This window comes from Dermochelys coriacea, chromosome 4 (genome assembly GCF_009764565.3).
Source record: "Dermochelys coriacea isolate rDerCor1 chromosome 4, rDerCor1.pri.v4, whole genome shotgun sequence".
Taxonomy (NCBI): domain Eukaryota; kingdom Metazoa; phylum Chordata; order Testudines; family Dermochelyidae; genus Dermochelys; species Dermochelys coriacea.
Window position 1 is genome coordinate 49687190 of NC_050071.1, and position 144179 is coordinate 49831368.

Below are 144179 nucleotides of genomic sequence, written 5' to 3' on the forward strand. Positions count from 1 at the left end.
GCTGAAAGGAAAAAGGCATTGACATGCCTTTAAATTACAGGAGGAAAATTGTGTATTAGAATAATTATGCCTCTAAGTAAATGTGCAAGTGTGATGGTACTGAAATTTGGTTTCATTTCAAAATGCACCAATCTATGGCAGTTTGGAATAGAAAATCTATCTATCTAATCTAATCTAGTGTAGAAGAAATGTCAAGATGGGACAAAGGACAAATTTGATTCTTTTCCAGTAGGAAAGAAAAGAAGACCTTACATTCTTAGTTTTAAAAAAAACAACCACATCCTACTGATTGTCTTTCTAGGAATATGTTTATGTTAGTAAAACATCCTTTAAGCATCAATTATAAGTATAAATTTAATGACTTTTTTTAAAAAATAGCAGAAATATGTTAAAACAGCCTCCTACTCTATTTATTTTGAGTGCACAAGAATAGCTTACAGTACTATATTACTGAAATATTATTTCATTTCTTGAAAGAAAATAATCTTCTCTTATGGACAAATTCCAGCCTTTGACAAATATATGTAGTTCTCATTGAAGACACTGAAAGCTCTTCACATGAATCCAAGGTCAAAATTTGGCCTTTAATGTGATAAGTAATTAAATGCTAGCCTGGGTAAAAATGGAATTTGTGCTAAGTATGCGTGAGTCCTGAATAAATGTATTCACTCCCCAGAAAGATCTAAATCTCACATGCCAGTAAGTCAATTACACGTAATAGCTGCATTTTCCTAACTTTTAGTGAGATCCATTTTACAAATGCACTATCCCACTTTGTTTGTCACATCCATTTATTTCCTTTGATGTCTATCTCCTTCCTACCAAGCATGTGTTCAAACTATTCTGTCTTTTGCATAAAGTTTAGCCTCGTACAAGTTGAACGAGAAGCAGGAGCAAAAAGGACAATCGTAGAGCATGAAGCTTCCTTGTGTTACCTCATCTGAGAAATAGCCTGTAGAGGGAGTAAAATTTGAAAGGGAATACATTTTTGAAATATCAGTGTTGTAAATCATTGGTCAGTATAGGTTATGTGTCCCCCTCTGTGCTTGATACATATAAGATAAGGATCTTGTAACCTCTTATTTTATTTAAAGTGAATTTAGTAATGTGGTATTATACGTGGGTTTGGTTCTGGTGGATACAATTTCAAGGTCAACAGAAATCACTTCTGTTACTTACTTCAGATTTAGAGTCTCTAGGAACACATAAAGTCCAAGGATAGTCACCACACATACATTTACAAGTACAAGGTCTAGTCTGTTTTACAAGTTTTATTAAAGTTACAGGTAAAGTTATGATTACCAAGCATATAGAAATTCTATAAAGACCTAGGCATAAGTAATAGATATGGTTATACTCACAGCCTCCTAGATAGTGTTAGGGTTTGATGGGTCCCTCATGGATTGGTCATCAGTAAAGGGAGGATTCCTGCTAGAGTTTCCTATAGGGAGTTCAATTTTCCTAATCTGGGCATCCTCTTTTTATAATCTAATTCTGACTATACCTCATTAGTATTTATGCACATAGTGCACTCTCCAATTAGGGAATATTTTGGAAACATTTGACTACCGGATATTTTGTAAGCAAAAAGTTATTTTTACTGTTAATTTTTCCCATATCACCCATTGGTACATCTTTTTCCCGTAATCTTGTGGCATAGGTCATTCTTCGGTCACTTATGTCAAGCATTTCTTAAACCTATGGCCTAATATGGCTAAGCTAAAATCTAACAGACTTCTGCCTGTAGGCCTTGCATTTCAGCCTTACTTACCTAGGTTCCTAATACATAATTATCCCTTCTAACTATTAATCAATCTTATAGTTCTATAATCCTACAATTTAACTCTATTTAACCTACAATGATAACATAACATGCTAGTTAACAATAACTCCACACAATAAATGAATAACAAACTAAAATCATTGGTACCGTCTGTTACAGCTTTCAGTTGAGAACCTGGTTCTTTATATTCTGCTGTAGAGATTTACAGATAGTGCTGAAGGTCCTGGGTTTTCTGCACAGTATCAGCTAAGACGGTGGGTGCACCAAGTGTACTATGTTTTTATTTGGTTTTGGGACCCATGATGTTGGGAGAAGCATGGTTATTCTGTGAGTTTCTATTTAGAGTAAATTTTACTATATATTTTCCATTAAATCTTAGTTTTGGTTTATATATGAAATTCAAATTATCTATGGGTTATCTTGGAATGCTGCAAATTTCATTTTGAAATAGCCATAATTTAAATCTGGGTCTGTAGTCCCTTTCTCTGTTATTAGTGTTTTGTTTATTATTTAGTTTTAATCCACTCAGGAATAAGTTATTCCTACTCTTCTGCAGATTTACTTGGTTTTATAGGTGTTATCCCACAGTGACCACATTTAATTCTTGCTGCTACCTGGCGATCAAGTGACTCCTTTACTAAGATTCTGATATCTGTCCATTGCTGGAGCAGGTTCAGCAGATAATATTTGCATTGCTTATTATTATTCATAACATACTAGGGAGGGATGGCTCATACAACAATAATCTGACCAAAACAGAAATACTGATCTACTCCAGATGAAACTCAGATCTGGCAAGGTTCAGTGTTTTCTACTCTGTTCCATATGTATAAGAAATTTTGAAAAGAATGTTTTCCACAGTCTTTCTGCAGCAATTTGAGAGAAAAAATAACATTAAGTGAATTCCCAAGTGAGGGTTGCCTAAAAATAAAGCTCCAATTGATTTGAATTTAGATACCTGCAGCAAATCCAAAAAACAGCTGCTATTCACATATTAAAGCATTTTCCCCCTCAGCTTTCCAGCACTGCTTCTGTATGGTATGCAGCTTCAGACATATTGATGCCCTGAGCAGAAAAGCAAGCTCATTTTTATATTTTTGAGCTAAATGCAAATATTCATGAATGTTGATTTGAAGTCCCAGATCCACATTGCTAACCAGTTTTTCAGCCTTATGTTGCGAAAGACATCCTCCACTTGATTGAACATGTGGGAAATCTGATGTTTACTGAGGTTAAAACTATTACTATTATATTTATAAAACTCCATTTTATGTTTAAAATGTGTACTTCTGTAGCATGAAACCTTACTAAGGTTAAGGCGTAGTTTTAACTTAGTTGTAGATCCTTGGCTAAGTAGATGGGAGAGACTTGTGAATCAATTTCTAGGTAGTTTTCAGCTAGTAGTATGCATGTCTTGAAAAGATAAGAAATATCAGCAGAATAAAAAATAAGGATAACTGAACTAGATGTAAAAATAGGCAGTATTCACTAATAAACACAGGTACCACCAAAGATCTACAGCTTATGCAACCATCCTCTTATCTAAAAAGGCCAAACAGGTATTTTGGTTTTCATGTGTTAATACACATTTTTTTCTTTGGTTTCTATTCATGTGGGTTCACACATACTCCCTCAGTTTTAAATTTGGATTTGAAAACACCCCTTTTATGGGGCTTTAGGTGAATTAGGGCGTAACTGGCCCATAATGATTCTGTGGGATACCCCTGGGAGCAACCAGGTGCTCCGGATGATGCCCCTTTAACTACTTAGTAATGAACCAGCTAAGCTTATTGATAGGATGATATAAAGGGAAAGTTGCTTAGCAGGAAGGGGAGAGAAAAGGAATCCTCTTTTAAAAAGTGCTGCAGTGGCTGCAGAGCCCAAAGGAGGTAGAGTAGAGCTCTGTGAGGGCATATCCCAAATGGGGGCTTGGAGTTGACAGTAAGAACCCCATGCAAAATGTCAGGATCCCTGGGGAAGGGAGACAGTGATGGAGAGCCTCTCATTCAGCTGTGGGAAAAGAGCTCACATAGGTCTCCAGACTAGAGTCTTCCTGGGAAGGGAGTGAGAAGAAGAAAAGAAAACTGGTAGAAGAAACCCATGGGGAGGAGTACACTCCAGTGGGGGAAACCTGTAGCCCTAACTGGAACATTGAACCCTAAATGGAACACTAAACCCAAAATCCATTTCCTTCTGTGTCCCTGTCTTTGAAGGGCCCAGGATCATCAGTGGAAGAACTGTACCTATTTTGGTTATCAGGCAACAGGGTAGCAGAGGTGAAGATGATCAGCCAAAAACAAGAAAAGCTTCTGTTCTTCTGCCCACCCCCATCAATGGTGACCAATGCAAAGTAATGCACATTGGAAAATATAATCCCAACTATACATATAAAATGATGGGGTCTAAATTAGTGTTACCGCCCAATAAATCAATCTTGGAGTCATTGTATATAGTTCTCTGAAAACATCCACTCAATGTGCAGTGGCAATCAAAAAAGTGAATAGAATGTTGGGAATCATTAAGAAAGTGATAGATAATAAGACAGAAAATATAATATTGCCTTTATATGAATCCATAGTATGCCCACATCTTGAATACTGTATGCAGATGTGGTCACCCCATCTCAAAAATATATATTGGAATTGGAAAAGGTTCAGAAAAGGGCAGCAAAAATTATTAGGGGTATGGAATGGCTGCCATAGGAGGAAAGATTAATAAAACTGGGACTTTTCAGCTTGGAAAAGAGATGACTAAAGGGGGATATGATAGAGGTCTAAAAATAATGACTGATGTGGAGAAAGTAAATAAGGAAGTGTTGTTTACTCCTTCTCATAGCAAAAGAACTAGGGGTCTTGAAATGAAAATTAATTTGAAATTAAGTCATCACGTGAAATTAATAGTCATCAGGTTAAAATAAACAAAGGGAAGTATTTTTTCACACACCTCACAGTCAACCTGTGGAACTCCTTGCCAGAGGATGTTGTGAAAGCCAACACTATAACAGGGATCAAAAAGAACTATATACATTCCTGAAGGATAGGGCCATCAATGGTTATTAGCCAGGATGGGCAGGGATGGTGTCCCTATCATCTGTTTTCCAGAAACTGGGAATGGGTGACAGGGGATGGATCACTTGATGTTTACCTGTTCTGTTCATTCCCTCTGGGGCACCTGGCATTTGTCACTGTCGGAAGACAGGGTACTGGCCTAGATGGACCTTTGGCCTGATCCAGTGTGGCCATTCTTATGCCCCCGAAGAGAAGCTCCCACTGTTGAAGCTGATGCAAATGGAGAACAGGGCCAGAAAACAACCCCCTTTACACTGCTGGTCCTCCCATCTACCTGCAGCCTATTTTTCATATTTTTTCAGTGGCTCCAGTTATTATTCTCCAATTGTAGTAGCAGCTCTTCTAGATGCCACACAAACTCCCTCACTACCTCCTCTTTTCTACTTTTGAGTTCCAAAGTTACCTCCCTTTCTGCTGTTTAGAGTAAAATGGATCCTTAGGAAAGAAAGGAAGCAGCAGTGATCCAAAAGATCAAAATGAGATTCAAATTTCGACTGGGGGGTTGGGAGGTGATAGATTAGGAAAACTGGCATAGGCAACAGTTGCCTCCTTTGCCTTGCTTTCCTGGGGATGGAATAATATTTATTCTGGGAGTATGGAGGACTGATGTATTTCAGAAACCATGAGATACAAGGGAGATTATAGAACCTGAGATTATGCTGACATGAAGCCTGACATTTGGTTTCCATTGACTTTAATGGGCTCAAGATGTGAGATATAACAGAGAAAAGAATCCAAACCCCAATGTTACAGGTTTTTGCTGCTGTCCATCATGTATACAGAATATGTTTGATAGACAATCTAGAAGAAAAGACTTGACACTACTAATCCCTAAGGAAATTACTCACCAGAAGGAAAGATGAGTTTTTGAAGGGTGGTTGTTATAATGGTGATAGAAAAAAAAATTACTCAGAAATAAATGCCTAAAAAGTAGAGGGGTTAAAGTGTTGTTTAGTAAACTTTATAGTAAACTTCTTTGGTAACTATTTGTCTTCTTTACTTAGAAAGAATGAACAATCCTGTGCAGCTAGAATGGGTTTTGAAACTGAAGGCATGTCTACACTTACCTTGATTTAGGTAAGTTGATTTAGCCGGGGGTTGATTTAGCAGGTATAATGAAGACCCTATAAATTGACTGCAGATTGCTCTCCTGTCGACTCCAGTACTCCACCAGAAAGAGAAGTATAAGGTAAGTCAATGGGAGAGTTTCTCCTGTCAACCCAGCCTGGTGTAGGCACCGCAGTAAGTCAACTAAGCTACGTTGACTCCAGCTACATTATCCACATAGCTGGAGTTGTGTAATTTAGGTCAACTTAACCCAGTAGTATAGACCTGCCCTGAGACAGAGCTAACAGAGCCTATGAGCTTATTGCCCTTCTTAAGTCCCTCCTCAGAGCCTCCATGATCCTCTGTCCTTAGGAATAAGACTAGATCACAATAACTAAAAAAATCTTAGAAATCTCCAAGACAAATAAAATAAATTCAAAACAATAGCCCAATTTCCCAAAAGGTTAAAAACAAAATCTCTACAACTTGGACTGATTCAAAAGTCCACATGTAGCCTAGATACTCACGTTGTGGAATAGAAAGGGGCTATATTTTATTATATTACAGATTACCGGACTTAAAGCTTGTCAACCTTGTGCAGAATGTCTCCAGTTCCATATTTCCTGTTGTATTGTATTTGTTTATATAAATTTGTATGAGGAAGAAATGTCCTTATTTGTTCAGTATAAAGATTAACTTCATAGATAAATATCAAGAAACTGAGGCAGGATTTTACTTGTTATAACAAGAATAGTACTGTAAATCCATCCTTCTACTTTTTTTTGTGTGCACTACAGCCTATCATGCATGCTCTTTGGCATAACTGCATGGTTGCTAACAGGCGTTATATGCACATAGTGACAACAGGATAGAGAAAATGTTCTGTAAAAATAAATGGATCATGGAAATATACAAGAGCTGAAACTTTTGGAAATTGTATTGCATAATAGAAGAGCTCATAGATCCTCTACTCTTCAGCAATTGCCATAAAATGAGGTAATGAGTCCAATAGCTCATGGTGCTAAAGGCTAGGAATCAGAAAGTTCTGAGTTCTAATTTGAGTACTGCCGCCGTCTTACTGTAAAGAGCCATCATTTGACTTCCCCATGTATAAAATGATTAGGTATATTACAATATGGCGTTGTGAGCTGATTAATGTCTAGTGCACAGTTTTGACAATTCTAAGGACTACGTCTCATTAAATGAAATTAGTAAGTGCAGTACAAAGTCTGTAAGAAAATAGGGCAGCTATCATGTATTCAGTAGCAGCTCACACAGTTTAGAAAATTAGAACTGAAAGAAGAAATGCTTGCATTGGTATTTACTGCTATTTTAATCACAATGTTTCATAGCATAGTCCAGATTATGGATAGAAAGGACATAGTTTCAAAAAACTTTCCAATGTACAACATTTTTCTTTCTACTCCCCACTAGTGTGTGAGAAATGTGAAACAACATAAGTGCTGGTAGTAATAATCAGTCATATGGGTAGGGTCTTGTTGTTCATAGTTTTTATTCCTAGACTCATAGATTTAAAGGTCAGAATGGACCGTCAGGATCATCTAGGCTGACTTCCTACACATTGCAGGCAGACAATCCACCATTTATACTAGTTTAAACCTGCAAGAGACCCTGCCCCATCCTGCAAAGGAAGGCCAAAAACCCGCAAGGCCCCCATGTGAAAATGTAATGAAGCTAAACCAGATCGAATCATTAATCCACTTCTGTGAAATTTTTCAGTAGATGTTTCTATATATCCATATAGATCAGTGGTTCTCAAACTTTTATACTGGTGACCCCTTTCACATAGCAAGCCACTGAGTGAGACCTGCCCCCCATTATAAATTAAAAACACTTTTAAATATATTTTAACACCATTATAAATGCTGGAGGTGAAGTGGGGTTTGGGGTGGATGCTGGCAGCTCGCAACCCCCCATGTAATAACCTTGTAACCCTATTGGGTTCCCGAACCCCAGTTTGAGAACCCCTAATATAGATGAAAACACTAATTCTACGATGATGTCTATACAGAACTCTGAATATATAGTGACAAACTCTGTTCTCTCTTGTCATGTTATGAAAACAGAGTGATCCCACTGATTTGAATGAAGTCACTCAGGATTCAGTCCATCTTTCCAAATGACCAGAAAACCCTGATATTCCTAAAGGTAAAGCTTTGTTGCTGGATAACAGATTATTAGCAGCACATCATGAGTAAAGAATTCATGCCTTTAATTATTTGACACTACTTTTTAGATTCCAGTAATGTTCACATTTATGATTTGCATAAGCTGGATGCTAACTAAAAATGTGATTCCTAACATACTAGCTAAAGTAGAAACTGTCTTGCTTCCTTGAGTTTTTCCTGTACTGGAAAGCTTTACATATCATAACCTAAACTGTGTTACAGATTCTTTTTACAAGCCATTTAACAATAACATAAGCTCCATTTGAGCCCTTTTATGGCAGATATAAGGTATTCTACATAATCTTCTTAGCAGCTTTGCATGCACTGCCTTATACAGACAGAATAATAATCGTTATATTGACTTGCTTGCCAAGAAAAAAAAATGTTATCAAATTAAATTTTCTTCTAAACAAGTATTTAATTAACAAAACAAGATACAGTAGCTGTTGGTCAATTAAATGTAATAATTACTCACAATTATCTGACTAGAATGTGATAAATAGGCAATTAACATAAACCAAACTATGAGTAAAATCACTTAAAACAGCAACCAAAATATACCATAAAGTTTTGCTTTTTAATCTTCTTTTCTGTATACATGATTTCTTCTTCTTCAATCTTTAAACGGAAATAAACAGTCCCCTTCTTATTTCAAGTAGACCTTTGTAAGACAGTAGAATTTGGACTTCCTGAGTGTGCTGGGCAAGCCGGGGGAGGAGGTCGTGGAAGGAGCTGGGGGAAAGTGTTCTCTGAATGGGAAAGGACCAATATAATCACCCTAAACCACATCTTCTGGGGTAACAATGTGAGAAAGCGTGTCGTGGTGAAAGACTTTGTATTCAAATCTTGTAAATTAGCTAACCAGGGTCACAGATCAGCCCATAAATTGCCCGAATGTAGAGAAATCTATGGGACTACTGTAACTTCTGCCAGGGGCTGAGTAGACCCTTGACTCAGCCCCAAATCTCAGATATGCAAAAGTGACATGAAGGGACCTTTCACACCAACTTTAGGGCAGTTTCATGTGAGACATCAAAGAACCTATACAGATTTTTTGAGAATCTCCTGCAATGTCCTTATGTAAAATCCTTCTTATAAAAGTTATTTATTTCAACATCAACAAATGTATTGATTTTAAGTTTAGCACTTTTGCTACAAATGTATATGCATATATAATGTTATAAATATCAAGTGTTTTTAATAATGGATAAATACATATATACTTTTTAGACCAAGTAGTGCAAAGAGGGGTGATGTAATACTATTATCATCACCATGGTGAACTGATAGTAGACAGGTTTCAGAGTAGCAGCCATGTTAGTCTATATCCACAAAAAGAAAAGGAGTTCTTGTCGCACCTTAGGGACTAACATAAATTCACGAAAGCTTATGCTCAAATAAATTTGCTTGTCTCTAAGGCACCTCAAGTAATACTTTTCTTTTTGATAGTAGACATTTACAAATGTTTCTTAAGATTAATACAGTTATTGCATTATTCTCGAAAGATGAAGGTCCACTAATTTTCTTTCATTATTCTTGGTTTAATGAAATTAAGTGTACAGCATTGTTGTTTGTAAGGTTTAAAAAATGAGCACTATGTCTATTTAATAATATGCTGAGTTAAAATTTTTGAATTTTGCTTCCTAAAGAGTATATTAGTACTTTCAGATGGTTGCTTCTTTCTTTACTGTGCTAGTTATTAATTATTATTGATGCCTAAGACCCTAGTCCCATTGTGCTAATTGTCCATCATTATAATCTTATTTAAACTATTATACTTAAAGAGTGAGCTAAAGTGGGGAAGGGATATATTATTTGCCTAAATTGATTAGGAGTCCTTCCTGCTCTTGAATTAGGTTCATCAATCACAAGAAACAATACCCCACACTAGAAACTTAGAGATGTTAGGGACCCCATCCAAGAGAGCAGGTGTTATGGGAATAGACTATCACCTGGAGAGTTCATGCCAAGCAAGTTTTTCCAGACTACAGACAGTAGTTGCAAGGTTACTGGCACCAAACTGAGGATCTGCATTTCATATCCTATGCAGCAGCTGGCATGGATTATCAGTTATTTGCAGATAAGGAGATAGACTCCGCTTGGTAGACATGGAAGTGGGTGAAGAAAAGAGAACTTTGGGGAACAACAAAGAGGGGAGGGAATGAGAGAAAGAAAATGGCAAATAAATGGAAAAGAGAAAAACCAGGGAAAAAAACATAAATGCTAAGATTAATAAGCAAATATTTAATTCATTCATGGTGTTTCACTTTATTTCCCCAGCAGAAAATAGATTATTGAAGGTAGAAACCAGATCCCATTATTATGCGGGGTGTGAGGGAAGAAACTATTTTCACCTACACATCAGTTAGTGCTTTAAGAGAGTATTCCCAAATTCACTTTTACTATGTTCTTGTTTAACTTTCCATGGCCTGTCAATCTGATAGGGTCTGGCTTTCTCTTGAGATTTCTTGCGTTATCAAGAGTACTTCAAGAACACTGATCTCACAATATTTCTGTAGATTTGCTTCTTTTTCCAATTGAAACAAAGAATTTTTTTAGAAAAAACAAGTTAATTGAACAATTCTGAATTATGGTCAAGTTCAGGTTCTGTTGAGTGTTATGATGAGACTTGACTTTGGAGTGCAATCAGAAATCCATTCCATGAATGCTCAGCCCAGACCCACTGTGTAGTAACAGGCATAGGCAGTAATAGGCTGTTAGTCAATACAGAGGGAGTTAGAAAAGCATCTGTGTCCGTTAATCTGACCTAATCAGCTGAACATGAGTGCCCACTGTGATGCTGTGGCCAAAGGATTAATCCGATCTATGCATGAATAAGCAGGGAGATATTGAGAAATCCCAACTATCCCAACTTGTTTTCCTATCCATAATTGCAAGTGTCAAAAATAGAAGGTTCCTGATTTTTTTTTCAAAGATCTTCTAGTTGTCTTCTCATGTTGCACCTGAAAATTGAGGGTGTAACTTTGCCAGTTCAGAACATCGTGGGTTCAGATTACAGCAGTTAGATATCTACCAAATTTTAAACCACATAGTCATGTCTAAATATAATAATGTGCACCTACAAATATTTGCACTACATTATTTATGAAAGCATAATTGGATGCCATTTCTGAAAATCAGGCAGTAAATGTCTAGCGTAAAGGTCTTGATCCTGGGCTGCACTCTGAATGCCTTATACTATTCCACTAGCGTAAAAAGTGCAGTGATCCTCTCTTAAAGGGTAGAGGAATCTGGCTTAATATACATGGATCTGAGAAAAACAATCCTTTATTCAGCAAGAAAAGCAAATTACAACCGTTTTGAATCATAAGGAATACTTGCTGAACACTGTTATTTGGGGTTTTTTTAAAGTATTTTGGGTTTTTGAGGCAATGTTAGGAATAGTACAGTAATAAAGTTAATCCTTTATCCCATCCTCCCATTCTAATAAATGCAAATATGCAGCTATTTGGCCTTACCTCTCAAAATCTAACATTTCGAGCTATATGGTATTTAATTTTCAACTAGCAATAATTAAACACACAAAATAGCAAACTGCAATAATATCAAGTCTAAAATTACATACAGTAATATCAAGTCCTGGGGGTTACATTTATGGGCAAACGATATCTCAAAAAATTCCAGAATTCTGACTATTCAGGGCAAAAGATGTAATTTGTTAATATGACTTTGGAGAAACCTGGTATCAGAAGAAATTAAAGCAACTTTGAAATTTTAGATGTGTAGTTCATACTTATGAATCTTTAGCCTAATGGAAATTGGAGCTTCTAGGAAGACAGGTGGAGAAAACGGCAGGGAAACAATGAAGAGGAGCCCAGCCATTTAAAAAAATATTGGAACACAAATAAAGCTGTCCACAGTTCCTAAATCAGCTCCAACAAAACCCAATGTAGCAGTCCACTGAAAGCCAGCTTTAAGTTGTTCACTTCACATCCCTTAAAAAAATCATGGCATTTATATATTACCATAATTGAAGCAAGGTTACTATGTCAGAAGGGATATAATGAGTCTAATGATGTACTGAGTGTTATAAAGCACAGTCAATTTGCATTTTCTGATTAAGTCAATAAGTGTATTACCATGTAAGCAATTTTCTTGACAAACTCAATAATTCTTTGTTTAACCTGGATTTCACACAACAAAGGTGTCCAAACCATAAAGCATGTCTAGCACAATGTCATAGCACAACTGAGTCCACAGTCACCATTCTTATTATTAGAAATGGGTCATATAGGGCTTATGCCCAATTGTATAGCCACTGGTATCTGTGAAATAACTTACTTACTGGTGAGAGTCAAGTGATATTTATATTCCTCAGTGTCAAATTTTTATTTTCAGAAGTGACATGTACAGTATCACTTTCTGGGGAGCAAATTGGAGCCCTGCTGATTTGCACTTAAGGAGGATCAGGCCCCAGAGTCAGACTAGATCATACAACATATAACTTCCGTTTGGAGCATCTCAATGCTTTCTCCTATGGATACATACAAAGACACACTCTGGAGAACAAAGCAGCTTGACCCTTCATCTAATATTTGAAACAGTATTCACTACAAATTTAAACTTACAACACTGAAGTAAATTCCAATCACACATACGCTACCCTGTGGAGAGACAAACATATTGGCTAATGCTGACTGCCTATTATATTGCGATTCCCAAGAATTTTCATTTTAAAATGAGTTTCTGGAGTGATGGTGCAATATGACAGATGCAGAATGTTCCAGGATTTTTTTTAAAGGAGTACCTGCCAGCAGCCTGACAGGTTGGAATATTTCACAAGCTGTCCTGCTTTAGGACAGAGAACTCAGAAATTTGTAGTGATAGATGTGGATGATTAGGAAAGAGCAACCTGCTATGTAGTATCCTGGCACTGATCATGGAAGAGAAACATTTTCTCCCTAGTTGTCCTGATATTTTCAAGAGCTCAGAAACCAATAAATCAGATAGCCCATAAAGGAGGTGTTACTTCTTTTCATTGTGAACATGCTTTTGGGGTGTGTGATTAGGGTGTAACTGCTTTATGGACTTTCAAAGTTGAGTTCCACTGCACCTCTTGTAGTTACTGCACTAAAATGCAAATGAGATAATATTAATAAGATAAAATATATTCATAGTCCTTTACAAAACATCTTACAAAGGTCTATACATATTATACCAATCTTACAGATGGGGGAACAGTGGTAAAATGAAAAGTCAAGATCAAAAAGTATATTAGTGGCCAAAATGAGTAAACAAGGTTTCATGATTGGTGTCCTATTCATGATACCAGAGGGCATGCTAAAATGTAAATCCAGATCTGAACCTGCAGTCCTGAATCAGATAGAACTCCCCAGTGAGAATTCTGATGAAACCACTGGAGTTTTTCCTGAGTAAGGGTATAAAAATTGGGGCTGTCATTTCTAATAACAGTCAGGAATTCAAAGAGGAATTATTTTGGGGACATTCTGTAGACTGTGTTATACAGAAGGTAAGTCTAGATGATCACAGCAGTCCATTCTGGCCCTAGACTATGAATCAATCATCTGTACTTGCTAATTTTTAGGGTTTGTTTCTTTAAAAATATAATATGTATGAATGTCATAGTGGAATCAATTAATGGACAGAACCTAAAGTTCTGTGTCACAGACAACTGCTTTTTCATTTAATTTTTTGCACAGTATGCTAAAGCACAGTCGATACCCTTCTGACAAAATTCAAATGATTCAGTTGCTATTGGTGAGATACAATATTTTCATAAGTGACTAGCGACTTTAGATTCCTCCACTTTTGGATGGCTAACTTAGAAAACGTAGGTTTAGAATAGCAGCCGTGTTAGTCTGTATCTGCAAAAAGAATAGGAGTACTAGTGGCACCTTAGAGACTAACAAATAGATTAGAGCATAAGTTTTTGTGGGCTACAGCCCACTTCATTGGATGCATAGAATGGAACATATAGTAAGAAAAGATTATATATATATATATATATATATATATATATATATACACCTTCTCTGTATGTATTGTGTTTGTGTGTGCGCGCGCGCATGTGTGTGTGTGTGTATGTATGTATGTGTGTGTGTATGTATATATATATATATACAGAGAAGGTGGAAGTTGCCAGACAAACTGTGAGAGGCTAGCTAATTAAGATCAGCTATTATCAGCAGGAGAAAAAAAACTTTTGTAGTGATAATCAAGATGGCCCATTTAGACAGTTGACAAGAAGGTGTGAGGATACTTAACAATGGGCTGGGTGGGCTGATTTAGAAATGTTCTTCCCCAGTACATATTGTCCATCATCCTCATTACTTGCTAATGGCCTGGAAAGTATTTCCTGTGATCAAAGCATGTCATCATGTTTCTTTTCAAATATAGAAGAGAAATATTTAGTGAACACTTCTAATGAATCAATAACCATTCTCTTCATCTCCATCTAGTAAAGAGCTCACACCATTTCTAGGATTTCTTTTTATCCTAATACACTTAAACTATTTCTGAGCATCCTTTGCTGTACACGCCTGGGATTTTTCCCTGAGGTCTTAAGTTTCCTATTCAATTTTCTACATGTCACAACATCTAATATCTATTTCCCCTTTTCTACATTTGTTATTTGTTTCTCACTGCTGCCTTCAGTTTGCCACTGAACCAGAATGCTTTTTATCCAAAGCTTTCTTCACTGCGGAATCATGTTTTTGACCATCTAATAAACTCTTCCTCCAGAGCTCCCAGTCTGCCCTGTTTGTCCATATTGAATGTAACCAAGTCATGATCACTAGTCTGTAGCCAACCATCAATTTGCATTCCAGTGATTAAATTCAGCATTGGACATATCTGAAGAGCTCTACACAAGCCACATAGAAAGTTTGCCACAATTTTGATCACTGAATAATCTCTTGGAACACAATGTGCCACATGAGAGTCCTACAGGTCAATAGGGATACATTTAAAGAACTGAGTTTAAATGTTACAGTCTTAAAACTAACAAAGTCCATACATTCATTCATATGAAACTTGTAACACTGATCCAGACAGGAATTGCTGTTGATGTGGTCATAAAGGTGGCTTTATGCTACTCAGCTGCTGTAACCTAGGGTCCCAAGGTACTCTTATAGCCATTAGAGATTGTCAGAGTGCAGAGTTGCTATACACTACCCAGGCATTCCAGTGTGCCATTGCAATCCCCCACTGGCCACTTAGGCTAGCTTTGAGGCTACTTTGTAGTACTTCTTCTTGTTAGTTTATCCACAATGTGCCTCAGGTGGCATGTGACCAAGATTCATCACTGAATTTGGTCTGCTGGCTGGAATATTACCTGGAGCTGTGCAGAGAAGCCTTTTTGAGGCTGGATCTGGATGAGACTGTTTTTTTTTTCTCCAAGTGTCTATTATTAAATATGCAGTCCTCTCTACATGCAAAGCACTTTATCAGACCCTGTTTAGTATCTTTATGCAATGCAGCCTTGGTCTTTATTCATTGCCACAAGCTTGCACCAGAACCAAATCCCTATGTGCATACTTCCAGCTAACTACACCCATAAGTAAAATGTAGGTGGAGTCATACCAGAAAGTGATCTGTTTGTTTCATTTTTTGCTCCAGACTTTTCTGCCTTTATCACCCACTTTAAGCAATCAGCTTTCTGTTCTCCAAAGGGAGGGATGCACAATAGTTTTACTAGAGGAGAAAGAAGCAATGGAAGCATTGCTTCCCACAATGCTTCACATTTCACTATACAAGCTTTATTTCTCAATGGTAGTGCCTAGAGGACACCAAGGGATAAGAATATCATCAGTTCAGTAATTCAGATCACATAAGACTGACCTGGCTCTCCTAGTTTTATGTTTTATTTAAATCCAAAGATTCCATTCACACACACACACACACTGTATGAAATGCTTTGCATTTTATTTTACATTGAAACACATCATGCACTAAGAGAAATGTGTTGATCCATATCTAAATCTCTTGGTGGATCAAGGCTGTCACCTCAAATGGAAGGTATTAGAATTGTTTAGCAATTTTTTCTTATTATAAACCTCATACTCGTAACATTTCCCCCCAACATTTTGTGTTCATGAAACAATTTTTAAAGTACCTCCATGTACTTACAGGGGAAAGATTCTGATTTGATTGTGCCTATAAAATGAATGAGAACACAGAGAGCTGGATAAAATATTCACATCACAAGGGGCTAGACTGTGTACCCCCTACTCACATTAGTGAGGAATAACTCTCAGAAATAGTCCTCTTCACTTCATTAGGACTACACATGTGAGGGTGTCACAGTCTGTAACAGTGGGGTTTTATTTGTTTTTCTTCCTTACTATTTTCAGATTCTGCATTTTCAACAAATATCTTTATTAAATAACATTTTACAGTTCCAAAACTTTATCTTGATTGGTTAGATGTGATTACCCACAAATTACATGCTATTGATCCTGGTTTCCTGATTGTCTAAACCTACTTAGTGCAATCAGAAGAGTTAACAAAGCCACTTTTATTCATTTTTCTCAAAGGGAATGACCTCTCCCTTTGCCCCTCCACCCCCACGAATATGATACAGTTCTGTGGTGACCTAGAATCCTATTTTCAACGTCTCCAACTCAAGGAATATTTCCTACACACCTCTGACCAACATATTAACCCACAGGGACCTTCCTATGAACACTACAAAAAGAAGGATTCTGGGTGGACTCCTCCTGAAGGTCGAAACAGCAGACTGGACTTCTACATAGAGTGCTTCCGCCGACGTGCACGGGTTGAAATTGTGGAAAAGCAGCCCCATAACCTCAGCCGTGCAGAACACAATGCCATCCACAGCCTCAGAAACAACTCTGACATCATAATCAAAAAGGCTGACAAAGGAGGTGCTCTCGTCATCATGAATAGGTCGGAGTATGAACAAGAGGCTACTAGGCAGCTCTCCAACACCATTTTCTACAAGCCATTACCCTCTGATCCCACTGAGAGTTACCAAAAGAAACTACAGCATTTGCTCAAGAAACTCCCTGAAAAAGCACAAAAACAAATCTGCACAGACACAACCCTAGAACCCCGACCTGGGGATTCTATCTGCTACCCAAGATCCATAAACCTGGAAATCCTGGATGCCCCATCATCTCAGGCATTGGCACCCTGACAGCAGGATTGTCTGGCTATGTAGACTCCCTCCTCAGGCCCTACGCTACCAGCAGTCCTAGCTATCTTCGAGACACCACTGACTTCCTGAGAAAACTACAATCCATTGGTGATCTTCCTAAAAACACCAACCTAACCACTATGGATGTAGAAGCCCTCTACACCAACTTTCCACAAAAAGATGGACTACAAGCCATCAGGAACAGTATCCCTGCTAATGTCACGGCTAACCTGGTGGCTGAACTTTGTGACTTTGTCCTCACGCATAACTATTTCATATTTGGGGACAATGTATACCTTCAAATCAGCAGCACTGCGATGGGTACCCGCATGGCCCCACAGTATGCCAACATTTTTATGGCTGACTTAGAACAACGCTTCCTCAGCTCTCGTCCCCTAATGCCCCTACTCCACTTGCGCTACATTGATGACATCTTCATCATCTGGACCAATGGAAAAGAAGCCCTTGAGGAATTCCACCATGATTTCAACAATTTCCATCCCACCATCAACCTCAGCCTGGACCAGTCCACACACGAGATCCACTTCCTGGACATTACAGTGCTAATACACGATGGTCACATAAACACCACCCTATATCGGAAACCTACTGACTGCTATTCCTATTACATGCCTCTAGCTTTCATCCAGATCATACGACACGATCCATTGTCTATAGCCAAGCTCTACTATATAACCACATTTGCTCCAACCCCTCAGACAGAGACAAACACCTACAAGATCTCTATCATGCATTCTTACAACTACAATACCCACCTGCTGAAGTGAAGAAACAGATTGACAGAGCCAGAAGAGTACCCAGATGTCACCTACTACAGGACAGGCCCAACAAAGAAAATAACAGAACACCACTAGCCATCACCTTCAGCCCCCAACTAAAACCTCTCCAACGCATCATCAAGGATCTACAACCTATCCTGAAGGACGACCCATCACTCTCACAGATCTTGGAAGACAGGCCAGTCCTTGATTAAAGACAGCCCCCCCAACCTGAAGCAAATACTCACCAGCAACCACACACCACACAACAGAACCACCAACCCAGGAACCTATCCTTGCAACAAAGCCCGTTGCCAAATCTGTCCACATATCTATTCAGGGGATACCATCATAGGGCCTAATCACATCAGCCACACTATCAGAGGCTCGTTCACCTGCACATCTACCAATGTGATATATGTCATCATGTGCCAGCAATGCCCCTCTGCCATGTACATTGGTCAAACTGGACAATCTCTACGTAAAAGAATAAATGGACACAAATCAGACTCAAGAATTATAACATTCAAAAACCAGTTGGAGAACACTTCAATCTCTCCGGTCACTCGGTTACAGACCTGAGGGTGGCTATCCTTCAACAAAAAAACTTGAAAAACAGAATCCAACGAGAGACTGCTGAATTGGAATTAATTTGCAAACTGGATACAATTAACTTAGGCTTGAATAGAGACTGGGAATGGACGAGTCATTACACAAAGTAAAACTATTTCCCCGTGTTATATCTCCCCCCCAACCCACCCCCACTGTTCCTAAGATGTTCTTGTTAACTGCTGGAAATAGCCTACCTTGCTTGTCACCATGAAAGGTTTTCCTCCTTTCTCCGTCTGCTGCTGGTGATGGCTCATCGTAAGTGATCACTCTCCTTACAGTGTGTATGATAAAACCCATTGTTTCATGTTCTCTGTGTGTGTGTATATAAATCTCCCCACTGTATTTTCCACCAAATGCATCCGATGAAGTGAGCTGTAGCTCACGAAAGCTTATGCTCTAATAAATTTGTTAGTCTCTAAAGTGCCACAAGTACTCCTTTTCTTTTTGCGAATACAAACTAACATGGCTGCTACTCTGAAACCTATATTTTGTGTGTTGTCTTACAGACTAGGAGATGGCCGTGGGCCAAGAACAGAAAAACAGCAGCTTTAGAAACTGGCTTTGTTCTGCTCCATCACTGTAGTTCCTAGGAAGGGGTAGAAAACATAATGATCATAGAATATTGGAGGGGGGCACTGACCATTGGCCATGCCTGGAACTTCACTCAAGTAACCAGAGATACAAGCTGTATCTGGCATTTTGCTACAATATGGCAGTACCAGGTACAAATGAAGTGTTGTTGTGGAGCTTCTGCCATATGACCTCTTTGCTGGGGAGGGATTTTGTGTAAATAGAATACCGAATAAATTGATGAGGCTATTTATAGTTTTAGATTGGTTCCTAGCTAGCTTAGATAAAGCTGAGCCTTTTGAAGTTTTCTTTTCAAAGCCAATGGAGCCATGACAATATACATCAGTTGAGGATCTGCCCCCTTTTTTTTGAGTAGGTTTGCTTTGATGAAATTAGTTTACAGTGAGCTTCCACATGCAGTATTGTTAAACTAAAGCTAGTTTACAGCATGCTTTTAAAAGTAGTGCAAAGGTTTACTTTCTTAGTTTTATTTTTCTTAGTCTCAAAGCACAGCTCAAGAGTCACTAATGGTTTAGATACATTTGTGGATCCAGGTCAGAAACTTAATCTTACATCTGCTACTATCCATAACAATGATAAATTTCAGTTATGTCATTAGTCTCAGATCCCTCTTCCTGCAGCCCAGCAATATGTATCCTAAACTGGTCCCCTTGCAATCCACAGAAATGCAGCAAACCATCAAGAGGAAAAGGAGTTTTTGCGTGGTAGGATTATCCCATTATAGATAACAGACCCCACTTATGTTGTGGCACTTTAGACACAATCACTGTCAGGTGCGGGAAATTGCCCATTGGATATATAGTGGACTCATATCTCCCATTAATCATCTAGAGCTTGCCGTCCTCAAGTACAAGATGCTGAATGACAACAATCCAAACATGATGGGAGATATAAGCTGGATCACTGCCTTCTGCCACTCCCCAGAAAGATCTGACAGCTCCTGTCCTGCTTGCAGCTGCCCACAGTTTGGTGGATCATCACTTCTTTCTATTTTTAAGTGTACATTGAAAAAACATAAGCAGTGTTACTAGGAGGCTAAAATCTGCATATTCATGAGTAGGGGATTGAAGGTTAAGCTAAAAGCATCCCTTTCCTGAACATAGGCTTCTTTCGGATTAAAATGATAAAACTAAACAATGCCACACCATTAAAGGTCAACATTTGTGGAGGATAAGTAGATGTGTTACAGAAACGAACAGTAGTTTGCCTGTCAATCTAAATAATGGACTACTGTCAACAAGTATATTCTGATAGCAAAATAGGTCATGGGATTAGAGGGAAGGTCCTCTGATAGATCAGTAACTGGGTAGAAGACAGAGAACAAAAGATAGTAAGAAAGGGTCAGTTTTCACAGTGGAGACAGGTAAATAGCAGGATCCTCTAAAGATCAGTATGGGGCCCAGTAATGTTCATAGTCATAAATGATCTAGTAAAAGGTGCCAACAGTGAGGTGGCCATATTTGCAGATGATACAAAATGACTCAAGATACTTAAGTCCAAAGCTGACTGCAAAGAGTTACAAAAGGAACTCACAAAACTGGGTGATGGGGCAACAAAATGGCAGATGAAATTCAATGTTGATAAATGCCAAGCAAAGCAAAGAATGGTGTGGAGAAAGTGAAGAAGGAAATGTTATGTGAAGGGGTAAATAATACAACTATCGGTCACCCAATGAAATGTATAGGCAGAAGGTTTAAAACAAACATAAGGAAGTACTTCCACAACTCACAGTCAGTCTGTGGAACTCATTGCCAGGGGATGTTGTGGAGGCCAAAACTATAATGAGGTTCAAAAAAGAATTAGATAAGTTCACGGAGGATAGGACCTCAATGGTATTAGCCAAGATAGTTAGGAATGCAACCACATGCTCTCAATGTCCTCTAACCCAGTGCTTCTCAAGCTATCTGATGTGGAAGACCGGCATTTTTTTTTCCAATGTGCGCGCAGACCGGCAGCCGATGGCTCGCGGACTGGCACCGGTCTGTGGACCACCACTTTGAGTAGCACTGATCTAATCTTCTGGAGGAGCTCTGACTGGAGGAGAAGGGATGGATCACTCAATAATTGCCTTGTTCTGTTTATTCAACCTGAAGCATCTGGCACCAGCCACTGTTGGAAGACAAGATCAGGCTATGTGGACTATTGGTCTAACCCTGTAGAGCTGTTCTTAAGGAAATACAATTTTAGCACACAATTGTCCTGAAGCCCACAATCACTTAGGATGGGCTATCAGCGCTACACATAGTTTCACTCTGAATGACATTCAAACATTTAGCCCGTCTGTCTTTTCACACATTATCTCTGACTAGGAAAGTAGTGATAATGAAGTCCTAACAACAGTATCATCATGACAGGTTTCAGAGTAGCAGCCGTGTTAGTCTGTATTTGCAAAAAGAAAAGGAGTACTTGTGGCACCTTAGAGACTAACAAATTTATTTGAGCATAAGCTTTCGTGAGCTACAGCTCACTTCATCGGATGTATTCAGTGGAAAATACAGTGGGGAGATGTATATACATAGAGAAAATGAAAAAATGGGTGTTACCATACACACTGTAACCAGAGTGATCACTTAAGGTGAGCTATTACCAGCAGGAGAGCTGGGGGTGGAGGGACCTTTTGTAGTAATAATCAAGGTGGGCCATTTCCAGAAGTTGACAAGAATATCTGAGGAACAGTGTGGCGGGGGGGGGGGGGGGGGGAGGAGAGGGCGGAATAAACCAGGGGAAATAGTTTTACTTTGTATAATGACCCATCCACTCCCAGTCTCTATTTAAGCCCAAGTGAATTGTATCCAGTTTGCAAATTAATTCCAATTCAGCAGTCTCTGGTGGAGTCTGTTTTTCAAGTTTTTTTGTTGAAGGATAGCCACCCTCAGGTCTGTAATCGAGTGACCGGAGAGATTGAAGTGTTCTCCGACTGGTTTTTGAATGTTAAAATTTTTGACATCTGATTTGTGTCCATTTATTCTTTTACGTAGAGGCTGTCCAGTTTGACCAATGTACATGGCAGAGGGGCATTGCTGGCACATATCACATTGGTAGATGTGCAGGTGAACAAGCCTCTGATAGTGTGGCTGATGTGATTAGGCCCTATGATGGTGTACCCTGAATAGATATGTGGACAGAGTTGGCAACGGGCTTTGTTGCAAGGATAGGTTCCTGGGTTAGTGGTTCTGTTGTGTGGTATGTGGTTGCTGGTGAGTATTTGCTTCAAGTTGGGGGGCTGTCTGTAAGCAAGGACTGGCCTGTCTCCCAATATCTGTGAGAGTGATGGGTCATCCTTCAGGATAGGTTGTAGATCCTTGATGATGCTTTGGAGAGGTTTTAGTTGGTGGCTGAAGGTGATGGCTAGTGGCGTTCTGTTATTTTCTTTGTTGGGCCTGTCCTGTACTAAGTGACTTCTGCATAATGTTAATCTTTCATCTGTAGCTGTTGATCCGTAACTATTTTTTAAGTTCTTTTTAGTTTAACTCTCATGCTGACTTTATTCATTGGTTTTGTCTCATGCTAGGCAAAGCTCAGTCAGGAGATGAAAAAAGCTTGGAGCACAACAAACACCACAGAGACTATCAATTAGTACCTCATTAATACGGAAAACAACAACAAAATGAACAAATAAACAAGGAAAACAGGCTAAGTGAAAAGGTGTTAATTGTGGGACATCTGAAATTCTTGAAAGATTTAACTTAAAGAATTAAGGAAGCAGTGAGTGTGTTCTTGAAGTGAGTGCACCTACTGGTAGGTATGAGCAACTGATGCTTCTGTTTAAATTTCATGCATGCTGTGGTGTTAATGAGAGCAAATTAATATAATAGTATGCAGAGTTGGTGTAGCTGTATTGATCCTAGGATAGTAGAGGGACAGAGGGGGTGAGCTAATATCTTTTACTGTACCAACTTTTACTATTGAGAGAGACACACTTTTGAGCTTACACAGACCTGAAGAAGAGATCTGTGTAAGCTTGAAAGCTTGTTTCTCTCACAACATTATATATAGTGGCATTAGGGAATAAATACAATTGGTGAAAGAGATGGGTGGTCAGGCAGGTTTCTCATTACTGCCTCAGGTGTGCCTATTTGGCATAGTCCAATACAGGGTAAATGTGGAGGTGAACCCCTCACTGGATGTTTTAGGTGAAGGAAAGCACAATGCTTCCCACAGCAGGGAAGGGGACTACAGCTTTTAAGGAGTGCATTGGGTGTTCTCCAATTGCTGCCCATTGTGCTGGTTCATATAGAGGAAGGTGGGTCCATCCCAGTGGATCCTTCACCCTTCGTTGCCACTTCTGAGGTTGCCTGTGCCCCTGGAGCATAGCAACAAGCAATTCTTACACTAAGAAAAGTCCAAGAATTTCAACTGTGACTGATTCATATGAAGATACCCAAGGGGCAGAATCTCCTTGCACATTATTTCCATCATTGTTTAAACACAGATGCCAGGAATGATCTAGTGCTGGGCATGAATGTCTAGACTTTGCAACACCAAGGGCTGCATAGGCAATTTCTCATGAACCTGCGGGCTATATGTAACATACTTTTTCATATAGCCATATACTGACAATTTTTATCTAAAACCAATACATACACCTACGATATGATCTCATACATACAGTATGTCTTCTGGGATAGTTGAACAGATACTGCTTATTAGTTCCACAGTCAATAGGGGTCCAGGGAAAGAAACAAGGTCTCTATGAGAGAGATCAACTAGACTTTTCACCCAAATAAATAAAATAAAATAAATCATTTTTATTCCTATGGTTTCAAAATGAAGATTTATTTCTATTTTCGTTTTCTTTCAAAAATGTCTGGTTCTAATCATTTTTAAAATTTCAATTCCCCCTTTCTTTCTTTCTTTCTTTCTTTCTTTCTTTCTTTCTTTCTTTCTTTCTTTCTTTCTTTCTTTCTTTCTTTCTTTCTTTTAATTTTACCACTGAAAAATGGAAGTGGGGAAAGGGGAGAAAAGGGCAAACACTTTTTTTTTAAATGAGGAGACACCCCTCCCCAAACCAAAATTGTTTTTTTCCCAAGTTTTATTGAAAAAAAATCATGTAAGCACATTTTTGTGGGGGAAAATGTATTTTTATAATATATATCAATTCTGTTCTGTATCCAGCCACCTGAAGGGAATTAAGAAGAATAAATCAGCATGTCTTTCCTCTCTGCTGCCTTAACAGGACAGAAGGGTGATAGTTACATATAAAAAGTGCAATTCAGTGATAGAAGCTAGGACACGTCTCAGGTCAGTGCATATCCACTTGCAAGGTGGCACTTGGAATCCAGACTAGAACATACTTTTATTTAAATAACACTGTGAAAAATATTTATAAAGATCTCAGCCATGTGAGAATTTTATGTTGTTCTGTTAATCTTTTTATTGGCAAAACTCACTCAGTGTTATGTGAAAATATTAGACTAATATGTATATGAAGGTGATTAGCAAAAAAAAATCATGAAAAGGAATGGATGGCTCAGATAATTTGTAGTGGAGTACAGGAACTGTTGAATTTGGGTCACATGTTTGAATCCAGCTCAGGTCAGCAGTGACTAATAGTGATTCCCGTCTGGTGGCTATTCAATCTCTATAGTATGTAAAATAAGTTAATATGACAGTGGACACCTGGCCACAGTACAGAAACCACCATCACAATTGATGCTGATTGGAATCACTGTTGGTAGTCCCCACAGAATTTAAGGATTAAATGGAATTGTCTCAAGAACTGGTCTCTCTGGGTCAGGAGTGAGGCATCTTGGCACAGCAGTAGGCAAAAGCTTGGGCCAGGTCTACACTGCAGACCTATATCGGTATAACTACGTTGCTCAGGGGAGTGGATTTTTCAGACCACTGAGTAACCTAGTTATAGTGACCTAACCTCCTGTGTAGACAGTGCTATGTCCATGGCAGAGCTTCTCCTGTTGACAAAGTTGCCACCTCTCAGGGAGATGGATTAACTATGGCAACACAAAAAGCTCTTCCATCAATATAGTAGCATCTTCACTAAAGCACTGCAGCTGTGCCGCTGCAGTAGTGCAGTACATGAAGACAAGCGCTTGCACTTCCACTGCCCATGCTGTACCTGTTTTGTATTTTTCAGTTTTGATGGTTGTCAAATCAAATCCTTTTCTCAGCACATAATTCTCTACATTAAAAAAGTAAAAATTAAAAAAAAAATCTTCATGTTATTCAGTGAATAAAGATATAACAAACTCTTTTCCAAGACCAATTTATTCTGTGCACCATGTATGCAAACTATCATCAGTTGTAAATTACTGGTCACCTCAGGCACTAGCAACAAGAGCTCCATCGAGTCAGTCTTTTTCATCTTTGCTAATTAACACTTTTTTACCATTGCCCTATAGTAAATAATTGAAGCTATCATGTAGGACATGATCCAAAAAGAAAGAGAGACTATTTCAAAGTTGCTGCTATCTTCAAAGGGATTCTTATCTGATTGGCCTTTTCAGGAAAAAAAAAAGTCTGAATAATGAGCAGAGACACTATTTTCAGGCTTTAAAAAGTCTTTGAAAATCTGTATTAGCTAAACAGTGTGTGTACAGTATGTCTTAATAGAATTAGTAGAGTTCCTCACGGATTGGTCTTGGGGCCAATGTTAGTCAATATTATCATTTATGACCTTGGGACAAAAAGTAGGAGTGTGCTAATCAGATTTGTTGGTTATTAAAAACTGGGTGGCATAGTCCACACAGGGGAGGATTGAAATAATATACAGGAAGATCTGAATGACCATGAAGACTGGAGTAACATAAATGAGATAAAATTCAATAGTACAAAGTGTACGGTCATACACTTAGGGTCTAATAATAAGAATTCCTGCTACAAGCTAGGGGATCATCTCTTGGAAGTGACAGAGGAGGAGACATATCTGCGTGTGTTGGTCAACCACAGAATGACAATGCACCACCAATGTGATGTGGTTGTGAAAAAGGCAAATGCAATCCACAGATGTATCAGGTGAGGCATTTCCTGTAGACCCAGAAGTGTCAAAGCTGTTGTACAAGACACTAGTAAGACCTCATCTGGAATACTGCATACAATTCTTATCACCCAAGTTGAAGAAAGGTTAACAAGTGCAGAAAAGAGCTACTCAGGTGAGAAGGGGAATGGAGAGCCTATCTTAAGAGAGCAGACTGGAAGAGCTTGGCTTGTTTAGCCTAGCAAAAAGAAGACTGAGAGAGGATATGATTCCTGCCTACATAGCCATCAGGGTGTGAAGAGCTATTTAAGCTAAAGGACAATGTTGGCACAAAAACAAATGGTTATAAACCGGCCAGGAACAAATTCAGGCTGGAAATCAGAGTTTCCAATCGTCAGAGGAGTGAGGTGCTGAAACAGCCTCACATTAGCGCCTGTGAGAGCAAAACACTTCATTAGTTTTAACAGAGAGAGAACAATTTATGAGTGGGCTAACATAATGTGGGTCCCTTCCAGTTTATACCTTATGTTCCTAAAGCTCATGCTTCAGGACTTCAGCTGGTAACCCGCATGGTACAGGAAAAGCGCTCCCACACCATTGTATTCTTGGGGGTTTTGGTCACCTATTTATGACGCATCAGATGTGGATATGGCTAGAGTTGGGACACTGGATGAGGTGGGCCAATGCCCTGAGGTGGCCCTGAGCATTCTCTCTCTCTCATGTGCTTGGCTGTCTGATTCTCATTCACATGCTCAGTGTCTAACTGATCATGCGAGGTCACAAAGGAATTTTCCCATAGGTCAAATTGGCAGTGATCTTGTATTGGTTTTAACTTTCCTCTGCAGCATGGAGTATAGGTATTATGTAGGTATACCTCACTTAGTCAATTCTCTGCCATTGCAGGGGCCTTGGGCACTGGTGTACCTTGTTCCTTCCTGTTCTCTGACTGGCAAATAATTGTTTAATCTCTTGAGGGCTGTAATCCTTTTGTCTAATTTTGGTTGCTGTGTTTAGTGAGGAGTGATGGGTGATGTTGCTGCTCTATGATATACAGGAGATCAGGCTAGATGATTTGTTGGTCTCTTCTGGCCTTAAATTCTATGACTATGACATTATAAACTGAAAAAAAGTAGCCAGAGGCTTAATTCCACATGAAATCAAGATGAACCACAAGACACACCCATATAATAGAAGATAGTTGGGTTTGTGGTTCTTCACCTTCTCCCAAGATTGCTGACTACAATAAGACACATTCTTCTAAAGCCAAACAGGAAACTTTTGCTACAACAAGGAAAGTATTATTCTTAAAGATACGCTCTCCCCTCTCCCTTCTTTACTGCCTTGAACTTTCTCCCATTTTAAAGGAGCAATATATATATATATATATATATATATATATATATATATCTATCAGTCCCTTCCACTACAGCTTAGCCCAGGTATAAACTCAGGAATACCCTATTTGAGATGACACTGGGTTGCACAACAAGCATTTGGTTAATCTATGATTCAAGAAACCAGAGATTATAGAGTTGTATCTGTATTTTCAGTAACTTTAAAAAAAGAGAGCCACCCTTTATATTAATTACAAGTAATTGCAAGTTCTGTGGCCTGTGCTGTACAGATTAGATGATCACAATGGTCCCTTCTGGCCTTGGAATCTCTGAATCTATTAGATGTTTTCATATTCAGAGAGATCCATTCTAAACAAAACAGGTTATTACAACCTCATCTCTACCCCTAAGCAAATATATAATAGTTGGACAAAAACCTGCATATACCTAATTTATTTTAAAAAATGTAAGAAAAAAATTCCAAAATATTGCAACTGATAGGATAAAGACTTATTTGATTAAGCTGTGATAGGCAAATGATGTGTGCAGAAGTCTAACATCAGGGTTGGCCCACAGAGCCTCAGAGATGGAATGCTGTATGAATAAATATAATTAAAGAGCAGGAAAACCTAATGGTAATTTGATAATCCTCTGCAGAATTAAGCAAGGAGTCTCAGAATGAAATGTTGACATTACTATGGTTACTTTACATGTAACAGATGTACCTTTTCCAAAAAGCAAAGCACTTATTAGCATTCCTCAAAGGTGACTTCAGTGTTCTTCATTAGCTAAGTTTCAATTGCCCATGTCAAGCTTGTCTTCCTGACAAAGGTCTCTGTCAACTGTGAAATCCACTTCAGATAATTAGTATTCTGTTAGAATTAGCAGAGAACCTATGAGATAGAAATATAACTAAAGTCAGGTTCGTTTGTCTGTTTTCAAACAAGTGAGTACCCAACTTCTTTGGCTGCTACTGGTATGGAAAGCAATCTGAGCAATTAATATCTATGCACACACAGAGCTTAGCTTGCTGTCTCATTTATGATTTTATTTCTTTTATTAAATATAGCAATCCTTTCCCCTAAGTGCCTGACAAATGTATGCAGAAGATTAATTAGTAACTATGCTCAATTCATCCTGTCTATTCAATCTACCTTCTGAAACAAAGCTAAAGAGAACAGAGAGGCCTTTCCATGTGCACTGAAGGTCAACTAACAGGTTCTGTCTGACTAAGGAGAGGCTGACCTGAAGAGGAGCTCTCTGTAAGCACAAAAGCTAGTCTCTTTCACCTACAGAAGTTGGTCTAATAAAATATATTACTTCCCCCACTTTATATCTCCAAAGAGAGGGTATCATTTCAGTCACTGACCCTCGTCCAAAATATCCTCCTCTTACCTCCCTCCCAGGTTTACTGGGGAACCATGAGTTTTATACCATTAGCTGATCTTAACTTCTGTGTTATCACAGAGGGAGAGAAGCAGTCCTAAAAGCAGAAAGGATTCAAACAATTTAGAGCTTTATAGATTATCAGTACCTCAAACTGCAGCAGGCAGAAAAATAAATGAACAGAAAGAGTGGCAGCAGCGGAGGAAGAACAGAAGAGATGATGAAAGAAATTCCAGTAAGGACAAAAGAGAGCCAAGGAGGACAGGATCACAAGAAATCAACAAAGTGAAAAGAAGAAAAAGGAGAAGAAGAAGAAAATGATCAAGAATGCAGATGAGTATATATAAAATTGGCTGTCATGCTGATGCTGTTTTTATGCATGTTCTAGTTTACATAATAAATGGTGTATTTTGCAAGCTTTTTAATATTATTCCACGGTAGTCCCAGGATTATGGAAAACATCATTTAAAGAGGAAAATAATTAATTTAGCTGAGAGTCACAAATGAGAAGGAGAAACTTTGAAAGAATTGCAAATGACATTCGTTTTCACCAAGATGGCCACTCCTAACACTATTGTTATAAATGGCAACCATATTTAAAAACTTTTAAAATATAGCATCTCATCATTTATATGTGATTCATGCTTTTTGCTGAACTTACATACCACTATATTGACCAATACAATTTTCCCAAGTATCAAAAATGTACAGACAACAGTTCTGATATTTTAATTTCCTATGAATGTTTAGGCAACAAATTGATACTTTACCAGACTAGAATCATGTAGACCCAGCAAAACAGAGCATATGTCATTGTCTTCAGCAGCAGACACTCACCTAAGTACTATAAATAATAACAAATGGTCCAGATCTCCCAGAGGTAAAGGGTGGCAAGTTGCACAGTGGGATTGCCACCTATGATGCAATGCAAGAGCACTGACTGGATGCTATCAACTGAGAAGATTAGTGAAAAATCAGGATTATGAACATCTTTCTGTAAAGCAGCCACATACTCTGTGATAAATTTAGGTCATTGTAAACTATGGGTGGTGGGGGAACAACACTCTTCTATATACTGAAGAAGTATTCATTCATACATACATGTTTCTAGAATAATCATTCAATAGCCTTTCTAAAAGTGCCAGGAGCGGTATTGCATATATATTCATAACCTTTATAAGGAGACAAGAACACTGTGAGCCTAATTTGCACTTCATAGCTGGAAAGAACATCTCCCCGCATACATATGATAAAATATTTCAACAATAGGAGACTGGTTTATGCATACTACTACCAAAATTTCATTAGATCAGAGTTTTGAGTCATTCCTGTGAGTGAAGCTAGAAAGCGGGATCAATCATTGGAGATTACCTTCTTTTATGAAATAAGGCAGATGTGCTTTAGCAATGTTTTAGTTTTGGGGATAAAATTTGGAAGACAAAGATGGAGGACTCATCATTATATCTACCTCCGCCTTTCTTGACGGAACCACACGGCCTCTGTTTTCTTGATGCATTATCTCCTGTCATTTAGCAATGGTTTGCTGGCAGCTGAATTAAATGATCTTCCAGGCTCTTGTGAGAAAACAACTGTGATTCATTTATAGCTTGGAAGTTGCAAAGTACTTGCACTGTCGGATCAGTCATTGTGAATAAGCTAACCACAACGTAACTCACTGAACTCTTCATATCATACCAAAGTATATTTATATAGAGTTTGTCTACAGTATTTTTCCTATAGAGTGTTTCAACAAGTTCTGAAAGTGAAGGTCCAGTAGCCTTGTAAGGACTTGTAACATCCTATAATTGTTTATTTTTCTAGAGCTTTGCTTCCTTTTTTCCAGTCAAATTTAAATTGTGCAGACTTTAGCTTTTCACAGGTTGGAGAGTTCTAATTTTCTTTCTTCCCCTCTCCCCAACCCCCATTTTTATCCCCAAACATCAAAACACACTCACAAATGTAGTGCTGTCATCTGATTGATTGCACTTCAGTCGAAAAGTTACGTTTTCAAATCTGACTTCCATTTGTAGGCATGTAATTTTGCATGTGGATACACTTCTATGAGGTATATATTTTGAGTGCTAAAATCTAGATGTGAATTATTCAGTCTTTCAGATGACATACAAATCTGAGAACCTAAATGCCAGTTGTCTTCAAAGAGCCCATGACACATTTTGTAGGAGTGAGATTTTCGACCCTTGGTCAAATTTGCTCTTCTAGCAACAGTCTGTATGCCTAAATTCTCTATGAGCTTTCAGTTGGACACCATGATTCTCTGAACCAACTGATTTGCATTTAGTATAAGCCTTTGTGGCTCTCCAGTTGTATGGTTGGGTTGCACAAGTTTGATCCCAGTCAAGACATAGCAATGAGAAAGCTACTTTATGTTACTGCTTGCTGCCATTGTTCCCAGGGGGCCATTCTGGCAGCCAGGGATCACAAGGCATTTGGACCCATGCCAACTTGTCCCTGAGTATGGCTTGAAGAACGGTAAGAAACATTGTATACGATTAGCTACTGCAGTCCCATTCCACAAGAAAATTTTCCTATGCAGGGAATCATCCCAGGCTATATAAAATGGAGTTACAGCTGATTTATGTTGCCAGTGAGGTACCAAATGTCTGTGGGGCACTGGAGAATAGACCCTATTATTTTTCTAAATATCCTGTTCTAAGTTATTGTGTAGCATTGCTATATGCTGTCACTACCAATCTGGACTGGCTTCAGACTATCAATCAAGAGATAAAAGTCTGCATCTCTCATTACCAGTCTGGTGGGCCATTCAGCCTCCCAACTCTTGAAAAACATTGATTTTCTTTTTCATGCCTGTATGGCCTTATGGAAAAAGTTCTTGGAGTTTTACTGAATCTCATTATTAATATTATCCTGCAAAAGATCATCCTAGAGATGCAGATTCCATTGGATTTATTTTTTTCATAAATTAGATGACTAATTATTTACTAATAATCTGTTAGTGCAAAAAAAAAGCTGGTTTCTAAAACTGCATTATGTGGGTCCCTCTTAAAAAAATCAGTATCTTTCTGGGACAATGCACCACTGTAACTTATCAAGTTATGCTAAACAGACAAAGTCCGTGTATGCTAAGAAAAGGTTTTATTAGCTGATTTTCATTCCAGGACCAAAAACAAATAAAGCAAGAGCTGAAAACAAACAGAAATGCATTAAGCTGATAAGTCTTCAGTGGGAAAGGAAGATGACTAGAAACAATGAGGATAACATTTTGATGTGCTTTCATTGGATGTGCAATTTGGGGATGTGCTGAACAATTGCTGGGTATGTGACATAATTGCAGGTTTTACAAATATGTCATATCCTTTACCACTCAGCTTCCTTATATCCATTGCAAACTAGAGATCAGATGCTCTCTATTTAAACTGCAAGAAGAAAATAAGTTCAATCCACAAAGTTTTACTTTCCAACATTTTACTGATTAGACCACTCAAGTACAATGGAACTCCAATGTTTATTAATAAATAACAATAAGCACCCCTGTTGGTGTTCATTATATCTGCACATAGCCAGGCTCAATGTAAAACTGTTAGTGACCTGGGACAAGAATTAAAAGGGACATTGTCAAGGCCACTAGATCTAAACTTCTTATTTTGAATATAGGTTTGCAAAGTACATATAAATACTGATCATGAGTATTTGAGTATCTTGGTACTATTTTATATATACATAAAATCAAACCCAGTGATTTAGCACCTGTGAGCTTGTCTGCAATAACAAAACAATTTTATCACACAGTAGGTTAACATCAATGTTGATACTTTTTTTTTCTCTCTCTACGTTTTTGGGTAAATTTTCATGCTGGTGAAAGGAGATAGATTGACAGCCCTGAAGACTGAGGTCTTCTTTTTATCTATAGCACAGGTACAGCAGGGGCAGAGGCAACAGGAACTCCCTGCATCCCGACAGCTCACCTGGAGGGTCCACATCTAGAGGTCAGAAAGCAGTTTAGACTCCATGCTTATTCAGTTTTTGCCTTTGCTGAGTGTTCAAGATCCCCAGAGATGGTACATTGAGTCAAAACCAGGAATGAGACAGTCAGATCACGGGGGTAATAGCTAGTCAGATATGATAGCGAATCCATTTGTTCAGATTCTTGGCTGCATCCAGGTTAGAGGCTGCTCTAATCTACTACAACTCCAAAGAACCATTGGCCAGCTGAGAATAGCCAGAAATCAATAGTAACTGACAGTACTCCTTTTCCAGTTCTGGCGCACCACCTATGGCAGGACCAGGAAGATAGGTGGTTTAGGAGATGGTTATGCCAGTTATATGACAGCTAAGGAATCTCCCATACCGGAAGAATTCAAAGCTGGCAAGATCCAGCCTATTGCCAGATCATTTCAGTCATGAGAATTGAGGGCTGGAACCTTTTGTCTTCATATAGCAAATTATCAAGTGTTTGTGTGTGAACCTTTCTAGCACTAATGGGAATTTTGAATTGTGTATTGAAAAAAGTATGTAGCAATAATGATTCTCACTTTTTTGCAACACCAGAGCCATACATTAAAGAATATACTGCACAATGTTTGAGTAAACTTTACATACAAAAACATGCACGAGGAGTCATTGAAATTGGAAAATATTCCCATTGGGGGTTTTAGAAAATGCAGAAAAATATTTTGTTGAGTTTGTTTGTGGAAGGTTGCAAAAACAAAGGTTAGGAAAAATGTGGATGTAGTTATATTATTGTGCCATATTCTTGATAATCAGATATGCAGATATTATCGATATATTGTCTTGTTAGTACATCAGTTTGAAATAATAAAAATACTGTATTAAAATGTAAATGGTTGACTAAGTAATATCTTTTAAAGCATCCATAGCATCATCCATTTCATCCTTTTGGCATCTTTTGCTATGTGACATAACTTGTTATTTTAAATGGGTTCCAGAAGCAGATAGAGGTACACTACACATTCAAATGACTGCTTTCCCATACTTAGTATATGTCTGGGATGACATAACAGCATATATAATATTACAAGAACTACAAGTGAAGTTTTAAACAGAGGCATGATGATTCAGACCTGGAACACCACTAGGACAGAACTTTGGAGAAGCTTGGATATGAGTTTGTTAGATAAGACTCCTCTGTAATAATAACAATTATTATTCAAATTTCAGTATTGCCTAAGCATCCCATTCATGGATAACAACCCCCTTGTGATAAGCACTGTACAAATGCAGACCAAAACTATGGGTGCTGGGGGTGCAGTAGCAACCCCTGGCTTGAAGTCATTTCCATTATATACAAGGTTTACAGTTTGGTTCAATGGCTCTCAGCACCCCCAATATAAAAATTGTTCCAACACCCCTAGACCAAAAAGATGCTCTCTACCCCAAAAGAATTTACAATCTAAGTATGAAACAAGACAATGGGTAGATACAAACAGATACAAACTCAAAGAGACAGCTTGGTCACCATTATAGACAGTGGTTACAGCACATCAGGGGTTAGATCCACAAGGCAACTAGGTTCCTAACTGCTACTTTAGGTGGCCAAATATAAAATTTAGATCCACCATCCAGTTGCCACCTAACCTTCTAGGTGCCTAAATTCCCTAGGTGCTTAAGTTTCCAGTCCACCAGTAAAATCTCATAGGTGCCTAAATTTCTGCCTGTAGGCATAGGCACAGCCACCTACCTCCTGATGGTGCTGAGTCCCCAGTGGGATTCTTGAACTAGGTGTTTCCCCCACCTATCTCATACAAAACAGTAGGTATTCTCACAACCTATCTGAAAAAAACAGACATAGTGGTGCCACCAATGCCTGTTATTTTAGTGGTTAGTCCTCACCCAGATGTAAGAGACCCATGTTCAAGCCCCTAGATTGTCTGATGTGGCACAGGGATTGAACACAAGTTTTCAGTGTCCAAGGTGAATGCCCTGCCTACTGGGCTATAGTAATCTCAATTTCTCCGGTTGAAGCTGTAGCAGTTTTTATAAAATACTTAAATATTCATGAGGGTAGAGAAAGAGACTCTACATCTCAGTGGTTTGGGGTACTCGGCTGGGCTCGGGGACATTTACATTCAAGTCCTTGCACTAATGAGGACTTAAGAATTTTATACAACGTTAGGTACTCCAATACCAAGTGTATGACCCGTTTGTGCATCTAGTCCCAGCTGTCTAACTGTTGTCAGGTATGTTTTAAGCAAAATAAGAATATGCAAATGTACTACAAGCATGTGAAAATAAGTAACTATGTACAAAAATCTGGCATTTTCAGGAGCAAAAGCCAGCTTTAGTGCATGAAGCAATCCTAGTCACAGTTTGGGTCTTAATATCTTCTCTTTACATTAGATAAGCAAATTCTGTCCCAGATCTAGGTAATAAGAGAGTATTAATAAGATGGAAATAAGATAATTTAAAAGGAAAAATATATTGTGTGAAAGAGATGGGACATTCACCCCACACCAGCCCTGAAGGGGTTAAGGTGGCTCAGAAGCAACCAATTAACTTTATAGGCCTCACCTGGGAGAAAGTCAGGCTTGACTGATAAGCACTAATTGAAGATTAAGTCCAACTGGGCAGGAACAGGCTGGGCTTGAATAAAGCCAAGAAGTTGAAGCTACTGGGGGGTTTTAGGGAGTGAATTAACAGCTATTCTCTGAGCACAGGGAGTGAGGATGTCAACCCAGGAGCAAAAGCCCTGGGATTCTGTCCCTCATGGAAGAGGTTTGCCCATAGGAGTTGTGGGGAAGAAAGCCTACAGAAGATGGAGTATTCAAAAGCCCAGAGAATGAAAACTGAAGGTGAAGGGAGAGTATAGACATTGGTGACTGCTGCTGGAACCTGGAGTGAGTGGAGGGCCTGTAGTTTCCAATCACTCACTAGGGTAGTGGCACAGACTGGGATTTGGCATGGAGGGCTATTTGTGACAAAGACAGTTGGTCTGGAGAGGCTCTGATAGCCTAGAAGACTATATAGTTACCTAGTTGGAGGGCTGAGTCAAGAAGAGAGAGAGCACCCTGAGTCCTAGTGAATGAGTGAGAATGTGAGGTGAATGATGGAAGGGGCTGCTAGACTGGATGGCAGCTGATCTGCAGACCTAGCCACAAGTCAATGTTCTCAGTGGTGAGTGAACCCTGCCATAGTGTGCCACATGCAAATGGCAGTTATGTTATAATTGACTCTGAGGTGGCTGTACAAACCAAATGCCTGCATCAAACTGTCATGCAAACTTCAGGGTATCTTAGATCTAAATCCACAACTTTCACTTTCTTTCAGACAAGATATGAAAAAGGGATTAATAACTCATATTAATTACAGTACCATGTAAGTATAAATTCATGGTAACTCAGAAGGCTTGTATAGCTCTTTACATAGAATATGTTTTGTAATATGTAACAATGGGTTTTTGTGATCCTTATAGCTATAAATGATACTCTTGTTATAGTACTGTCAACCCTATGAAAACAAAATATACATGTACATTATAAAAGTTCAAATTCTACTAGGAGTAGAATAGAATAGTAGAATAGTAGGGTAGAGTTAAGAAGGTAAATTCCATCCCATTGGCTGCTTAGATGGCAGTGAGCTATAATTTGAGAATGAGATGCATATAAGGGAAGGGTAGGCAAATCTGTGGAACTCTGTGCTGAACATTTCTACGTCTGGTCATAATCTCCTTTACGGTTGTTTACTGCATTATTATTGCAATACTGTGCTAAAGAGAAACTAAGAGTCCAGTCAGACTAGGATTTGTTTGACACTAAGGTTAAAATAACTTAACTGAACCAATGTGAACGTAGAACTCTTGTTCAAATGGAATATCAGTCTGAGGCCACATTTACACAGTTAACTTGTATGAACTTGTAGTGTATGAGCAACTTTCTGTGCAACTTAAAGACAAGCTTCATTGTAAATGTGGAAATTACATATTCAAACAGCAAATAGGCTTCCCTATTAAGAATGCAAGTTTAACCTCTTATTTGTTTTATATTCTATGTATGACAATTGATCTGTGTAACAAGATGTTTATATTAATTGTAAAGAGGCACAATTTTTATGCATAATTTGGATACAATGTTGTGAGAACCCAGATGGTCAAATGTGAACAAATACATGAATTACTTCTGTTTTTTGTCAGAGTAAAATCTTATCTTTAAAATAATTAAAACAAAGGATAACTTGTTCTGGAATCATTCCAAAATAGGGAGGATATTATTCCTCCTCCTGTGATCTTTTTATAATATGATCTATTTATAGCTTCAGCAGGCTTGGACTTTCTCAGAATAGGTTAGTGAGCCATTGTCCTGAGATCCAGAGCCTTTCCTGCTGCTTGAAACTGGATTATGACAGGATAAATCCTGTAATTGGAAATATGTACATTATGAAATGCTATGAAATAGGTTTTCAAAAATCAAATTGTAATTAAACCAAACATAATTGCTAAATCTTCCAAAGTCACTTTTAGAAACAAATTTGAGACACCAGAAAGCAGCTAGCCTTTCAAAGGTTAGCTAAAGGTTGTTAAACTGGAAAATCTTGGCCAATGTCTTGTTGCAGGTATTAGTTTGAAAGGTTGTGGCAGTGCATGGGGGAGAGGGGGGATTCAAATACTTCACTATAAGAGGGCTCCACAGAATACTACTTGTCTGACTGATCTGCACAGCTGCTGTTTTGGTGATGTGCTAAGAGTTGGAGCCCTCAGTGTGCAGTATATAAAAGTTAATGGGTATCCTTTTATGTTGACTTTTTTATGATGTATGTTTTTCTTTTTTTATGTACAAAAAAGTTTAACAATGACAGCTGCACTGTAGAATTTTCTGCTAGGAAGATGTCTAAAAGTTGAGCAAGCATTCGTCTGAAATCCTGGTATTTACTGAAAAAATTGTAGAAGGCAACTATGGTTTAAAATGAATTTCATACTCTTAATAGTGATTTTTGGAAGTTTTAGAACATTAAGCATGTAGAACCACTAAAGTCAGTCTTCATTGCAGTAGCACTGTTTACATTTTAAGACCTTCTTTGTCACAGCACAGTCACTGCTCTTCCTTCAGTGTGTGCAGATATTAAGATACCACTTGCTGTTTTGTTAATATACTCTATTGAAACACTCTCACAACTTCTGTTCCAAAAGAGCTACCCTAGTGTGCTTTGATTAGTTTTATTACCAATTTTAATCTTTGATACTTGAGGTATACTGTTTAGTTAAACTCTTGAATGATGCATGTGTAGCCTAAATCCAATTATGTGGACTTGTGCCTTAGATGATTTGGCCCTGTTGGACTCAAAGTTCCCCAGCTCCTTACACCCAGTTCCAGGGATTCTGCTGTCCTGTCAATGTCTCCAGTTACTGTCTGAGCTGTTGTCTTTTATTTTGTAAGGCTGCATTGTGTTCACTAGATGATATGGTGCAGAATAGCTGGAGGCTGCTCCCTGACCTTCTGGACACTCAGACACAAGCAGGCCAGGCTGAGGGAGGAGAGGAAATGGTGCCTGCTTTTGAAAGCTATGCACAGCAGCAGGATCAATGTTTTCCATTTTCTTCTCAGGTCAGCATAGCCTCCCATTTGCTACAGCACAAAAGAAAATGGGGGTGGAAGAGGGACTGTAACTGGGTAGCTAACTCCTTTAAACAAAATTGGGCTCAGCTTTTCTGTTCCAGTCAAAGTGCAGCCTCGTTCAGTGTAACAAAGAGGGTGGGCCTGCTTTTGGGAGTTTTTAAATGAATTCAAACCCCAGAGCCCAGAATCATGACAGTACTGAAGGACAGTTAGGTCTTGTCTACACTTCAGAGTTAAGTTGATTTACGTTATGTTGACAATCGTATACCACTTTAATTACATCGGTTGTGCATGTCCACACAATGCTCCTTGTGTCAGCAGAGTGCGTCCACTGTCAGTGCTCTTGCATTGACAGAGTGTTGCATCATAGGTAAGGCTAAGATTTTGTCAGGGATATTTTTAATAAATGTCATGGACAGGTCAAGGGCTTTTGTGAACTTTTGTTTATAATTTCACAAAAGCTGTGACCTGTCCATGACTTTTACTAAAAATATCTCTGACAAAATGAGGTGAAAAGGGTCCAATGCCCAGAGCTTCTGGGGCTCCAGGGTCCCCCGTGCTACACTGGTGGCTGGGAGAAGATGCTTCTGAAGGAGGGAGCACTGACAGATTTCCTGGTTGAGCAAAGGAGTCAAATCAGGCTGGTGAAATGGTGGGCAAAGGGTCACCTACGAACTTCACCAGGTCAGAGGGGGATGGTGACACAGACCCATTGGTGCCAACTGACAAATGGCTCACTGTTCTGCAACAGTGATTCCTAATTGGCCTGACAAACAAACACCTAGCATGCTGCTTTCATAGTATTTATCCAAAAAGAGTAATGAAAGCCAGGATCATACTAATCATTAATATTGGTATGAAATGTGTGTACAGATACTGTATAAATTATGTATATGCAATGAAAACACATTCCTAAAGGCTGAACTTCAGGACAGGGCTAACAAGCAGGTTTCTACCAGACAAAGAATGTATATTCACCCCAGTTACCTTACAGTTCTTACTTTGCATGTTAACAGAATGGGGATTCATTTTGAAAAGACACTTGCCATAAGATAAGCTTCTTTAGACTTTAGTCCCTAGGAATAGTTTTGTCTCGTATGTAACACTTCTGTTTTGATCATCCTTACTCACTATCACTTAAATCTAAATCTTTGATAAACTTTTTTTGTTTTCACTATAAATATCACATTGCTGTGGTATATGAGGAGTTGGTCCTAAGCTGAATCCTCCAAGCTGGAGAACACTTTTCTCTCAGACAGCAGACCTGGTATTACTGAGTGCTCAATGAATAAAGAACTAGGTACTATGGGGAATGCTTCAAAGGGGCTTAGGGAGTAGGATGCACCTACTGTTAATCTGCTAGGCAAAGTAAAGGCTGCCATAGCCCAGAGAAGAGTACATGAGTGATTAAGTGATGGTGTCAGGGAGCATCAGCAAGTCAAGGGATAACAAGCAGACTCACTGTCCTGAAATCCTAAAAATTGTCACAAGGCTGGAAAGGGCTGAAGGCTGAAAGCTGCAGAGGGAGTTGCCTGTTCGGCTCTGAGGGCATGTCTACCCTATGAAATTAGGTCGATATTTTAGAAGTCGATTTTTAGAAATCGATTTTATACAGTCGATTGCATATGTCCATACTAAGTGCATGCTCACTACTGTGGCTAGCATTGACTTACGGAGCGGTGTATTGTGGGTAGCTATCCCATAGTTCTGGTAGTCTCTGCCGCCCATTGGAATTCTGGGTTAAGCTCCCAATGCCTGATGGGGCAAAAACATTGTCGTGGGTGGTTTTGGGTTAATGTCGTCAGTCACCCCTCCCTCCATGAAAGCAATGGCAGACAATCGTTTCGCACCTTTTTTCCGTGCAGACACCATACTGCTTTCAGCAGATGGTGCAGTAGCACTGCTAACAGTCATCATCCACCATTTCCGATGCAACTTTGCTCTGTTGCTATTGTATCAATAGTGAATTTCTCCATGTTGTCTGTCATGGGCTCCTGGGTATGTATATTCTTCCTCGGGAAATGTGTGTGGTGCTAACCGTCATCCTCCACTGCTTCCGCTGCAACTCTGCTCTCCTGCTGTCATGAATCCACCTCACAGGTCTTCTCATCGTTGTCTATAAATATCTATTCTCATGGCTTCCATCATCGGCCACCATTTCTGCTGCAACTGTGCTTTCCTGCAGATGCCATACTACAGCAAGCATGAAGTCTGCTCAGATCACAGTGGCCGTTATGAGCATTGTAAACACCTGTGCATTATCATGCAGTATGTGCAGAAGCAGAACCTGCAAAGGCAGAAGAGGAGGCGATGGCAGCACGGTGACGAGAATGATGAGGACATGGACACAGACTTCTCTCAAAGTACAGTTCCCGGCAATTTGGACATCCTGGTGGCAATGGGGCAGGTTCATGCTGTAGAATGCTGATTCTGGGCCCAGGAAACAAGCACAGACTGGTGGGACCGCATAGTGTTGCAGGTCTGGGACGATTCCCAGTGGCTGCGAAACTTCGGCATGCATAAGGGCACTGTCATGGAACTTTGTGACTTGCTTTCCCCGGCCCTGAAGCACAAGAATACTAAGATGAGAGCAGCCCTCACAGTTCACAAGTGAGTAGTGATAGCCCTCTGGAAGCTTGCAATGCCAGACAGCTACCGGTCATTCGGGAATCAATTTGGAGTGGGCAAATCTACTGTGGGGGCTGCTGTGATCCAAGTAGCCAATGCAATCACTGAGCTGCTGCTATCAAGGATAGTGACTCTGGGAAATGTGCAGGTCATAGTGGATGTCTTTGCTGCAATGGGATTCCCTAACTGTGGTGGGGCGATAGATGGTACGCATATCCCTGTCTTGGGACCAGACCATGTTGGCAGCCAGTACGTAAACTGCAAAGGGTACTTTTCAATGGTGCTGCAAGCACTGGTGCATCACAAGGGACATTTCACCGACATCAACATGGGATGGCCGGGAAAGGTACATGACGCTTGCATCTTCAGGAACTCTGGTCTGTTTGAATGGCTGCAGGAAGGGACTTACTTCCCAGACCAGAAAATAACTGTTGGGGAAGTTGAAATGCCTATAGTTATCCTTGGGGACTCAGCCTACCCCTTAATGCCATGGTTCATGAAACTGTACACAGGCACCCTGGACAGTCGTCAGGAGCTGTTCAACTATAGGCTGAGCAAGTGCAGAATGGTGGTAGAATGTGCATTTGGACATTTTAAAAGTGCGCTGGCACAGTTTACTGACTTGGTTAGACCTCAGCGAAACCAATATTCCCATTGTTATTGCTGCTTGTTGTGTGCTCCACAATATCTGTGAGAGAGTAAGGGGGAGATGTTTATGGTGGGGTGGTAGGTTGAGGAAATTGCCTGACTGTTGATTAAGCACAGCCAGACACCAGGGCGATTAGAAGAGCACGGTAGGGCACACTGTGAATCAGAGAAGCTTTGAAAACCAGTTTCAAGACTGACCAGGCTACGGTGTGACAGTTCTATTTGTTTCTCCTTGATGAAAACCCACCCCCTTGGTTCACTCTACTTCCCTGTAGACAATCGCCCTCCCTACTTTGATCGCTGCTTGCAGAGGCCATAAAGTCATTTCAAAATCATGCATTCTTTATTAATTCATCACACAAATAGGGGGATAACTGCCAATGTAGCCCGGGCGGGGTGGGGGAGGAGGGAAGCACTGGGTGGGATGGTGGATGAGGGGAGGAGGGAAGGACAAGGCCACACTGCATTTCAAAACTTATTGAATGCCAGCCTTCTGTTGCTAGGGCAGTCCTCTGGGGTGGAGTGGTTGGGTGCCTGGAGGACTGCACCCCACCTGCATTCTTGGACAGCTGGGTGAGGAAACTATGGAACTTGGGGAGGAGGGTGGGTGATTACACAGGGGCTTCAGGGGCGGTCTATGCTTCTGATGCCTTTTCTGCAGCTCCACCAGATGCCATAGCATATCAATTTGATTCCCCAGTAGCCTCAGCATTGCATTCTGCCTCCTCTTATCACGCTGCCGCCACCTCTTCTCTTGTTCCCACAACCTCTCATCTTGCTCGTCCCTCCTGTCCTCGCATTCATTTTCTGCTTTCCCGGACTCTGCCATTGTTTGCCTCCATGCATTCTGCTGAACTCTTTCAGTGCAGGAGGACTGCATGAGCTCAGAATATTTCATCATGAGTGTTTTTTTTCACCTTCTTATCTGCACTAGCCTCTGGGACAGAGATGATAGGGGGAGCGTTGAAACATTTGCAGTTGCAGGAGGAAAAAAAGGAGAGTAGTATTTAAAAAGATACATTTTTAGAGAACAATGGGTATACTCTTTCACGGTGAACCAAGTTGTTAACGTTACATAGCACATGTGCTTTCGGTACAAGGTCACATTTCACCCCTTATATTGAGGGCCTGATGGTTTGGTGTGAGAGATCACACACGTAGGGCTGGGCAACAGAATTCGGCTTGCAGGCAGCCATGGTAAGCCACAGTTCTTTCAGCTTCTTCAGCCTTCATAACATGTGGGAATGTTTCAAACAGCAGCACCCACCTTTCCCATACCAAGTACCCATTGGGTTGGCCATTTAAAAGGAGGGGCTGCAGTTTTCAGGTTAACGTGCAGCACAAACCTAACTAACCCCCCACCAACCCAATTCTCTGGGATGATCGCTTCACCCCTCCTCCCACTGCGTGACTAGTATCAGGGAAGATTCCTGCCAGCCAAACGCGAACAGCTCAGCGTGAATGGGCCCCCCCACAACCGCAAGGCTAAAAGCAGGGATGATTTCTTTTCAGCCACAGGCAAACAGCCCAGCAGGAACGGCCACCTCTGAATGTCCCCTTAATAAAGTTCCTGGAGGATTTCCATTCCATCCCCAGACACGTTAACAGACTTTTCCACTAGCTGTACTGGCCGTGAATGAATCCCAAGTCTTCAGGACAAATTAATCATTAAACATGCTTGCTTTTAAACCATGTGTTATATTGACAAAGGTACACTCACCAGAGGTGCCTTCTCTGGCTTCATGGTCCGGGAGCCCACATTGGGAGGGTTGGGAGGGTATTGGCACCAGGATGATAAACAGTTCCTGGCTGTCAGGGAGAATGGTTTCTCTGCTTGCCTGTTGAGTGCTATCCTCCTCCTCCTCCTCATTCCCAAAATCCTCATCCCTGTTGTGTGAGACTCCCCCCTTGCAGGTGTTCACAGACAGGGTGGAAGGGGCACCTCCTAGAATTGCATGCAGCTCATCTAGAAGTGGCATGTCTGGGGCTCTGACCCGGAGCAGCCATTTGTCTCTTTGGTTTTTTGGTAGGCTTGCCTGAGCTCCTTAATTTTCATGTGGCACTGCTGTGGGTCCCTGTTATAGCCCCGTCCATCTTGCCCTTGGAGATTTTTTTCAAATATATTGGCATTTCATCTTTTGGAACGCAGTTCTGATAGCATGGGTTCGTCTTCCCATACAGCAATTGGATCCAGTACCTCCCATTCGGTACATGCAGGAGCTCTTTTTGCAATTCTGGGACTGCGTGATCACCTCTGCTGATGACCTCTGCATGGTCACCTCTGCCGATGAGCTCACCACTCTGGTCAAACAGGAAATGAAATTCAAAAGTTTCCAGTGGTTTTCCTGTGTACCTGGCTACTGCATCTGAGTTGAAAGTGCTGTCCAGAGCGGTCACAATGGAGCACTCTGGGATAGCTCCCGGAAGCCAATACCATCAAATTGCATCCAAACTACCCCAATTCAACCCGGCAATGTTGATTTCAGCACTAATCCCCTCATTGGGGAGGAGTACAGAAATTGATGTTAAGAGCCCTTTAAATTGACAAAAATGTCTTCATCGTGTGGATGGGTGCAGGGTTGAATCAATCTAACATTGCTAAATTTGACCTAAATTTGTGGTATAGACCAGGGCTAAGAGCTGGACAGAGAGCTGAAGATAAAAGGCCTGAGAGAGCTGAATAATGTGGTGCGGGGGTGGTGGGGAAGGCTGAGCCTATTGATGTCTTCCAGGCAAGAGTTGAAGCTCCTACCTGGGAAGGAAAGCAAGCTGGGCAACTTCCCAGGTAAAGAGATGTAGGGAGGTGTAGTGAGAAAGGCTGGAATGATACTTAGTGATGAACTGTTGGGAAGACTGTACAGTTTGGACTGCAATAGGGCAATTCTGATTCCTGGTAGTGGGACTTTTGATAATTAGCTCTGCAAAAAGCCTATCTGTATTCTCAAAGGCTATACTGAGTTTGAGGAATCAAGGGGAAAACTGTGATGAGAACCATTTGCAAGGCTGCCCTGAAACAATGAGGGAGTACTGTTAAGGAGGGATGCATTTACAAACCGAATGCGGGTATTGGGAGATCACACAAGAAAGCAAAGGAGAAGGCACACACTGCAAGGGGAACATAGAAAAGGAGTGAATACTGGCTGGAGGGGGGCCTACAGGTGCAGAAGGGGGAAAGATATTCAATAGTAGAAAAATGGGAGGAACCTCAAACATGGTCATCTGCAGTCGGAGAAGCCCCAATCAGGGGAAGAAAAAAAGAGGAAAACCTCTTCACTCCTTCTATAAAATCCCCTTGGAGAGGAGAAACCAAGCTTTCCTTAAGAGAAGGAACTGCTGAAGGAGAATAGACCTTATCCTCCCCTTAGAATGACCTTGTCCTTTCCCACAAAAACACCATGTGGGCTGCCTACCAAGAATAAACCTGCAGGAAGGGGGACTTGTTGCAGGATGGTGTTCCTGGAGATTGTGAGGCTCCATACTTCTCGAAAAATATTCAAATGTATGGATCTTTATAGAGACTTCTTCTACCTTATTGCTGCGCTGAATTAAGATATTCATATTTAAATTAACCTAGAATTCATCTAATTATTTATACAACTCCCTGGTGGCCTGGGGACTAGTAACTCCTTGAGTTATTTGGAAACTTGTCCATGGGGAGAAGGGGGGTGGGGGGTTGACAAAGTTGACAACTGTCTTAAAAGATAAGAGGAAAAAGTGCACTAAGAAAGGGCCTATTTCCCAAACCTGTACATGACTTACCTAATGCTATGCAGCTGCCTTGGGGTTTCCACCACACTCTCCCCACAGATTAGCCTGAGACAGTCATAGCCACTGTTTTTAACATGCCCCCTATCCAGAGAAGACAAATGTCTGTATAAGAGATCTTTAAACCCCATCCCTTGCTCATTTGCAAGCAGGAGGCTGCCATGGAATTAAGTACAAAGGTGCAGGTAACATCTCTGCACTCCTAAACCTTGTCTCCCCCCTCCTCCTGCACCCAACTTTCCCAAGCAACATGAACTCATAAATTCAGTTACCTCTTCTCATACAGTACAGATACCATTTGCTCCTCAGACTAAAATTAAGTGGAACTGGGTGAGTCAGGATTTTGGAAATGGGACATGGGGGGGGGGCGAATTTTTAATGGTATTTAGGGCCCTGAAGATGCAGATATGTGCCTAGTGGCCTTTTTTTTTTTCCTAGAGAGCAAAAACCCATTTACTCTTTTAAATGTATTTAGGCACCTAATGGGATTTAAGAATGTGGCACAATAGTACCTTTGTTAGGTTTTCAGTCCAAATATGTCAATTGGGGAGAAACCAAGATTGTCTATCTGTCCTCTGGCTTATATACAATGAATTTGGTTGTCAATCAAGTTCTTACTGGGCAATGTGTCCCCACTACAAGAGTGGTACTCTCTGCAGAAGTTTCTCCAAAGACTGGATTGAAGGTTCATGGAGACTGACCTGAAAGGATACATAAGTGTTGATGGGGCAGTGTAGGAAAGATTTCATTGCCACTGCCCATGTCACAATTGTCCATAAACAGAGGGATTTCCCCCCATCTTTAGCTCTAGTAACAACTTTCAGCTAGCGGGGTCCCAGTTCATTTTACTTATTGTATATAGGGATCTGTACAGTCACTCTAGGGTGAAATTCAGAATTTGTTTAATATTGGCAGCAACACTGCAGAAGTTTTAGGACATAACTTATTCTTCTATACTTCATCTAATTGAAACTACATGGGGAAATTAAGTAGGCAGAATGTAATGACTCAAGTTGGAATCTGGTCACGTAAATATTGAAACCTTTTTTTTAAAAAAGTTAATAACTACACAGCTTCATTAATATATCTTCAAATAATAATTTAAATAGACTAGAAAGGGGGGAAATTTAGCAGCTTGTATTAGGAAACACTGTATTAACTACAGAGGACAAAGATGTAGTTAATTATTTACTTTCATTCGTTATCATGGGATAAGACTTTGATCTATCAATTCCATCTCCACTGAAGCCTCCCACGATAAAAATTCAGACCCACACACTGAAGTATGTCTGTTTTGCCTTTTGTATGACAAGTAGATATCACAACAAAGGAAACTCACCATAGAGCATGGGCAATAAAAGATGTTTAAAAGAATAACATAGGGCAATGATTTTCATTAGAAAAAAAAATAAAAATTAGTGGAGCAGTGAGCAGATTCACAAACTAGCATTTTCTTTTTTTTTTTTCTTTTCCAGTATACAGCTATAGAATCATCAGACTGGAAGGGACCCTTCTTACAGGGTCCCCTCCTACTCTGGTCTCCTGCACTGAGGCAGGACTAAGAATTATCTCTAGACCATCCCTGACACCTGTTTGTCTAATCTGTTTTTAAAAACGTCCAGCGATAACTTGTTCCAGTGCTTAACTACCATTACAGTCAGGAAGCTTTTCCTAACATCTAAACTAAATCTCCCTTGCTGCAATTTAGGCCCATTAATTCTTGTCCTGTCCTCAGTGGATAACAATGCATTTCCCTCCTCTTTACAATAGCATTTTACGTACTTGAAGACTTATGTCCCCCCTCAGTCTTCTCTTCTCCTGACTAAACAACCCTCCCCCCCCCCATCTTTCCTTGTAGGTCATGTGTTCTAAACTTTAAATTATTTTTGTTGCTGTCCTCTAGACTTTCTTCAGTTAGTCCACATTTTTTCCAAGTGTGTTCCTAGAACTTGAGACAGTACTGCAGTTGAGGCCTTATCAATGCTGAGTAGAGTGGAAGAATTACTACTTGTCTTGCTTACAACACTCTTGCTAATACATCCCAGACTGATGTTCACTTTTTTGCAACAGTATTACATTGTCAACTCCTATTTTGTTTGTGATCCACTATACTCCCAATCCTCTTCTGCAGTATTCCTTCCAAACAATCATTACCCATTTTGTATTTATGCAACTGATTATTCCTTCCTAAGTATAGTACTTTACATTTATCCTTATTGATTTTCATCCTATTCATTTTTCCTGTAGTTTTATGTTAACAGTTTTAGTGCATATGGTTATTCCTCGTGATAAAGAAACTGACATGGCTATAACATCTGAGTTCTAATTTTATTCCAATGCAATTAGTCTTTTTTTCCATGCAACTACTTTACACTAATAGTTCAGTTTTCCAGAGAGGGGCCAGTCTTCTCATGGGCTCTGTCTAAAAGCTTGCAAAGGAGTACTTTTGGTGTAACTTTTAAGGCTACTCTGTTCATTTTAGGGTGCCTGTATGTTTTATTAGCATTATTTTGATTGAATGGTTTTGTACACTGAACTTCTCTGCTGTTGCCTATTAGAGGTGAATATCAAAAGGTTTTGAATTCTGTTTGCTTGGATGTTTATTTGAGTTTAGTCAAATTGCCTAAATCTTAGGCCCAGATTTTTAAAGGTATTTTGGTGTTGCTATGTCATTTTCAGAAGGGATTTAGGCACTTAGTCCAAATTCCATTGACTATTAATGGTATTTAGATTCACATGCCTAAATCCTTTCTGAAAATGAGATTTAGGTTTTTAAATCCCTTAGGTGTTTTGTCGGTAAACACAATATCTCAATACCTTTTAAAATATACGACTGAGTCCTCAAAACTTGAGCAGAAACACCATAAAAACAGGCTCTTATGAGAGTTGTAGCACAACCACCTTCTGTCCCATCTGAAAACAAGACACACTTACCATCTGGCCAGTAAAAGTTTTGTTGAGTAAATTTTTAAAAATTGGTGAATGATCAGTGGAGGGTTTCTTATTTTTTTTTTTTTTGAAGTAGTTCAGTCACCCATAATTTTTGTAGGAAGTCCCCTGGAAGACTTACCACATCACCAGTTTATATATTAACTCGTTGTTGTCCTTCAAAACCCTCCACAAAACTCATTTGTCGTGTCTAAGAAGAACTTGACAATTGTTAGTCCGGTGTGCTGACACCATTTCCTATCATACTACCCAATAATGACTTACTGTTTTCTGGTACTCCCATGTCTGTATCCATCTCTCTCTTGTCTAGTAAGTTCTTTAGGGTATGGTACATCTTTTGTGGGATTTTTTTTAACACATCCCACAATAGCTGTGTGAACGCAATCATCCATGACTAGGGCTCGTAGGCACTATGGTAATACAAATAATACTAGTGATAAATTCTACACACTACCATGGATTTCCTTCTCCTTCATGAAGGCTGCTCCTAATGAGCCAGCCAAGATCAAGAAACTACGCCAGCCTTGAGGCAACGATGGCTTACCCTGCATTGTTCGCTGGATGGAAAAACTATACTGAAAGGGAGGATGACAAATGATTGCCCTTCAAATGAACCTTAACATAGAATGGGAAATAGTTTCAGGCTGACACAGCCAGAGATGTCTGAAGTCCTAATGATACTCTTCACTTGTATGATTTTCATCCAAGGATTTCAAAGTACTTTACAAAGTTTCTCTTTACATAATTATTAAAAGCATAGAATTGTTCAGAGCCAAATTCTGTCTTTAATTGCATTATCTTAGATTTACACTTCCATAAATGAGAATAGAATCTGGCCCTGAGTAAATATGGCCTCTTTCAGTGTGTCAGAACAACTCAGTGGGCTATCTGAAAATAGAATCCAGATTTTGTAGCCCATGGTTTGGTGGTAAGTACCAATGTTGAGCCAATCCCCAGCTGCATTTTTGAGCCCATTAGCATTCAACATTTACAGTGTGGGACCAACCCTGCACCAACTATCCACTGGGGCAGGAGAGTATAAAAACAAGTTTGATGCCAGCTTCTATACTCCCCTTGGCTTGTATAAATGAGGCCTGCTTGGTGTGGCATGATGTTCCGTTCTGGTGGCAGCTAGATCAGCCAGAGGTTGAGCCTGCTACAATCTTGACTAAGAGACTGTTTTTCAAGCTCATGAAGTAGAGACTCATGCATTAAGCTCCAGAGTTCCTGGACTGACCCTGGCTGCTAATAACCAGGGTCTATCAGCAGCACACTTGCACTACATGCAATCTGATGATAGCAAAGGGATAGTCCAGACTCAGAAACACAACCTTCCTGTGTCTGCTAGATCTGGACAGAACTGACATTAAACGGTTTTGTCAAGATTTCGTTTTACATTAGCAGAGCCAGTCTCCACAGGAGCAGATCATATTGGTTCTCGTAATCTGTCACAGAATTTTTTGCCACCTTCCTTGCTCCCAGGCCAGCTATATGTATATCATTTGAAATGTACCACCTTATTTTCATTGAGATATAAATTTTGCATAATAGTCTCCATAGGTGTCATAGGGGCTCATCATTTTGTATCAGTCAACATAGTTGAGAATTTCTGCAGGGAAAAACGAGTTTAAAAAAACTACTTCTACTTCACTTTATAGGTTTAAATTAAAATCAACCTATAACGAGGTCATAACGGTAATGAGGTGGTATCCTATGGGTATTACATTCTGTAGCATTGTTTACACAAGTTCAGCTCCACTGGTGGTAGCAATGTTGGGAGTACTTATGTAGGCAGTGTGCCAGTGGCCTCTGCTGTATCTGATAGCATGTGATCTAGACCTCAGCTGAACTGATGGTAGCAATGGTGGGAAATTGTAGCAAAATTATCTTAAGAGTACACAACCTTTTGTATGGATGTGCTTAAGAAAATGTTGCAGAGAATCTCAAAGACCATATGTTAATACTTCCCCTGTCAAAAAATTTAGAAATTCAATATGTTCAAATAATCTGTTGGCATATTACTTTATATAAAACATATAAGATAAGATAGCTTCTATATATTCTGGTTTGCTTGTCCTGTGTTCAGTCTTTTTTAACTTCCTCCATTTGTTCCTGTGAATTAAAACTATTGTTTCTTTCGGTTTTAGTTTTTTATATATTATACATAAAATCGTTTTTTTTTAAATCTCTAAGTAATTTGAAATAAATTAAAACTATGGAAAAGTTATTTTCCACTGGTGTGATGCAGGTTTCCTTCATTTACTGAACATAAAGAGATTGCCTGTAATATCTTATCACACTAAAATAAGTACTGCTACTAAAATCAGCTTACACCTCAACCATAACAAGTCTGCAAGGGAAAATTTTGCATTGGAAAAGCTGTAGGAACTAAGAATTTTGTTCCTTATCACTCACTACCAATATAGTAACACAGCGAGTCTGAAGAAATATACTGCCACAGATGTCAAAATTCAATGGGACTATCATGTGCCACTACTGAGATTTACAGTTCTACATAATTATAGCTGCTATTGATTTCTGCACATCCCTATCTTTCATGTCTATTTGTGATCCATCAGAGGTTTTCTATGAACATAGACCAATTAGGTGTTTGCTAAGGATTAGTATCTAGAATGAAAAGGTCAGATTGTGCATTTATCCCAGATTCCACATATTCACATGACTTTTAAAAACGGAAGCATCTAAAAACGCCTCTATAATCTGTATTTGAAAATGTATACATATTGTTTGTTTCAGTCCCCAATTCAATCTTCTCTTATGCACATCTGCACTACCATCTACTGGAAAGGTGAGTAACTATGTATCAGTAATCACTGTTTCTATCTGTTTTTACTAACACCAGGGCACAAACAAAGTTATACTTCTCCCACACACAAAAAATGCATCTTTTCAAGCAGTAAATTGCACTGACTTACAATTTACACTTTTTATAAAGATGTACTAGGAATACAAAATTTTAGTATATACTCAATCATGTTTCTTAAAATAAAGTATTGCATATAATCATTTTTGTGTGTCAAAGAGCAAGCACACAGATATTTCTCATGCAAATAAGTGACTAACAGCTAACTAACTAACTGGATAGAGGAGTGCATAGTGCTGATAACTGCTGTGCAAGTTACTCATGTATGACTGCTAATGAACATTGGTAACTGCTTCCATTCCAGCATATCCTGGAACATGTATGACACACATGCCAAATTATGTGGTTTAGTAATGTGGAGAAACACCTTCAGGTGTGGGATTAGACCAGTGGCTGTCAACCTTTCCAGACTACTGTACCCCTTTCAGGAGGCTAATTTGTCTTGTGTATCCCAAGTTTCACCTCACTTAAAAACTACTTGCTTACAAAATCAGACATAAAATACAAATGTGTCACAGCACACTGTTACTGGAAAATTGCTTACTTTCTCATTTTTACCATATTATACAATTGGAATAAATATTGTACTTACCTTTCATGGAAAGTTTATACTGCTCTATATACAAGTAATTGTATGAAATTTTAATTTGTACTGACTTCACTAGTGTTTTTATGTAGCCTGTTGTAAAACTGGGCAAATGTCTAAATGAGTTGATGTATGTAGTCTAGACAACTGCATACTCTCAAGGGTACATATACCCCTGCTTGTGAACTACTGGATTAGATGATACATTTCATTTTCACTTTTAATTTAGTCAGCATTCACTTATTTAGTCAGACACACATTCATGTGTGCCATGAGTATGCATACCGTATATTAAAATGTTACCTACCTCGTGAGGAAACATTTGTACAGCTTCTATCCCTCTTCAATGTTACCAGCTTTCTAGACAGTTTATATTACATTTGATATTGACCAGATCTTTTGCTCTGCTTTTAAATTTCAAAAAATACAGTTTAAAAATAATCAGTGACTGCCAAACATGCATGGGTAGCAGCAATAAGAGATGTGCTGGTGTGTAAGATGAGCTTACATGAATGAATGGCAGAGGATGGCAGCAGTGTTGTTTTCATCTGCATAGGAGTAAAATGGCTGCTTTCTCTACACATATAAAACTACATCTATGCTAGTGTCTAAAGTTACTTTTAAAGAACATCATCCTATTCTTAAACACAAAGTACTGCTAAAATAAATAACTGATTAAATATTAGATAAGGAATGAACATATTTGGGTATATATCAGATGATGAAATTAAAAGATAGAGAAGCTGTCCAATATGTACTTTAAAGATAAGAATAAGATAGGTAACATTTCTAAAAACAATTGCTAAACTCTTTTTAAATATGAAGCTTCCTACTTCCAGTAACTTGCTTCCAACTGCAGGAAAATAGCCCTACCCTTGTCCCTATTAGCATAAAGCAGAACAGGAACCCTCCTCTGCCACCAGGAACCAGTTCCATAGCTGAACTTCCTGGGTGTGGGAGCTTTGGAGCCCTGATTCAAGAAACAGCATATCATTCACTTTTCTTGACCTCTTTCTAGGAAGAACCGGAGTAGAACCCCTCTTCCACACTTAGGTACCCTACTATAGGCTAAAACACCCCTTCTTGCCTCCAAACTGGACCTATTTAAGACACCTATATGCAACTCTGCTTTCTGCTGCACTGGAGTGAAGCTCACAAATTTTGCACCTTCCCACAGTATATCACCAACACAGGACCCAGGGATGTCAAGCGTATTTCACCAATGGTCTTATCACTTAACCTCCCTCTTACCCTTTCCCTCAAACTTCACTCTCACTTTTCTCCTCAGAGTCCTTTTCATAAGGTTCCTTCACCTCAAAGTACAATTATGCTTTTCTTAAAGAAACTCAACCTAAACTCTGTCTAGCTCTCAAACAATCGTTTCTTTCCTTCATCTACAAGCTTCTCAAATGTGATATCTATAACCCCCATCTTCAGTTACTTTTCTCCAGTTTCATCACTGAATCTCTCTCCAAACTGGCTTCTGCTATGGTATTCCATAAAATTGCTCTCACCAATGTCCGCAATGAGCACTTCCTGGCAAAATCTCAGGGCCTGTACTCTACCTTTGTTCTCCTTAACCTTTTGATGGCTTTTGATCTTGTTGACCACTCCCTACTTTTTGAACATCTATTCTCTGGCTACCTTGTTGCTGTCTTCTCATGATTTTCCACTGCCTTTTTGATAACTTCAGCAGTCTTATTTGGTGGGCCATTATTATCCTGTCTCCACTCTTTCTGTGCACTTCTCCAAAGGCTTTATCTTTGGACCCTTTGTTATCCCAAATTTGGACCTCAGACACTTTAATATTGGCCTGCCTATAGCCATAAATTGTTGTTAATTTATTCTGCTCAAATGGGTAATAAGGTGGTGGCCTACCCCTAGAGGAATTGCCGGGGTTTTACCTGGGAGTTTGTTTCCAACCCACAGAGGACTCCCCAGAGCCGGTTAATCCTACTAATCCCGAGAGAATACAGCCCTCTACTCAAAGGATTGACTCCAAACAGTAATTCTTCAAAAACAAAATATTTCTTAAAGGAAATAAGCAGTTACAATATATTCAATAAAGCAAGAAAATACATCATACTTTGGAAAGAATACATTTAAAGCAGCACAATAAAATGAAACACAGACAGCATAGGAACCATAGCATACATTGCAGTTACAATGTAATAGTTAAAGTACATAGAGATCTTTTATACACATGTACAGACCTTTAATACAATGTTATTTCAATATTGTAGTTAAGCAGAGCTTCTAAACATAGGCATAAGAAAGCATTACAATATTACAATACAAGAAAAATAGTTACTATTTAACACTACCATCCTTTCAGCAGTGGCCAAATGGGCACAGGATAGTTGGGGTGGGTATCCTATAAATACAGGTATCCAGCTTTATTTACATGCACACCCAATCATTCTTGTCAAAATAGACAGAAAATCAAACTTACACTCATTTATAATCCCTCTGTATCATCTCTGCGCGTCCTTCTCCTATGTCAAGGTAATAAAAAATGGTTGACAGGACTGTAGGGCTCCCAGTTGCTGCTACTGTCTCCAGTTGCCATCTCAGACTGCTTCTTCCACTTCTATGGGTGCTGCCTTCTAGAAGTTTCTAGTTGCCTCAGAAGCTTTGGTTTCTGCTGCTGCTTCAGGTAGCTACTTCTCTTTTCCTTGCTAGTTGATCTTTTCTGCTTGGTTCCACCCCCTACCCCGACCTCAGCCTGCTAGCTGTCAGCCTTGTATTCAGTGTCTGGCCTTCTTTGATTGGTTGCTTTGCCAAGCTTAGAAATTAGCATAGCTGCTTCCTGGCTAATTATACCAGCTCAGACAATGAATTTGAATTTAGCAGCATGGACTCTACTCCTGTCTAGATCCTCCTCCTAGCTATTACTGGAAGCCCTCCTCCTATCTCCACCCTTCAGGCATTTTGGAGAGGAAGTTGAGTCATATGTGTTGAACTCTACTTCAACCACATCTTTTATCTACTGTTGGTCAACTTAGTTTGGGTCCTACATTTTGATGTTTTATAATAGAGAATCAATAGCAGTGGCCATTTTGGATTTTTCACTATAAATTATACTTTATTACTTATCTAAAGCCTTAATTCTAAAACTAATTATTGTTTTATGCAATATAAAGCATTATGATACTGTCACTATCATTAAGAAAAGGAGTACTTGTGGCACCTTAGAGACTAACAAATTTATTAGAGCATAAGCTTTCGTGAGCTACAGCTCACTTCATCGGATGCATTTGAGCTGTAGCTCACGAAAGCTTATGCTCTAATAAATTTGTTAGTCTCTAAGGTGCCACAAGTACTCCTTTTCTTTTTGCTAATACAGACTAACACGGCTGCTACTCTGAAACCTGTCACTATCATTGTTATGCAAACTTGGAGGGATGACTTTTATGATGTTTTAAATTCCTCTTTCTAGCTGTTTTTCCCCCTGCATATCTCTGTCCTATGTGCTGCAAGTTTTTCTGAACAGCTAAAAGCAAAATCTCTGGTTTCACCTTCTTCTTCTCCTGCTACACTATATATCTAGGTGATCTAATCCAAAAGCATTACACTGACTTCTCTATACCAATGAGTCCCAAATCTACCTGTCTCCTGGTAAGCTTTCTCTCTGTCTTATCAAGGATCTTAACCTTATTTTGACATCTATCATAAATGTCCAATCATCTTGAATAAAACTTAGCTAACTAAAACTGAACTTTTGATCTTGCTGCGTTAGTCCTTTCCTCTCCCCATTTTGTCTATCACTCTGCATATCATCACCATCCTCCCTAAACATACAACCCAATAACCTTGGCATCATCTTTGATCTGATCCACTCTAGACCCAGGTAATCAGGATAATGTAATTTTGTATCTTCTTCCTACACAACATCTTTAATATCCAGATTTTCCTCCTCCTCCTCAAACTAAAACTCTTGAACAGTCCCTTATCAGTTTGTATTTTGACTACACCAGTCAAAGATGTTGCAGTAAACACACTAGTTAATTAAAAATGCTGCTGCTAATACCATCTCTCTGGATTGTTGCTGAGGTCACATGAACCCCCTCTTTGAATTCTGTATCAAACACAAACTCACTGTCTTTACTTTTAAGACCATTCACAGTTTAGCCCACCCTATGGGATGATCTATTGAATTATTATGTTGACCTCCACTTTCACCCTGCCACTCCCAGCCTTTACCACCCACCAGTCAGCTTCTACCTTAAACATCTTCACACTGTCCCCCAAAGGATGCAAATCCCAGTGAACCAAATAAGCAAAATATATCCACAAGAATATTTGAAAAATGTTATGTTCTATTTGTCCAATTCTTGTTCAGAACTATCTTGTATCACTATCACTTTCTCTTTGGCTTCATCAGCTTGTTACAGATATGTGACACTATCAGTACAGGAGGACTTGTCACATCTTAGAGACTAACAAATTTATTTGAGCATAAGCTTTTGTGAGCTACAGCTCACTTCATTGGATGCATTCAGTGGAAAATACAGTCGGGAGATTTATATACACAGAGAACATGAAACAGTGGGTACAGTACAGGATAGAAGTTGTATGTATGTATGTATGTATGTATGTATATACATTTGTGTGTGCATATACAAATAAGATGGGAAAACATGCCCTGATATTATTCGTACAAGATCTAGATTTTCTTCAATCCTTTTTGAGACTCTCCCCTGAATGATGAGGCTTACAAAAATCTAGCTGCTGTTTGCTATTAGACAGGTGATGTTCTTGTTTCCTCCTCCTTCCTTTTTTCTTACTCTTGTGCTCTTATTGACTCCCTTACTCTTATTAAAATATCCATTCCTGCTATTCCTCATCCTATCTTCATCCTGAATTCAAAAATGGAGAAAAAAGTAACAATCCCAATTCCAATTCTTCACCATAGTCATATGTTTGTATATTAGTCATACATTCTTACCTTCATCCCTCTTTTGCCCTTTTAATGTGTATGCCATCTGAGCTAAGCATTCTCTTATCCATGCTTGTACCATAACTATTACAATGGTGACCTATTTTTTACTGAGGACTTTGAGAATTGTCATAACTTAAATATTTATTACTAATAATGATACTCTGGACATCTAGCATTCTCGAAGACCTTCAGAGATAACTCAACTTCATTCAACCCCTGGAGAAAACTGAGCAGTCTCATCATTCCAGGTATTTGGCATAGCACTGGATCACAATTTTGCCAATTTGACTGCTGGCCTGTTTTCTTCACCAGAACAAGTCAAACATGAAATGTGTTGCCTAGAGTACTGAAAATTTACTGTGTCTACTTTTTTTCTTTTTATACATCTTAGAAGCAAAATGCTAACAGAATGTTGGGAGTCATAAGATAGGGATAAATAAGAAGACAGAAAAGTTCATATTGCCTGCATGTAATCCATGGTGTACACACATCTTGAATACTGCATGCAGATGTGTTTGCCCCATCTCAAAAACAAGATATTGGAATTGGAAAAGGTTCAGAAAAGGGCAACAAAAATGATTGGGGTATGGAACATCTTCTGTATGAAGCGAGAGAAATAAGACTGGGACTTTTTAGCTTAGAAGAGATGACCAAACAGGGATACAATAGAGGTCTGTAAAATCATGGTGTGTAGAAAGCAAATAAGGAAGTGTTATTTACTCCTTTCCATAACACAAATTCTAGGGGTCACCAAATAAAACTAATTGGCAGCACGTTTAAAATAAACAAAAGGAAGTATTTCTTAACATACCGCACAGTCAACTTGTGGAACTCTTTGCTAGAGGATGTTGTGAAGGCCAAGACTATGTTCAAAAAACAACTGGATAAGTTCATAGAGGATAGGTCCATCAATGGCTATTAGCCAGGATGGACAGCGATGGTGTCTCTAGCCTCAGAAGCTGGGAATGGGTGACAGGGGATGGGTCACTTGATGATTATCTGTTCTGTTCATTCCCTCTGGGGCACCTAGTGTTGGCCACTGCCGGAAGGCAAGATAGTGGGCTAGATGGATCTTTGGTCTGATCCAGCTGTTCTTATGTTCTCCATTTATATTGATAATCACCATGAGAGATGGGCTTGAATTAGAACCTGAAATCCAACCCCCTGGATTTTAGTAGACAAAATGATTTCACCACAACTAAGGTGGTGCAGAGTTTGTCTGGGCTTATCCATCACGGGCAGCTCTACTTTGTGCAGGAAGGGGGGGAGGGAGGAAGGATGTCGGACACTGCTGTAAAAAAGATGGTCGATGTTCAGCTTTGTAGCAGTGATTCACCCCCACCCTCCAGGAATATGCATAAAGGTACAAAACCTGGATGGGGCAAGTCTTTGTTCCATGCAGAGAGGAAGCCAGCAAACAGGATTGTGAAGCAGCATGGCTCCAGGGGCATGGAGAAAGGTGAGCTCAGGGGAAAAAAGGGGGCTGTGTGAGGGGTCTGCAGATGGGCTCAAGTTTGGGCAGCAGGACAGGGACAAGCCCCTGGCAAGGGTAGCGAAGCCCATGTTGGGAATGAAGCCCCTGGGCACATGGGTACTCATTGGCCATCAAGGCATGTCACCTCATGGGACACAGTAGAGACTCCTGGGGGATCTATGGGGAAGCAGAGCTCTGCAGAGCTCCCTCCATGCCATCCTGAGTATGGATATACCAGAGTGGGTGACCCAATGGGAGTTCACCAACTCAGTACAACTAAAGATAAAATCTTGAGAGGCGAATATGTGGATATATTATCCCTGTTGCACAGGGAAGTGTTGACAGACAGTAAACATGGGCAAGGCAAGCAAAACAGCGAACTGCCCAAGAGGCCAAGGGTGCTTAGAACATGGAAAATCTATGTGGGTGTTATAGTACAGGCCTACTCAGAGAGGAGCCCTGCCTTGGTTAAGGATGTAATTAGGCGGGCACACAATATGCTTGAGGGCATGTCCTGGTTTGATTTTGATGAGCAGTTTCCATTTAAGGGCAGCAACACAAACTGGGATAAGGTGGGACATACCTCATCACACATTGTGTGGTTGGAGAGAAAGGAGTTGACACAGACAGTGGTTTGTTCATACCACAACAAGCTTGGGAGGAGCCCCGGGCACATAATAGTATTTGCTGGGCATTTAATGATGGTGGTTGTTTTCACAAACCCCGTAGATACAGGCATGTTTGCAAGACATGTTTTGGGACCCATTCAGCCCATTCTTGCCAGAGCAGAAAGGAAAGATCACAGGGAAGAAACAGGAAAGGGGGTGGTGCAAGCATCAAAAATAGGTTTGGCTTGGGTGGAATAGGGTCTGAGACACAGAGCATAAACTGGGGAGGGGAATGAGATGGGGGTGGTGCAATGGGCACAAGCTCCAAAGTGCATTAGACTGGATGTGTTAGGGTAATCCCCTAACAAGAAGAACCCTTATCAGGGCAGATGGGGCATATTTGTGGGAGGGGTTTACAGCAGGATTTCAGATCGCTTTTGTGGGAGACAGAATTCATTTGATGTCAAAAAATTTAAAGTCAGAAGCTGGAATGGGACATATTGTTAAAAAAAAAGATTGCACAAGAATTAAAGGAGGGCAGGATAGCTGGGCCATTTCATCAATTGCCTATAGAAGATTTGAGATTTTCCCCCCAGAAGTTGGTCCCCAAGAAGATCCCAGAGATATACTGATTAATTTATCACCTGGCTTACCCACAAGGTGGCTCTGTTAGTGCTGGGATAGACCTGGCACTATGTTCCATACCCTATTCCTCCATTGATGAAGCCATTCATATCGTTAGGCTGTGTGGCCCTGGGGTGCTAATGGCTAAATGTGATATCAAGTCTGCTTTTTGACTACTGCCGATGCACCTGTTGGACTTTGACCTGTTGGATTTCAGTTTTGGGGGGCAATTTTATTTCAACAGGGCTATGCCCATGGGCTGTTCAATATCCTGTGAAGCTCTTGAGAAATTCAGTACAATGTTGCACTGGGCAGTGGTGTGGTCAGTGAGACTAAACCAAGTAGTGCATTATTTGGATAATGTTTCCTTCGCAGGGCGAGCCAAGTCAGATGAGTATGTTCACCTGTTAGACACATTTCAGGCCCTGGCTAAAAAATGGGGGTACCCCTCGTGGAGGAGAAAACAGAATGCCCTTCCACTGCATTGACCTACCTGGGTATTGAGCTGGACACCAGGGAGGGTGTATCTCAGCTCCCTCAGGATAAACTTCAGGAGCTATTGGGGTTGCTCCAGAGAGCACTGGGGGCTAAAAAACCTCAGGCTGCAGGAATTGCAATCTATTATGGGGCACTTGAACTTTGCTTGCAGGGTTGTTGCCCCAGGGCAGGCATAGCCAGTCTACACCATTACATACGAGTCACTAGAAAGATGAAGGAAAAACTTGAGGGTGTAGGAAAGTTTTCTGAGTCAATTTTAATGGGGTATTGTGAAGGGAGGCATGGTTATTCCAAAGGGGGTGAAAAATCCACTCACATGGGGCAGAGGGCACTAATTTTGCGATTTTTATTAAAGCAAATGGTGAGCACAAAAATGGCCCGCCACCTGGACACAAAACGGGGTTGTGCATGACATGACTTTCTTGGAATTTTTCCCCATTTCAGTGGTGATTTGGGAATCGGAGCTGGCTAATAAAAAGGTGTGCTTCTGGTGCAACAACATGGCAGTGATACAGATTATCAATTGCCAAACTTCCAGATCACACAGGGTTATGAAGTTGAAAAGGGCATTTGTTCTACAATGCTTAACCTTCAACATCTATTTTTCTTCCAAGCACATGCTGGGGATGGATAATGGCATAGCAGATGCCTTGTCTCATTTCCAGTTTGACAGACTTCGTGAGCTTGCACCAGGAGTTAGCAGTCAACCCGAGCAGATGCCGTGGGCTCTCTGGAACCTCGGAATGTGATGTGGTCGGCGGAATGGAGATTTTTGGCTCCAGTTTACAAGTTGGTTGTTTTTGTTTTCTTTTAAGGAGTCTTGTCAATTCAAGGATCCATAGAATGGGTCACCTATGCGGCCCTCCACAGAGGGTGGTTGTTGCAGTACTGGGTCAAGGACAATGCAGCTGTTGGTGCCCCATGACAATCACACATGGGACAATGGGTTCTTTCTCCCCAGTAGGGCTGCAAGGCAAGAGGCCATTTGGAGATGTCTGGGAACCTGGAGGCCTCCTTGCTGGCAGATGTTCAGTGTAGCTGCCCCATAGGGAGGGCAGCCAGTGACCAGATAACTGGCCTGGTAAAAGACTTTAAAAGGAGGTACTGGATAAAGGAACAGAATGGGGGAGGGGGTTGGGGACTCCTCTGATTGGTACGGCAGGGAGCCAACACCCTGCCCCCCCATTCTCATAGCCCTCCTTAACCCTCTTATAAGGGTGGTAGATGGTAAGGTCCAAGCCTGGGGGATCTGGATGGAAACAAAGGGGGCTGGGTGGAAGCCCAGAGAATTGATTTGAATAAGCATGGATTTGCCTGCACTATATACTTTATCTGCCGGGTAGTCCCAGACATCTATATAATAAAGTTGCACCTCATTAGAACCCATAACAAGTCTTCTGTCCTCCTTGCGGTGTACCCAGACAAAGGATAGATTTTATTTTCCAGATCTGAAAGTGCCTCTGTGGTTTTGTTTTTGTTTTTTTTCCTGGATGTATCCAAACCTGATAAATTAGTTTTCTGTAACTGGTTCAAAAGTGATTCTAACTGATAAGGAATCTTTTTAAATCATGTGAGAATTCTGCCTGTTCAAGCAATATGAGAACAAGTTGAAAACTTTTGGTGCTATTGAAAGAAAACTGTTTTAAATGGACTTCAATTGCATTCACGAGTGACATCTTTATAAAGCCATCTCTAATCAAAATTAAGTTATGGCTCCAGCAAAGCAGCATTCATACAAAATATACATTATCAACAAAATTCAGTTTTTGCTAAAAACATATTCATGCTTTAGCATGGAGGAAAATAATATGCATTGGGAAACAAACTGTTTTCAGAAATAGAATTTTATTGTATGCAAAATGTACTAACATGAGGAGAATCCAAAATACTGTAACCAAATTACTTTTCTGTTTGAGGGCACCCTTTGTGTGTGTGTGTGTGTGTGTGTGTGTGTGTGTGTGTGTGTGTGTGTGTAAAATGCAGATTTGGCAACCCCGAAACATTTTGTTGATTCATGTCAGTTTTGTCAAACTATTTCAATCAGGATGGGAAAACACTTTCTTAAAGAATCAAAATAGTTCACTTCGATATCTTTGTTTGAAAAGTTTTGATTTTTATTCAACTTTTCATTAAGGAACTTCCTTAATTTTTACTTTAATTTATTTTAAAAAATTAGAGTGCTTTAAAATGCTCAAAATAAAAAGAAAATCAGGTTGAAGTTTTGATTGATCCAAAATGATTTTCCCACAATTATTTTTTTTTGGGGGGGGATATTTCAGAGTGCTGGCAATTCCATTATTCACCCAGCTAGTCTTATATGTGCCTCACAACACTTCTGTGAAGTGCTATTATAGATGGGGGAACTGAAACAGAGACAAAATGACTTGACTGAGGTTATGTAATGCATCTATGGGAATTTACACTGGGTCTTCCAAGTCCCTGACTAGTATCCTAGCCATTGGACCAAACTTTCTCTCCTTTTCAAGGACGTAGGATCCTAAACAGAGAAATTACACCAGTATCTTATCGAAAAGAAGCTAATCCTAAAGCACACATTTAAAATTTGTATAACATTTTGCCTATACTCCTATGTTCATAATGTTGTAATTAGTACTGAGCCAAGTTTCAGACAGCACATTCAGATTGAGATAAAATTTTATTTGGATAAGCTATTGCAAATTTGGAGGGGATGGGATGTTTGCTTGCATACCTGTGTAACTTAAATGTGTGTCCATTAAATGCACACAGTTTGGATATATTTGAATTTGATATGAAATTTGGGTAGGTGATATTTACATAAGACAAGAACAGGTAAAATGGAAAATCTACATGCAATTTTGTCTTAAGTGATGAAACTATGTTTTTCATCTCTAGTTTCAATGGGGGGGGCGGCAGAAGGGAAAGGACAATCCAGCTTTGTTGTTTTTAATAGATAAGTATTAAAATATGCTAAATTGTAAAATAGTCACTTCATACAGAAAATTGATAATTTGTACTGCATTAAGGACTCTAACTTCCAGAGTGACATGCCAAAACAGACTATTTTTTGAAAATGTGTGGGAGAAATGTTTCCTGTGACTTTCCAATACTCAGAAGGAAGGAGTTTGCAATATAATTACCACAATAGTCTTATAAACAGGATGAAAACAGAGCAAGTGAGATGCTAGGTACCTTAAATTAGGTTATGGATAGATAATAGTACATAAATATGGTCCATTTTTGATCAGAGTAAGATTATGCCCAAACTCAATGCGAGCAGTTTGAGGGTCCTTTATGAAACACCAATGCTGCTATTGAGATGAAGGAAGTATTTGGAACCTTGAAAGAGGAGAAGGGAGACAATATACATCGTCCTCCTTAAAACTCATCAAATTCTAGACTGTCTATATTATAAGTAAGAAAAAAGTGTTTTATATATACATATATAAATTTAGCCATACAGATCAAATGATTTTTGCTTTCACTTGAATCTAATCATCTGAAGACCTATTTATTTGTAAAATGCATATAAATGTGTTTTCCTCTTTTTTTTTATTTCTGTGCATAACCTATTCACCACGCTTATTCTTCTGGACATCTTAAAATATATAAATGAAATAATCAGAAGTGATTCTGATTCTTCTAGACTCATGCAGATTCCTTGATCTTCAGATTTTTCTATTGAACTATCTTCCAACATTGTTTTTGTGAACTTATTTTCTAATGGGGGAGGGAAACAGAACTTCAAGCAATATACTATGTTCCTAAAAATATTTTAAAATAGTTTGTCCGCCATTGCCACATCTCTTATTTAACATTTTAGTCAATATAATATGTAATGAAACAATTCAAATTCAATAGCCTTTCTTGCATTGTATTACTAATATTTGCTGCTTGAAATTTGTCATTTCACTCATTTGTTTGGATTGTCTTACCTCAATTGTCTACACTATATGTATTGTATCATGTGGAAGATTTCTTTTTTTCTTGATATATGTTTAGGCCTTGCCCAAGTTTACAACAGAAATTGCATGTCCTGATTGTCACTAATCACGAGCTAGCTAGTCATATTGCAGGTAGTAGGAAGAGCTAAATCAATAAGGCTGCACCTTTTCTTGTAAAACGGGTGGCAGGGATGGTGCGGATCTTTGGATTCCCTTTCTCTTCTCCCTGACCTCCCCAAAGTATGCTGATCTTCAGACTGTGTCCCCCAGCTCTGCCGCTTGCTTGGGGCTTAGCCCTTAATAACAAATCTAGTTCACATAAGGACAAAATCTCTGCGTTCGAGGTTTATTTTTTCCCTGCTCGCACTAAATCTGTTTTATTAGCCTTCTCATTTCAATGTACTAGTTAATACTATATTGATCATCATCCATGCTACATAAGGTCCTATTTTTAGATGCTCCACTCAATGTATATTTTCATCCTTAAGAAAAAATGAGAGGGAGGTATATAGACATGCCTCCAGTTTCTCAACTGACTTCAGTTCAGCAGAGATATACCAGTTTATATCATGGAGGATCTGGCCCAAATAATACAAAAATTCTCCTGTACTTAGAAGGGAAGGAATGTCCATTTTAAAAAATTCTAATTGTAGTTAACTATGTATTTGTACAATCTGAGATATTATATGTGTCAAGAATATATAACAGATGCACTTATTTGGAAATTTGAATGATGTTCCATATGAAAATTACCAAGGAATTGAGCTGGATGAAACCTCTGGTATTTGAGGGTAAACTAAACACTTTCTCAGCATAGTAATAGTAATGATAGAAGTAGTTACAGTAAGTAGACTAAAATTAGATGTAAAGCCCTGTAAAAGTATATAAAAGTCTACATACTGGACTTAAGCATATTGGACTAAATCCTGCTTCCATTCACATGTAAGGAGCTGATTAAAGTCAAATCAGATGCTTAGGTGTGATTGAAATTAGGGCTTCAAGTGATTAAAAAGTTAATCTTGATTAATTGCATGATTAAAAAAATTAACCGTGCTATTAAATGATAGAATATCCTTTATTTAAGTATTTTTGGATGTTTTCTACATTATCAAATATATTTCAGTTACAACACAGAATACAAAATGTGCTCACTTTGCAATAAAAATAAATATAAATATTTGCACTGTAAAAAAAAATAAGAATTCATATTTTTCAATTCCCTCATTACAAGTACTGTAGTGCAATCTCTTTATCATGAAAGTTGATCTTACAAATATAGAATTAGGTACAAAAAAACCTGCATTTTAAATAATGTAAAACTTTAGAGCCTACAAGTCCACTCAGTCCTACTTCTTATTCAGCCAATTGCACAGACAAGCAAGATGTTTACATTTACAGGAGATAATTCTGCCTGCTTCTTGTTTACAATATCACCTGAAAGTGAGAACAGGCATTTTCATGGCATTGTCATGTTTGGCGTCACAAGATATTTCCATGCCGGATGCACTAAAGATTCATATGTCTCTTTATGCTTCCACCTCCATTCCAGAGGACATGCGTCCATGCTGATGACAAGTTCTGCTCAATAACAATTCAAAACAATGTGGACCAATGCATGTTCATTTTCATCATCTGAGTCAGATGCCACCAGCAGAAGACTGATTTACTTTTTTGGTGGTTTGAGTTCTGTAGTTTCTGCATTGCAGTGTTGTTCTTTTAAGACATTAGAAAGCATGCTCCACTCCTTGTCCCTCTCCAATTTTGAAAGGCACTTCAGATTCTATCCTTAGAATTCTCACATTGTTACCTTCTTTGTGTTTTGTGAAACCTGCCGTGAAAGTGTTCTTAAAATAAAGATGTTCTTGGTGGTCATCCAAAACTGCTATAACATGAACAATATGGCAGAAAGTGGGTAAAACAGAGCAGCAGGCATACAATTCTCCCCCCCAAGGAGTTCAGTCACAAATTTAATGAATGCATTATTTTTTTAACGAGCGTCATCAGCATGGAAGCATGTCCTCTGGAATGGTGGCCGAAACATGAAGGTTCATATGAATGTTTAGCATATCTTTCACCTAAATACCTTGCAATACTAGCCACAAAAGGGCCATGTGAACACCTGTTCTTACTTTCAGGTGGCATTATAAATAAGCGGGCAGCATTATCTCCTGTTAATGTAAACAAACTTGTTTGTCTTAGTGGTTGGATGAACAAGAAGTAAGACTGAGTGGATTTGTAGGCTCTAAAGATTTAAACTGTTTTTTGTTTGTTTATTTGTTTTGAGTGCAGTTATGTACAAAAAACATCTGCATTTGTAAGTTGCACTTTCACAGTAAAGAGATTGCACTACAGTACTTGTATGAGGTGAACTGAAAAATACTATTTGTTTTGTTTATCATTTTTACAGTGCAAATATTTGTAATCAAAAATAATATAAAGTGAGTACTATACACTTTGTATTCAGTGTTGTAATTGAAGTAAATGTATTTGAAAATGTAGAAAAGCATCCAAAAATATTTAATAAACAATCCCAACTGAAATTTAACAGTACGATTAAAACTGCAATTAATCATGATTAATTTTTTTAATCACAATTATTTTTTTTGACAGCCCTAACTGAAAAAAAATATTAGTGGTTAGTTGGAAAAGGACTATGTGGCATTTGTTTAGAGAAATGCCAGGAAGGGGATTGCCCTAAAACTAAATTTAAAAATATATGTAGGGATTTTCTTTCTCTCTCTTGTTTTAGTCACTCCTAAGTAGATAACTGAAACTAACGGCACAGGATTACCATATTTATAGAAAACTCCCTTTCCTAGCAGTGGGAGTCAGATCATTCATACAAGAAAATGGGTTCTTAATTGCAGTTACTGTACCTGACCAATGGAATTTGAAGTTTGAGTTAACTTTTTTCTCTTGTGATTTTGTGACTGATGATTGTACTTCACCTTAAGGAGAGGAAGTGGGAGGCAGCATTGTCTTGCTTGCTGAGGAAAGGGGTATACCCAGGGGTGAAAGTAACACTCAACGCTTACCGTTATGGGAGCTGGCTCTGGGCGCCCAGAAGTGGTGGGTCCTCAGGCAGAAGAGGCGGGGTTGGGGGGTCAGCATCCCCTCCACGCTGCCTGGCCTGCGCCACCTGGGGCTCCAGTGGCAATTTAAAGGGCCCAGGGCTCCAGCCACTGCCGCAGTAGCAGCAGGGCCACTGATGGGGGGCACAAAAGGGGCAGGGATGTTAAAGTCCTGCCGTGGCTTTAATATAACATGAGCTGCATACAGGCCAGTACTGGCGGCCACTCTTTACCGGTATGCCGTACTGGCCCATACCGGCTTACTTTCACCCCTGGATATTCCTTTTTAAGGGCAGAGGCATGGTCACTGCTGCAGATGCAGAGGGTCAGCATGAGGATGCTAACTCACCCCTCCCACACACACATGACCCAAAGAGGGGGGAAAGAGTACATAAGTGGAAACTGGGCAGCGGAAGCCTTCTGTCACCTGGAACAAGCAGAGCAGTATCTGTCCTTGAAAGTGGTGAAATACCAGGCTTGGTCAGGGTCCCCTGTGAGCATTCTGCAAGCCACTCTTTTCCTGGAGGGGGATGCTGGGAGGAATCTTCCCTCACCGCCAGATTGGCCTAGGCAGCGTGGGGCTTTTTGACTTTCACACAGTTGGGTGTGTGCGGGGGCTTACGTTGGATAGGCATAGAATAGGACTTAGGCTATGATGATGCCATGCATTCTGTAAGCAAGGGGAAAGATGTCCAGTGCAGATACTCCATAGGGAGGCAATGATCAGATAAATAGTTTGGTAAAGGATTTAAAGGAGGTATATGGAGGTAAAGGATTGAAAGGAGCAGAAATGGTGTTCTGGGCTCCTATGACTAGCACAGCAGGGAACCAACTCCTCCTTTATAACTCAACTTAACCCTCATTTGAAGTTTAGGTAAGAGCTGGTAAGGTCCCAGCAGAGGATTGGCTGGGGACCAGGATGGAAAAGGGGCATGGAGGCTGATGGATGCCCCCTTGTAATTATTGAAATAATCATGGTGTCACCTACACTGTACACTTTTATCTGCAGGGTCCCAGACAGTTGATGATGAAGTTGCTGCCTGTTTAAACCACATCCAGTATGTCTTGTCCTTCTGGTATAGCTGGACAATTTATTAAAAATCTTACTACTTAAAACTAGACTCTAGCTATGCCTTTGGTTCCCATTTAAACCTATGGGAGTTTTAACATGTTGAGGATCAGCACTTGGTCCCAGAAAACTTCAAAAGTGATCCTACAGTGACATTTTGAAGACTGCAATGCTACCATTACTGCTGTTTCTCAGTTCTACAATGTCTCAGCTGAGTCCTGAGCAAAAGATAGATGTTGACCACCTGTGGCAGCAAGCTAGATATTTCCTGTGAACTTTTGCTCCTAAACCCCATTGAGCTGTACTGCATATCTCTTGATTTTTGTTAATTGAAAATCAAGTTTCAGTGCAGTAAACTGCTTGCTAATGGCAAATTTTGCACAACAGCACTCAGCTGGCTGTGCTACATATAATTGAAACTATATCTTTCTTTTCAATTTCCCTCCTGGCAGAAAAAACATACCTCATTGCTGTAATTAAGTCCCTATAAATATACATTGATTATCTGGAAGGCTGTAGTCTAATATAAAATCCCAGCATAATTGTTTGGGAAAACACAGCTTTGACATATTACTGGTTATTATTGTATTGTACTCCAATAAGGTGGTAAGCTATTCAGAACAGTACTCCGAAAACTTTAGTGGTGTTGTACCCTCTATGTATTGATTTTTAGGAAAATGGTGTAGTGCTCAGGGTAGAGTGTTAAATTATTCTCCTGTATTGCTTGTTCTTGCATCCCAGATAGATTCTTCATATATGTGAGCTATTGGGGTTAAATTACAACATTATTTAAAAATCCTGTGTGTTGGGCAAATGTAAAATGTAGAGATGTGAACAAATAGCAACACAATTAATAGCATGGACAGAGATTTATAATCTAGATCCTGCAGTTGCATTTTCAAGATTAATTTCAGCTTCTTTGAAGGTTTTAGAAAGCTCATATTAAACATCCTAACAGAAGCTAGGCCTGTAAGACATGTTTTCTTTTGTTTTATAGCTTAAGACAAATCTGTTATTTTTTTGTGTTTTTTTTTCTATTGCTTTTCAATGTTATGAAATGTGCAAAATTGGATTTATTTTGTTTTAATGGGCAACAAACAGTGGAAACTTCCTCGTGCTATTCTTGAAATTGATCTCCTACAAGAACCAGGATGTCCCTTGTCCAGTGTATTTTGGAGCAATTCTGAGTCAGAAATATAAGTGGTTGGTAGTGGGAGGAGAATATCCCCTGTGGTAGTAGGCTGGAGTAGTCAGTTGGGGAATCAGTGTATTTTGGTTTAATAGGTGAGCAAGATTCTGCTGGGTTGGTGAGGGGGAGTTAGGACATGGGTTTCTGCAGGCTGATGGTTAGGAGTCAGGGACAGGACTACAGTTCTGCAGACGGGGCTAGACAGGCCATCGGAGAATTCAAGTGGCTTCAGGACTTCCACACTCATTAGAAGAGTAGCTTGACCCTGCTTCCTCTCTTCCTCTTTATGCTCCGATGGAGCAGCATGAGTATGATGAGTGCTAGTTGGGGATACAAAGAGTTCCTATTTGCAATCATAGCACTCAGAGATTTGGTAGTTTTAACAAGTTGAGCTAGCCTTGGTGGTTTTGGCATAGCACATGTAATGGCAGAGGAAGGTGGGAGTTTTCAATGCTATGGAAATTTTGGGCTGTGATGCAGCCATGATAGAGCTCTAATTTATCATGGGGGCTGCATCAGCTGGATCAGAATATGGATATTCAAAGTGTCTGTCACCTTTTGTTTCTGCTCCCTGTGGATTGCGTCTGCTATGTTGCACAGAATCTGCCTCATGCTTCTTTGTCATGAACCCTAAACATAGCTGACTAATTAAACATTGAAAAATGTATATGTAAGGAGGATCTGTGTCTCTCTGGTCTTATCCTGCAGAAGTGGAATCAAGCTGCATATTCCTTTCAATCTTAGTTATCTGTTTGCATTGGTTTATATTATTTACATTATAAAGACAATTGTGTCAAAGAGAAGGGATAGATTATCCTTCACGGGGCCCAAAGGCTTGTCCTGTTAACAAAGGCTCAAATGAACAAGAGCTCATGAGTAGGGAGGGCCCAGGCTTCTATAATACCAGAGAGATTGGAAAGGGAACTGTAGAACCAGTGGAGCCCTCAATAAGCCACCTGGGTTTTCCTCTGCAAATATTGGGGAAGGAGGAATGTAAAAGTATAAGGGATACGGTCCCTCTGGGTTCAGAGGTCTGGAGCTGTCTGTCTGATTAGCCCCACCTGCTACACCTGAGAGCTGGAACTTAATTAGCTGAGAGGTCAAGAGTGGTGCTCCTAATAGACTGCTGCTGGAGCTACTGTAGAGAGGAATTGTTATAGAAAAACCCAACACAAGAGGGTTTTTTTGGAGCCCTTTATTGCTGAAGCTCTGAGATGAGAGTCAGGAAATCTTTTACTGGTGTGAGACAGATTAGGGGAAAGGACAACTTTGCTTGGATGGACTTCAAGGGAACAGTCTGCAAAGGTTTGATAGGGATTGTTAAGAAGGCGTAAATAAAGCAACTACCCCTTGGATTCCTTTGAAGGGGATTAACCCCAGGGATAAACTGGCCCAGCTGGAACAAAGTTTTGATAGGAGTAGAGTGCTTGAAGACAGGACACAACCTTTTACAAGGGGGTAAAAAGTCACTAGGCATTCTCTTCCCCCTCATTCCACCCCACTCTGCATCTCCCCTCAAAAGTTGAATGTAGAGTGGGGCTTGTCCAAAATAAAAACAGTCTTTTAATCAAAAATAATAAAAAAAAAATCAAATTTTTTAATCAAACTTTTTTAAAGTTTTTTTTTCTTTTAGGATAAACTTTATTTGAAATTATTTAGGCCTTAAAAAAGCAAAACATATTCTGCCCCCTCCCCTTAAATTTTCATTAAAAAGAGAATTTTTCGTTAAAAACAGACAAGTTTTAGTACCAGGGAGTTTGTCACCTTATTTTGCTGGTGTATCCTGGAAGTATTTTTCTCTTCCTATAGCCCCCCTATACCAACAGGAGAGTTCTTGTGACTGTTAGGAGAGTAACATATAGTCAGCAGCAGCTAAAACCAGCCATTGATGATTTCAGCTCCTGTTTGATTCTGTCAGCATAGCACATCTGACAACAAAGTTGAATGAATGGTTCAGTACTATAGAAAATAGCATAAATAATGTTCAAAAGCATTCGGTCATATTGAGATGGCTGAATCCAATACTCATGCTATTTAGAAAATTGTTTGATTCAGCCTTCTGTTTTTGTAGTGGCCCATCTAACTATATGTAAAGATGAATGTCCAAGCTTTTGTACAAAATTTTAGATTTCCTAAATAGTTAAGAGAATACATGCCAAATTTTAAATTTGGGCATCAACCGCCTTCTAATTTTTCACTTTAGTTTTGCAAACACTATCAATTATGGGAAGAGATGTGTCTCACTGATTTGTGGATGCAAATGTTTGTCCATATTTTATTATTTGTACCCAACTGATTGGAGACCACTTACTAAAATTTAATCCTTACATGGATATGGACAACTAGTATTTTTTTGATGTAAATAAATGAGGGGGGAGGCTATACTGTAGTCTGGCCAGAACATTTAAAACTAGATCTATTGCAGGAGAGGGAGGAAATAACAGGTTTGCAAATATTTTTTAAAATATAGTTATTAGACTTTCTTACATCTAAACATTTTGAGTTATTGATTTCAGATGAAACTTGTATTTTGTGCAAGCTTTAGAAATTATTTTTTTACAAAGATGCTTAGCCAAAAATCGGGGAATTATGCTTTTAAGATTTTTTTTGTATTGCTGTGCCTAAATGTTTTCCAATTGGATATGTCTACAGTTGGTGCTAGGGGATATGATTTCCAGCTTCAGAGTAGCATGGGTAGTGGCAAGTGACAGCATAGGCTAGCCGTGCTGAATACAAACCTGTGTGAACCCCCATAAGGACATATTCAGCATAGCTACCTTGTGCCATTGTTCTCTGCTAACTGTACTACTCTGGCTACACTACTGTTTTTAGGACACTAGCTTGATGAGCATTAGCATGAATATGTCTACACAATCTGGGAATCACACCCACACCTCCACTTCCAATTACTGGCATACCCAATGACCATTTTTAAAATATTAATGCATTACCACACATAAAGATGAATGGTTATCTCATGATTTTGGCTGGAGAATGGGCAGGGATATAAATTCAGAAGGAATGTTTTAGGTCCCAATACAGAAAAACACTTAAACATGTGCTTAACTCTAATGTTGACATATTAAACATCCATTCATTTCTCTGTTGGTAACTTCTGGTGGGACTACGTATGTGCTTTGCTGGATCCAGGTCTTAGTCTAGCATACTTTATCTTTGTATTTTCATATTTACTGGTGGTTGTGGCTTTTTAAAAGCATAACCTTAAAACTATAATATAGAATTTCTTGGCTTTCAGATTAAAAAAAACAAAAATCTTACCATGCAATGTTCTATAGATATCTATTTTCTTTAAGTCAGGGGTTCTCAACATATTTTTGGTGGCCTCAGAGTGCGGACACCAACTCTTGCTGGTGGCTGCTCTGAGAATTTTTCCTAAGATACTTAATTGACTTTAGGAAAAACAAATAAATATGCAAATGTCTAAATCATTGTAATTTATTTATGTAGGGGTTTGGGTTTTTTTTGCAGACTCTGTAATAAAAATGATGTACAGTTGTCTCTATTCACTGGACCTAAACCGAATAGAAACAAAAATAAGGTGCTTTGCAAGTTTGATTTTTTTTTTATATTTTTTTTTTGTGGTGAGATGACCACTAATATTTGTTAATATCAATTTTCACAGCAGTCTTACTCAGTCCTGGCATGGTGGGAGACAAATTAAGCCCTGGATGAGGAGGTGGGTCAGGAGGTAGGAGGGCCAGGGACAATGGGGGTCTGGAGGAGGCAGTGGTGTTGAAGTGAGGGCTGGTGGGGTAAGTCCAGGGATGGATCTCAAACCTCTGCAGTTGGGAGACAGAGGCCACTCCTGCGTGGCCAAAGCCTGCTGCCCCCCACCCCGGGTGGAAGCCTGAAGCCCAAACCACACCACTCCTGAGAAGGTGGGGAACTCTCATGGGTTGCTGCTCCCACAGTGTTTGTGGCTCCAGAAGGCATAGGGACCAACCCCTGCAGGAAGCCCCAGGGGAGGGGCCGCTGCTTTGTCTGCCTCTGCTTCCCATTACTGCCCAGGAGGCTGTGGCTGCAAGAAAAGGCCCTGGCAGCCACATTTGAGAAAACTGCATTGTTATGTATATGTGTATGTATGTATAACTGCTGAACTATAGCTTAAGTGAAATTTCTAACCGTTTCACATTCAGTACTATCTTTGGCGTACTAGGGCAAAGTAGGCTTAGCTGGATCCTATATCACTGAAGTTAATAGGCATTCTGCCTTTGACATCAGTAGGAGAAGGATCAAACCCTTAGTGAACTAAGCAGCAGGCTTAAAACAAACATTTGGGCCTTCTCCTCTTCTCTCACCAGTATGTCTGGAGTAACTCCACTGAACTTGGTGGAACGGCACCTGTGTAACTGAGATTTGAATCAGATCTCCAGGCTTCCAGCAACTGCAGGTTACCATCCAAGCAATACTAACTGTTGCTTTCATACTTCTGAGGTAGATGAATTGAATGTCACATACTTTACTCAAGGTTCTTTAATTGAAATCTTCTCTACCCTGCATGCAGATTAAAGATCTCATTGCACTTTTTTGTAAAGGTAAAGTTTTTCCCTAGTTTCCTTGGCCAAAGTTTCCTACACAACACATAAACAATTGGGAAGCATAGTGTCTGCTTTTTGACTCCTGCCCTCTACCACAATGGTGGTTTCTTCAGGAGTGCTAGTATATGTAGTTTGTGAAGTATATTCAGCTCCTTCAAGTTGAAAGGTGGTAGTTTTAAAAAAGGTTAGATTTGTATCTTTCCCCATCAGTATTACTCTGCATGCAGATATTCTGAGATCAGGCAGAGACTTGACCAGGTGTTGTGCTGTACTGAAGGAACATTATCATTTGTTCCACAGTGGATACTGAATATAGTTTGAAATTAGGGAAGACAACTGAGAACTAAGCTAACCTCAGAGTTCAGTTCCAATTGCAGCTCTTTTCTGGGATCAGAGGAGGCCACCTTACAGTGACCTGTATTATCATTTGAAATACAAGCATACACTTTGTTCATCCTTTCGAAAGCTATTTATATGTTTGGATTAGGATTCACATCATACTATCTTTTGCAACCTATTTAGGAAATATTTGCTGTATATGTCGCAGTCAGTGACTTTATAATTTAATGCCATTGACAGTGTTGGGCTAGATGAAATCCAGTGCTGATGGGTATTTAAAATTGTGCCTTTTTGCTCCAGAAGAACCCACTGAATTTTCTGTGGGGTTCAACCTGACGGGCATCAGGCAGTGTTTTCACCCCACCCTTTGCCTTCAGCATAGAGATCGGGACTTATTATTTTTAATGAAAAATAGCTTTTTCATTAAATGGAATTTTGGGGGGAATTTGGTTTTTTTGGTCCAAAAAATCCAGGTTTCTGTTGGGGAGAAGGGCAGGGAAATCAATTTTTGAAAACCAAAGAAAAGTTATTTTTTTGTTTGACATTTTACACCTTTGTTTTTAAAATGTGAATATTTCTTGTTTTGTTTTCAGGAAATAAAGTGTTTTTTAACAGCTCTATTCTGGGAGGAAAAACTCTTAGTCTCTATTCAGGGAGTTCCTTAATGGTGAAGGTGGTTGGTGAGGGGCGGATACACTTGATCATCACATCTACCTGCCACACTGGCTATATCTCCTTCCTAGACAGCTCAATCACTATGAATACTGTGCTGGCCCTTTCTGAGCCCTCTGTTAAAAGAGAGGTTGCAGCCATTTTGTTGCTATAACTGTCTCATTTTGACTTTCTACTGCCAAGGACTCCATACCTTGGTTTAATATCACTAGAGCTTCAGTAAACCAAAGGTTGCGTTTCTTGATTTGTTCGAAATGTTTACAGCAGACATTAAAACCACAGCTTTGTTGTTTGGGCTTGTGTGCATTTCAACTCTGCTGTGGCCACTGAGCCAGTTCAGAAAGCAGTAGCATCAGATTGTGTCGATTCAAGAGATGGCACCTTTGGTGTTCAAAGTTATCTCACCTGGTTATCCTTTCCTTGTTGCTGAGTTAACTTAACTGTGCTCTCCTCAGAGCTATTATTTCCTTTTGATTCCACTTCCAAACTCAGTGTTTTGATTTTTAATCTGATGGACAGTGTGATCCTGTTGTATGCCTCTGTAAGATACCCCTTTGTGATCACAAAGGACAGTTGTTGTTTTCCAACAGTCCTGTCTGTTTCTTGGGAAAACTCTGTAGTGTTTAATTTTCTTTTTGTCATCATAGCTGCCCACATTCTGGTACACAAGAATAGATCTGTAATGGTATTACAGTCTCTCTTGTGGTTGTGAATCAGGAGTAAAAGCCATCGCCATCGACTGAAAATGCATATTACAAGACATGAACTCACAAAACCTGCTTATATAAATCATTTTATATCACATTAAATATATTTTTGCATCATTAACAATAGACAACATATATTTAATTTGATTTAAAGTTATATCTTTCATTTGAGGGGAATGCAGTACATTTTAGTGACTATTGAAGTGATGCTAAATTCTAAGCTGCTATGGCCACTAAGGCAGTTTTAATTTTAACCACCAGTGGTATGGGGAAATATTGTTAAAACTACTGGCAGACTATTTTGCTGAGCTAAGGCTGCAAAAAGATAAAAGCAGTTAGTTTTTGCCCTTATTATTTAGAGTCAATAATTTGCATCACTTGCATCCTAGAGGAGTGACAAACTAGTCATTGAATGCTATGTCAACATGTACCTCATCTCTCATTATTATACTTGCCTGCTGTTTTTATGCTGTCAGAAGTGGACCGCTCATTGAAATCCATAGCAATATGGAAACTGGGATAATTCAAAACCAGTAATTTCATTCTATGATGTTTCATAGAATTATTTTCTCTACTTTCCTTAGAAATAAACTATTATGAAACCTTCTGATTTGCAATGCTCAGTTTTTACTTCTTGCATGATTCTGAGCACTTAAATTCATTTATATGAAAATGTGGTTGCAGACATTCAGCCCCTATCCTTTATGTGTAAGAGGGATCTATAAAATAAATTATGGATTACTGAGATCATGGAGGTGTGGGGAAAGCTAGACCATGTTCATTCTCATTTGCCTTCTTTTTTTGGTTTATTTTTTACATATGTAAAATTGAAGGGTGAAATCATTTCCCCATAACTTCAATGAGGTCAGGATTTCACCCATATTGTCTGTGTGCCAAGTACTGAAACCAAACCTTATTCAGTAAAGCAAATAGCTATTAAAAGCCCACAGAAATCTTAGTTTCCTTAAAAGATTATTTTTGTAGATTACAATAGTCGTCCCCCCCACCCCGTTAAGCAGCAAAATCCTGTGTTCAAACAGGTGTAGCTGAAGATCCAAGCAACGCACTAGGAGTTTGGCTATGAGCTTCAATTAGAATCCAGGAGTTCCTAACTCCATCTGTGATCCCTGGCAACTCACTTCACAACTCCAATTCAATTCTCCTTTTTAAAAATGGAAATATAAAAGTGTACCTACCAAAATAACCTGTTCTCAGAATTTATTGCCTTTGGAGTCCCACTGTGAGGATGCATGCCCTGCTTCAGAGAGATGGATCCCACTTCAAAGAGTTAGGGTTCAATCCATGAAGATGTTTAGGCATGCAAGTCCCATTTTTAGGCACTACTGAAATTCACAACACTCCTGGTTGGCTGGCACCTAACCCTGTAGATGCCTAAACTCATTTAACTCCTAAATTTTTGCCTCTGGACACACCCACTGCTGTCTCACTGTAGGTGTCTGGATGTGTATCTTCAACCTAAGCCCCAAAATGATTCACAAAGTGGCTGCTTAAATCATGAGTGGGAACTGAAACAAAACAGCTGGGAGGAGCAGGGAGAAGGAGAACCTCCATTACAATCTTTAGGCTAGTGGCTAGGATATTTATCCAGAATGTGGGAGACCCCCCAGTTCAAGGATCCAGTCCTTATTGTCATTCTACATTTTTTCCCCTCTGGCGCAATTAATATTTAAAGTAGTGACACTGAGGCAGACTTGCATCAGAATATTGCATAACCTGATGGTTAGAGCACACACAAGAGAATTAGATGATCTCTGTTCAAATCCTTTCTCCCCTTCAGGAAAAGGGGTGACTTGATGTGGGGGGGGAGGGAGAATCCTCCCACATCTGGGTAAGAACCCTATATGTTAGGCTAGAAGTTATAAATGGGCAGCATTGGTTGCTGCTGGTGGTGGTTTCATTTTACACTTCTTGTTACTGAAGCATCTGAATGCCTATCTTTTCCTCGTTTGTGGACTGCAAACAGAGATGAGCATCTTATGGCAGCAAAAATGAGGCAGGGTTTACTTTACACCCCTCTTGGTCATCATTGCCTATTGGCTAGCTTGTTGGCTTTGTGGATCACGTTATATGGTGCCTGTCTCTTCCCATTTATTACGTAAGTGCTTAACTCAGGCTCCATAGGAATACAGTATTGTTCCTGTGAATATTTTTTTCCCTCCAGGTGCAGGATGCTCATGGTCACCTTTGAGGATCTGGTCCCTAGCATTTGGGGGAGTTTGTGCATGCCCTTCATTCAGCACTGTAGATGCTAGGGTTAAAAAGCACCCTCTAACTGACCTTCAGTTTCTTTCTAATACTAGGCACATCCATTAAATCTGTAAAATAGTTGGGAAGAGGTAAACATGTATTTGTGGAGGCAATATTGTTTTGTACAGTTATAAAGTGAGCTGCACATAATAGCCTTGTTGACCTCTGTGTAGATACTGTTCCCCAAGTAAAATGAGCTTCAATGTGTTTGGAACAAGAACTTCAGCTAGCATTTAGCCTGAGGAACTGTACTAAAGGATCAGGCATATTGGAAACTGTACCTTTATACCCCCTTGAAACTCCATCATGCCCTGCCACTCACCTCCCTTTATGCTGAAGATGAGGTTGGCATGTGGGGCTTCACTGGCTATTTCCACCTGCTTTAAAACTACTTAATACCTCTTATGTTTTAACTGATCACGTGTTCCTTCTGCTAGCTTCCTAATGAACACTATTGCCAGAATTTTTTTAAAAGAGCTCATTTTAATTCCCAATGCCATTTGAGAAACATGTAGTTTATTTCCCCCACTGCTCCATTTTAACTCCAATACTATTTGATAAGGGACATGTCAGCAGATTTGGGAAGTATTCTCTAATTATTAAAGGAGGTTTTTTTCCTACTGAATTTTGAACTTGGAGATTACAAGCAGTGAAGATAATTTTTAAAGCAGTGTTAGAGCACCATAAAAGGGCTGAGTGTCCAACTTCACACCACTCTACAATTTAAGCCAAAAAGAGGAAATTTTTCTGACTTTTGTGTTTAGTGTTTATCAGATGATTTTGTCCTTCACTGGGATGTCACCTGCATCATAGAAGGAGAAATTGAAGCAACACTATCCCTAAAGCATAAACAGAAGAGCAGTCATGAACCTCAAATACCTCTGTCCATTTTTCTACAACAACTTCGTTTCACTGTCTATGAAAATCTCTTCTCCCGACTCAGTTACTAGACTCTTTAAAACTGTCTGGTTCAAAACTTTCTTGAATTTCTGTAAAATCCTCCTCAAAAGGAATGCATGGAATATTCCCAAGCAAATGAATTAAACATTTAGTAAGAAGATTAATTTATAAAACACCATTAGTTGGCCACCTCTTGATTTATTAACATTGATTTTGAAAATACAATATAAATTTTAGTGCTCTTTTAATCACTCTTTCTTTATATTCCAGTTGTACTGAGTCTAAAGTTTATATGATTATAATCATTATGTTCAATATAAAAGGGATTTTCCCTTTGCCTTCCATTCTTTAAATTGTTTTTAGATTTCCCATGAGGTACATATTGTGCAAGATAATGATGATCAAGTTTTTATGGTAATTATGTTTCTTTAGTAGGAAACTGAATGTTTTTGAAGTTTACATTCCCAAAAGCCTTTGGAAGAAATAGAAGCTCCTTTACATCTGAGTAGACCATCTGTCAAAAATAAGAGAGGAGGCTAGCATATCTTTGTGAACCACAAGTCAATTTTTCATATAATATATCTGCTTTTGGTTGATTAGAAGATGTCTATAACAGAGCATTAACAAACATTGTAATTTGCTGGGGTCAACCAGGTCTGTAGCTTTGTGACTCTGAGCCCTCTTAAATTATGCTAACAGGTTTCAAAACCTGATTAGGCTTAACTCATTTAGGAGCCACTAGCTTCTCGGAATCACCAATACACCTCTAATCAGAAAACCGCAGACCAGCCAATTTGCTGCTATCAGAAACCGCAGTACAATTTTGTGTATTAATATTTCAGAAAGCATGTAGGAACACATGCTCCCTGCTGAGCATTACAACCAGTCAAGCTACAGTAACAGCAGAGACTGATCGTCAGTATACCTGGCCAGAGATGCTTACTGCTGTCTCTTGTCTGGTTGTGGATTTGGTAACCAAAGAAGGGAAAATGAAATGACTTACTTGATTTGGTTTGTGATTGATAAGTTCTCATAACTGTCAAGTAAAACGGCTCGGTTGTATTTCTTCCAGGAATAAAGAGTCACTAACATTTAAGTTAGCATCTTCCTAAAGTGGGCTAACGTTGTTTTTGTGCTGCTGTTATGTGGTGGGTTTTACAGAGCCTTGCTTTCATTCTCTCTCCTCCCCTCATAAATAGATTTTTTTTAAAATGTAGTATATCTGAAATGCTTCAAATATATAATTACTTAGAAAATATCTCTGCACTTCAGAAAAGGATTAGGCATTCTGCTAATATCTTAGATGTCACTGTGAGAGCCACTGAGAAGGCAGATGGGTGGACTGGGAAAGGAAGAAATAGAAATAGTAAAACAAATATGATTATGAATAAGAAGAAATACTAGTAATGTCACCAGGAAAATAATGTTCACACAGACAGGAAACAGTATATTTTGAAAACCAAAATTGTCAGTTACTTTTTGGCAAAATCACACTTAATACAACAAAGGACAGGTCTACATTATAAATTTAGATCTAGCTAGGTCGCTCAGGGGTGTGAAAAATCCATAACCCTCAGCAATGTAGTTAAGCTGACCTAAGTTACCAACTAGACAGCGCTAGGTCAACCTAGCTACTATGCCTTAGGGAGGTGATTATCTACACCAACAAGAGGGATTTTCCCATCTGCATAGGTAATGTCTACACTGAAGGACTGCAGCTGTGCTGCAGTAGCATTTCAAATGTAGATAAGCCCTAAGTATAGTTTTACTTTATTTTATTTCAGAGTAGCAGCCGTGTTAGTCTGTATTTGCAAAAAGAAAAGGAGTACTTGTGGCACCTTAGAGACTAACAAATTTATTAGAGCATAAGCTTTCGTGAGCTACAGCTCACTTCATCGGATGCATTTGGTGGAAAAAACAGAGGAGAGATTTATATACACACACACAGAGAACATGAAACAATGGGTTTATCATACACACTGTAAGGAGAGTGATCACTTAAGATAAGCCATCAATAGCAGCGGGGGGGGGGGGAGGAGGAAAACCTTTCATGGTGACAAGCAAGGTAGGCTAATTCCAGCAGTTAAAAAGAATATCAGAGGAACAGTGGGGGGTGGGGTGGGAGGGAGAAATACCATGGGGAAATAGTTTTACTTTGTGTAATGACTCATCCATTCCCAGTCTCTATTCAAGCCTAAGTTAATTGTATCCAGTTTGCAAATTAATTCCATTTCAGCAGTCTCTCGTTGGAGTCTGTTTTTGAAGCTTTTTTGTTGCAGTATAGCCACTCTTAGGTCTGTGATCGAGTGACCAGAGAGATTGAAGTGGTCTCCAACTGGTTTTTGAATGTTATAATTCTTGACGTCTGATTTGTGTCCATTTATTCTTTTACGTAGAGACTGTCCAGTTTGGCCAATGTACATGGCAGAGGGGCATTGCTGGCACATGATGGCATATATCACATTGGTAGATGCGCAGGTGAACGAGCCTCTGATAGTGTGGCTGATGTGATTAGGCCCTATGATGGTATCCCCTGAATAGATATGTGGACAGAGTTGGCAACGGGATTTGTTGCAAGGATAGGTTCCTGGGTTAGTGGTTCTGTTGTGTGGTGTGTGCTTGCTGGTGAGTATTTGCTTCAGATTGGGGGGCTGTCTGTAAGCAAGGACTGGTCTGTCTCCCAAGATCTGTGAGAGTGATGGCTCGTCCTTCAGGATAGGTTGTAGATCCAAGAGTGGCTATTTTGCGAATACAACTTTTTGTGAATACAGACTAACACGGCTACTACTCTGAAACCTGTGATTATGCAAGGCACTGAATTTAGCCGTATAGAGTGGAAATCTGTCAACTTCATGAAAAAACTCGCACAGATACAGACAGACATCTTCCTCTCCAAATGCAAACAGATGGACATCATACCGAAAGGACTGAAGGTAAAAAATCCATTACAATCTACATACCACACAGACTATGCTGACAGCTTGTGCCACACACTCTCAGAGAAACTGCGGAACCACCTGATCAACATCCTCTACAGCAAACAGGGAAAGATTAAGAATGAGCTCTCAAAACTGGATACTCTCATAAAGAACCAACCTTCCACACAAACTTCCTGGTGGCTGGACTTTACAAAAACTAGACAAGCCATTTACAAAACACACTTTGCTTCTCTACAAAAGAAAAAGGACACTAAGCTATCTAAACTACTATATGCCACAAGGGGCCACAACAATGGTTCCCGTAACCCACCCAGCAATATTGTTAATCTATCCAACTATACTCTTAGCCCAGCAGAAGAATCTGTCCTATCTCGGGGCCTCTCCTTTTGCCCCTCCACCCCCACGAACATGATACAGTTCTGTGGTGACCTAGAATCCTATTTTCGACGTCTCAGACTCAAGGAATATTTCCAACACACCTCTGACCAACATATTAACCCACAGAGACCTTCCTGCCAACACTACAAAAAGAAGGATTCTGGGTGGACTCCTCCTGAAGGTCGAAACAGCAGCCTGGATTTCTACATAGACTGCTTCCGCCGACATGCACGAGCTGAAATTGTGGAAAAGCAGCATCGCTTACCCCATAACCTCAGCCATGCAGAACACAGTGCCATCCACAGCCTCAGAAACAACTCTGACATCATAATCAAAAAGGCTGACAAAGGAGGTGCTGTCGTCATCATGAATAGGTCGGAGTATGAACAAGAGGCTACTAGTCAGCTCTCCAACACCACTTTCTACAAGCCATTACCCTCTGATCCCACTGAGAGTTACCAAAAGAAACTACAGCATTTGCTCAAGAAACTCCCTGAAAAAGCACAAGAACAAATCCGCACCGACACACCCCTGGAGCCCCGACCTGGGGTATTCTATCTGCTACCCAAGATCCATAAACCTGGAAATCCTGGACGCCCCATCATCTCAGGCATTGGCACCCTGACAGCAGGATTGTCTGGCTATGTAGACTCCCTCCTCAGGCCCTTCGTTACCAGCACTCCCAGCTATCTTCGAGACACCACTGACTTCCTGAGGAAACTACAGTCCATTGGTGATCTTCCTAAAAACACCATCCTAACCACTATGGATGTAGAAGCCCTCTACACCAACATTCCACACAAAGATGGACTACAAGCCGTCAGGAACAGTATCCCCGATACTGTCACAGCTAACCTGGTGGCTGAACTTTGTGACTTTGTCCTGACCCATAACTATTTCACATTTGGTGACAATGTATACCTTCAAATCAGCGGCACTGCGATGGGTACCCGCATGGCCCCACAGTATGCCAACATTTTTATGGCTGACTTAGAACCACGCTTCCTCAGCTCTCGTCCCCTAATGCCCCTACTCTACTTGCGCTACATTGATGACATCTTCATCATCTGGACCCATGGAAAAGAAGCTCTTGAGGAATTCCACCATGATTTCAACCATTTCCATCCCACCATCAACCTCAGCCTAGACCAGTCCACACAAGAGATCCACTTCCTGGACACTACGGTGCTAATAAGCGATGGTCACATAAACACCACCATATATCAGAAACCTACTGACCGCTATTCCTACCTACATGCCTCTAGCTTTCATCCAGATCATACCACTCGATCCATTGTCTACAGCCAAGCGCTACTATATAACCGCATTTGCTCCAACCTCTCAGACAGAGACAAACACCTACAAGATCTCTATCATGCATTCCTACAACTACAATACCCACCTGCTGAAGTGAAGAAACAGATTGACAGAGCCAGAAGAGTACCCAGAAGTCACCTACTACAGGACAGGCCCAACAAAGAAAACAACAGAACGCCACTAGCCATCACATTCAGCCTCCAACTAAAACCTCTCCAACGCATCATCAAGGATCTACAACCTATCCTGAAGGACGAGCCATCACTCTCACAGATCTTGGGAGACAGACCAGTCCTTGCTTACAGACAGCCCCCCAATCTGAAGCAAATACTCACCAGCAAGCACACACCACACAACAGAACCACTAACCCAGGAACCTATCCTTGCAACAAATCCCGTTGCCAACTCTGTCCACATATCTATTCAGGGGATACCATCATAGGGCCTAATCACATCAGCCACACTATCAGAGGCTCGTTCACCTGCGCATCTACCAATGTGATATATGCCATCATGTGCCAGCAATGCCCCTCTGCCATGTACATTGGCCAAACTGGACAGTCTCTACGCAAAAGAATGAATGGACACAAATCAGACGTCAAGAATTATAACATTCAAAAACCAGTTGGAGAACACTTCAATCTCTCTGGTCACTCGATCACAGACCTAAGAGTGGCTATCCTTCAACAAAAAAACTTGAAAAACAGACTCCAACAAGAGACTGCTGAATTGGAATTAATTTGCAAACTTGATACAATTAACTTAGGCTTGAATAGAGACTGGGAATGGATGAGTCATTACACAAAGTAAAACTATTTCCCCATGGTATTTCTCCCTCCCACCCCACCCCCCACTGTTCCTCTGATATTCCTGTTAACTGCTGGAATTAGCCTACCTTGCTTGTCACCATGAAAGGTTTTCCTCCTCCCCCCCCCCCCCCCCGCTGCTGGTGATGGCTTATCTTAAGTGATCACTCTCCTTACAGTGTGTATGATAAACCCATTGTTTCATGTTCTCTGTGTGTGTGTATATAAATCTCTCCTCTGTTTTTTCCACCAAATGCATCCGATGAAGTGAGCTGTAGCTCACGAAAGCTTATGCTCTAATAAATTTGTTAGTCTCTAAGGTGCCACAAGTACTCCTTTTCTTTTTATTTTATTTGGAATAGTTATTTTCTGAAAAGACAAGATTTTAGTTTCTATTCTCTTGTCAACAACTTCAAGATTTTAGGTTTAACAAAGCAGATGAAGGCCATTAACATGGCTTTCGAATAGAAAATGACCACAACAATTTAAGAATAAGAATACCTATCTCCTATGACAGGTTTCAGAGTAGCAGCTGTGTTAGTCTGTATTCAAATTTATTATACAAATTTATTTGAGCATAAGCTTTCATGAGCTACAGCTCACTTCATTGATGCATTCAGTGGAAAATACAGTGGGGAGATTTATATACAGAGAGAACATGAAACAATAGGTGTTACCATACACACTGTAACGAGAGTGATCAGGTAAGGTGAGCTATTACCAGCAGGAAGGGGGGGAACCTTTTGTAGTGATAATCAAGGTGGGCCATTTCCAGCAGTTGACAAGAACATATGAGGAACAGTGGGAGCGGGGGGAGGGTTTGACCAAATTGACAGAGCCCAAAGAGTACCTAGAAATCACCACTACAGGACAGGCCCAACAAAGAAAATAACAGAATGCCACTAGCCATCACCTTCAGCTCCCAACTAAAATGTCTCCAACGCATCATCAAGGATCTACAACCTATCCTGAAGGATGACCCACCACTCTCACAGATCTTGGGAGACAGGCCAGTCCTTCTTACAGACCTGAAGCAAATACTCACCAGCAACCACACACCACACAACAGAACCACTAACCCAGGAACCTATCCTTGAAACAAAGCCTGTTGCCAACTGTGTCCACATACCTATTCAGGGGATATCATCATAGGGCCTAATCACAACAGCCACACTATCAGAGGCTCGTTCACCTGCACATCTACCAATGTGATATGTGCCAGCAATGCCCCTCTGCCACGTACATTGGTCAAACTGGACAGTCTCTACGTAAAAGAATAAATGGACACAAATCAGACGTCAAGAATTATAACATTCAAAAACTAGTTGGAGAACACTTCAATCTCTCTGATCATTCGATTACAGACCTAAAAGTTGCAATTCTTCAACAAACAAACTTCAAAAACAGACTCCAAGGAGAGACTGCTGAATTGGAATTAATTTGCAAACTGGATACAATTAACTTTAGGCTTGAATAGAGACTGGGAGTGGATGGGCCATTACACAAAGTAAAACTATTTCCCCATGTTTAATTCCCCCCCCCCCACACACACACACACTGTTCCTTACACGTTCTTGTCAACTGCTGGAAATGGCCCACCTTGATTATCACTACAAAAGTGTTAATCCCCCCGGCTCTCCTGCTGGTAATAGCGCACCTTATCTGATCACTCCCATTACAGTGTGTATGGTAACACCCAGTGTTTCAAGTTCTCTATGTATATAAATCTCCCCACTGTATTTTCCACTGAATGCATCCGATGAAGTGAGCTGTAGCTCACGAAAGCTTATGCTCAAATAAATTTGTTAGTCTCTAAGGTGCCACAACTATCTCCTATGTAACACTTTTTTCTTCTGTAGCTCTCAAAGCACTTTGCAATTTTAATATATTTATCCTCACAACACATTCCGCACATCCTTTACATTTTGTAAATGAGTACCATCAATTTAATAGCTGGGTTGTTGAACACAAGGACTCTTTTTTTGCTTCTTTAAGAAGAATGTAACAGTTGTCACTGCCCAGTGGTAACTATGTATAGCTATATTGTGCTAGCAATGCCAGCAATGCCCCTCTGCCATGTATATTGGGCACAGTACAGTGCTTATGCTAATGTATAAGTTGCCCTCCACGTTATTTGGTACATGGTTTTCTCACAAGGCATGGTAATAGCGTTGCCATTTCTTGAAATTTTATTGCAAGTCTCATGATATTTGGTGTGTTTACTTAAAGCCCTAGCTCTTGGACTAAAGTAATTATAGAAAAATCTCAATTTTCATTTAATTTAATTTTCACTCTAGGTCTCATGAATGTAGGAAAAATCTTGAAACATGTACCTTTAAAGGCTCCCAGAAGACGAATAACATGAACCACACAAACTTACAAATAATTATTTTTAAGCCAATTTCTTTTTTTCTTTTTCTTTTTCTTTGGTGGCCTGACATGACTTTTTATTTATTATTATTATTATTATTTATTATTATTTTTAAGTTAGGGTTAGTAATATTGCAATCTATCCCAAATTCTGCATTGGCAGAGTGTGGGCAAGAAAGAGCTAACTCTATTTTCAGAAGTATTTTCTAAAGTGATGATGATGAACTGGAGAAAAAAAAGTTTTTCATTTTGTTTAGAAATCTGTAAATTAATTTGGAGTATACTTTGGAGTGAATATAACTCTCTGCTTATTTCAAATGTGTCTTTGTTAAAGGATAACTTTTCTGTTTAATTCTGACAGTCATTATTTACATGTGTAAGTGATAAAATTACCTACCATGTTGCTTTATTACTACTAAAGAACAAATACTTGTACAATAATTTGAGTTTGCTAGCATTATAACCAACTCTTTCTATTACTTTTCTGGATAGTCCCATTAAAGTTGTATCTAGATTTCCTTTCTGAACACCTGCTTTACTAGTTTATAACTTGTTTGTAAGTGATGCCAGGCTAACACTTAGAATACAAAAACCTTGAACTGGGAATTTTTTTTAAAAAACCCTCAAAATATAATGAAATCGGCTGTTTTAAAGTTACCTATATATAAGAAATACGTCCTAAACCCTGCCAGCATGGGCTGAGCACTGCAATATCTCTCTACTAGTGCTTAGCTTGGTCTAGTCTTGGGAGAGGGGCAGTGGAGAGTGCATTTTAATAACACTTAACCAGCTGAATATAGCTGATTCAAATCTGATGTTACTTTTAGTTACCAATGTTACCAATTTTAGTTAACTTCAGCAGCTGTAGTATAAATGAAGTCTGGTATGTGATTAGAATCAGGCCCCATGTCTCTAAAGTAACAGTTCTGTCAAAAAAGACAAATATAAAGTAGTTTCCAATGTACTAGTTAACAAAGCTTTCCTGGGAGATTAGAATAATTAAACAGTATTATTTCCAATTGCTTATTCATATATTACATTTTATTTATAAATTCAGAATACTAATTATGACTTCAATTCATAATGAAACAAAAATTTTTAAAAAAGAACCTAAATTGTTGTTTCTGATTTTATGGCTTTTGGCTAGAAATATAAGGCCTCAAATCTCAAGGAAAAATGTAATTTACACATATCAATTTTATAGTGTTTGTCATAAAGTAATTATCTTTGCTTGGATTAGTAGAAAAGTAATCATCGAGACATGGGAGGATTGAGTTAGAACTGACTCTGTTCACTTTTTTCATATGACTTCAAATGAATATTTACATATTTTTCATTATTTCAATAAGGAAAGGAGAAATAGTTAATACCGGCTAATAGTATGCATATTTTTGCGATGGTGTTGCTAGTCATGGTTTACTTTTCAATGCTGAATATGTGAAAATTGTATTGTTTAATTATTCATTAAGGTGTAAGGGCTTGACTACACTAATTCAGACTAAGGTAGGGGGTGTAATTTTAAACCACAATAGCAATTTCAGAATAACTCCATATGGACTCATATTCTGGAATAAGAGTGTCTTGCTCCAGTTCATTTAATAGCTTAGTCCAGTGGTTCTCAACCAGTGGTACATGTATCCCTGGGGTACTCAACGGTCTTCCAGGGGGCATATCAACTCAGCTAAATATTTGCCTAGTTTTACAACAGGCTAAATAAAAAGCACTAGCAAAGTCAGTAGAAACTAAAATTTCATATGGACAATGACTTGTTTATACTGCTCTACATATTATACACTGAAATTTAAGTACAATATTTATATTCCAATTGATTTATTTTATAAGGATATGGTAATCAATTTTTCAGTAATAGTATTTTAGTTTCTGATTTTGAAAGAAAATAGTTTTTAAGTGAGGTGTACCTTGGGCATACACAAGACAAATCAGACTCCTGAAATGGGTACATTAGTCTAGAAAGTTGAGAGACACTGGCTTAATCCATTGTACATTAAGTATAACCAGAACAAGACACTCTTATTCCTGAACAAGTGTTACCACATGGTGTTATTCTGGAAAAGCTATTTATTTATTCCTCAGTAACTCCATGTGTAGATACAGGGATAAGATGGTTATCAAGGTGTCAGTGCTTGGCCCCAAAACTGCCTATTAGTTGTACAGGCATTTTTAGCTGTATGGTATGTATATAATGTGTTCATCTTTCATCTCTGATAAAGTAAAAATGAACAAAACCCCTTTTAAAAATAATTTACAAATAAAAAGAGGTAAATTCACTTAGTTTAATTCCTAACATTACATCCATCAAAGTGCAACGTAGTTGTTAAACAGGTTCCATAAGGTATGCACTAGATAGGCAAGATTCATTGGTTGCTGTCATGCATCCTGAGTGCAGACAGATGAGTTTCTGCAGCCTAGTGAGTTATGCTGTTAATGAGTTGACTTATTATTTGTTATAAAGAGGAAAAAAGTCAGATATTTCATGGCTGATCTCATCAGTATGCATGCAAAGTGGGTTTTTTGTTTGTTTGTGTTTGTTTTTTTGCACTGCTGAATAATGAATAAATAATATCTACCAGTGAAATGTTTAAATACATATTTTGTTCATTTACTTGAATATTGGAGGGAGGGGTGGTTTTTTTTTAAATTTCATATTTTTTTGAGAGAATGGAAGCTGTTGTCTCCTATCTTTACCCCCACCGATTCTTTTGATTACACTGTGACAAAATGTGAACAGTTCAATGAAATGTGAAAATGTTTATACATGTGGCTCCTAATAATAATCTTCCTCTGACCCCCGCTTTTTGAGAGGCTTTTTCTAGTGGTCTGTTAGTCCAGAACTCCTAAAAATTTACATCCTACTTAGTCACTGTGGCCAGGTTCTTCAGAAATAGGTGCCTAAAGTTAGAGTAATACATACATATGAGATCGGATCTGTTCAGTAACACTGTGCACTTGTAACTCTCTATGAGTTCATATGGAGTCATGGAAGCTTAGCACTTCTGAAGATTGGGCTTAAGGGTGTACATTTAGGCACCCATTCAATATTTTGGCCCAACAGCTTTCATGGCTTGGGAACATCATCTAAAACTAAACTATACCATTAAAACACAGTCTGCAGTATTGCATTAATGAAGGACACCATCACAATAGGAGCTTCTTTAGGCACTATGCCTTCAAGAGGCACATAAGGGTTAGGATGTGCTATCTCTCTTCACCCCACCCCCATGAGACCAGCACAGAGAAGGAGAGATCATTATTACTGTCTCCCCTGTTCTCTTTGGGCAGTGTAGGGTCACTGGCAACACTAGCCTTACAAAACCCCTCCACGCAAGATTCATCAAGGACTATAATCATGCTTGGTCTCTGTATAGGTGTGCCAGGAGGGAAACCTCCCTCACTTATAGTGCAGTTGCTCAGATCCTTGCCTTCACTCTCTCTGCCTCATTTCTACATAGATTCATAGATACTAAGGTCAGAAGGGACCATTCTGATCATCTAGTCCGACCTCCTGCACAGCGCAGGCCACAGAATCTCACACACCCACTCCTACGAAAAACCTCATCTGTGTCTGAGCTACTGAAGTCCTCAAATCGTGGTTTAAAGACTTCAAGGAGCAGAGAGCCTCCCTCAAGTCAACCATGCCCCATGCTACAGAGGAAGGCGAAAAACCTCCAGGGCCTCTCCAATCTGCCCTGGAGGAAAATTCCTTCCCGACCCCAAATATGGCAATCAGATAAACCCTGAGCATATGGGCAAGATTCAACAGCCAGATACTACAGGAAATTCTTTCCTGGGTAACTCAGATCCCATCCATCTAATATCGCATCTCAGGGGATTTGGCCTATTTACCCTGAATATTTAAAGATCAATTACTTACCAAAATCCCATTATCCCATCATACCATCTCCTCCATAAACTTACTGAGTAGAATCTTAAAACCAGATAGATCTTTTGCCCCCACTGCTTCCCTTGGAAGGCTATTCCAAAACTTCACTCCTCTGATGGTTAGAAACCTTTGTCTAATTTCAAGTCTAAACTTCCTGGTGGCCAGTTTATACCCATTTGTTCTTGTGTCCACATTGGTGCTGAGCTGAAATAATTCCTCTCCCTCTCCTGTATTTATCCCTCTGATATATTTATAGAGAGCAATCTCTATAGAGCATCTCCCCTCAACCTTCTTTTAGTTAGGCTAAACAAGCCAAGCTCCTTAAGTCTCCTTTCATAAGACAAGTTTTCCATTCCTCGGATCATCCTAGTAGACCTTCTCTGTACCTGGTCCAGTTTGAATTCATCCTTTTTAAACATGGGAGACCAGAACTGCACACAGTGAGGTCTCACCAGTGAGGTCTCACCAGTGCCTTGGTGAGGTCTCACCAGTGCCTTGTATAAAACCTCCTTATTCCTACTGGAAATGCCTCTCCTGATGCATCCCAAAACTGCATTAGCTTTTTTCACAGCCATATCACATTGGCAGCTCATAGTCATCCTATGATCAACCAATACCCCAAGGTCCTTCTCCTCTTCCGTTACTTCTAATTGATGTGTCCCCAACTTATAACTAAAATTCTTGTTATTAATCCCTAAATGCATAACCTTACACTTCTCACTATTAAATTTCATCCTATTACTATTACTCCAGTTTACAAGGTCATCCAGATCCTCCTGTATAATATCCCGATCCTTCTCTGAATTGGCAATACCTCCCAGCTTTGTATCATCTGCAAACTTTATTAGCACATTCCCACTTTTTTGTGCCAAGGTCAGTAATAAAAAGATTAAATAAGATTGGTCCCAAAACCGATCCCTGAGGAACTCCACTGGTAACCTCCCTCCAACCTGACAGTTCTCCTTTCAGTAGGACCCGTTGCAGTCTCCCCTTTAACCAATTCCTTATCCACCTTTTGATGTTCATATTGATCCCCATCTTCTCCAATTTGACTAATAATTCCCCATGTGGCACGGTATCCAATGCCTTACTGAAATCTAGGTAAATTAGATCCACTGCATTTCCTTTATCTAAAAAATCTGTTACTTTTTCAAAAAAGGAGATTAGGTTGTTTTGGCACAATCTGCCTTTTGTTAAACCATGTTGTATTTTGTCCCATTTACCATTGACGTCAATGTCCTTTACTAATTTCTCCTTCAAAATTTTTTCCAGGACCTTGCATGCTACAGATGTCAAACTAACTGGCCTGTAGTTACCCAGATCACTTTTTTTTCCTTTCTTAAAAATGGGAACTATATTAGCAATTCTCCAATCATTCGGTACAACTCCTGAGTTTACAGATTCATTAAAAATTCTTGCTAATGGGCTTGCAATTTCAGGTGCCAATTCCTTCAATATTCTTGGATGAAGATTATCTGGGCCCCCCGATTTAGTCCCATTAAGCTGTTTGAGTTTCGCTTCTACCTCAGATATAGTAATATCTACCTCCATATCCTCATTCCCATTTGTCCTGCTACCTGCTACCTAAGATCCTCTTTAGCCTTATTAAAGACTGAGGCAAAGTATTTGTTTAGATATTGGGCCATGCCTAGATTATCTTTAACCTCCACTCTATCCTCAGCGTTTAGCGGCCCCACTTCTTCTTTCTTAGTTTTCTTCTTATTTATATGGCTATAGAACCTTTTACTATTGGTTTTAATTTCCTTTGCAAGGTCCAACTCTACTCGACTTTTAGCCTGTCTCACTTGATTCCTACATGTTCTGACCTCAATTAGGTAGCTTTCCTTGCTGATCCCTCCCATCTTCCACTCCCTGTATGCTTTCTGCTTCTTCATAATCACCTCTCTAAGATGCTTGCTCATCCAGCTTAGTCTACAACTCCTTCCTATGAATTTTTTCCCCTTTCTTGGGATACAGGCTTCCGATAGCTTCTGCAGCTTTGATTTAAAGTAATCCCAGGTCTCCTCTATCTTTAGATCCATAAGTTCTTCAGTCCAATCCACTTCCCTAAGTAATTGCCTTAATTTTTGAAAGTCAGCCCTTTTGAAATCAAAAACTCTAGTTGCAGATTTATTTTTGTTAATCCTTCCATTTAGTTTGAACTGAATTAGCTCATGATCACTTGAGCCAAGATTGTCCCCTACAACCATTTCTTCTATGAGGTCCTCGCTACTTACCAAAATTAAATCTAAAATGTCATCCCCTCTCGTCGGTTCAGCAACTACTTGATGAAGGAATCCATCAGCTATCGCATCTAGGAAAATCTGAGCCCTATTATTATTACTAGCACTGGTCCTCCAGTCCATATCTGGGAAGTTAAAGTCTCCCATGATCACACAGTTTCCATTAGCATTTACTTGATTAAAAACATTAAAAAGGGCTCTATCCATATCCAAATTAGATCCCGGAGGTCTATAGCACACCCCAAGCACCATCGTAGGAGAGGCTTTACTAGTTATCTTCCCCAATGTAATTTTTGCCCAGACGGACTCTGTCTTATACATTGCATCGCTTCTTATTTCTTTACATTCTACCTCATCATTGATATACAATGCTACTCCACCACCTTTACCTTTATTTCGGTCTTTCCTAAACAGCACATACCCTTCAATACCTGACTACTATTCCACCATGTTTCTGTTATCCCTATAATATCTGGTTTCACTTCCTGCACCAGTAGCTCTAGTTCCTCCATTTTGTTACCTAGGCTCCTCACATTGGTGTACAAACATCGTAATTTTTGCTGTTTGGCCTCGCTCACATTTTGTACCCTATTAGGCACAGTCATTCTACAGCCAGTCTAACCTATTAGACTAGTATCCACACCGCCCTCGCTCCTTATATACATTCTGCTACCCATGGCTGTATCCTTTCTTACTTCGTCTTCTTCCCTCTCAATGCTAAAATCTGGCGTGGAGATTACCTGGACATCTCCCAACCATCTCCCCCTAATTTCTAGTTTAAAGATCTCTTTATCAGTTGTGCCAGTCTTGATCCTAGAAGTCTATTTCCTTCCCTACTCAGATGAAGTCCATCCCAAGAGAACTGTCCTCTGTCCGTGAATGCCTCCCAGTGGCCATACATCGCAAAGCCCTCCTTATAGCACCACTGCCTAAGCCATCTGTTGACAGTCATAAGTCATAAGATGTACAGTCATACATCTGTAACGGGAGAATCCTTCTTGATTACCTATTCATAGGGGGATTAAACTTTTCAGAGACCTGAAAATCAGTTCCGTGTAGATGTTGTGTTGTTTAGTTGTGGTATTGATTCACTGAGCACCTATTTTGATAGCAACTAGCAGAGGAAGCATTTAGACGTTAATTTACAGTGTTAGAGTGTGTAATTAAATCAAAAATACCCTCAAAGAGCGTTGTATGGTAGTGTTAGAGAAACTGCTTCTTTCTATAGTGATGTTAGCAAATGTTGTCATTTTGTCTAGTATTAAAAGCTTAGGGGGAAAATATCAAATGGAAGCTAGATTTACTTGGTTCATCTCCTCCCAGGTTAACATCTTGTTTGTGACAGGTTTCAGAGTAGCATTTCAGTGGAATGCATCTGATGAAGTGAGCTATAGCTCACGAAAGCTTATGCTCAAATAAATTTGTTAGTCTCTAAGGTGCCACAAGCACTCCTTATTTTGTTTGTGGTGTCATGATGTGTGGATTTTCCCCTCCCCCTCCACACACACATGCTTTGGAGAGAAAAAATCATTACCAAAACTGTAAAAAGAAGCATTTGCTAAAAGGAAGCTTCAAGTGGGATGGAGGAGATGTTATATTGAGAGAACCATGTGAATGGGGAACTACTTCAACACTTAGCAGTTTAGAACTGTCATGTTTTTTGCTAATGATATTTTAAAAGATAAAATAGGAGCCACTGGTGCTGTCTTTCCAATGAGATGTAAAATGGGTTTTGTGACGGTAAAGAGAGCTAATCTTTAAATTCACAAGGACTACACAGACTTGTGAGGATAACTCATTCATGTCAATCTGACAGAGGCATAATTTAAAGCCATCTAATGGCATCCCAGCTCATGTTCCTTAGAATTATACTAGAGGAGTGGACTATTGTATCTCCGTTAACGAAACTGAGCTACATTCTAATCTGTTATGCAAATATTTGCATGTCAAGATTATGGAAATCCCCCAGTGCACCAATTTTCCAGGATTGGATCACAGAAGTTTCTAACTTAAATACAAAATTAAGAAGTGTCTTCTGTGTGAACAGAAAGAATGTCACAAACTTATTATGATCATGTAACTTACTCCTGTGAGTAATCCTTATGCAGGCTAGCAGACTCACTGATTCAGTTCTTACTCATGCAATTACCTTGATCCCATTGCCATCAATGGTGCAGCTGGCGTGAGTAAGGATTAAAAGATCAGGGACAATGGAATTTCTGAAATGATTAAATGTATTAACTCTTTCATCTTTCTTTTCTCTTCTGGAAAAGTATCTATATCAAGCTAATAACTCTGGGAGAAATGTATTTCTCCTATATTCCTAATGTAATCAATGCAACTAAAGCAGAAAAAAACTTTATAGGAAGTAACCTCTTTTTTGGGGGGGGGGAATTAAGTTGAAGAAAAAAATTATTTTCATTTTTTTGTATAAGAAAAATTCTTAAGGAGAAAATGTAAATGAAAGATATGAAAAATATTTTTATAGAATCATGCATTAAAAACCTATTATCATGCTATTTTGCAGAAGTGCTAAGGAAGTATTGTGCTCTAAAACCCAGATTGAAAATGACAGATGGTTCTAGTTCTTGTTTTACAGTATTTCCTATTTTCTCATTCAAGAATTATCCTGACTTAATAGGAGGTTGCAAATTTAAAAAAAACAAAAAACGACTCTTAATATTCTTGTTGAAGAGTGAAGGAATACATTTTCAGGGCACAGTTTAAAAAATCCAAAATAAGGATTTAACACAGGTGTTAAAAATAAAAGTAGCCCAGATCGTCCTTCCAACAGGAAGAACTCAGACTAGGGGGGATGTAGGACACAGAGATCACTTTAGACTTCCTTACAGAGGTCCCCCCCACATTATTCTGTTTAAATGTGGGACAGGTTCACTTCTTGCTACAGAAAAGGTGGCTAATCCCTTCACAAAAATATTTTAGTTCTCTAGACTTCAGCAGTCCAAACTGGATCAGTCTACAATGTGGCCCAGCAGAGTATTAGGAATCACTATTCTGGTGATAGTGGCACCTTTCAAATGCAATGTAAACCAAGATTCTTCTTGCCTCCGACAATTTGTGTGTTAGAATTTGATGGCACTTTGCACAAGAGGAGTAGTTTGTAGAAGCAGGAATCTTAATGTCAGGAGGACACTTTACTAGTACAGCTAATACAGACCTAGATGAATGATGTGAATGAAGTGTGTGCTTTCTTGCAATCCATCACTTACTTAGTCTTTCTTCCAACGGCTAATAATAAAAACCTCTTGTAGCCAGACTTTTACAGTATCAACACCAATTTAACTGCAAACTTCTGGGAATCATAATACACTTTCTTTGCCTAATTCACACACATCCTGTTATATGCACATTAAGTTAACTATTACCTACATTTTGTTCACTGTATCTCACGAATGATTCTTGGTCAGTCTCTCTGCTTCTTCAGTTATGTGTAATTTTGGAAAAATCCAGACAAAAGTGTCGTGCTTTGAAATAAAAATATATGGGTGTTCAGTTGTTTTGCTGACATTACTCTGGCTCAGCTGTTTGAACGGAAGAAATACTTTGGCACCAACCATCCTAGACAAGCCTGCCCATATGAATTGGAATAGTATTAAAAGGACTGCAGATAAAGTAATCAGATGACATTCTTTTAAGACAAAGGTTTGGAGCTTTGAGGAGCTGAGGAGATAACGTCTGGATCCTGTACCACTGAAGTTACTGAGAGATATGCTATTGACTTCATTGACTTGAGAGCAGTATCAGATCTGCCACATTCTGCAACCACTTGCACATGTGTGTATCCCCACTGAGTTCACTTGTATAAAGTAGTCACCTACATAGGTGTTTACAGGAACAGGGCATTAATTACCAACTTTTCATTAAGCTAAACAGAGTGCCTAAGTTCCTTTTGAAAATAGGCATAGGCCCCCTCTTAATTTTTCTTTTTAATTATTATTTTAAGGTACATTGCATGTCCCTATTTTCTTCTGTCCTACAGAGCAATATTGACAGTATGAAGGTTAGAAAAAGATAATGGTTCAGCCCTTTGTAATTTTAATGAAATGTAAAAGTACTTGCTTAATGAAAATTATTGTTAGTATATTATGATTAATACTTCTATATGGACATTGTGGCATGATTACTTTGCATTTCTCTGTGTATTTGACACAGTTTATGCTATTTCTGATCTGACACCCTTTAGCACTGACAATTTATATGTGGTTACTTCTTCCACAAATAGCTATATAATAGTGCCATACCTTCCACTTGTTATCAACAGTAATTTGTTCTGATAACTGCTTGTAATAGGATATGCTACTCTGGAGAGCTTTCTTTCTCTAGATTGGTTGTTTGTGTAGATTCACTTAAGTAGAATTGAATGAATTCTAAACTCTTAGTTTTACTTATTCCTGTCCACACTTTCTTAAATATTTTCATTCCAAACAAGGAGACATAGCCTTTGCTGAGGCCTTCTACAAAGTGCTGATCACCATCAATTCCCATTAACATTTGTGGGAGTTGAGGGCCTTCAGCAACTTGCAGGAAGTACTCAGCACTTTTCAGGATTAGGCCCAATGAGGATATCAAATATCTAAAATCAGTTTTCAGACAATTTCTGAATAGCTATTAATGGTATTTCACCAAAGCAAAATTAGAAATGCAATTCTGGACAGATCAGCAAGTTACATTCCTATGTAACATCAACAACAGACACTCAAAAATGTGTGATACTGATTAAATGTGCAGAAGTTAGTAATCAGGCTAATGATGTTATTGACCTTTAGGCTTTTAAAGCATAAAATATAACTTGTATAAACATCAAGATCCGAAATAATGAAATCGAAAAGCTGCACTCTTCAATGAAAAATATTCCTTTTACATTGACAGATTAATAATTCTTTGAGTGACTGGAAGCTATCCAAGATATAGTTTATCATTGTCAACAAATGCTGCTGCTGCTGCTGCTGCTATCATGAACAGCTATTAAAGCTCAAGTTTTTAAAACAGCCCACTTGCCCCTACAGAAAAATGTCTTTACACCTATATGTGTCTGTCCAAATAACACAATTAGACACTAGCAGAAACAAGCATATGTGATTGTGTGCTTCTGTATGTACGTTGGTATATACACAGATACACCATCACACATGGACAGAACATGTGTATTGTATTACCCATGTAAAAAATTGCAGGGACAACTGAACAGATGCATATATTCTGCACCTGTACTTCACATATGCATCCACAGTTTCTAGAAAATGGTGTATATTAAAATTCAAAGTTCATATGTGAATTAGCTTTTTAAACTTTTATTTTGGTAGAGTGTCTGTCTGCCATTGTGTACAAGCTGTGTACCCAGATCATATAGAAGCTCTCTATTATACATTATAGCAAAAAATTGATCAAAGCACAATTTGATTGGCCTTTAGTATATATGTCTGTAAAAGTATGCATCCCCCCTCTCCCTGATTTTTTTGGTTGCACCCCCTACAATCGAGACAGATTGGAAGGCCCACTGAGGTGAGTAAGGGGGTGAAAGGGCGCTCTTTCCAAGCCCTGCCATGCACCACCCTCCCCCCTGAACATTCTTCTGCAAGACCCAGGAGGGCATGCCCCACACATTGAAAACCACCGTGGGATGGTCACATGCCTCTCCCCAAACTTTTAAATTATACCCACCCCACTATCAACAGTTGCATGTTGTCCCTGAATGTTGCAGAAAAAAAATTACCAAAAATAAAAAGGTAGACGAGACATATACAATAGCTCACCCTGGGTGCTAAAATGCCTAGTTTCAGCTCTGACTGATCTAATTAAGTTGGTGAAAACCCTCTCAGGGCTCATTTAAAAACTGCTTTAAACGTTGCTTAAAATAGTTTAAAGTCAGTAATTTACTGACTTCAGTTAAACTGATTTAAACAAGGATTATGCTGCTGTAAGTGCATCAGCATAGGAGTCTGCACCAGTTTAACTTGATCAACTCAAAAATAGTTAAACTATTGCATCTTTCCTTGTACAGTCAGGGCCAAGAAATGGAGATCACCATGAACACAAGTAACCTTATTTCTCTCCGATACATACAAATGGTAGTTCATTGGCTATGAAATTTGAGAGACTGAATCTTAAATGTTTGGCAATTAGGTGATATTCTCCTGATGGAATGTTATGATACTTTCCAATGGAAGTATATCTTTATTTATTTAATAGTGACTATTAGATAGCCAAAATAAAATACTTCTCATAGAATCATAGATTTATAGCACATTCATGCAAATGGGGGGATTGACGTTAAGTACAGGTGAAATAATACCTAGCTTTTTCATCAGTCAATCTCAGAATGCCTCATAATTCTATTAGATCCTCATGACATCCTTGTGAGGAAAGGAAAATGGGGAACTGAGGTACAAAAAAGGCTAAGCAATTTGCCCCACGCCACACAGACAGCCTATGGCTGAGTAGGGAAATGAACTTGGGTCTCCCAAGTCCTAGGTTAGTGCTCTGATCACTGGACTATTCTTACCCAAACAGACAAGTGAGGATATCTAGCCTGCAATTGGGAAGTGTCACTGCATTATATGTTGACCTGAACACATGCTTGAGGGTCCTCCATCTGTGCTTCCACAACATCACTGCTATTGTTCAAGATAGCTTTGATGCATTCACACCTCCCAGTTGCAGTGTAGACAGAAACTATGTCTTGGAGAGCACCTACACGCTGTGATAGAATAGTTCTTGTATAGTGAGAATAGAGTAGAATAGTTCAGTAATAGAAAGTTCTTGATATTATGGTAGCACTGAAAAGCATTGACAAATTTAAGCATTGTAAGCCTGATTTCCCTATTACGCTGTGCAGTTATTTAAATCAATATCAGATAAGTCATCCATTCAAAGCCACCCTCGCATTTTGTGCTCACTTTGCCTGGGTGTAGATGACATAAGGTAAAAGGCAATGGTAAATCAGTCCCAGAATGTCTTCTCATGCCTGCCCTAGTCAGGACAGTTATGAGAAAAGTAATTCATACTTCACTTGTAGCTTTCTTTTGTTTAAAAACGCTTTTATCATGTCCAGTGAGAAACCATTGAAAATTAGAGCTTTGAACTGCTTGAAGGGACTTCAAGAAAGAAGGGTTATTCACATTGCCTGCCTACCTTACAACTAGCAGAGAATTTACTATTTGCAATTATCTCCTGATAGTGCTTTACAATTAGCACAGCATGGCCTTCTGCATGTCAAGTTACATGAGCAATGAACACTCAACATTATTAGTGAGAACCCCCTGCACAGCTGCATATGACATGCAATAATCTGCTAACCACACTTAATACATCTAGCAGATCATGAAATGAAGAGAGATAAGGTGGCTAATTACTTAATTATCACTTTTTTGTGTGTATATGAATGCCATTATAGCACTATTGGTAAGGAGATGTGTGGAGACCAATTTTATTTAGAAGAAAAAAATCAGATGCTGTATTGTCACAAGACAATGATATTTTTGTACTCTAACAAATAATTAATTCATGCACTGTAATGTAATCCCTCCTTTTTACTGAAAATATTTCTGATAAACTTTTTGTAGGATTTTATAATTTATAAAAAATATCCATGGGTTTTGTGTCAATATATATTAAATATATATTAAAGGAGAGACTTGGATGGTTGACGGGAGATGATAAAGGTATATGAAGCTTTTTATGTTTAGTTCAAATCCAGTCTGAACTGGTAATGACCTGAGATTTGTGATTATTGTGAGCTCTTTGAGAGGGATTATATCTTGAAGAGGGCCTAGCACATTTTGGGAGCTGCCATAATTGAAAATTTCTGCTGCTGCTTTTGGTAATCTGGTACTGCTGAGAGTACCTAGTCTGAACCAGTAGTACTAGGTGCTGTACATGCTGTACCTATACTGAGGGGGAAAATGACCTTAACTAAATTGTAAGCTATTTGGAGTACGGACAAGAGGCAACAAATGAAGATTAACAAATAATTAGAAGCAAAAGAGGGTGGACAAGGAAATTCCTAATAACATGGGCTAGACTCAGTTACACTAAAGCTTTTCTTTGCCCCCTCACAACAGATGGAAATATCACCCTGATGACATCATTTCCGGAGTAGGCCTCACCAAGTTGTGTAGAGCTGGCATAAGGTAGCCCAACACCCAGCCCTCATTTTAAAGCCACTTTGCTTTCCCATTCACCAATGCCTCAAGAAGACAAATGGAGTAGGTAAGAATCAAACCTCAAGCATATACAGACTAAATAATAGGATGCAGATAAGAAGTCCATAATGGCCATCCGCCTAGCTATTTTCAATATGTATTTTCTCATAGGCATCATGGTAGAAGTGGGTCTTAAAGAGGAATTTGCAGGATGAAAGAGTAGTGGCTATAAGGGCTATTTCATGGAATGTCTTCATGTCAAACAGCTGAAGATACTAGTAAGGGAATCCAACAACTGGACAATAGAGGCTGGCATAAGTGGAACAGCAGAGAGGGGCATGACACAAGGCAATAAGAGACTGAATATGTAGAGATGGGATGAAGACATTAAACACAAGGACCAGAATCTTGTCTGTATGTGGTGAAGAAAGGCACTGGATGAAGATGGAGAGGCAGGTGGGGGTTACATAGTCCAAAAGGCTAAGGAAGATGCTCTTAGCAACCTTTTAAATGGATGTGAGGAAAGTGAGGTGCATTTCAGGAGGGCCAGAGAAGATGCTGCAGTACTCAAGATGGGATAATGAGGGCCAACCAGAATTTTAGTCATGTGGGCAGATAGAAAAAGGGAGGAAGAAACATCAAGATTTAGATCTGTCCCAGATGTGTTGGTCTAGGGAGAAGGAGGAGTTGAAGATGACATGTAGTTGTAGGCCTAATTCAAAGGGAAGATAGTGTTTTCACCAGTGATGTGGAAGAAGACCTGATGTGGCCTTCCAATCTTCTCTTGGATAAGATTCTGCAATAAGACAGGGAAGGTTCTAGAAAGGATACCAAGTGGTGAATAAATTTTGTGTGTGGGATTCCATGAAGGTTAAAAATCATATAATATGTAGAATAGATTTATTTATTTATATTTCAGAACAAAATACTATTGTCCCTACTTATAAGGTTAAGTTGTAATGAAGGTTTTTTTTAACCCTTTTCCTTTCTAAACACAGTTAAAGGTATCTTAAAGATTTTATCAATAAGAAAAGATATTTAGGCAGCTAAATCCCTACATACTTGTCAGTTCTCCAGTAAGTTTCACTTATTTTGATGGGAACCCACAAGACACACACACCTTTGAAAGAATAAATAATATAGTGAATCCTTCGAGTAAGAAGGAAAGCCTGTTTCCAAGAAACTGTGCCACTGTATGAGCATACAACCAGTGTGTCTGAGAGGCTAGAAGTGAAATGCTTCTGAGTTGGCTGTAAGGAGAACTCTGGATGGGAATTCTGGCTCTTCCCCAAGAGCAGCATCTGTCAATTGGGAAATGAAAACAATGTATTTAAAAACCTTCTAAAAGCCTTAGAAGTGGCAAATAGGAGGAGCTCTATTAGGGACATTGAGCATATTTTGCACTTCTGCTTTTCTGCAGTCTTGAATTGGCTTAATACAATATTATTTTGGATAACAAGTCCTATGCAAGTTACTAAGATCTTCTACATCATTGTCACAAATCTGAATCAAGCTGACCTTAGTTGCACACCTAAATCTCTTTATTTGTTATATATCTCAATATAATGGTAAATTAGGAATGAACTATTCAAATGCTTCCCATTATCCAAGAGTATACTTCACAACACCTATATACTGTATACCTGTTTTCTCTAATTAGTTGCTTTGAGATCACTTCTTAGTGTTCTACTTCCAGAAGGTGTCATTTTCACAAGTGCTGTCATAGCACCATCTAATCCAGCAGTTCTCAATTTTTCCAGAGTACTGTACCCCTTTCAGAAATCTGATTTGTCTTGTGTACCTCAAGTTTCACCTCACTTAACCTACTTGCTTACAAAATCAGACATAACAATACTCATGTCACATCACATGAAAAATTGCTTACTCTCTCTTATTTTGTCTGTATGAAATTGAAGTTTGTACTGACTTTGTTATGCAAACCCCTTGTTGAGAACCACTGACCTAATCAGTACATGTGTTATCACAGACTCATCCATGCTTTGTTTGACATGAATTTAAAGTCATCAATAATTTTGACAAAATACTCACAAGGTGGGCTTTAGAGAATTTTCTCAAAAAATTGACATCAATAGTAAGTAAATGTTTTTTGGGGGGAATTCTGTTTTTTGTTTTTTGGTCATTCCCCTCTACTGCCCTGGGGGAATCCTCTTTAAATCTCAGTTTTAGACCTAAAATTGAAACTTCTTTATAAAACTAACTCAGAAAGTAGATCTAGGAGTGAGGTAACTAGAGTGGATATTTTAAGAATCTATACACTTTCACCTAAAATTCAAACTGAAGGGTTAGGCAAATTCCATCCTGCAATTATTTTTCTACATTTGCCTGATTATCCATTCCATTTCCATCTAGAACTAGAGATTACAATGATATAGTAAAAAGAAAAGGAGTACTTGTGGCACCTTAGAGACTAACCAATTTATTAGAGCATAAGCTTTCGTGAGCTACAGCTCACTTCATCGGATGCATTTGGTGGAAAAAACAGAGGAGAGATTTATATACACACACAGAGAACATGAAACAATGGGTTTATCATACACACTGTAAGGAGAGTGATCACTTAAGATAAGCCATCAACAGCAGCGGGGGGGGGGAGGAAAACCTTTCATGGTGACAAGCAAGGTAGGCTAATTCCAGCAGTTAACAAGAATATCTGAGGAACAGTGGCGGGTGGGGTGGGGGGGGGGAGAAATACCATGGGGAAATAGTTTTACTTTGTGTAATGACTCATCCATTCCCAGTCTCTATTCAAGCCTAAGTTAATTGTATCCAGTTTGCAAATTAATTCCAATTCAGCAGTCTCTCCTTGGAGTCTGTTTTTGAAGCTTTTTTGTTGAAGGATAGCCACTCTTAGGTCTGTAATCGAGTGACCAGACAGATTGAAGTGTTCTCCAACTGGTTTTTGAATGTTATAATTCTTGACATCTGATTTGTGTCCATTCATTCTTTTACGTAGAGACTGTCCAGTTTGGCCAATGTACATGGCAGAGGGACATTGCTGGCACATGATGGCATATATCACATTGGTAGATGCGCAGGTGAACGAGCCTCTGATAGTGTGGCTGATGTGATTAGGCCCTATGATGGTATCCCCTGAATAGATATGTGGACAGGGTTGGCAACGGGATTTGTTGCAAGGATAGGTTCCTGGGTTAGTGGTTCTGTTGTGTGGTATGCATCCGATGAAGTGAGCTGTAGCTCACGAAAACTTATGCTCTAATAAATCTGTTAGTCTCTAAGGTGCCACAAGTACTCCTTTTCTTTTTGCGAATACAGACTAACACGGCTGCTACTCTAAACAAATGATATAGTAGAACCCATGGATTTTCTGTAATAACTTTGGTTCAGTGACATAAACCTTTCTCTTTTTTAGTTTCTCCATCTGTACCATAGGCTGGCAGTGAAGTTTAGTTCATTGAAATTTGTAAAGCAGTTTGTTATCCTCAGGTGGAAAGCACTGTAAAAGTGCAAAGTACTCTAATATTAGAATGCCAGGAGAGGCTGTTTTCCAGCCCAGTGAGAAGCAGGGAAGTCCAGAAGTCATTCAAGGAGCTGTATTTCATGATACTTGCAGCCTTTGTTGATTGACCCCAGAGTTCAAATCTGGTTCTAATAGATAAAAGATCTTGGTTCTTGAATAATGAGTGAACCTCAAAAGGATCAGTCTGAAAGAAAACCTTTTGATGGCATTAATTCCTGCCTCTGACTTGCAACTTCCTTGTAAGAATAGTTGTCTTTATGCAAATCCCTGGTAGCCTAATAGTTAGCCTGGATGCTCTTGAAGTTGCCTAATCATTTGTCCCTGTCTTAACACACTACTCTTACTAGAAGTCTCATGTCTCCTTATTTTCACTATTTAGGTTGGAATAGTTGAGCACAGAAACCTATGACTTGTATTGTAATTTTATTATTTGTTTGTAGCAGTGCCAACTAACATGAAGCTCTGTTGTGCTAGGCACTGAAAAAAATAGTCAGGCAGTTCCTGTCCTGAAGAACTTGCATTTTGAATACATAAGGTTGAGAAATAGTGAGAGAGGGGTAGCATTGCCCCTAAACTGTAAAGATTAGGAACTGGGAGTATAAGAGATTTGCACAGGGTCACACACCAAATATGTGGCAGAGCTGGGAACTGAATCCAGATCTCTTAAGACCTCACCCAGTGCTTAACCACAGGATCATCCTTCCTCCCAAAATACACAAAGAGACTATGCTGAGAAAAGCAGCTGTCTGCCAATCTTTTGAAATTATAAACTCACTCCACGATATAAGAATATTTAAAGCCAAAAGGAGATGAAACATTTATAAGGCTCTAGTTAAAGAGGTATGTGAATCAATTTAATCCTTAAGTTTCTGGTTAATGCTGAGGGTTTTTAAACCCTCAGGACTGGCCAGCTCCTAAGTGTCTGGGAAAACCAGGTCAGAGGGGGGACTGTTTTGTGTCTGGCTGTCAGGTTTGGAAAGTAGGTGATGCTATCCTCTTGTGGCTCCTCCATGGAGAGGATAACAAGGCTTACTGCTACTGTCATTTCAAGGAATTCACCTTTATGTCATGTGGCAGAGGTCTGTAATTTTGGAGTTTGAAGGATTTGGATTTGAACCCCAGCTCCTCAAGAGTATTTGGGGGTGTGCACACCTGCATGTCTACAATGTAGTAATGCAATTTATTTGTTAGTGATGGATTGGTAGATACTCGGGGAAGAGTTTCTTGGTCAGGTTTCCATGGTGGAGTCAGTCCTAGCTAGAGTTATTTTGGTTGGCTGGTTGGTTTGTTTTTTTTAAGAGGGCTTTTTGCTAAATGCGGGAGACACCAGTGGATGGATCATGAGAGACAGATGTGATGGGGAAGGCTCTTCTAGAACTATAGCTGGATGGAGTATTAGGCTAGAGTAAGTGGGTAAGAAAAAGGCATGGGAGAAGAGAAGAAGCAAGAGAGAGATGGGAGCTAAACTGTCTCAATACCTAGATCTCATCTTGGAAAGTTAAGACACATTTACTCATCCTCAGTGTTCAAGATTAAAAAGTGACAGGGACTCTAGTCCTTTTACAGCAAAGGTTTAGGATTTAATCATTTGTGGAAGGGGAAAAAAAACTGTCCTAAAAGGTCCCAAAAGGTATAATTTTTTTTGAATGTTACTTTCCACCAATAGAAGGACCTTAAATGACCACTAAAAAGAGTATTTGTTGTACCATAATAGCTGTGAAATACTTGCTGCTTTGTACTTTTGCTATTGCCTAGACCAGTGGTTCCCAAACTTGTTCCGCCGCTTGTGCAGGGAAAGCCCCTGGCAGGCCAGGCTGGTTTGTTTACCTGCCGCATCAGCAGGTTTCGTTGATCGCTGCTCCCAGTGACCGTGGTTCGCTGCTCCAGGCCAATGGGAGCTGCTGGAAGTGGCAGCCAGTATGTCCCTCAGCCCGCGCCGCTTCCAGCAGCGAACCGCGGCCACTGCGAGCCATGATCGGCCGAACCTGCGGATGCGGCAGGTAAACAAACCAGTCCAGCCCACCAGGGGCTTTCCCCACACAAGAGGTGGAACAAGTTTGGGAACCGCTGACCTAGACCCCTAGCAGATGAAAGGTCAAACTGCTGGAGGTGTTTGAAAGTTTTTGGATGAAAAGTTTAGCTGGAAAAAATGACTTTTACAAAAACAAAATGTTTTATTCAAATTTTTAAAAAAAAATCTGATTTAGTGAAAAATATAGTGCCTATTCTATTTTTTTTCTTTTCAAAATGTAACTGAAATTATTATAGAAGGGGATATGGAATTTTTTTGTTTACCAAAAGTGGTTTTTAATAAACGAAAATGTTTAACCATTTTTGATCAAAATATTGGGGAAAAATGGCAATTAAAACCAACAGAAGATCAATTTTTTTCAAACACTGGCATGAAAACAAATTTGAAATTTGTATTTTCTTCATGGAAAAGGATTTTTTCAACAAGTTCAATTACAAATAACAAAGGTTTTGTTTTTTTATTTTGCAAGTAGTAGTGACATATATTCTGTTTGGAAGAGAAGGGCCTAAATCCAATATATGATTATTGTCATAAAATCCAAAGTGTTTTCACTAAAAAGTAAAAAGCAGCAAAAAGACAATGGTGAATTCCTGGCTACCCATGTAGCCATTATACAGTATTTATTCTTTTTAGGGCACAATCCAAAAGCCATTACTTCATTTTAATAAGAGTCTTTCTCCATAGATTTCAATGGATTTTGGATCAGCCCCTGAGTCTGTAATGAAGCATGTGTCATTACCAGTGAGTCTTACGTTACATTGAATGTCATACATTGTGGGTAATAAGCAATCATCATCTTGGGATATGACAAGACTGTCAGAAATTTTAAGAAAAACACAATATTTTCAGGATTGGTAACCATGATCTGCCAGTATATGATTAAAAATTCAGTGAAACAGATGGGAACAGAGCAATAGGTACTGTACATGCCTGACATCTCTGCAAAACATGGTTCACCAAATACTCAAATTAAATTACCATTTCCACTTCTCTAATTCACATCTAATTTCAGTCATCAGAATGCTTTCAAGATATATAGTACGGTTTGATTCCCAGAAATATGGCTTTTTGAAATGTTTTTATTGCCTCTGGATTAACGGAGAAGTTACTCTTATACCTTAGCAATCAATTGGATGTGCAAGCATTTACAGAATGGATTGAACAGTTTCTTTCCTCTGACAAATTCTGCCCATGCCAAATGTATTTAAAGGCAAATTCTTTGTCATTGGTTTTAACCTGTTACTTGTTTCCCAATGGAAACTGATATTTTGTACAAAGAGGGATTTAATTGTCTAAGGAATGATGTAGTGACTTAGTGTAAAAAGAAATATTCCTACATCTCTGATCTGAACATTTTGCTGGTGTGTGTGCTACATATAAATATAAAAATACACACTTGACAGAAGATATGACACATTGCACCATCACAATATATTGCCTGGTTATTTCATCATTGTGTCCTATTCACTAAGGAAGATCTTCTTGTATTAGCTTCCTTATTTCTTTGCTAACATTTACACCCAGAAAGAGAGTTCATATTGGTAAAATACGAAAAAAAGAGCAAAGTAGAACATTAAGACTGGCTGCTGGGTATGACTGTGTTTAGGCAAAGAAATATTTCATAGATGACAGATGCAGGGTTATTCTGGGATGGGCAAAATAGCTCAGTGTCCTTTTCAATATACTATATGATCCATTTTTATGCCACCACTGGCAAGTTCTTGGAAAGAAGTGCTTTATTATAGTAGAGCTGCAATGAGCTGATTGCCAGAGACAAATTCTGTTGGACAAGCCTCTCTAGACTAGCTTTGAAACTTTAACTTTCCCAACTTTAACTCTGTCTTGAGCTTAAAGGAAATCTCAACTCTTCTAAGGATTATGAATTTACATTTGGAAATTCACTTGCTTTATCTAATAGGATTTGTGTGGTGCAGTGGCATCCCAGCCATACCCACTTTTCCCTACTGCACAGGTAGCATCAGAGAGGCGGGGTGGGAGGGTAGCGGGGAATAGCAGAAGAGCCCCTATGCTCGTTGGGGGGAGGGAGTAAACCTCAACATTGATGCAACAGTTATTTATTTATTTATTTATTTATTTATTCATAATTATTATAAGTTATTACAACTTGCCTTTATTGAATATTATGAATATGATAACTACCTTGCTTATGAGCCCAAATATTCAAGTTAGTAAGGAAATTCCCATTAAATTTCTGCTTTCTGTCAACAATAGACAGGCCCTAAAGTGACAGAGAAGGGGACACTTCCTTAGCCATATAACTTTTATTTTGCTTTACTATCTATAGTATTTTCTTTTATAATATGTTTTGAAAGATGTACAAAGTGTCAATTATTGTGACTTTCGCCTTGTATCGAATCGTTGATTGGAGTCTTTAATTGCAAGTTGTAAATTTTACTACAATCACAATCTATAAACCTCGTAGTGAAAAGGCAAACAAACCAACAGGAGTGTCTTTTCAAAGGACAGGTTATATCCCCTTATCTCAGACACCTATCTGGTGTAGAGATTATCTCTATTTCAAGAAAACAGATTTTGTATGGATGTTGTCTATTCAGGATCAAAGAGAAGTGATGCTTAGGGATGTCTTGTCTTAGAGCTGTAAACTAGGTCATAAAAGCAGGCTTCTCTTTTACCCTTATTCTTTAAAAATGAAAAACCTTAGTATAAACCCATATAAGGAATTTTAGAAATATCCTTATTGAAATTTAATTTCTTTTCTAAACACTTTAACGTTTTCATTCTTTAAATGTTAGAGAACATTTGTGGCTAGAAAATTTTTTACCGAAGATATTGGATTATATGTCTACTTAAAGGAGAAAATCTTTTGCTGCTAAAGATGACATAAGCTTCTTTAGAGAGGTATATTTGAAAACATTTTGTTTCTAAATTCAAGCTTTTGTGTAATAAATTGTCATGTGAATAGTCGGATGTTTTATGTACAAAAGTACCTGTAACTGCTTACCAGAATAAGGAGCCATTTGAGTATAGAGATATGTTTATTGATTTGGAATGAGATATCTGGCAATGCTCAAGCAAACACTCACCAAACTCAAACTCACAAGAGAATGGTAAAAGGAAAAAAAACTCCACAATAGCTTCTTTGATCATTTAAGTTTAAAGACTTTCTTTGAGTCACTTAATTTTAAAAAATATTTTGAGAACTGAAAGACCTTTAGGGAAAAAAAATATGGACTCATTTGAGGTGGGGGGAAGTCAACTTCTACTAAATCCCTGATGTTCCTGAAGGAATATCTCAGAAAATGCACCGAATAAAAGAAAGAGTTCGAGTTTTAACTTTAAAGATTTCCAGAGAGTTACTTGCCACAAAGACGCAAGGAATTACAACCCCGTTGCCTATGAATGAGGTTGTATATGAATGAAGCTTTCAAAGCCATCCTACAAGAGTGTTCAGCCAATGAAAGGTGACAACAGCTGATATTTGGATCTAGTCATGCCCCTGGAGGAGGTGGGCCTCCCACCTTCAATAGGATGATGGAAAGAGAAGAGTATGAATTCCTCTGAATTGAACATACATTGTCTTACACTCACACTTGTTATACTCTGACACTCATAATGTTATCCATAAGTGTTCTTAGCACTTCTCTTGTCTCACCCTGTTCACCTGATCGCTATAAGCAATTTAACAGCAGCAACCAGACAGCTAAGAATGAAGAAGCAACCTTTCAGCCCAGCACTACTTCTGAGCATGAGGACGTCAGACTGCAGGGTTACTGGACATGGGAAGGGATTAGATTCAAATTTTCTTGTAATAATTTTAAGAGTATGTTTTAATGTTTGTGTAGTTTAACAGTTTTCCTGTTAAATACCTGATCGTAAGGGCAGTGATGCCTGGAAAGAAGACATAAGATAACTTTGGTAAGCAGAAAGAAGTAGTGCGATTTAATTTGAAATTAAGATTCTTAAGAGTCATTTGTTTGTCTCAGGACTGGTCCTTGAATGGCTTATTTTAAGTAACTGAATTAAAACCATACTTCAGTTTTATAAGACTTCCTTAAGATCATTTAACTCTGTCCACTTAGAAACTTCTTAGATTATCCATGATAAATCAAACAGGAGTCAACAACTTTTAATGGAATTTGTTTTTCCATCTATGAACTGTTTGTTATCCACTGACACAGAACTCACTGTAGATTTTGAAAATCATGTACTTTGGTTTTAATTCATGTTTAGTGTGTCCTGACCAGGGTAGATCCACTCTTAATGGTGTAATCTCTCTTGAAAGCTCTACGCAGTGAGAAATACAGAAGGCATTGTCCATAATCCCATTGCTGCAAATCCATCCACTCTGTCCTGAATGTTATGGTAAGTCAGAGTCCTAAGCAGCAGGAGATGATTAAATGGTCTTTCAAACTTTCATGATGACAAACCCCACTACGTGAAATCATTTTGGAGTTGAAAAAGCCACTGACCAGAAGCATTTGGTGTTGCAAGCTTCCACACTGCGATCACCACTAATTTCTGAACTGTCAGTGCAGCTCTTATTCTGTTGTCCCTGCACTGGAGGGCTAGTGTGAGCATGGCACAGATCCAGGAAGGTGCTCTTGCATATCCGAAAGTTCTGCAGCCATTGCTTATCGTTCCAAACCTGAATTATGATATGATCCCACCAATCAGTGCTCTTTTCTCAGGGCCAGAAGCAACACTATGCTGCCTGTAGCTGCTCCATGAGCATCACCAACAACATTGCATTAGTTTTTGCTGCGTCCCACAACAATCTGTCCTCCACAAAATCATGTTTCCTTCCCTCCTCCCTCACAGTTCTCTGGTATTTGCAGAGCCACAGGATGTTTGTCCTGTTTTTGCAATGCTCATGACAATTGGTATAGAGCTGAGCAGGCTCCATGCTTTAGTCAGATATGGGGGACAGCAAGAATTGTCATGCATTCTTGTGGGATTTTTTTTTTTAAAAGTGTGAAAATTATGGGATATAGATGACATTATGGAATGGAGAAAATGGTATGGTGGGAACTTGACCCCTTTTCCCAGTCATCCGTTAGCAACTTTTCTGTCCTGCTAAGCACAGGCAAATTTTCCCAAAAGACAGTGCAACATTCTATGGTGAGTTGCACACTGGGGATACTAATCCATGGTACACCACAATATGCATCAACCCAAGTGCTTCTGGTGAGTACAAGTAGTGTTGATGCAAGAAGCCAAGTACGCACATGCACAACTAATATACTAGCTGTGGTGGCTTTATGCTGATGGAACTTGGACAACCAAAGTTTGTAATGTAGACAAGGCCTATGCTTCTGTAGTGCCTAATGTACTCTAAGAATAATTAAATAGAGCTTCCAGGGGAAAAATATATTGAGTACTGTAGTATTCAACAATACCATAGAATGGCAAAGTCTCTTTTTCTTATAAGAGGAGATGAACTTACTAGGGATGAGCAAATCAACTCATACACTCAGATACTTTAAATTGGAGATGGTTGAATTCATAAACACAGCTGTACAAATATGAGCAGAGAGGGAAAGATAAAATACTGTGGGGGAGGGGAATTGTGTGTAAAATATTCCAACACACACACACACACACACAGCTTATTAACTATGATGGAATTAAGTTACTGCTATGTACTTTCAATTTTAAAGTAAACAACATTATGGGGGTGTTATGATTTTTCCGTATCTAAGCCTTCAGAAATCCAAGCATATTAAGATATAGAAATGCACAGTTAGGACACTCAAACAACGCTACCATTTATGTAGTGATACCATGAGGAACAAAAAAATAATAAAGGTGTATTAAAAAAGGAAGTATCGTTAAAAATTTCCTCCAATCCAGCATAAGTGATTAAAAATATATTTTATATTTGTATGATTATTGCATGGTATCATTAACAGGGCAGACTTAAGATTTTGTGTACTGCAAGTATACGTTTCCATACTTTAATTCTGAGTTTCTGGGTTTCTAATGCTTATTTTGGGGAGAATCACAATATCACTGTAATGTATTATCTCTAAATTACCGATATATATTTCAAACCTTAAGACCATCTTGACACTGGTGGTTTTCTGGTTGGTTGGTTTGACTTTTCTGAGGGTGAAGGAAAGAGAAGTGTGGAAATATATATATTCTATATATAATATACAGTGTGTTTGAATATATTTTATGCATATTGTATGCTGGACACCCACTTACATGTTTTTTATCGGGAAGCAGATGTTCTTTTATCTTTGATAAATAGTGCAGATTTTCCTTTTAACTAGATAAACCAATTGATTCCATTGTTTTTAAAATAAATGCCCTTAAAATACCCTTCGTGACTTGTGTATAATCTCCTGGGGAAGAAGATTCTCATACTGATTTTGAAAAACCCAGAAAATAATTTTGCACAAACCTCACATTTCAAACTGCACAAGACACACCATTCCCAGCCTGTGTATCAGAGGTATTAGAGTTCAGATGGACATTCTTTGAACCATTGATATTAATAAAAAGGAAAAAAAATAATTATGGTATGACACTGTTGAGATATCAGTATGTCAGTTTCCAACCAAAAGAGTAGCTTATTAGTGTTTTGTTGTTTTTTTTTTAAGCTGGTCTTGATTACCAGACACCAGATAGAGCAAGAGAAGTACCAATGAGTGCCTTTCTCCTTTAGGCTGCAAGATCCAGTACCAGGAGCCACCAAGTTACTTTCCTTTCTCCCCAGCTCATGGAGTGGGATGAGGCAGAGAAGAACTACACTGCTTATCTGCCTTTTAGCCTCAGCAGAGATTAATGTAGATCCTTATATCATACTCTTGTCTTCCCAACTTCAAATGCCTGGGAATAGATAGGGAAATGGATTCTGGCCTGATGACCCCTTCTTAATATATGGGCAAGAGGGTGAGAAAAGAAACTTGACCTGACATCTGTTCTCTGAAGAGAAGTGGAGTAAAGATTAATGGGAGCAGAATATAGGAATTCATGGACCAGGGGCCATTCAGCCAAATTGAATAGCATCCAAATTCCCCAAAGATATAAGGCCCAACATTTGACAAAATGCTGTTATCATTTTATTGACCCGAGTGGCTAGTCACTGGTTGGGGTCCAGGGGATGTTCCAGCTAAAACTAGAAATTGATGGAGTCCGGTATTTTTCTTTTCATAGATGTGCCACAAGTACTCCTTTTTTTTTTCATAGATACTAAGGTCAGAAGGGACCATTCTGATCATCTAGTCTGACCTCCTGCACAGTGCAGGCCACAGAATCTCACCCACCCACTCCTATGAAAAACCTCACCCATGTCTGAGCTATTGAAGTCCTTAAATCATGGTTTAAAGACTTCAGGGAGCAGAGAAGCCTCCCTCAGGTCAACCATGCCCCACGCTACAGAGGAAGGTGAAAAACCTCCAGGGCCTCTCCAATCTTCCCTGGAGGAAAATTCCTTCCTGACCCCAAATATGGCAATCAGCTAAACCCTGAGCATATGGGCAAGATTCACCAGCCAGATACTACAGAAAATTCTTTCCTGGGTAACTCAGATCCCATCCATCTAATATCCCATCTCAGGGGATTTGGCCTATTTACCCTGAATATTTAAAGATCAATTACTTACCAAAATCCCATTATCCCATCATACCATCTCCTCCATAAATTTATCAAGTAGAATCTTAAAACCAGATAGATCTTTTGCCCCCACTGCTTCCCTTAGAAGGCTATTCTTGATGCAAATATGTTTGTTTACAAGAACTGGGGTGAAATCCTGTGTGTTTTAATGCAGGAGTCAAGAACAAAAGAAGCAGTTTCTTAGACTCCAGTGCCCAACCTTTTTTATCCAACTTGAGACGCAAAAGTGTTTTCTCTAGTGTTTTCCAGGACCACAGTGTGATTACAAGCTCGTGCTTGGTTTCCTTACCTCTCCATCTCTCTCTCTTCTTATCTGTTCTCAATTTTTGTGTATGTTCTCTTTCTACACACACATTCCTTCTGTCTTAGGTAGGGGGGTGTGTGTGTGTGTATGTGTGTGTGTGTGTGTGTGTGTGTAGGGGGTCATGCTCAAGGGAATTTTAACTCAACCCATAATAAGGTTTCACTCAACTCATAATTCAAAATAGCTAAATGCTGGGCCTTATGCAAATGTCTAGTAATTTATTTCTAATAGATACACAGTTTTTAATATGAGTATTTTGTTTTAAAGCAGGGTGCCCCATAGCCTGTAACTTGCTTCCATGTCCCAAGTAAGAGAGCTTGGGGTTCAAGAATGGGTCATTTTAAGTCCTGCACAGTCATGCTTAGGTGTTCCCCTGTTTAAACATTTAAATGTTGTTAGAGTTTTAAACTAACATCTTGCTTAGACTGCAATGCTGTGTATGTGGACCAGACCTGCAGAGTAACTGGAAAATTCATGGCATAATTACAACTGAGAATCTGACATTGCAGATATTGATTTTTCTGCTCTTTATGTTATGATAAAACTTAATTCCTGTCTGTGTGTTTTATAAAATAAAGTTTAAAAAAGAAGATTCTTGCCAGTTATCACTTGTTTTAAGATGTCAGCAGTGTTAGTGATTAACTAGTTTTTTACTGTAATTATTATTAGTATTAATCATCATTTATCTTAGTTTGTGGTGAGTGGACAATAAAGTGTATTTTATTTCAATAATAAATGGATTCTGGCTTGTCCAGTGTCCTAATTTAAAACAATTTAATGACTGTTCAAATTTTGAGACTCATTTTGCTCTCTTCTAATGAACAAGCAATTACTGTTTCCTTGGTAATCCTATATTTCCAGTATTGTTTAGTACTTCAATTATTTATTTCATAAGCAATTTAAATCAGTTGGAGGGAAGTGCTAGTTAGTGCCATTTGTTTTATGATCTCAAGATTTGTGCACCTTTAAATCAAAGGAGAAGTGCCTGAATCCAATGTACTGGAAAAAAAAAGTGTGCTTTGTATATATGAAGCTTTAAAAAATGGTCAAATATCTAGCTATAAGATTGTCTGTTCCTTGAAGACTTCAAAAGAAATCTTCGTATGTTAATCTCCTCTCAAATGATACCAGAACTGGTACTCTAGCTACAAGCTGCATATTCTATGTCTGACCTTAATACTCCCAAACCCCATTAACAAATATTGCACATACCACCTTGTATCAGATACCAAGCTAAGCACACTTCTGACACTTACAAATATCGCTCTTTTATTTTTTTATTTTTTCTATCTAAACTGAATTTCAGCCAACCTGCACTCCAGACTAGCCAAGCACTGAGAAAATGAGTTAACCTCACCATGTGGATCCCATGAAAAAGAATAAGTAACTGAGCTGAATGTCACCTACATTTTGACAAAACAGCCCATTCATCTCAATAACTCCCAGAACAGCTTCACATAAACAAGAGAGGTAACAGAGTGGAGTACTGTAATACCTTCAAGAGAGAGTCCTCAGGGTAGATAAGCAATGTCCAATATCACTCTCTGAGATCTTTCATAGAGGAAAGAGTGGAGCCACTGCATTTATTTTTATCCATCCTTGCCAATGTCTGCAGATGAGTCAAAAACACTTCATGGTTAATATTAACAAAGGTTGCTGAGAGACCTAAAATAATCAGCATGGAAATTTGACCTCTGTACTTTGCCAGGAGATGATCATGGATCAATTAAAGAAATGCAGAATCTGTATCATACTCAGGCTGAAAGCTACATTGAAGAGAGTCTTGGAGGTCAAGGGTTCCAGATAGCACAAGAGTGGTTTAGCTGAAATGTTTCCACCACCTTCCTCAAAAAAGGGAGGTCTAGAGAGAGGGATATAATTGATGAGATTGCAAATGGTTGAGCAAGGAAGGCAACTGCTTATTGGAAGGATGCTGGCACTCTGCACTCCTATATAGATGAGAACCGTGGAATTGAAAACATGTTTGTTTTAACCTGTGTTCTGTTAGCTCATGTGCTGTAAAATAGTCTCATGCAGCCTAATTTCACCATGCATATCATATGACTATCATAATGACAATAAGTCTGAAAAGGTCCAGAACTCTTAGAATTGATCCACCCACCTCCCAGTCCTCCAATCCCTAACTTGCAGAAAGTAGCAATATGTAGAAATAATTTCAGGACAGCAACATAAGCCCTTTGTCCACATTTCACATTCTAACACTCCTTTCAAGTCTTCAGATCTTATCAAATTGTTTCTCCAGAGATGTTGCCCAGTAGATATCACTCAGCTATCCTCTTTGAACTGGGTTGAACCTAGTCTGTGGCTTCTCTACATGTAATAAGTATGGATTCTCTCCAAGACCTCTTTCTACTCAACTCCCCAGGAACTCAGTTTGACTCCAGATTTTGTCACTTGGGAATCTCTATTTGGCATACAGCAAACCTGAGCTGGGTTGATCAGACTCAAGCACAGGGGATGGGTATAGGATGCATCATATATCCAAAGTTACACAGAAAACCTCTTCATTTGTATACATTTACATATTCCATTTCATTTACCTCACATTGTCTTGGTTACTCTGTAAGAACCAATCCCTGAACAGCATGCTCTGTCCACACTGTCCATGTACAATTTTACATCATCTTATGTTCCAGGCTTATCTTGTCCACTGAAAATGATTTCTTGGGTATCCTCCTTTATCTTTGCTAGTACAGACTTTCTGTCTCTTAGTTTACTGACCCATTTACCTTAGTTTGCACAGGCATTCTGATTCTAGCCTACTGATCCATTTACCTCTATAATCCTGTCTCCCAAAAAATGAGGTCTCGCCCACGTCTGATGTCTCATATCACGCCAGGCCTACAGTAAGCAGTTATGCAACCATTTCATATTGTTTCAGGAGCCATTTTGCCCAAAAAGGAAGTAGAACTATATTTTTAGAGAGTGTGTTGTATTTATCTTTTCTTTCCTTTTTTTAAAAAAAAAGAATGTTTAGCAGCAAATTTTTGAAACAAAGTGCACACATTGTAAAGAATTGAAGAAAGGGGAAATCTCAATATCTTATTTTCTGAGAAACAGTGGGGAGTTAGTTTTACTTGTATATGCTAATCCATAGATTAAGGCAAGAAGGGGCCATATTGGTCATCTGTTCTAACCCTTATTTTGCTGGGGGGAGGGATGGCTCAGCGGTTTGAGCATTGGTCTGCTAAACGAAGGGTTGTGAGTTCAATCCTTGAGAAGGCCATTTAGGGATCTGGGGCAAAAATTGGGAGTTGGCCTGGTTTCAAGCAGGGGGTTAGACTAGATAACCTCCTGAGGTGCCTTCCAACCATGATATTCTATGATCTGCATAACACAGGACATAAGATGAAGTGAGCTGTAACTCACAAAAGCTTATGCTCAAATAAAATTGTTAGTCTCTAAGGTACCACAAGTACTCCTTTTCTTTTTGCGAATATAGACTAACACGGCTGCTACTCTGAAACTTGAATCAATTATGTTTCAAAATCTGTAACTGCGGTTGAGCTAGAGTGTATATTGTAGGGGGGGAACCCCCACCAAATCATGATTTAAAAAGTTCTAATGATGGAGGATCCACCACAACCCTTGGTAAATTGTTCCAATGATTAATTACCCTTACTGTTTAAAAATAAAATAAAAAATTACATCTTATTTCTCATCTGAATCTGTTTAACTTCAGCTAATGACCAGTTTTAATTTTGTACACTTTTTTTTTTTAGGTCAGACCATACAAGAATAATCATCAATAAAGAGACATTTTGGGAAAAGAAAAGGGAAGGAGAAAAGCCAGAAAGAAATTTTCTTCGCTGTACTAAGCAGGATATGGAAAGAAAAGCAGAGGTGAGTTGAGTGGGATTTTTTCTCTTTTAACTTTCTTCTAGACTTTACATTAAAATATAACCATTTAGAGAGCTGCAGGTGTGTTCTCCTTTTTCACCAGTTATCAATGGTATCCTTGCAACAATAGCCTTAAAAGGAGTGTTTCACTGTGACAAAGCAGAGGTTTAATGTGCTCCCTTTGCTTTGGTATCCTGTGAAGCTAATATATATCAGACAGGAGCATGAGATGACAGCTTTTGCACACATGCATTTGTTTTCAGCAATGCCAATATGTTCAAAAGATAAGTCACTGTGCGACATATGTTTTTTTTAATGTGATGATCTTTTGTCACATCAATTGAGAAAAGAAGTAATCACTTGGGAATAGCTACTTTATACATCTTCAAAAGACTTCCAGAAGAGAAGAAAGCCATGTGTGACTATAAAATATAGTAAATGCCAGAAAAGGTGGGTCATTCTCACTACAAGCAATAAGACACCTCAAGCCAAATTCAATGCTGGTATAAATCCATTGAAATGACTGGAATTATCCCAGGGTGAATCAAGTTAATCATCTGTAAGGAGAAAAATAAAATAGAAAGAAAATTTGGAATATAGTCGTTTATGCCAGAATGTGCTATACCTGTATGTACTCCAAAAACAAGTGACTTGGCTTGTCTAGTACTATAAACCTTCTTCCGAGATAGTGCTGGTTAGGTGTTTTCTTGACTTAATTAAACAACACTTGTCAGTCATTCTTGTGTATTGACATTACTTAGGCTGCAAGTGATTTGGCCAGACATTGTCCTTTTGTTCTGTGTCTATACAATGCCTAGCCCAAAGGGGTCATGGTCCATGACTTGGGTTCTTGGTGCTTCTGCAATACAGTGACTAAATAATTATAATAATAGGTGTGGGCAAACCACCCAAGGTAAAATAATGCTCTTCTCCATGAGGACAGATTCTGCTATACTTATTCCCATTTTGTAGTAACTTACTCTATAAGTTGAAATTTATCTTATTAATATAAATGTAATAGTGAGACATTGTCCCATTTAGTGCCTTGCATAATGACAGGTTTCAGAGTAGCAGCCGTGTTAGTCTGTATTCGCAAAAAGAAAAGGAGTACTTGTGGCACCTTAGAGACTAACAAATTTATTAGAGCATAAGCTTTCGTGAGCTACAGCTCACTTAATCAGATGCATCTGATGAAGTGAGCTGTAGCTCACGAAAGCTTATGCTCTAATAAATTTGTTAGTCTCTAAGGTGCCACAAGTACTCCTTTTCTTATTGTCCCATTTAGACCTTCACTGTGGAATTCTGCTTGCCTCACTTCAGACCCATATAGAGACTGCATAGTAATTCTGGTAATAGCACCATATGCAGCCAAAATAGTCGCCTCCTATAGATCAGAGTGGATGGCTACAACTGCTGTTGACCAGGACAGAATATTGAGGAGACATAAATCCATATTTCTGTAGATTCAGTGGCACCAATACCCTCACAAAACAAGTGTAGAGAGGCTGTAGCTACTATTACAAGCCTATATTCTTACGATGGGATTTTCAAAAGCATTCAGCATTGGCCTAAATCTGCTTCCCCTTGATATCAGTGGAAATTTTAATGCTGAGGACTTCTAAAAATCCTACCCTAAACATAAAAGGTCTCTGAGCAACATACCTTTTTGTTTGTGTGAAACAATTTAACTATTGTATAGGGCCATGTACAAATATAGCACTAACAGATTTATTTTTTAAACTGATAGCATTGTATATATGTCCAACATTTTACCCAGTCAGAGGACACATTGTACTTTCAGCTCTGAAACTTTCAATTCAAAATGACTCAATCACAAGTTGAATGTGTTTGGTGATTAATTCCTTGGTGGTTCTCATTTTTGAGTGTCACAACCATTCAGTAGTCCAGATTAACATCTCCTGCATAATAAAAGTTGGAGAGGGGTCTCAGAGGCATTCTCTGCAAGGATTTCTTCATAGAGTCCTGCATAAAAACCTCCTTGGGGTGGGAGAAGGACATCTTTATTTGCCCTTCAACAGAAAAGACCGTGGAGCCTGCCTTCAAAAACTGGCAGATACTCACAAATCCACAAAAAGAAAAGGAGTACTTGTGGCACCTTAGAGACTAACAAATTTATTAGAGCATAAGCTTTCGTGAGCTACAGCTCACTTCATCGGATGCATCTGATTAAGTGAGCTGTAGCTCACGAAAGCTTATGCTCTAATAAATTTGTTAGTCTCTAAGGTGCCACAAGTACTCCTTTTCTTTTTGCGAATACAGACTAACACGGCTGCTACTCTGAAACCTGTGATTATGCAAGTCACAAATCCACGTGACTCTGATCCTGGTAGCCCACTTTCCTTTCTCCTTAGGGTCCTGGCAACACATACCACTGCCTCCCTTTGGTCACAGGATTCACAGGGAGAGAAGGACTCTGCAGAAAATATTAGACAGTAACTTTTCTGACTTACTTCCAAAGGGCTGGAAGGGGGGAAAGTTGTGCATTTCACTCCTGTCCCAGGCCTAATCAATTCTTACTCTTACGCCAACATGAGTGCTAGACTAGGGCCTGGAGTTCTATGAAAGGGAAAAGGATAGTGCTGTGGAAGCAATTGAGCCTCACTTCAGCACCAAATTGGGAAATTGGATGCCTCTGGTTGCAGATGTAGGGGGAATGTTCTTGGGCAGTAGGATGTTCAATGTCTGCTCAAAAGAGGCCAAAAGCCGGACAAGCAAAATGTTGCATCTCAGGAATGTGGGATCTGTGGGAGCTGAACATCTCTCCCATTTCCAAGTTCTAGCCTCACACGAGTTTCTCATGATAAAGAGCACGGACTGCAGATTTTCTAGAACATATTTTGTATACTAGAAGCACATAATTCATTATCAATGAGTACTTTGGGAATGTATTGCTAAGATGAACTTTTGCCCTTGCAGGCGGTTTTGTGGCAATTACCAGTGAATATACAAGTCTACACAGTATATTGCCTATATTCAGATATGTGGTTGTAGATGTTTTGTTTTTCAGTTCAATACAATAATTAAAATGGATTGTATTATTTTTCATTTCAAACTTGTCAACTACTGTGTGTTACATTGATTTGGAATTAGCAGTCATAACTATCTAGGCATTCAGATATATTGAATTAGCATGAACTGTAATGGATCAGAACTATTTTTTCTAATATGTATCTTAACAAGCTATTCAAATTCTCCTTGCACTCTCTTTACTGAGCGACAGCATATACAGACCTTATTTAGTTTTTATGTATTTTCTCTTTAAACCAAATGAATGAGCTTGTAAATTGTTTTTTTTTGGGGGGGGGGGAATGGTCTCTATTCAAGCAAAGGTGTTTTTCAAGCAGTATAAGTTTTATAGTCTAATCATTTAAGACTTCATTGTCTACTTAATTTACGTATTAGTACTTTCTATTCTGGCTTTTTCAGGATTCTTTATGCTACAATATACCTGACTTTATATAAATTTGTTTCCTATTCTAGTTCTGTACATAACATTATCAGTCTGTCCACATTTTGAGAAACTTAGTCAAACACTAAAATCTTCACTAGTGCTCCAGATTTTACTATTGCTGTTCTGAGATTTTTCTCTACTATAGAAATATAAACTTATTCCCCAGGGTTCCCAGAAAACATCACCCCTATGTTTCTGCATGTGTATTTCAGCAAAGGGGCTCCAGCAGTAATTTTGAGCGTTTGCAATTTTCAGCCCAGCTGGTAGCAGAGGGGCTATAGTGACAGAAATGAAGCCTGTACTATGGTTTACAATAAACACAATGTGAACTCCTTGAGAATTAAATGCAGTCTCCTCTAATCCCTAGTTTTCATTCTGAAGAATGCAATATTATCTACATTATCTAAATGCACTTTAAGTTAAAAAGCAATAAAATTAGCATTTTAGGCAATAATTCAAATCAATGTAGATCTTCTACACACTACTTTTTCTTTAAACCACAGGAATCTTAAATTCCTTGAATGGATGGGAAAGTTGTTTTGCTGTCCTTGGTCAAACTTAGTATAATTAACACCTTGCCCCGTGTGCTTCTTGATTGTCCATAATACAACCATAATGGCTATGGTGACCCAGTGATCACACAAGCAAAACAACAGATTGCTAATCCTTTCACATTTTAGTACTGCCTTTCTTCCTACTTCAGTAATTATATAGTTTATTTCTCTGGCTCAACAACAAAGTCAGTTAAAGAGCTAAATTATTTCCTGGTATCGCAACCCTTATTGAACTATTTGTATGGGCTTTTTTTTCACTTTCTAAATGTGTGAAAATAAACTGCAGCAAGCAATTTACTTGAAAACCATACACTGAATTTAGTTGCTTCCCAGTTCACATGATGGAAAATTTCTATTGCATTTTTGTTTAATAAACTAACAAATTGAATGAATTTTACAATGTAGGCCAGTTACTATGCAATCAAGAAAACTCATTTTATTCTAAGTTGCTCCTTTGGTCAGAGTTAGACACTAGAGATCATTCCATGATTCTCTCTGGTGCTAAGGTCATTTACAATGAGCAATGGAAAAGCACTAATCCTCCCTCACAGCCCTCCATCTGCAGGAGCAGATGACTATTCATTTCAGAAATTTGTCTCAATATAGGGCAAAGTACACATCTGCTTAATCATCCAAATGGCCTATTTTTATAAATAGATTCTTTCTTTGGTGGAAACACAACCACACACATACAGTAGAGTTTGTTTGTAGTTTCAGCTATTGATTTCATTATTTTAATGGGTGATAATCCACATTATGGAGTAACACCGATCTTTCTGGGTAAAGCTTTCTCAAACCCCTTTATTAGAATATGCTACTTAAAATGATTAAGTATTAGTATAATTTTGTTTGAATACCTGAATTGATGGACATTGGCGGCAGTTTGCTGCTGTAGGCAGAGAAAGAATTGCATGTATAAGATATTCCCAATGACCCTAAATGATGCATTCACTAAAGAAGATGTAATATGATGTTGGTGGGACTCTTTACTTGAAAAATTGCTTCCATAAATTCCCATTACAACCTCCCTCCTCAATTCTGTTACTTCATGCTAGAAGGCAACCTTTTTCATCCAGAGGAGATAGATGAAGAGCTTTGAAACAATTTTTATGCACACAGAATCAGAACATGCTGGTTCTACTGATAACAGAAAACAGTTGTTTTGTAGTGAAAGTGCACTAAGGGAACCACATTGAAATAATATGAGGGTGTGTATCATACAGAGTTGCTGTGGAAAAAGCAGCATCCATCAGGCAAGTTACAGTAGTATTACAGTACTATGTGCTTTTCAGACCTTAACAATATTTCAAAGGAATACAAAGTTATTAATGCATTAAAAAGATAGACCCCAACCCAGCACAATGTTTCAGACACAGTGAGTCACTCCACCAGTGCAAAGAGAGAGACGTTAAACTGACAGAATATAGAATCATAGAATCATAGAATATCAGGGTTGGAAGGGACCCCAGAAGGTCATCTAGTCCAACCCCCTGCTCAAAGCAGGACCAAGTCCCAGTTAAATCATCCCAGCCAGGGCTTTGTCAAGCCTGACCTTAAAAACCTCTAAGGAAGGAGATTCTACCACCTCCCTAGGTAACGCATTCCAGTGTTTCACCACCCTCTTAGTGAAAAAGTTTTTCCTAATATCCAATCTAAACCTCCCCCATTGCAACTTGAGACCATTACTCCTCGTTCTGTCATCTGCTACCATTGAGAACAGTCTAGAGCCATCCTCTTTGAAACCCCCTTTCAGGTAGTTGAAAGCAGCTATCAAATCCCCCCTCATTCTTCTCTTCTGCAGACTAAACAATCCCAGCTCCCTCAGCCTCTCCTCATAAGTCATGTGCTCTAGACCCCTAATCATTTTTGTTGCCCTTCGTTGTACTCTTTCCAATTTATCCACATCCTTCCTGTAGTGTGGGGCCCAAAACTGGACACAGTACTCCAGATGAGGCCTCACCAGTGTCGAATAGAGGGGAACGATCACGTCCCTCGATCTGCTCGCTATGCCCCTACTTATACAACCCAAAATGCCATTGGCCTTCTTGGCAACAAGGGCACACTGCTGACTCATATCCAGCTTCTCGTCCACTGTCACCCCTAGGTCCTTTTCCGCAGAACTGCTGCCGAGCCATTCGGTCCCTAGTCTGTAGCGGTGCATTGGATTCTTCCATCCTAAGTGCAGGACCCTGCATTTATCCTTATTGAACCTCATTAGATTTCTTTTGGCCCAATCCTCCAATTTGTCTAGGTCCTTCTGTATCCTATCCCTCCCCTCCAGCGTATCTACCACTCCTCCCAGTTTAGTATCATCCGCAAATTTGCTGAGAGTGCAATCCACACCATCCTCCAGATCATTTATGAAGATATTGAACAAAACGGGCCCCAGGACCGACCCCTGGGGCACTCCACTTGACACCGGCTGCCAACTAGACATGGAGCCATTGATCACTACCCGTTGAGCCCGACAATCTAGCCAGCTTTCTACCCACCTTATAGTGCATTCATCCAGCCCATACTTCCTTAACTTGCTGACAAGAATGCTGTGGGAGACCGTGTCAAAAGCTTTGCTAAAGTCAAGAAACAATACATCCACTGCTTTCCCTTCATCCACAGAACCAGTAATCTCATCATAAAAGGCGATTAGATTAGTCAGGCATGACCTTCCCTTGGTGAATCCATGCTGACTGTTCCTGATCACTTTCCTCTCCTCTAAGTGCTTCAGGATTGATTCTTTGAGGACCTGCTCCATGATTTTTCCAGGGACTGAGGTGAGGCTGACCGGCCTGTAGTTCCCAGGATCCTCCTTCTTCCCTTTTTTAAAGATGGGCACTACATTAGCCTTTTTCCAGTCATCCGGGACTTCCCCCGTTCGCCACGAGTTTTCAAAGATAATGGCCAAGGGCTCTGCAATCACAGCCGCCAATTCCCTCAGCACTCTCGGATGCAATTCGTCCGGCCCCATGGACTTGTGCACGTCCAGCTTTTCTAAATAGTCCCTAACCACCTCTATCTCTACAGAGGGCTGGCCATCTCTTCCCCATTTTGTGTTGCCCAGCACAGCAGTCTGGGAGCTGACCTTGTTAGTGAAAACAGAGGCAAAAAAAGCATTGAGTACATTAGCTTTTTCCACATCCTCTGTCACTAGCTTGCCTCCCTCATTCAGTAAGGGGCCCACACTTTCCTTGGCTTTCTTCTTGTTGCCAACATACCTGAAGAAACCCTTCTTGTTACTCTTGACATCTCTTGCTAGCTGCAGCTCCAGGTGCGATTTGGCCCTCCTGATATCTTTCCTACATGCCCGAGCAATATTTTTATACTCTTCCCTGGTCATATGTCCAACCTTCCACTTCTTGTAAGCTTCTTTTTTATGTTTAAGATCCGCTAGGATTTCACCATTAAGCCAAGCTGGTCGCCTGCCATATTTACTATTCTTTCGACTCATCGGGATGGTTTGTCCCTGTAACCTCAACAGGGATTCCTTGAAATACAGCCAGCTCTCCTGGACTCCCTTCCCTTTCTTGTTAGTTCCCCAGGGGATCCTGGCCATCTGTTCCCTGAGGGAGTCAAAGTCTGCTTTCCTGAAGTCCAGGGTCCGTATCCTGCTGCTTACCTTTCTTCCCTGCGTCAGGATCCTGAACTCAACCAACTCATGGTCACTGCCTCCCAGATTCCCATCCACTTTTGCTTCCCCCACTAATTCTACCTGGTTTGTGAGCAGCAGGTCAAGAAAAGCGCTCCCCCTAGTTGGCTCCCCTAGCACTTGCACCAGGAAATTGTCCCCTACGCTTTCCAAAAACTTCCTGGATTGTCTATGCACCGCTGTATTGCTCTCCCAGCAGATATCAGGAAAATTAAAGTCACCCATGAGAATCAGGGCATGCGATCTAGTAGCTTCCGTGAGTTGCCGGAAGAAAGCCTCATCCACCTCATCCCCCTGGTCCGGTGGTCTATAGCAGACTCCCACCATGACATCACTCTTGTTGCACACACTTCTAAACTTAATCCAGAGACACTCAGGTTTTTCCACAGTTTCGTACCGGAGCTCTGAGCAGTCATACTGCTCCCTTACATACAGTGCTACTCCCCCACCTTTTCTGCCCTGCCTGTCCTTCCTGAACAGTTTATAACCATCCATGACTGTACTCCAGTCATGTGAGTTATCCCACCAAGTCTCTGTTATTCCAATCACGTCATAATTCCTTGACATCACCAGGACCTCCAGTTCTCCCTGCTTGTTTCCAAGGCTTTGTGCATTTGTATATAAGCACTTGAGATAACCTGTTGATCGCCCCTCATTCCCAGTATGAGGCAGGAGCCCTCCCCTCACAGACCTTCCTGCCTGTGCTTCCTCCCGGTATCCCGCTTTCCCACTTACCTCAGGGCTTTGGTCTCCTTCCCCCGGTGAACCTAGTTTAAAGCCCTCCTCACTAGGTTAGCCAGCCTGCTGGCAAAGATGTTCTTCCCTCTCTTCGTAAGATGGAGCCCGTCTCTGCCCAGCACTCCTCCTTCATGGAACACCATCCCATGGTCAAAGAATCCAAAGCCTTCTCTCCGACACCACCTGCGTAGCCATTCGTTGACCTCCACGATTCGACGGTCCCTACCCAGGCCTTTTCCTTCCACGGGGAGGATGGACGAGAACACCACTTGCGCCTCCAACTCCTTTATCCTTCTTCCCAGAGCCACGTAGTCCGCAGTGATCCGCTCAAGGTCATTCTTGGCAGTATCATTGGTGCCCACGTGGAGAAGCAGGAAGGGGTAGCGATCCGAGGGCTTGATGAGTCTCGGCAGTCTCTCCGTCACATCACGAATCTTAGCCCCTGGCAAGCAGCAGACTTCTCGGTTTTCCCGGTCAGGGCGGCAGATAGATGACTCAGTCCCCCGGAGGAGAGAGTCCCCGACCACCACCACCCGCCTTCTCCTCTTGGGAGTGGTGGTCGTGGAACCCCTAACCTCAGGACATCGCATCTCATGCCTCCCAACCAGCGGAGTCTCCTTCCGCTTTCTCCCCCCAGACATACCATCTGGTCCACTCTCCGCATTGGTACCTGTGGAGAGAACATGAAAGCGGTTAGTTACCTGTGTCTGTGTTACTGGAACCCGGACATTCCGCTTACCTCTTCTGGAGGTCACACGTTGCCAAGCTTCTTCACTGGCCTCTTGGCTCCTCTGTGCAACCTGCTCTACATCTTTAGAGCTTTGTGCCCCTAGAAGGCTATCCTGAGTTTGGTCCAGAAAATCCTCAGTCTCTCGTATACAACGCAGGGTCGTTACCTGTTGCTCCAGACCTTCAATCTTCTCTTCCAATATGGAGACCAGCTTGCACTTTGTACAGACAAAGTCGCTTCTGTCCTGTGGAAGAAAGACAAACATGGCACATCCAGTGCAGGTCACAACAGCTGAATCCCCCCCTTCCATATCACCTACCTACTACGGAGCTTCCTCAGAGACGTTGGCAAGATGTAAGCCTCACTGGGCTCACTCCAGGCGAACTCCCAGGCAAACTCCTGCTGTGAGCTGCTCTGCTGTCCCCGCTGCTCAGCTGGTTCGCGAGGCTCTGGCTATTTTTAAACAGCCAGGCTTCCCTGATGCAAACACACAGACACCCTAATGCCCGCCCCCTGCAGGCTAGCAGCCAATCGGACACTCACTCAGGCTCCCTCCCAGCAAACACACGCTCGGATACTTCCTCAGCAAGCAAACACACACACTCGGATACTTACCAGTCCCAGGCAAACTCCTGCTGTGAGCTGCTCTGCTGTCCCCGCTGCTCCGCTGGTTCGCTGCCGCTCAATATGGTTCATGAAGGATCTATACTGGTTTTACACCACTGTATGCACACTATGCTGGCTCCCCAGTGATCCCACGCTACATTAATGCCCTCCTGGCAAATACAGTTGGCCCCGGAAAGACCAGAACAGATTTGTCCCTAGATCAGGTGCCTCCTATTCTCTTTGTGTGGCACAAAATTGTTTAATCTCCTAAGGGCTGTATTAATTTGGTCTAATTACTTTGGTTGTTGGGCTGGGTGCATACAAGGCAAGACTTGCCTATGATGTACAGGAGGTTAGACGAGATTATCTGCTGGTCTTTAAAGGTCTTCAACTCCATGACTGAGGAGCAGCTTTGTACTCTTCCCAGGTTGCACTAAGCTCACCTCAGATACAGTGAAGCATATGCCCCCAACTTTTTTTTCTGTTAAAAAGTGCTATATCATATTAGAATGACTGAGGGGGTACTGGTAACTAATGAAATATGTTAGAAACTTTTACCAGATGTCTGCTTCACATTCAGTCCAGGTGGATAATGATAAAAAGCCCCCCTCTGCCATTTAGTATAAACAATATCTATTGTATTTTTGTACATTATATTCCAAAATAAAGGGAGAATAGGAATAGAAAGAACTTGCAGCCAGAGGGAACAGGGGATAGACTGGAGAATAACACCGTCACCAGGAAAAGGCAGGTCTATATGATCGGGGACTTTTTACTGAGAAGAATAGACAGGCCTGTAACTAGAGCTGATCCAGAGAATAGAAGGGTAGGCTGTCTTCCAGGTGCTAAGATACGGGATGTAGACCTGAGGTTGAAAAGGATCCTAAAGGGAACAGGAAAGAATCCCCTAATTATCCTTCATGTGGGAACAAATGATACGGCTAGATTCTCACTGGAAAGTATTAAGGTAGACTATGCAAGGCTGGGGAAGATGCTTAAGGAAATTGAGGCTAAGGTGATCTTTAGTGGGATCCTTCCTGTTCCTAGAGAAGGGCAACAAAGGTGTGACAAGATTATGACAGTCAACAGATTGCTAGGCAGTGGTGCTATAAAGAGGGCTTTGGGATGTATGGCCACTGGGAGGCATTCATGGACAGAGGACAGTTCTCTCGAGATGGACTTCATCTGAGTAGGGAAGGAAATAGACTTCTAGGATGGAGGCTGGCAAAATTGATTGAGAGCTTTAAACTAGGAATTTTGGGGAGATGGTTGGGCAATGTCCAGGTAATTTACATGCTGGATTTTAGCATTGAGAGGGAAGAAAACGAAGTAAGAAAGGATACAGCCGTGGTTAGGAGAATGTATATAAGGAGGAAGGGCAGTGTGGATACCAGTCTAATAGGTTATACTGGCTGTAGAATGACTGTGCCTAATAGGGTTCAGAATGTGAGCGAGGTCAAACTGCAAAAATTACAATGTTAGTACACCAATGCGAGGAGCCTAGGTAACAAAATGGAGGAACTAGAGCTACTGGTGCAGGAAGTGAAACCAGATGATATAGGGATAACAGAAACATGGTGGAATAGTAGTCTGACTGAACTACAGGTATTGAAGGGTATGTGCTGTTTAGGAAAGACCGAAATAAAGGTAAAGGTGGTGGAGTAGCATTGTACATCAATGATGAGGTAGAATGTAAAGAAATAAGAAGTGATGGAATGGATAAGACAGAGTCCATCTGGGCAAAAATTACATTGGGGAAGAAAACTAGTAGAGCCTCTCCTACAATGGTGCTTGAGGTGTGCTATAGACCGCCGGGATCTAATTTGGATATGGATAGAGCCCTTTTTAATGTTTTTAATAAAGTAAATACTAATGGAAACTGCATGATCATGGGAGACTTTAACTTCCCAGATATAGACTGGAGGACAAGTGCTAGTAGGAATAATAGGGCTCAGATTTTCCTAGATGCAATAGCTGATGGATTCCTTCATCAAGTAGTTGCTGTGAACCGAATAGAGGGGATGCCATTTTAGATTTGGTTTTGGTGAGAAGTGAGGACTTCATAGAAGAAATGCGTTGTAGGGGATAATCTTGGTTCAAGTGATCATGAGCTAATTCATGTGAATTATTCAAGTGATCATGTGCTAATGAATGGAAGGATTAACAAAAATAAATCTGCAACTAGGGTTTTTGATTTTGAAAGGGCTGACTTTCAAAGATTAAGGAAATTAGTTAGGGAAGTGGATTGGACTGAAGAATTTATGGATCTAAAGGCAGAGGAGGCCTGGGATTACTTTAAATCAGAGCTGCAGAAGCTATTGAAAGCCTGCATCCCAAGAAAGGGGAAAAAAATCATAGGCAGGAGTTGTAGACCAAGCTGAATGAACAAGCATCTTAGAGAGGTGATTAAGAAAAAGCAGAAAGCATACAGGGAGGGGAAGATGGGAGGGATCAGCAAGGAAAGCTACCTTATTGAGGTCAGAACATGTAGAGATAAAGTGAGACAGGCTAAAAGTCAAGTAGAGTTGGACCTTGCAAAGGGAATTAAAACCAATAGTAAAAGGTTCTATAGCCATAGAAAGAAAGAAAGAAAGAAAGAAAGAAGAATTGGGACCACTAAACACGGAGGATGGAATGGAGGTTAAGGATAATCTAGGCATGGCCCAATATCTAAACAAATACTTTTCCTCAGTCTTTAATAAGGCTAAAGAGGATCTTAGGGATAACGGTAGCATGACAAATGGGAATGAGGATATGGAGGTAGATATTACCATATCTGAGGTAGAAGTGAAATGCAAACAGCTTAATGGGACTAAATCGGGGGGGCCCAGATAATCTTCATACAAGAATCTTAAAGGAATTGGCACCCGAAATAGCAAGCCCATTAGCAAGAATTTTTAATGAATCTGTAAACTCGGGGGTTGTACCATATGATTGGAGAATTGCTAACATAGTTCCTATTTTTAAGAAAGGTGAAAAAAGTGATCCGGGTAACTACAGGCCTGTTAGTTTGACATCTGTAGTATGCAAGGTCTTGGAAAAAAATTTGAAGGAGAAAATAGTTAAGGACATTGAAGTCAATGGTAAATGGGACAAAATACAACATGGTTTTACAAAAGGTAGATGGTGCCAAATCAATTTGATCTCCTTTTTTGAAAAAGTAACAGATTTTTTAGACAAAGGAAACGCAGTGGATCTAATTTACCTAGATTTCAGTAAGGCATTTGATACCGTGCCACATGGGGAATTATTAGTTAAATTGGAAAAAATGGGGATCAATATGAACACTGAAAGGTGGATAAGGAATTGGTTAAAGGGGAGACTACAACGGGTCCTACTGAAAGGTGAACTGTCAGCCTGGAGGGAGGTTACCAGTGGAGTTCCTCAAGGATCAGTTTTGGGACCAATCTTATTTAATCTTTTTATTACTGACCTCAGCACAAAAAGTGGGAGTGTGCTAATAAAGTTTGCAGATGATACAAAGCTGGGAGGTATGGCCAATTTAGAGAAGGACCGGGATATCATTCAGGAGGATCTGGATGACCTTGTAAACTGGAGTAATAGTAATAGGATGAAATTTAATAGTGAGAAGTGTAAGGTTATGCATTTAGGGATTAATAACAAGAATTTTAGTTATAAGATGGGGACCCATCAATTAGCAGTAACGGATGAGGAGAGGGACCTTGGATTATTGCTTGATCATAGGATGACTATGAGCGGCCAATGTGATATGGCCATGAAAAAAGCTAAAGCGGTCTTGGGATGCATCAGGAGAGGAATCTCCAGTAGAGATAAGGAGGTTTTAGTACCGTTATACAAGGCACTGGTGAGACCTCACCTAGAATACTGTGTGCATGTCTCCCATGAATACTGTCTCCCATGTTTAAAAAGGATGAATTCAAACTGGAACAGGTACAGAGAAGGGCTACTAGGATGATCCGAGGAATGGAAAACTTGTCTTATGAAAGGAGATTCAAGGCGCTTGGCTTGTTTAGCCTAACTAAAAGAAGGTTGAGGGGAGATATGATTGCTCTCTATAAATATATCAGAGGGATAAATACCGGAGAGGGAGAGGAATTATTTTAAGCTCAGTACCAAGAACAAATGGATATAAGCTGGTCATTGGGAAGTTAGACTTGAAATTAGATGAAGATTTCTAACCATCAGAGGAGTGAAGTTTTGGAATAGCCTTCCAAGGGAAGCAGTGGGGGAAAAAAAAATCTATCTGGCTTTAAGATTAAACTCAATAAGTTTATGGAGGAGATGGTATGATGGGATAACATGATTTTGGTAATTATTTGATCTTTAAATATTCATTGTAAATAGGCCTAATGGCCTGTGATGGGATGTTAGATGGGGTGGTGTCATAAATATAAAGGGAAAAACCTTTAAAATCCCTCCTGGCCAGAGGAAAAATCCTTTCACCTGTAAAGGGTTAAGAAGCTAGGATAACCTCACTGGCACCCGACCACAATGACCAATGAGGAGACAAGATGCTTTCAAAGCTGGAGGGAGGGAGAAACAAAGGGTCTGTCTGTGTGATGCTTTTGCCAGGGACAAAACAGGAATGGAGTCTTAGAACTTAGTAAGTAATCTAGCTAGATATGCATTAGATTATGATTTCTTTAAATGGCTGAGAAATTAGACTGTGCTGAATAGAATGGATATTCCTGTCTTTGTGTCTTTTTGTAACTTAAGGTTTTGCCTAGAGAGATTCTCTGTGTTTTGAATCTAATTACCCTGTAAGGTATTTACCATCCTGATTTTACAGAGGTGATTCTTTTTCCTTTTTTATTTTCAAATTCTTCTTTTAAGAAATGGAATGCTTTTTTTTTTTTGTTCCTAAGATCCAAGGGTTTGGATCTTTGGTCACCTATGCAAATTGGTGAGGATTTTTATCAAGCCTTCCCCAGGCAGTGGGGTGCAAGGTTTTGGTGAGGATTTTGGGGGGAAAAGACGTTTCCAAACAACTCTTTCTCAAAAAAATAAACCCGGACATTTGGTGGTGGCAGTGGAAGTCCAAGGGAAAAGGTAAAATAGTTTGTACCTTGGGGAAGTTTTAACCTAAGCTGGTAAAAGTAAGCTTAGGAGGTTTTCATGCAGGTCCCCACATCTGTACTCTAGAGTTCAGAGCAGGGAAGGAACCTTGACAGGTGGGATCTGAGTACCCAGGAAAGAATTTTCTGTAGTATCGGGCTGGTGAATCTTGCCCATATGCTCGGGGTTTAGCTGATCGCCATATTTGGGTCAGGAAGGAATTTTCCTCTAGGGTAGATTGGTAGAGGCCCTGGAGGCTTTTCGCCTTCCTCTGTTGCGTGGGTCATTTGCTGGAGGACTCTCTGCTCCTTGAAGTCTTTAAACTACGATTTGAGGACTTCTGTGAAAAACCTCTCACCTATGTCTGAGCTACTGAAGTGGATGGGTGAGAATCTGTGGCCTACGTTGTGCAGGAGGTCGGATTAGATGATCATAATGTTCCCTTCTGACCTCAGTATCTATGAATATATGAAGAATATTTTATACTCGTGTTAGCAATTTACCATGGATTTTACTTGAATGGTTTACATTAAAATGTTATTTTACTTGTCATAGGGAGAAAATACAGAAAAAAGGTGTATGAAGAAATGAGTATAATTCACTCATGCAGACCATATTTCCTCCAAGCAGTGCCAGAATTGACATGTTACTAGAGTTTTGATCTCTTACATAGCAGAAAGATTGAAAAATCAAAGATAGATCGCTTTGTATGACATGCATTTGAGAAGGTGTTCATATCATTAGTATCTGCCAATGTTGGTATAGCAATGACAGATTTCTTTTATTTTCAAACACATCTGATCAAACAGCAGGGTGACCAGATGTCCCGATTTTATAGGGACTGTCTTGATATTTTGGGTCTTTTTCTTATATAGTCTTCTATTACCCCCTCACCCCCATCCTGATTTTTCATATTTGCTGTCTGATCACCCTACCAAACAGATACTTCAGAGAATGACAGAATCCTGAAAGAGCAATGCTTACCTCATCCTTACCTCTAAGATTACTCTGCATTTTGTTGAGAAGCATGTGCAAACCTGATGACAGAATTGAATGAATCATCATGAATAGAAAGGGGAACCTAGAATAATTATAGATTTCATTTTGAATAAAGCAAAGGAGATGGTTGATGCTAGAGAAATGTAAGCATTATGGCTTATCTAAAAGTTTCTGACTGCAACATTGGGCCTGAAATCGTATGAGAACAAATTTTCCCTGGTAAAATTCACCTGAGCTGAAAATTAGAGGAGCATCCATTCATATAACCCTGAAGTTCTTGTCAGAACCCCAAAGTGCAGAAGCATGTGAAAGTGCATTTTTCGTTTGTCATCCAAATGTCCTCTAGCTTCAGACACTAATTTGTTAAAGTTTGTCTAGAACTTTGATTAAATCTGAAAAAAAATTTCTCCAAGTGGACTTGCCCACCCCTAACACTTAATTGGTTTTATTTTAGTTCTAAGTGTTAGACAGAGCCTTTGGGTTCAGCCCTGCATAGTGCGAAAGCTGCACTGCCCCCAAACTCACCTCTTCCTATAGGGATGATGTATTTTTGCAATAGCCATATCTGTCCACTCCTGCTCCTCTCATTCCTTCTAGGGAAGAGTAATTGGTGTGTGGCTTTCTACCCAGTGTCTGGAGTCACAATCTGAGTGAGTCTGTCACAGCATTCTGTACAGCGTGAAGGCCTTGCTCCCTTAAATGCATTGGACAAAGCTGCAATCTAGTTGTAAAGCAATATTAAAGAGTACAGACTCATTTTCAGCAGTGTATGTTTAAATGAATGTAAGAACATAAGAATGGCCACACTGGGTTAGACCAAAGGTCCATCCAGCCCAGTATCCTGTCTGCTGACAGTGGCCAATACCAGGTGTCCCAGAGGGAGTGAACCTAACAGGTAATGATCTAGTGATCTCTCTCCTGCCATCCATCTCCACCCTCTAACAAACAGAGGCTAGAGATACCATTCCTTACCCATCCTGGCTAATAGCCATTAATGGACTTAACCTCCAAGAATTTATCTAGTTTTCTTTTAAACCCTGTTTTAGTCCTAGCCTTCACAACCTCCTCAGGGAAGGAGTTCCACAGGTTGACTGTGTGCTTTGTGAAGAAGAACTTACTTTTATTTGTTTTAAACCTGCTACCCATTGGTTTCATTTGGTGGCCTCTAGTTCTTACATTATGGGAACAAGTAAATAACTTTTCCTTATTCACTTTGTCCACACCACTCATGATTTTATATACCTCTAGCATATCCCCCTTAGTCTCCACTTTTCCAAGCTGAAAAGTCCTAGCCTCTTTAATCTCTCCTCATATAGGATCCGTTTCAAACCCCTAATCGTTTTAGTTGTCCTTCTCTGAACCTTTAGAACCTCTGAAACTGTAGAAATTATTGAATAAAACTTACTGAAGTAAAATGTGATTGGAGGAAAGGGGAAAACTCAGTACTATGACATTAATGTTCCAACTAAATAATAAAAGAGGAGTAGAAAGCTAAGATGCATTGGTAAAAGAAGGATCTGAAAAGCGTAATCATGATTGTGAAAAAGGCATATGCTAGACAGAAGACATCTAGTTCAATGTTACCTGTGCATTCTTGCAGATATTTCTGGGGAGGAAATGATTTATGCAATTATATTTTCAAGTTTGACTAAGTAATTACATATTTAGTTTCAGAAAAATAATTCAAAATTCAGTATTTTCAACTATTGTGAGTTCCGATCTCATCTGCCAGGTGTTAGGCCTTTTGCAGTAGCTTAAGGATTCTATATATGTATTATGGTTTTAAATTTTGTATAGCTGTGAATAGACTTGCTCCCCTCTTAAATTTGCACATTCAACTAGATTTCTATGTTCTTCTCCAAAAACACCATAATTGCATAAAAGACATAAAGAAGAAAATTGTGAATGAAGTAGTACTCCCTGGATCTGTGAAATTAACTCAGATGTGCAGTAAATATTGTTCATTCTGCATCAAAGGGACACGAGGTAAATACAATTAGTGTTGAGAAGAGGTCTAATTTGTAAGTGGTTTGTGATAAAAATTTAATCCATAAGGGAGAGACTAGATAAATCTCAACAACATAAAATAAGTGACTTTTTTTCTAGCTTTCTATTGTGTTTTTTGAAGGGGTGTTTAATAATTCTTTTTTTAAAAAAAAATCCAATAAAAATGTAATTGTTGAAAACTGCCATGGATGCCAGTAAGGGACAAATGTAGAAGTATGCTTTGGTTTTGGTTTTAATTTCCCAGATCAAAATGGAAAAATCTGAGTTGAATACAATTCTAAATGACTAGAAATACTTTTTGACAATGTTGTACTACTACGCTGCCTCATACTAGGAGCACTTTGCTCTTGTAGCATACTGATATAACTGTGAAGACCTGGCCTTAAAGATACAATCAGTATATTTATACTCCAAGAAATGTGTAGGTGAAAAAAAATATGTATAATAGCAAAATGTTGGGAAACATCAGTAAATAACATTACTCAGATTTACCATCATCTACGTTCAGGAAAAAAATTGAAATGTAGTCAGAACAATTTTTAAAAGCATAATTATCTTGACACTGTCCTTTTGTTGGTCCAACTTAAAATTCAACATAATTTGACAAAAAAGTAAATAAATACTTTTAAACATTGTCTGTACTGACATCAACAGAGCATGAGTCATGGACTCTCTATAACTTTAAAGTGGTTTCTAGATAACATATTTTGAAATATATTTGGTTAACTAGCTACAATTCTAAACTTTGAATAAAAATACCTAGAGACAACTGAAGAGTGTGTGTGTGTGTGTGTGTGTGTGTGTGTGTGTGTGTGTGTGTGTGTGTGTTAAAGTAGAACATTTGTTCAATGTTCTGTGCATTCTTATGAGGATAGCAGTATTATCAGCACTTGCCAAAAATGTAAAATCTATTTGTGTGATTAACTGAATTTGGTTAATAATTGGCATTGCTTTGAGACTCATTTTAGCAGTGATGTGCTCACAGAAGTCTCAATTTAAATTCTACCACCAGACTGAAGGAAGGGTCAGGCTGATTTCCTTCACTCTGCTGGAGTCCCCTGACCCCGGATCTGGATAGTGTGCAGGTGAAGACCTTTGGAGTTAACAAATACTTCTGAAGAACAATTATTTGGCCTCATAAGAGTACAGATTTCACCCAATGACAGTTTTTAAAAAATGGCTGCCCTACTCATAGCACATCCACCTCGTTTATATGAAGTTTATCACAGCTGTCACTGCATTTCAGTGAGGTGTTCATTTTATTGTATGTTTAAAGTGCCATTATAATCTTTGGGGCAGGAATTGTCATTTATTATAGATTCTAGCACAATGGGGCCTCAAATGGAGATGTTTCAGTAGCACTGCAATGTAAACATTTAAAACAAAACAAACACAATCCTATGCCCTTTGCGACATCTTTCTCTCATCTCATCTCTCACCCTTCCCAGCCAACCATCTAGGCTGAGTGCATTCTTCCTAGTTGCATTCCCCAGATGTAAACACATTTGTAATACAGATATATAGTCAATATTCCTAACTTCAGAAACAAAAATGATACATGCATACAAATAGGATAATCATATTCGATAAATCATAACCTTTCCAATGATATCTCACATGAACTAAAATACATCAGAATTATGCCATAATATCATATCACTATGAAGAATATGGGGTGCAGTGTCACAACTTCCTTTTTCACTTTCCCACAATATTTCCCCCTTTGAAGGTCTTGTATATGCTTTTCTAAAACATTCATTCTAGATGTCCATGAATACTTTTTTTTCTTCTTTTTTTAAAATTTTAAATTTTTAAATTTAAATTTTCCAGTCTTAACTGCTCTTTTTTTGCCTGTACGTCCTGTGTCCTTCCATAGGTAGCTTAATTTTTCATAATTATTTATTTCTATGGTGGAAAAAGTCTGAGGGTTACCAGCATGGGGAAAGACAGTAACAGTTAAGGATTATTCAGGTGGATGGTCTATAGAAATTGCTAGACCTTGGGGCCCCTTTGTCAAAATATTCAGCACTAACTACTGAAGCCACTGAGGTCCTGAGCCAATAGTCCCAGTGGTCTCCCCATCAGATCGGGATAAATGGAAGCTTTCTGACATTTTAGCTCTGAAACTTGGACTTAAGGTTTTTTTTTTCTTCCCTGGTGTGTTTTTATTTGTTAGTCTGCCTTCATCCTTTTTTCCCCCCATAGTTGTTGACATTTTAGCAAATATGACAATTAAAGAACACCCGATGCAAGTGTGATTTTAATGAAATTATTGAACCAGAATATTTCATTATGCGTATTGCTGAGTCTGAATCTCTTTTGCACATTTCATTGATTAATTATATTTAAAAGTAAATTTTGATTCCACATGGGACACGGACTTTTAAATCAAAATAGTTGGTAGTCTTTTAAAATTCAGCAAGGATAATGCCTTTTATCTGAGAAAGTGTGATGGAAATGTAATATTTATTTAGATTTTCTTTAAAAGAATGTAGCATCAGGACAAAAAGTAAGGGAAATATAATATTGTTTATTGTATTGAACATTGTTTCCTTTCATGCTGATGTAGGACTGAACAGCAAGATTTGTGTACTCTGTGCCAAATACGAACATGTGTCATGTACAAATTACAATATTCAAACAGAGCTATATTGTGGGGTTAGGATTTATGAAATTACAAGGGAAGTTAAATTCCAAAATTCCATTTAAAGTAAATAAAAGTTGAGCACCTAATTCACATTTGTTTTTGTTAATCTCCCATTAAAAACATAATATGATTTTCCAGTGCCTTTCACCTTAAGTTGTCATCTACACCTGTGCAAAGTGTTGGATGTAAAACATTTGAAAATCAGAATTGTAGTCTTTTACACACATTTTGCACTGGGTTAAAATGACTTTAGAAAATGCAAGTTCATGGGGAATCAAGCCCCAAATATTTAAAAAGTAAGTCAGTTAGAGAATATCACACTGTTATTTAATAGTACGTTGAGAAGACTGGTAGATCTTTTATTTTGGTAAGCAGGGACAGGGGTAGTAAAATATTTTCAGCCATCTACTCTGTCTTTCTCCCCTACTCATCTGAGCCAAAGGAACTGATAAAGTAATTTACCATGTACCCTGTTTAGACTATGTATTTATGTGCTCCCTGCTGCTTGGTGGCCTCTGGTTGTGATCCCCCTGTCCTTCCTTTAGTCTAGTCTTTCAGCATAACATTTTGGAACTGAGAGAACAGTGAAACTACTCTACCACTCCCAATAGTTTAGAGTAGTTTACAATTGGAGCCAGCTCCCATTTAACTCCCTTATAAATCTGCCATTGGAGATGATGCAGGATCAGTACTTTAAAAAAAAGGCAAGTTGTCAAAGTGGAACCACTCTTCCATGTATGTTTTAAGACTCCTGCGCGCGTGCACACACCTGCGCGCACACACACAAAAGATGTTCTTGAGTGAACCATAGTTCCTGAATGGATGTCCATTAACTTTCTTGGGACCCCATGCAATGCATATATTTGCAGAATCCAGTGCTCTTTTCCTAAAAGAAGAAAGGGATGGATTTTTAAAGGTTTGTAGCACCTAAACATGCAGACAGGCGTGATTTTTCAAAAGTACATAGGCACCTAAATCCCATGTCTTGCTTATTTATCTCTTTAGATACCTAAATAGTTTTAAACATCCTGCCCAAACTGTTTTAATGGAATTATAAATACTTAAACAATATTTTAGCAACATACCAAGAGATTTGTCTAGAGAGAAATATAGTTTTGCTGTTTCAAATGTTTAACTTTTAAGTTTATAATACTGATTATATTAGTGTCATGTTTTAGATGCATTATCTTATTTTGTCTAAGACACAAGTCATGTAGTAAACCCACTTTAAAATGAGCTATTGCATCTTCTTTCCAATGGAATAATTGTCTGACCCCATTGGCAATAATTTTATGAACGTGTTGAATATCATATTGTTTGTCTTTTTCACTCACTGGGAAGCTATCCTTTGCTGTGTATGAAATGATGAATAAAACTGTCCATTAAATCTAGGTTTTGCCATCAGCTTACTATTAGAAACTGAAGTTCTTGCTAAATCACAATTGACAAGAATAAAAATGAGCTGGAGTTTTGTCCTGCTGAGAAATATCACCAGTATCAGTGATACAATGGATACATATATCCCTGTGATACATAACTTTGTTTTCGGCATTTATTTAAGTTAAACCTATTTATTGGCCTTTTTGGCTTCAAAGATACAACAACACAAAAAATCATTTCCTGGGATTCTCCCATGATGAGGGGCTGTGAATACTTGTCATACTCTCACAAATTTATACGGCCTGCTTTCCGCAGTTTCAAAGCAGACATGGCTCAAATTGAAGTCCACGAGCTCTGGATGCCCAGTACTTCTGAAAATCAGGTTAAATACTCATAACATAGTCTTAACATAAATTAGATTAAACATGTTGTTTGTGTTTTTGGATATTCCTGTAAAATATATAAATAAGACAGAAGCAATGCTGAATTTCACCAGCCCAGGTGATCAGGGCTCACACTATTATAATCCATTTGTGGGGTACAGCATATTCCCCATTATACAGCTGACCAGCTCCACTGTCTACTCTAAGGGTTAGTTACACTCAAATTACTGCCCTCAGGCTAGCCTAGCAGTGAGAGCAATCACATTGCAAAGCAATAGGACCTTCAATTATTATTTACTATGGTATATCTTCAGAATAACTTAAGACCCTCAAAGACAGGGGTGGCCACCCCGAGCCTGAGAAGGAGCCAAAATTTACCAATGTACATTGCCAAAGAGCTGCAGAAATATGTCATCAGCCCCGCATCAGCTCCACCCCTCCTTCCCCCCACTCCCAGCACCTCCCGTCCACTGGCAGCCCTGCCAGTCAGCGCCTTCCCCTCCCTCCCTGCACCTCCTGATCAGCTGTTTCGTGGCATGCAGGAGGCTCTGGGGGGGAAGGAGGAGGAGAGAGGGCACGGCAGGCTGAGTAGAGGGCGTGGGAACGGATGGAGTGGGGGCAGGGCCTGTGGCAGAGCCAGGGGTTGAGCAGTGAGTACCCCCCGACACACTGGAAAGTTTGCACCTGTAGCTCCAGCCCCAGAGTCAGTGCCTATACAAGGAGCCACAGGTTGGCCACCCCTGCTGAAAGGGAAAAAAATGGACTTTGAAGGATTTTGTTGGGTGGGTTTGTTTGTTTATGTGCAGGTTGCTGATATAGTACTTTCCATTTATTTGTAAACTATACACACAGAATGGGACTCTTTGATGAGATCGTTGCAAATAATGTAAGCATAATGCATCTATCACTTTAAAATATGTGGGATGAGATAAAGCAATAAACCTGAAGGGAGTGATATCTATCGCTGCTGAGTAAGATGTACTATAATGTGATAGACTTTTTGGAAAATTGACTGTTCTGTTATACTTTTAAGAAGGGAAACTTTATTTTGTTTTATTTTACTCTATTCATTTTACATACTGTATTTATTTTGTCAAAGTCTCCTTTTGGATATAGGTTCCTGACCAATGAAATATGATACATGAACCACAAAAATCAGGATTCTTTTTTGTACTGAGTCATTTGTAGTATTGCTGATTCATCTGTAAGTTCAGGTAATACAGCTGCACAGGTCAGTTATTGTGGGGTTATAACTGAGTTAGATAATGTTTTTTATGGCTTTCAAACTGCAGATCAACCTGGGAAATATAACAACTGTAACATGTAAAATTTTTAAATCAATCAGTCATAATTAACCATAGTTATTAATATTTAAATTTCTACCTTGAACTGTCTATCAATGAAGGAACAATGGTTCTAGTTAAATAAACATTGTACACATCTTTACAGTTGTAGTGCCCTCATATAGAACCTGGTTCTGCCACTCTTAGTTAGGATGACTAGTACCATTCTCTATAAGTAGTCCCAGGAAACCCATAAAGAGCAAGGTAGTACTTAACCAGTGTGAGTAAGGGTGAAAGAATCTAGCCCGTGCTGGAGGGGATTCTTGTGTGAACAGATGGGCTACAAACAGCTCTTGGATAATCTTGCACTCAGGATTGAGTATGGAAAATAATGTTTACAATGATGTTTCAATCACGAGTGTAGCTTGGCCTCAGAGAAGGACTTCCCAAATTTGAAAGATTAATGTTTGGTTTCTCATTCATTTGCTCTTTTTATTTTACTTATTTCATTTGCTCTATTTATTTATTATTAAGGCTAAATTTCTATCAATTCCAGCAGAAAGAACTGCTAATTCAAAACTATATTTGCAGTATCAGAAAAGTTCTCATCTCTAATGAGGTTTCATTCATATCATTGTTTTTGTTTGAGTAGCTATCTTTACAGAAGCACTGCAACACTGCCTCCAGATTTTCATTGCAGTGGTATATCTCAACTTGTAGGGCACATTGCTTAGCAATAAAAACTCTACCTTTTGAAGAGCAGAAATTCCAGTGCTATTGCTCCAGGGCAGAACTTCATTATATTGTCCTAAATAGTTCAATCATAACTGATGTACACCATGTCTACCTCCAAAGTAGAATCTGCCCTCTGGGCAGTAAACTCATAAGTGTCATTTTATTGTGTGCTTCCAAAGCAGGAGTCCAACCATCATTATAGTGTAGCTTTTCAGACTAAGGTACTGTAAAGATTTACAAAAAGGCAGGGGAAAAGAGCTCACATGAGAGCTTGAATATGATAAGATTTCTGCCCTAGGGGCCCCTCCTGCCCTAGAAGCAGAGCCACATCAGTCTGAGCATGCAGGCTTGCTATAATGAAAATGTTATGTTCTGCCATAAAGATTGATCTATATCAATGTAATATTATTGGTGTTTTCTGTTCCAGGCAAAGTTCCATATAGCTGTCTATGACAGAGACGGAGTTAAATCATTACAATGACGAAACGGATGATCTTGAAGGCAGAGCATGGTCCGAAAGTTGTATAGTAGAAGCAGAGCTACATCGCTGCAGTGCTGGAAATCTTGCCCCTGGAATCACTTGTGCTTTGGATGAAGAGCTGCATAACGGTGCCATTTGGAATTCTGCCATGAAGGTAGAGAGAGACCTGCCCTGAGGCAGAATTGTCTAGTTGCAGTGATGAAAGTTCTAACCACTCTTTGCTTGCAGACCTCAGCATTCTGCCCTAAAGATAGAGTCATATGGTATCATTTCAAATGTGACAGTAACTCCATGTAGGCAATGTTCTATAACTGACACGCTGAAGAATTTTGCAATGGCAGCACTGTTCACAGCAACTGTTTTCAGATAGTATGGTAGGACATATTCCTTAAAGAAATATTTTGGTGATGTTGGTTCATGGCAAAATAAACATACATAAAATTACCATTTCAGAAATTCTGTGGATATAAACAAAGATATGAGTATTTTGCTACCGGCCAAAAGTTCATCATTCATGGTTATAGGGATACTGGCAATGTCTGTAGGACAGTCTCCAGAATAACATAACATCCTGTTTTGTTCTTTGAGGACTCTGAGGCCATCCTATATATAAGAGATCTCTGTTAAATAAGAGGTGTTCAGGTTTTTTTGTTTGTTTGTTTTTCAAATTTAGAGGTGTAGTGATCTGGGACAGAGTAGAGTTGAGTCCGTCTGAGTTTACAAAGTGATTTATCATCCAAAAAACCTCTGTGGTGTTGGAGAGGTCTGTCTTTGCCTCCATGACAATTGTGCCATACCTTTGTAGAAATTCCTTGTGTCTAAATGCAAAAAAACCCAAAACTCAGCATAAATACAGCAAGTAAACTAGATATTTAAAATATTTTCAGTTTTAATCAAAAATGACTAGTAACCTAGTTAAGAATATTCTGCATGCGTGCGCGCATGTGTGATTTTTAACCTCTTAAGGGGAAAAAGGTAGTTTGAAATCCATGAATAAAATTAACAGAGTTAGCACATCTTTTATATCATCTCTTTTGTTGAATGTCCAAGAAGTGTTGTAAGGATTACTTAGGTCTATTAACAAAGCAAAGTGGTCATGAAGTAGAGTGACCTGATAGTACTTCATTTCAGCCAAGGCTGATTTCAACAGTGCAAAATATTATTCACTTTTTTCTGAAGAATTTCTTAGCTACCAAAAAGAAAACTCTAATATAATGAAAAGAACTACTGGTTGTAAGCAGTGATGAGCTGCCAAAATCTTAACAATCGGTTCTCTCCTAACCCCATGAGGGGGTCATGGCCCACCCTCGCCCCCCCGGGGACTCTTGTCCCATCCACCCCCTCCCCTGTCCCCTGACTG

General features: G+C 39.3%; 1 long non-coding RNA gene across 1 annotated transcript; it reads right to left on the reverse strand.

The window, feature by feature from the left end:
• Nucleotides 1-43799: 43799 nt before the first annotated feature.
• LOC122459900 lies at nt 43800-44012 on the reverse strand. The gene is made up of 2 exons (XR_006280870.1): nt 43981-44012; nt 43800-43950 (listed from the first exon to the last, which is right to left on the reverse strand). It is a non-coding gene; the product is annotated as an uncharacterized LOC122459900 (long non-coding RNA).
• Between the last annotated feature and the right edge of the window lie 100167 nt (nt 44013-144179).